This window comes from Ornithodoros turicata, unplaced genomic scaffold (genome assembly GCF_037126465.1).
Source record: "Ornithodoros turicata isolate Travis unplaced genomic scaffold, ASM3712646v1 Chromosome162, whole genome shotgun sequence".
In the NCBI taxonomy this organism is placed as follows: domain Eukaryota; kingdom Metazoa; phylum Arthropoda; class Arachnida; order Ixodida; family Argasidae; genus Ornithodoros; species Ornithodoros turicata.
The window spans coordinates 144,914-289,092 of NW_026999323.1; the positions used below are offsets into that span (position 1 = coordinate 144,914).

The 144,179-nt window shown below is 45.3% G+C and overlaps 4 protein-coding genes and 1 long non-coding RNA gene across 8 annotated transcripts in view; 1 reads left to right on the forward strand and 4 right to left on the reverse strand.

Moving 5' to 3' along the window:
• The window catches only part of LOC135372718 (zinc finger protein 239-like), a 2,023-nt gene extending 668 nt beyond the window's left edge, over positions 1 to 1,355 (forward strand). Inside the window, exons 2-3 of the mRNA XM_064606210.1 lie at positions 374 to 1,015; positions 1,221 to 1,355. Coding sequence (XP_064462280.1) covers positions 374 to 1,015; positions 1,221 to 1,355 — 777 coding nt within the window. The remainder of the gene's footprint in view (positions 1 to 373; positions 1,016 to 1,220) is intronic.
• Positions 1,356 to 4,543: 3,188 nt separating this feature from the next.
• On the reverse strand, positions 4,544 to 5,689 carry LOC135372721 (uncharacterized). The gene is made up of 3 exons (XR_010416085.1): positions 5,621 to 5,689; positions 4,822 to 4,869; positions 4,544 to 4,752 (listed from the first exon to the last, which is right to left on the reverse strand). It is a non-coding gene; the product is annotated as an uncharacterized LOC135372721 (long non-coding RNA).
• Positions 5,690 to 57,205: 51,516 nt separating this feature from the next.
• On the reverse strand, positions 57,206 to 68,181 carry LOC135372720 (uncharacterized). 2 transcript variants are annotated; one of them, XR_010416084.1, is made up of 3 exons: positions 67,282 to 68,181; positions 65,909 to 66,116; positions 57,206 to 61,957 (listed from the first exon to the last, which is right to left on the reverse strand). XR_010416084.1 is itself a non-coding variant. In XM_064606212.1 (2 exons), exon 2 carries the CDS (start codon positions 59,357 to 59,359, stop codon positions 58,061 to 58,063), a length of 1,299 nt encoding a protein of 432 aa, XP_064462282.1. In that variant the 5' UTR covers positions 59,360 to 61,957; positions 65,909 to 66,366; the 3' UTR covers positions 57,206 to 58,060. The 2 variants fall into 2 exon arrangements, 1 of the variants encoding a protein (XP_064462282.1); XM_064606212.1 differs by lacking the exon at positions 67,282 to 68,181 and having other exon boundaries at positions 65,909 to 66,366.
• Positions 68,182 to 71,084: 2,903 nt separating this feature from the next.
• On the reverse strand, positions 71,085 to 108,897 carry LOC135372724 (uncharacterized). Of its 3 annotated transcripts, none has more exons than XM_064606213.1 (10): positions 108,811 to 108,897; positions 99,494 to 99,566; positions 99,374 to 99,424; positions 97,980 to 98,033; positions 94,536 to 94,577; positions 93,137 to 93,175; positions 87,736 to 87,777; positions 86,335 to 86,373; positions 78,151 to 78,253; positions 71,085 to 71,143 (listed from the first exon to the last, which is right to left on the reverse strand). In XM_064606213.1, exons 2-9 carry the CDS (start codon positions 99,528 to 99,530, stop codon positions 78,168 to 78,170), a joined length of 390 nt encoding a protein of 129 aa, XP_064462283.1. In that variant the 5' UTR covers positions 99,531 to 99,566; positions 108,811 to 108,897; the 3' UTR covers positions 71,085 to 71,143; positions 78,151 to 78,167. The 3 variants fall into 3 exon arrangements, with proteins under 3 accessions (XP_064462283.1, XP_064462284.1, XP_064462285.1); XM_064606214.1 differs by having other exon boundaries at positions 78,147 to 78,253; XM_064606215.1 differs by lacking the exon at positions 97,980 to 98,033.
• A 12,086-nt stretch (positions 108,898 to 120,983) lies between these two features.
• On the reverse strand, positions 120,984 to 125,084 carry LOC135372719 (uncharacterized). Its single transcript, XM_064606211.1, has one exon. It carries the CDS (start codon positions 125,082 to 125,084, stop codon positions 120,984 to 120,986), a length of 4,101 nt encoding a protein of 1,366 aa, XP_064462281.1.
• Between the last annotated feature and the right edge of the window lie 19,095 nt (positions 125,085 to 144,179).

Here is a 144,179-nt window from a genome sequence, read left to right on the forward strand (position 1 = left end):
TCAAAAGACCCCTTTCTACTTACGCTAGGCTTCACCAAGTCCAGAAAGTGAATTAACGAATTGCTAGCACGTTTTTCGAAAAGATACTTATACACGAAAAGAAAGGAAACAGAAGGCCATGACTCTCCTGAATGGGGCTCAGGGCATGTGTTTGAAGGACCGGCACTTGACCTTTCAGCAAATAAGAGAGGGGGAGCCACTTTAACCTTGCAGCTGCAATCGCGCACAATGGAGATGATTTGCGGAGCCTGACGAGGACAGCGTGAAAAGGCACAGCGAAAGTGGTGCCATCTGTTTTTTTTTTTTTTAATTGTGAACTAGAGATGCGGTTGGACTGGTTCGCCCTCTGAATGTTCGATTTTTGAAATTTCAGGAGCAAGAGAAAGCTCCGGTACCCTCCATATTGAGGACAAGCCCAGAGGCACTCGTGATCAAGTGTTCTTCAGGTTGCACTTTCTCGAATGCGCGGTTCGAGGTCAGCAGAGCAACAGTTGAAGCTCGATTAAACAACACTGCAGTAGTCACTATGGAAGATCCACCCACGGAACGACCTCCAGAAAAGAGCAAGTCATGTGGACTTGCATGCACCTCCAAAGCCAGACTGCAACACCACATGTTTGCACACTGTCACAGTGAGTCTGAAAAGTGTCCTGCTACTCTTCCACCAAATATTCAGGTGGAAGAGGAGGGCTTTGGGTGCGACGTGTGTCACTCTGCATTTTCACAGTCTGTCAGTCACGCGAACCACGTTTCGAAGCGTACTGATGAGAAGACATATATGTGCGATCTCTGTCCTGCAGAGTTCATCCAGGGCACGCACCTGCAACGCCACAAGATGATGCACACTGGCGAGAATCCATGGAAGTGCGATCTCTATCCTGCAGAGTTCAACTGGAATGCGCATCTACGGCTTCACAAGCGGACACACAAGGAGGAGAAGCCATTCAAGTGTGATGTCTGCCTTGCAAAGTTCAGCCGAACAGTGACCTGCAGCGCTATAAGAGGACACACACCGGTGAGAAGCCATACAAGTGCCATTGTCTGACCTGCAAAGTTCAGCCGGAGCGGGCACCTATGGGACCACACGAGGACACACACTGGCGAGAAGCCATACAAGTGTAGTGTCTGCCCTGCGGAGTTTAGCCGGAGCGATTATCTACGGGATCGCAAGCGGACGCACACGGGCGAGAAGCCATACAAGTGCGATGTCTGTCCTCCAGAGCTCACACCTGCAGCGTCATAAAAAGACGCAGACGGGCGAGAAGCCATACAAGTGCAATGTCTGCCCTGCAAAGTTCAGCCGGAGCGGGCACCTACGAGACCACAAGCGGACACACATGGGGGAGCAGCCATAAAAGTGGGACCTCTGTCCCGCAGAATACAGCCACGGCGTGGGGCGAGAAGTCATACAGGAGCATTCTCTGTTTTGCAAACTCGAGGCACACCACGAACCTGCTGCTTTATAGGCGGACGTCCGTGGGCGTGAAGCCACAGAAATGCAACCTGTATCCTGCTGTGTTCAGCCACAGTACAAACACACACTATCCAGAGAACAAGCTGCCAGCAGAGCGTCAGCTTCTTCAGCGAGAGCGTGAACCTCAAGCTTGACAAGTAGCCATGAGGCACTGGGGGTAGAAACCATGCATTTATGCAAGAAAGCAGCCGTCCCAGTGTCAATTCTGTTGTCCTCTACCCGGACATCTGAACAAGTACATCCTAGTGCACAGAGGGGCAATCGTGTATGACACCAAATTTTATTTCTGTTCGATATTCTGAAACTCGCACACATGAACAGACTGAGTAAGTTTAAAAAAAAGTTGGATTGAAGCTGGATTGGGTAGTGATGCATGTCAGAAGTTGAACCCAAAGGAAACCCAGTGCCTGTGGAATGACATCTATGGAGCGATCACTGTGAGGCAGTTGTGTGTTGTATGAGAGATTAAATGTGATTGTGATGTTTGTTACATGAGACAGCGTTAGCTTTATTAATGAATAAATGTTCTCGTGACTGACGCTTCAGGTACAGTTGAGAAACGTTCATTACGGCAGTTACAACTAGTCCCGCCTTCCGAGGAGAAGGGGCTTTTTAAGAAAGGGCGCAATGATACAGCCGCCGATGGGGCTGTCCGACGTTCTATCATTACCAGTGGTGTCCCCAGTCTCGGGGGAACGCTTTTTTATGCGAGGTAGTGACTGGACACTACAACTACTCCTCTGCTACTTGACGTTATTGGATTATCCTCAGATCTGTGCAGTGATTGGCCTTGCGTGTGTCGCGTGGTGAAACTCTATCCGGAGTGTCCTCAATAATGAGTTCTCAGTTGTATAATTCGTATTTTCTAATATTTGCAGCTCAAAGTAATACATTTACTCGAAATAAATGTAAACCCGTTGAACTGTATTGCCTCTGTTAGGGATGCACTCGCAGATGACGACGCAGGAAGGAGTTGACAGTGTGTCGCAGGTAGTAGTCATCCATTTTGTCCAACGCCTTCGTCGAATAAGACTCGAAGGAGTCTGCAGTCAGGAGTACCACATGTCCTTGCTTATTATACTCCGCAGATAAGAGTGATTGAGATGAGGACTGTATGGGGATCACTCTGTGCCGAGATGAAATCACTGAGACTTCCTCTGCTCCAGCCGCGCACCATCGTTGCTTGCTAGCGCCGAGTGTCGTTGAAACACGTATGGTTCGTTACCGAAAATGGAAATTGATCCGAGGGACCAAATGCTTCTTTAGGATGTCGTTCATGTCATTGTCCTGGTGGACCTTTACTCCAGGACCCACGAGCTCTCCAGCACATCTGACGCTTCTATTCCATCATCGCCGATCAGGACTCGAGTTCCAGTTGAGTTTCAGGCGTCTACATCTCTTTAACGCTGGGGCAGTATCCATGGAGCCATGGGGGCAGGAGCGGCTCTTCCCTCCAGACGAGCGTCGCCGCCGTCTAGCGGTCGCTCCGTTCAAAATCGCCATTGCCTCCTGTCCACCACGTGACCCTCTCTAAAGTTTCAGTTTTGCGAGACTTTGTTTCTCGCGCTGCTCTCCGTGTGATTTCGCTTTTCGAAAGTCATTTATTGTGAAAATGTGAGCACCATCGTGGAAACGACGTATATGGTAACGTGTTTCTGTCCCGTCTGCGGCTCTCGCCGAACAGAAAGCAGCTCTGTCATGGGAACACGTTTTATTCGTAAGTACACGATCAGTTATTTTAGTCCCCTTGTGTGTGTTCGAGTCATGTTGAATCGGGACCTGGCACTGTGCCGCAGATTCATTTCATATTCTCTGTTGTTGCACAGCTTTGTGGCAAAAGTTTACGGAACACGGCGCCTGCCCATTTCTTCATAAGAGCGGCCCCATGTGAGCTATCACGAAGAGATCGAATAAGAAACGGGTGGCCTGCTATTCCTTCCTTCTCTCAGTATGTGTGCCTACTCCTGCTTGCTGCTAGGTTGTCGCTCCATTGGAGAAATGCTGCACACCGGTGTTGCGTATAAACTTTTGTCCCAAGCTGTAGGAATCTGATTAATGGTGTGCTGGGCTGTTAGTTACACGTGTGGTATTGGGTCAGTTCATGTAGAGCCTTTCAGAGCCTTTTGTGCATTTCAGACGTCGTGGAGATGGTCAGTTCACCTAGAATATGCACCCGTCTAGACTGACCAAGGGTAGGTTAGGAGAGGCTTCTATATTTTTCATGCGTTGTAGAGTGGGTCACTTCACGTGGGATATGCACCCGTTGAGACTGACCAAGTTTAGGCATGTACACCCTTTTACGTATTTCACACTCTGGGGCTGGGTCGGTTCATGTAGAACATGCACAAGTCGTGACTGACCAAGGTCAGGTAAGGACTGCCTTTTATGAATTTTCACACTTTGGGGAGTGGGTCAGTTCATGTATGGATATGAACACGTAGAGACTGACCAGGGTTAGGTCAGGAGGGCCTTTTATGTAGTTCACACTTTGGGGATTGGGTGAGTTCATGCAGAATATGCACCCGTTGAGACTGACCAATGTTAAGTGAGGTAGAGGCTCTCCTGAACTAACCTTTGTCAGCCTTCACGGGTGCATATTGTACATGAACCGGCCCACACCCCAACTTGTGAAATAGGCACTTTTTACATAACACTGTCAGTCTCGACGGGTGCGCCGCGTCGCTAAGTGAGAACTGGCCCTTACTACGCACACGATAATCGTTGTTCAGAATATGATACTGTCCTCTTTCCAGTAGATTTGTTCATTTTCGAGATTTGCGCGAGCTTTTCCGTGACAATCTCGATGTACACGTAAACTCCTAGAAAAAGGCTCCACTCTTCTGTGAACGTTCGGCAAAATGCGATGGCGATGGGATGGCGAGAGTGTTAACTGTTACGCACTAAATTAGGTTTTCAGACTGCATGTGTTGTTATCGCTGCACGGCGGGCAGTTCTGCAGGTGCACGGGATCCCATGTAAATGCAGTCGTACAGAAAATCGAATGAGAAATAAACGAACGCAATGTCTACTGCTTAGTACAATTTATTGCCCTCAAAAGTTCCCGCCACCCATGATCATGTTAGTAAAAGAGAAGACCAGGGTCTCTTATTTCATATACGTGCAATTGATCGTTTCGTTGTTAAGGGTTGCCGGTCAGCCATGTTTTCGTCCACCGAGAACGAAGCATTTCTTACACTCGCTAAACTTTGTGCAAGGGATGTTATGAGGGCATGTAATACCCTGAACACAAGTGCAGACACCGAAGTCATCGTCACGACCTGCAAAGGGAAACGTCCTCACAATGATGGATATAGAGTAACATCGCTAATAATTCCAAAGGGCCTTACGTTCAAGCTCGTGTCCTTCAGGTGCAGCTTCACTGGCGACAAATACACCTTAAAAAGAAAGGGAAATTTTGAGTTTCTCGCACTCTCAAGTTCCCCCAAACTTAAATCCCGCCAGGTGAGCTGTTGCGTCACGCGCTTTCGACAGCTTTTACGCGTCCTGAGCACCTGTTCACGTGACTACCTCATCTCTCTAAATGAGTTACCGAATAACGAGGAAAGCCTTCGTGTAGAAACTTTCTGCTGTCTCAGGGCGAAGGACATGTTGAAGGAAAAAGGAAAGGATAGGGGGTGTGTATATCGGCGTTTTTTAGTCTGTTCGCTATAAGCTCCAATCTAACTAAAGCTCAATTTTCCTGGAGCGATCCGTTAGGGGTAAAAGACGGGGACAAAAACCGTTGTTCGGAACCCGCCAATGTTTCCAACACCGTGTGTTATTTTCAGTAGTTTACCCAGAATTCCAAGCGTGGAGGGGGTGTTGGAAAAAAATGGGGGGTAACGTCATCATTATAGTACATTATCATAACATATCATCACTGACATGCATCTAAACCAGAAATCGTAAGGGCACCCCCTGTAGGGGATACACAGGTCAAAATGTTAGGGGGTGTCACAGAACATTTGGGGGGTGTTAGGGGGGTGTAGAGGGTCTCGATAAATTACTAGTTCTTGTACTATCGTAGAACATCTCTGGCTATAGTAGAATAATTGTCGGTTGGAAACTACCGCAGCTCTCGAAATGGAGCTTTTGGTTTGATCAAACTTTCACAACATCCCATATTAGATCCCATATTAGTATTACCAAAGAGGAGGACGAAGACAACAGCGAAACGTAGAGGCGTCATTGTGTCCACGAACAGATCGTTGAAACTTTCCTGGAGAAAGAGAATAAAGGAGCTTGTTTGTTTGAAGCACTCGGAAATAGTTTTGGTAGAAACCTCACTTCATCCGTGTGAAAGTGAAAAATGATGAAAGAAATGATGAACTCGTATGTGTTTGTCTTTCTATATATGTGTTTCAGCCTCAGAACACCAATTGTCTCGTGTGAAAAATGAGTTGTGAGTTTCGCATCTAAGGTAAGGGTTCTAAAACTTTGACTTCGACGTTAACGCTCAAAATACGCTTTTCGGCTGTTGTGCTTTTCTGATGATAAATCGGTACTATTACAGGAGTCTTTTTTCCAACGCCATCGTTTGTCAGAGTCACCTTTGAGTCGAGATATTTTGAGGGAGGAACTTATCATATCACAAAGATGGTATAGTTAGGAACTGCGCCAAAGAAGCTGTGGTTATGAAGTGATTAGATGTATTCAATTGCATTACACCACATAATAGTCAACGCAAAGCACTGCAAACAGAGAACCATGCTAGTCCAGTACAGGAAGTAATAAAGAGCGGTTATCTCTCAAAGAAGTGCTTACCTGTATAGAGAGGATATTTCAGATGTGTGTAGACTACAGAAACTGCCTGGCTTTTATAGGACACTCCATACAGGTGCACGTGATTCCTTTGTCCTTCATAAATCTCTATTTGTGAGCCCTTCCAGCAAGTTTTTAATGAGATTTCTGAAAAGTCTTCGACGAGAATTGACTTTCCAGTAAGTACCTTGTACATGGCATTTCCTTTGGAAGCACGCGTTCACACCCACATGTGCACGTGGAATATAAAAACTAAAACAAAATCCGACATCAATCATAAATAACATGACAAGGTTATGGCCATGAGCGACACAGGGATTCAGATTATACACAGCGTGGAAACTGTTGTGTGGTGCATAGATTAGCAGAATACGCAATTAACACGTACACGGGGATGTATTTATTAGAACAAAACAAAAAAAAAGGAAGGATGAAACACAGCCATGTGAACGCAGCATGTTACACTAGCCAGAAAAAAGACGCGTGTTGCTTACTACGTATTCCAATGTGAAAAAGTAGAAAGAAACAAGGATGGCAAAGTGTAAAAGTAAAATGATGGTGCATATTCTACAGGTACTGACTCACTCCCCAACGTGTGAAATACGTAAAAGGCTCTCCTGACCTAACCTCGTTCAGTCTCGACGGGAGCATATTCTGCAGGAGCTGGCCCCCTCTCCAACGTGTGAAATTGCAAAAGGCACTCCTGACCTAAGCTTGGTCAATTTCGACGGGTGCATATTCTACAGGAACTGACCCCCTCCCCAACGCGTGAAATATTTAAAAGGCTCTCCTGACTTAAGCTTGGTCAGTTTCGACGGGTGCATATTCTACAGGAACTGACCCGCGCCCCAACGCGTGAAATATTTAAAAGGCACTCCTGACCTAAGCTTGGTCAATTTCGACGGGTGCATATTCTACAGGAACTGACACCCTCCCCAACGCGTGAAATATTTAAAAGGCTTTCCTGACTTAAGCTTGGTCAGTTTCGACGGGTGCATATTCTACAGGAACTGACCCGCGCCCTAACGCGTGAAATATTTAAAAGGCACTCCTGACCTAAGCTTGGTCAATTTCGACGGGTGCATATTCTACAGGAACTGACATCCTCCCCAACGCGTGAAATATTTAAAAGGCTCTCCTGACTTAAGCTTGGACAGTTTCGACGGGTGCATATTCTACAGGAACTCACCCGCGCCCCAACGCGTGAAATATTTAAAAGGCTCTCTTGACCTAAGCTTGGTCAGTTTCGACGGGTGCGTATTCTACAGGAACTGACCCCCTCCCCAAGGCGTGAAATATTTATAAGGCTCTCCTGACCCAAGCTTGGTCAGTTTCGACGGGTGCATATTCTACAGGAACTGACCCGCGCCCCAACGCGTGAAATATTTAAAAGGCTCTCCTGACCTAATCTTGGTGAGTTTCGACGGGTGCATATTCTACAGGAACTGACCCCCTCCCCGACGCGTGAAATATTTAAAAGGGTCTCCTGACCTAAGCTTGGTCAGTTTCGGCGGGTGCATATTCTACAGGAACTGACTCCCTCCCCAACGTGTGAAATATTTAAAAGGCTCTCCTGACCTAAGCTTGGTCAGTTTCGACGGGTGCATATTCTACAGGAACTGACTCCCTCCCCAAGGCGTGAAATATTTAAAAGGCTCTCCTGGCCTATGTTTTGTCATTTTCGACGGGTGCATATTCTACAGGAACTGACCCGCGCCCCAACGTGTGAAATGCGTAAAACGATCTCGTGTCCTAACAGTGGTCATTCTCGACGGGTGCATATTCTACAGGAACTGACTCCCTCCCCAAGGCGTGAAATATTTAAAAGGCTCTCCTGGCCTAAGTTTTGTCATTTTCGACGGGTGCATATTCTACAGGAACTGACTCCCTCCCCAAGGCGTGAAATATTTAAAAGGCTCTCCTGGCCTAAGTTTTGTCATTTTCGACGGGTGCATATTCTACAGGAACTGACCCGCGCCCCAACGTGTGAAATGCGTAAAACGATCTCGTGTCCTAACAGTGGTCATTCTCGACGGGTGCATATTCTACAGGAACTGACTCCCTCCCCAAGGCGTGAAATATTTAAAAGGCTCTCCTGGCCTAAGTTTTGTCATTTTCGACGGGTGCATATTCTACACGAACTGACCCGCGCCCCAACGTGTGAAATGCGTAAAACGATCTCGTGTCCTAACAGTGGTCATTCTCGACGGGTGCATATTCTACAGGAACTGACTCCCTCCCCAAGGCGTGAAATATTTAAAAGGCTCTCCTGGCCTAAGTTTTGTCATTTTCGACGGGTGCATATTCTACAGGAACTGACCCGCGCCCCAACGTGTGAAATGCGTAAAACGATCTCGTGTCCTAACAGTGGTCATTCTCGACTGGTGCATATTCTACAGGAACTGACTCCCTCCCCAAGGCGTGAAATATTTAAAAGGCTCTCCTGGGCCTAAGTTTTGTCATTTTCGACGGGTGCATATTCTACACGAACTGACCCGCGCCCCAACGTGTGAAATGCGTAAAACGATATCGTGTCCTAACACGACGGGTGCATATTCTACAGGAACTGACTCCCTCCCCAAGGCGTGAAATATTTAAAAGGCTCTCCTGGCCTAAGTTTTGTCATTTTCGACGGGTGCATATTCTACAGGAACTGACCCGCGCCCCAACGTGTGAATGCGTAAAACGATCTCGTGTCCTAACAGTGGTCATTCTCGACTGGTGCATATTCTACAGGAACTGACTCCCTCCCCAAGGCGTGAAATATTTAAAAGGCTCTCCTGGGCCTAAGTTTTGTCATTTTCGACGGGTGCATATTCTACACGAACTGACCCGCGCCCCAACGTGTGGAATGCGTAAAACGATCTCGTGTCGTAACAGTGGTCATTCTCGACTGGTGCATATTCTACAGGAACTGACTCCCTCCCCAAGGCGTGAAATATTTAAAAGGCTCTCCTGGCCTAAGTTTTGTCATTTTCGACAGGTGCATATTCTACACGAACTGACCTGCGCCCCAACGTGTGAAATGCGTAAAACGATCTCGTGTCCTAACAGTGGTCATTCTCGACTGGTGCATATTCTACAGGAACTGACTCCCTCCCCAAGGCGTGAAATATTTAAAAGGCTCTCCTGGCCTAAGTTTTGTCATTTTCGACGGGTGCATATTCTACACGAACTGACCCGCGCCCCAACGTGTGAAATGCGTAAAACGATCTCGTGTCCTAACAGTGGTCATTCTCGACTGGTGCATATTCTACAGGAACTGACTCCCTCCCCAAGGCGTGAAATATTTAAAAGGCTCTCCTGGCCTAAGTTTTGTCATTTTCGACGGGTGCATATTCTACAGGAACTGACCCGCGCCCCAACGTGTGAAATGCGTAAAACGATCTCGTGTCCTAACAGTGGTCATTCTAGACTGGTGCATATTCTACAGGAACTGACTCCCTCCCCAAGGCGTGAAATATTTAAAAGGCTCTCCTGGCCTAAATTTTGTCATTTTCGACGGGTGCATATTCTACAGGAACTGACCCGCGCCCCAACGTGTGGAATGCATAAAACGATCTCGTGTCCTAACAGTGGTCATTCTCGACTGGCGCATATTCTACAGGAACTGACTCCCTCCCCAAGGCGTGAAATATTTAAAAGGCTCTCCTGGCCTAAGTTTTGTCATTTTCGACGGGTGCATATTCTACAGGAACTGACCCGCGCCCCAACGTGTGGAATGCGTAAAACGATCTCGTGTCCTAACAGTGGTCATTCTCGACTGGTGCATATTCTACAGGAACTGACTCCCTCCCCAAGGCGTGAAATATTTAAAAGGCTCTCCTGGCCTAAGTTTTGTCATTTTCGACGGGTGCATATTCTACAGGAACTGACCCGCGCCCCAACGTGTGGAATGCGTAAAACGATCTCGTGTCCTAACAGTGGTCATTCTCGACTGGTGCATATTCTACAGGAACTGACTCCCTCCCCAAGGCGTGAAATATTTAAAAGGCTCTCCTGGCCTAAGTTTTGTCATTTTCGACAGGTGCATATTCTACAGGAACTGACCCGCGCCCCAACGTGTGGAATGCGTAAAACGATCTCGTGTCCTAACAGTGGTCATTCTCGACTGGTGCATATTCTACAGGAACTGACTCCCTCCCCAAGGCGTGAAATATTTAAAAGGCTCTCCTGGCCTAAGTTTTGTCATTTTCGACGGGTGCATATTCTACAGGAACTGACCCGCGCCCCAACGTGTGAAATGCGTAAAACGATCTCGTGTCCTAACAGTGGTCATTCTCGACGGGTGCATATTCTACAGGAACTGACTCCCTCCCCAAGGCGTGAAATATTTAAAAGGCTCTCCTGGCCTAAGTTTTGTCATTTTCGACGGGTGCATATTCTACAGGAACTGACCCGCGCCCCAACGTGTGGAATGCATAAAACGATCTCGTGTCCTAACAGTGGTCATTCTCGACTGGTGCATATTCTACAGGAACTGACTCCCTCCCCAAGGCGTGAAATATTTAAAAGGCTCTCCTGGCCTAAGTTTTGTCATTTTCGACGGGTGCATATTCTACACCAACTGACCCGCGCCCCAACGTGTAGAATGCGTAAAACGATCTCGTGTCCTAACAGTGGTCATTCTCGACTGGTGCATATTCTACAGGAAATGACTCCCTCCCCAAGGCGTGAAATATTTAAAAGGCTCTCCTGGCCTAAGTTTTGTCATTTTCGACGGGTGCATATTCTACACGAACTGACCCGCGCCCCAACGTGTGAAATGCGTAAAACGATCTCGTGTCCTAACAGTAGTCATTCTCGACTGGTGCATATTCTACAGGAACTGACTCCCTCCCCAAGGCGTGAAATATTTAAAAGGCTCTCCTGACCTAAGTTTTGTCATTTTCGACGGGTGCATATTCTACAGGAACTGACCCGCGCCCCAACGTGTGAAATGCGTAAAACGATCTCGTGTCCTAACAGTGGTCATTCTCGACTGGTGCATATTCTACAGGAACTGACTCCCTCCCCAAGGCGTGAAATATTTAAAAGGCTCTCCTGGCCTAAGTTTTGTCATTTTCGACGGGTGCATATTCTACACGAACTGACCCGCGCCCCAACGTGTGAAATGCGTAAAACGATCTCGTGTCCTAACAGTGGTCATTCTCGACAGGTGCATATTCTACAGGAACTGACTCCCTCCCCAAGGCGTGAAATATTTAAAAGGCTCTCCTGGCCTAAGTTTTGTCATTTTCGACGGGTGCATATTCTACAGGAACTGACCCGCGCCCCAACGTGTGAAATGCGTAAAACGATCTCGTGTCCTAACAGTGGTCATTCTCGACGGGTGCATATTCTACAGGAACTGACTCCCTCCCCAAGGCGTGAAATATTTAAAAGGCTCTCCTGACCTAAGTTTTGTCATTTTCGACGGGTGCATATTCTACAGGAACTGACCCGCGCCCCAACGTGTGAAATGCGTAAAACGATCTCGTGTCCTAACAGTGGTCATTCTCGACTGGTGCATATTCTACAGGAACTGACTCCCTCCCCAAGGCGTGAAATATTTAAAAGGCTCTCCTGGCCTAAGTTTTGTCATTTTCGACGGGTGCATATTCTACACGAACTGACCCGCGCCCCAACGTGTGAAATGCGTAAAACGATCTCGTGTCCTAACAGTGGTCATTCTCGACTGGTGCATATTCTACAGGAACTGACTCCCTCCCCAAGGCGTGAAATATTTAAAAGGCTCTCCTGGCCTAAGTTTTGTCATTTTCGACGGGTGCATATTCTACACGAACTGACCCGCGCCCCAACGTGTGAAATGCGTAAAACGATCTCGTGTCCTAACAGTGGTCATTCTCGACTGGTGCATATTCTACAGGAACTCACTCCCTCCCCAAGGCGTGAAATATTTAAAAGGCTCTCCTGGCCTAAGTTTTGTCATTTTCGACGGGTGCATATTCTACACGAACTGACCCGCGCCCCAACGTGTGAAATGCGTAAAACGATCTCGTGTCCTAACAGTGGTCATTCTCGACTGGTGCATATTCTACAGGAACTGACTCCCTCCCCAAGGCGTGAAATATTTAAAAGGCTCTCCTGGCCTAAGTTTTGTCATTTTCGACGGGTGCATATTCTACAGGAACTGACCCGCGCCTCAACGTGTGAAATGCGTAAAATGATCTCGTGTCCTAACAGTGGTCATTCTCGACTGGTGCATATTCTACAGGAACTGACTCCCTCCCCAAGGCGTGAAATATTTAAAAGGCTCTCCTGGGCCTAAGTTTTGTCATTTTCGACGGGTGCATATTCTACACGAACTGACCCGCGCCCCAACGTGTGAAATGCGTAAAACGATCTCGTGTCCTAACACGACGGGTGCATATTCTACAGGAACTGACTCCCTCCCCAAGGCGTGAAATATTTAAAAGGCTCTCCTGGCCTAAGTTTTGTCATTTTCGACGGGTGCATATTCTACAGGAACTGACCCGCGCCCCAACGTGTGAAATGCGTAAAACGATCTCGTGTCCTAACAGTGGTCATTCTCGACTGGTGCATATTCTACAGGAACTGACTCCCTCCCCAAGGCGTGAAATATTTAAAAGGCTCTCCTGGCCTAAGTTTTGTCATTTTCGACGGGTGCATATTCTACAGGAACTGACCCGCGCCCCAACGTGTGAAATGCGTAAAACGATCTCGTGTCCTAACAGTGGTCATTCTCGACGGGTGCATATTCTACAGGAACTGACTCCCTCCCCAAGGCGTGAAATATTTAAAAGGCTCTCCTGACCTAAGTTTTGTCATTTTCGACGGGTGCATATTCTACAGGAACTGACCCGCGCCCCAACGTGTGAAATGCGTAAAACGATCTCGTGTCCTAACAGTGGTCATTCTCGACTGGTGCATATTCTACAGGAACTGACTCCCTCCCCAAGGCGTGAAATATTTAAAAGGCTCTCCTGGCCTAAGTTTTGTCATTTTCGACGGGTGCATATTCTACACGAACTGACCCGCGCCCCAACGTGTGAAATGCGTAAAACGATCTCGTGTCCTAACAGTGGTCATTCTCGACAGGTGCATATTCTACAGGAACTGACTCCCTCCCCAAGGCGTGAAATATTTAAAAGGCTCTCCTGGCCTAAGTTTTGTCATTTTCGACGGGTGCATATTCTACAGGAACTGACCCGCGCCCCAACGTGTGAAATGCGTAAAACGATCTCGTGTCCTAACAGTGGTCATTCTCGACGGGTGCATATTCTACAGGAACTGACTCCCTCCCCAAGGCGTGAAATATTTAAAAGGCTCTCCTGACCTAAGTTTTGTCATTTTCGACGGGTGCATATTCTACAGGAACTGACCCGCGCCCCAACGTGTGAAATGCGTAAAACGATCTCGTGTCCTAACAGTGGTCATTCTCGACTGGTGCATATTCTACAGGAACTGACTCCCTCCCCAAGGCGTGAAATATTTAAAAGGCTCTCCTGGCCTAAGTTTTGTCATTTTCGACGGGTGCATATTCTACACGAACTGACCCGCGCCCCAACGTGTGAAATGCGTAAAACGATCTCGTGTCCTAACAGTGGTCATTCTCGACTGGTGCATATTCTACAGGAACTGACTCCCTCCCCAAGGCGTGAAATATTTAAAAGGCTCTCCTGGCCTAAGTTTTGTCATTTTCGACGGGTGCATATTCTACACGAACTGACCCGCGCCCCAACGTGTGAAATGCGTAAAACGATCTCGTGTCCTAACAGTGGTCATTCTCGACTGGTGCATATTCTACAGGAACTCACTCCCTCCCCAAGGCGTGAAATATTTAAAAGGCTCTCCTGGCCTAAGTTTTGTCATTTTCGACGGGTGCATATTCTACACGAACTGACCCGCGCCCCAACGTGTGAAATGCGTAAAACGATCTCGTGTCCTAACAGTGGTCATTCTCGACTGGTGCATATTCTACAGGAACTGACTCCCTCCCCAAGGCGTGAAATATTTAAAAGGCTCTCCTGGCCTAAGTTTTGTCATTTTCGACGGGTGCATATTCTACAGGAACTGACCCGCGCCTCAACGTGTGAAATGCGTAAAATGATCTCGTGTCCTAACAGTGGTCATTCTCGACTGGTGCATATTCTACAGGAACTGACTCCCTCCCCAAGGCGTGAAATATTTAAAAGGCTCTCCTGGGCCTAAGTTTTGTCATTTTCGACGGGTGCATATTCTACACGAACTGACCCGCGCCCCAACGTGTGAAATGCGTAAAACGATCTCGTGTCCTAACACGACGGGTGCATATTCTACAGGAACTGACTCCCTCCCCAAGGCGTGAAATATTTAAAAGGCTCTCCTGGCCTAAGTTTTGTCATTTTCGACGGGTGCATATTCTACAGGAACTGACCCGCGCCCCAACGTGTGAAATGCGTAAAACGATCTCGTGTCCTAACAGTGGTCATTCTCGACTGGAGCATATTCTACAGGAACTGACTCCCTCCCCAAGGCGTGAAATATTTAAAAGGCTCTCCTGGCCTAAGTTTTGTCATTTTCGACGGGTGCATATTCTACAGGAACTGACCGGCGCCCCAACGTGTGGAATGCATAAAACGATCTCGTGTCCTAACAGTGGTCATTCTCGACTGGCGCATATTCTACAGGAACTGACTCCCTCCCCAAGGCGTGAAATATTTAAAAGGCTCTCCTGGCCTAAGTTTTGTCATTTTCGACGGGTGCATATTCTACAGGAACTGACCCGCGCCCCAACGTGTGGAATGCGTAAAACGATCTCGTGTCCTAACAGTGGTCATTCTCGACTGGTGCATATTCTACAGGAACTGACTCCCTCCCCAAGGCGTGAAATATTTAAAAGACTCTCCTGGCCTAAGTTTTGTCATTTTCGACGGGTGCATATTCTACACGAACTGACCCGCGCCCCAACGTGTGAAATGCGTAAAACGATCTCGTGTCCTAACAGTGGTCATTCTCGACTGGTGCATATTCTACAGGAACTGACTCCCTCCCCAAGGCGTGAAATATTTAAAAGGCTCTCCTGGCCTAAGTTTTGTCATTTTCGAAGGGTGCATATTCTACACGAACTGACCCGCGCTCCAACGTGTGAAATGCGTAAAACGATCTCGTGTCGTAACAGTGGTCATTCTCGACTGGTGCATATTCTACAGGAACTGACTCCCTCCCCAAGGCGTGAAATATTTAAAAGGCTCTCCTGGCCTAAGTTTTGTCATTTTCGACGGGTGTATATTCTACACGAACTGACCCGCGCCCCAACGTGTGAAATGCGTAAAACGATCTCGTGTCCTAACAGTGGTCATTCTCGACTGGTGCATATTCTACAGGAACTGACTCCCTCCCCAAGGCGTGAAATATTTAAAAGGCTCTCCTGGCCTAAGTTTTGTCATTTTCGACGGGTGCATATTCTACAGGAACTGACCGGCGCCCCAACGTGTGGAATGCATAAAACGATCTCGTGTCCTAACAGTGGTCATTCTCGACTGGCGCATATTCTACAGGAACTGACTCCCTCCCCAAGGCGTGAAATATTTAAAAGGCTCTCCTGGCCTAAGTTTTGTCATTTTCGACGGGTGCATATTCTACAGGAACTGACCCGCGCCCCAACGTGTGGAATGCGTAAAACGATCTCGTGTCCTAACAGTGGTCATTCTCGACTGGTGCATATTCTACAGGAACTGACTCCCTCCCCAAGGCGTGAAATATTTAAAAGGCTCTCCTGGCCTAAGTTTTGTCATTTTCGACGGGTGCATATTCTACAGGAACTGACCCGCGCCCCAACGTGTGAAATGCGTAAAACGATCTCGTGTCCTAACAGTGGTCATTCTCGACTGGTGCATATTCTACAGCAACTGACTCCCTCCCCAAGGCGTGAAATATTTAAAAGGCTCTCCTGGCCTAAGTTTTGTCATTTTCGACGGGTGCATATTCTACAGGAACTGACCCGCGCCCCAACGTGTGAAATGCGTAAAACGATCTCGTGTCCTAACAGTGGTCATTCTCGACGGGTGCATATTCTACAGGAACTGACTCCCTCCCCAAGGCGTGAAATATTTAAAAGGCTCTCCTGACCTAAGTTTTGTCATTTTCGACGGGTGCATATTCTACAGGAACTGACCCGCGCCCCAACGTGTGAAATGCGTAAAACGATCTCGTGTCCTAACAGTGGTCATTCTCGACTGGTGCATATTCTACAGGAACTGACTCCCTCCCCAAGGCGTGAAATATTTAAAAGGCTCTCCTGGCCTAAGTTTTGTCATTTTCGACGGGTGCATATTCTACAGGAACTGACCCGCGCCCCAACGTGTGAAATGCGTAAAACGATCTCGTGTCCTAACAGTGGTCATTCTCGACGGGTGCATATTCTACAGGAACTGACTCCCTCCCCAAGGCGTGAAATATTTAAAAGGCTCTCCTGACCTAAGTTTTGTCATTTTCGACGGGTGCATATTCTACAGGAACTGACCCGCGCCCCAACGTGTGAAATGCGTAAAACGATCTCGTGTCCTAACAGTGGTCATTCTCGACTGGTGCATATTCTACAGGAACTGACTCCCTCCCCAAGGCGTGAAATATTTAAAAGGCTCTCCTGGCCTAAGTTTTGTCATTTTCGACGGGTGCATATTCTACACGAACTGACCCGCGCCCCAACGTGTGAAATGCGTAAAACGATCTCGTGTCCTAACAGTGGTCATTCTCGACTGGTGCATATTCTACAGGAACTGACTCCCTCCCCAAGGCGTGAAATATTTAAAAGGCTCTCCTGGCCTAAGTTTTGTCATTTTCGACGGGTGCATATTCTACAGGAACTGACCCGCGCCCCAACGTGTGAAATGCGTAAAACGATCTCGTGTCCTAACAGTGGTCATTCTCGACGGGTGCATATTCTACAGGAACTGACTCCCTCCCCAAGGCGTGAAATATTTAAAAGGCTCTCCTGACCTAAGTTTTGTCATTTTCGACGGGTGCATATTCTACAGGAACTGACCCGCGCCCCAACGTGTGAAATGCGTAAAACGATCTCGTGTCCTAACAGTGGTCATTCTCGACTGGTGCATATTCTACAGGAACTGACTCCCTCCCCAAGGCGTGAAATATTTAAAAGGCTCTCCTGGCCTAAGTTTTGTCATTTTCGACGGGTGCATATTCTACACGAACTGACCCGCGCCCCAACGTGTGAAATGCGTAAAACGATCTCGTGTCCTAACAGTGGTCATTCTCGACTGGTGCATATTCTACAGGAACTGACTCCCTCCCCAAGGCGTGAAATATTTAAAAGGCTCTCCTGGCCTAAGTTTTGTCATTTTCGACGGGTGCATATTCTACACGAACTGACCCGCGCCCCAACGTGTGAAATGCGTAAAACGATCTCGTGTCCTAACAGTGGTCATTCTCGACTGGTGCATATTCTACAGGAACTCACTCCCTCCCCAAGGCGTGAAATATTTAAAAGGCTCTCCTGGCCTAAGTTTTGTCATTTTCGACGGGTGCATATTCTACACGAACTGACCCGCGCCCCAACGTGTGAAATGCGTAAAACGATCTCGTGTCCTAACAGTGGTCATTCTCGACTGGTGCATATTCTACAGGAACTGACTCCCTCCCCAAGGCGTGAAATATTTAAAAGGCTCTCCTGGCCTAAGTTTTGTCATTTTCGACGGGTGCATATTCTACACGAACTGACCCGCGCCCCAACGTGTGAAATGCGTAAAACGATCTCGTGTCCTAACAGTGGTCATTCTCGACTGGTGCATATTCTACAGGAACTGACTCCCTCCCCAAGGCGTGAAATATTTAAAAGGCTCTCCTGGCCTAAGTTTTGTCATTTTCGACGGGTGCATATTCTACAGGAACTGACCCGCGCCCCAACGTGTGAAATGCGTAAAATGATCTCGTGTCCTAACAGTGGTCATTCTCGACTGGTGCATATTCTACAGGAACTGACTCCCTCCCCAAGGCGTGAAATATTTAAAAGGCTCTCCTGGGCCTAAGTTTTGTCATTTTCGACGGGTGCATATTCTACACGAACTGACCCGCGCCCCAACGTGTGAAATGCGTAAAACGATCTCGTGTCCTAACACGACGGGTGCATATTCTACAGGAACTGACTCCCTCCCCAAGGCGTGAAATATTTAAAAGGCTCTCCTGGCCTAAGTTTTGTCATTTTCGACGGGTGCATATTCTACAGGAACTGACCCGCGCCCCAACGTGTGAAATGCGTAAAACGATCTCGTGTCCTAACAGTGGTCATTCTCGACTGGAGCATATTCTACAGGAACTGACTCCCTCCCCAAGGCGTGAAATATTTAAAAGGCTCTCCTGGCCTAAGTTTTGTCATTTTCGACGGGTGCATATTCTACAGGAACTGACCGGCGCCCCAACGTGTGGAATGCATAAAACGATCTCGTGTCCTAACAGTGGTCATTCTCGACTGGCGCATATTCTACAGGAACTGACTCCCTCCCCAAGGCGTGAAATATTTAAAAGGCTCTCCTGGCCTAAGTTTTGTCATTTTCGACGGGTGCATATTCTACAGGAACTGACCCGCGCCCCAACGTGTGGAATGCGTAAAACGATCTCGTGTCCTAACAGTGGTCATTCTCGACTGGTGCATATTCTACAGGAACTGACTCCCTCCCCAAGGCGTGAAATATTTAAAAGACTCTCCTGGCCTAAGTTTTGTCATTTTCGACGGGTGCATATTCTACACGAACTGACCCGCGCCCCAACGTGTGAAATGCGTAAAACGATCTCGTGTCCTAACAGTGGTCATTCTCGACTGGTGCATATTCTACAGGAACTGACTCCCTCCCCAAGGCGTGAAATATTTAAAAGGCTCTCCTGGCCTAAGTTTTGTCATTTTCGAAGGGTGCATATTCTACACGAACTGACCCGCGCTCCAACGTGTGAAATGCGTAAAACGATCTCGTGTCGTAACAGTGGTCATTCTCGACTGGTGCATATTCTACAGGAACTGACTCCCTCCCCAAGGCGTGAAATATTTAAAAGGCTCTCCTGGCCTAAGTTTTGTCATTTTCGACGGGTGTATATTCTACACGAACTGACCCGCGCCCCAACGTGTGAAATGCGTAAAACGATCTCGTGTCCTAACAGTGGTCATTCTCGACTGGTGCATATTCTACAGGAACTGACTCCCTCCCCAAGGCGTGAAATATTTAAAAGGCTCTCCTGGCCTAAGTTTTGTCATTTTCGACGGGTGCATATTCTACAGGAACTGACCGGCGCCCCAACGTGTGGAATGCATAAAACGATCTCGTGTCCTAACAGTGGTCATTCTCGACTGGCGCATATTCTACAGGAACTGACTCCCTCCCCAAGGCGTGAAATATTTAAAAGGCTCTCCTGGCCTAAGTTTTGTCATTTTCGACGGGTGCATATTCTACAGGAACTGACCCGCGCCCCAACGTGTGGAATGCGTAAAACGATCTCGTGTCCTAACAGTGGTCATTCTCGACTGGTGCATATTCTACAGGAACTGACTCCCTCCCCAAGGCGTGAAATATTTAAAAGGCTCTCCTGGCCTAAGTTTTGTCATTTTCGACGGGTGCATATTCTACAGGAACTGACCCGCGCCCCAACGTGTGGAATGCGTAAAACGATCTCGTGTCCTAACAGTGGTCATTCTCGACTGGTGCATATTCTACAGGAACTGACTCCCTCCCCAAGGCGTGAAATATTTAAAAGGCTCTCCTGGCCTAAGTTTTGTCATTTTCGACGGGTGCATATTCTACAGGAACTGACCCGCGCCCCAACGTGTGGAATGCGTAAAACGATCTCGTGTCCTAACAGTGGTCATTCTCGACTGGTGCATATTCTACAGGAACTGACTCCCTCCCCAAGGCGTGAAATATTTAAAAGGCTCTCCTGGCCTAAGTTTTGTCATTTTCGACGGGTGCATATTCTACACGAACTGACCCGCGCCCCAACGTGTGAAATGCGTAAAACGATCTCGTGTCCTAACAGTGGTCATTCTCGACTGGTGCATATTCTACAGGAACTGACTCCCTCCCCAAGGCGTGAAATATTTAAAAGGCTCCTGGCCTAAGTTTTGTCATTTTCGACGGGTGCATATTCTACAGGAACTGACCCGCGCCCCAACGTGTGAAATGCGTAAAACGATCTCGTGTCCTAACAGTGGTCATTCTCGACGGGTGCATATTCTACAGGAACTGACTCCCTCCCCAAGGCGTGAAATATTTAAAAGGCTCTCCTGGCCTAAGTTTTGTCATTTTCGACGGGTGCATATTCTACAGGAACTGACCCGCGCCCCAACGTGTGGAATGCATAAAACGATCTCGTGTCCTAACAGTGGTCATTCTCGACTGGTGCATATTCTACAGGAACTGACTCCCTCCCCAAGGCGTGAAATATTTAAAAGGCTCTCCTGGCCTAAGTTTTGTCATTTTCGACGGGTGCATATTCTACACGAACTGACCCGCGCCCCAACGTGTGAAATGCGTAAAACGATCTCGTGTCCTAACAGTGGTCATTCTCGACTGGTGCATATTCTACAGGAACTGACTCCCTCCCCAAGGCGTGAAATATTTAAAAGGCTCTCCTGGCCTAAGTTTTGTCATTTTCGACGGGTGCATATTCTACAGGAACTGACTCCCTCCCCAAGGCGTGAAATATTTAAAAGGCTCTCCTGGCCTAAGTTTTGTCATTTTCGACGGGTGCATATTCTACAGGAACTGACCCGCGCCCCAACGTGTGAAATGCGTAAAACGATCTCGTGTCCTAACAGTGGTCATTCTCGACGGGTGCATATTCTACAGGAACTGACTCCCTCCCCAAGGCGTGAAATATTTAAAAGGCTCTCCTGGCCTAAGTTTTGTCATTTTCGACGGGTGCATATTCTACAGGAACTGACCCGCGCCCCAACGTGTGGAATGCGTAAAACGATCTCGTGTCCTAACAGTGGTCATTCTCGACTGGTGCATATTCTACAGGAACTGACTCCCTCCCCAAGGCGTGAAATATTTAAAAGGCTCTCCTGGCCTAAGTTTTGTCATTTTCGACGGGTGCATATTCTACACGAACTGACCCGCGCCCCAACGTGTGAAATGCGTAAAACGATCTCGTGTCCTAACAGTGGTCATTCTCGACTGGTGCATATTCTACAGGAACTGACTCCCTCCCCAAGGCGTGAAATATTTAAAAGGCTCCTGGCCTAAGTTTTGTCATTTTCGACGGGTGCATATTCTACAGGAACTGACCCGCGCCCCAACGTGTGAAATGCGTAAAACGATCTCGTGTCCTAACAGTGGTCATTCTCGACGGGTGCATATTCTACAGGAACTGACTCCCTCCCCAAGGCGTGAAATATTTAAAAGGCTCTCCTGGCCTAAGTTTTGTCATTTTCGACGGGTGCATATTCTACAGGAACTGACCCGCGCCCCAACGTGTGGAATGCATAAAACGATCTCGTGTCCTAACAGTGGTCATTCTCGACTGGTGCATATTCTACAGGAACTGACTCCCTCCCCAAGGCGTGAAATATTTAAAAGGCTCTCCTGGCCTAAGTTTTGTCATTTTCGACGGGTGCATATTCTACACGAACTGACCCGCGCCCCAACGTGTGAAATGCGTAAAACGATCTCGTGTCCTAACAGTGGTCATTCTCGACTGGTGCATATTCTACAGGAACTGACTCCCTCCCCAAGGCGTGAAATATTTAAAAGGCTCTCCTGGCCTAAGTTTTGTCATTTTCGACGGGTGCATATTCTACAGGAACTGACTCCCTCCCCAAGGCGTGAAATATTTAAAAGGCTCTCCTGGCCTAAGTTTTGTCATTTTCGACGGGTGCATATTCTACAGGAACTGACCCGCGCCCCAACGTGTGAAATGCGTAAAACGATCTCGTGTCCTAACAGTGGTCATTCTCGACGGGTGCATATTCTACAGGAACTGACTCCCTCCCCAAGGCGTGAAATATTTAAAAGGCTCTCCTGGCCTAAGTTTTGTCATTTTCGACGGGTGCATATTCTACACCAACTGACCCGCGCCCCAACGTGTGAAATGCGTAAAACGATCTCGTGTCCTAACAGTGGTCATTCTCGACGGGTGCATATTCTACAGGAACTGACTCCCTCCCCAAGGCGTGAAATATTTAAAAGGCTCTCCTGGCCTAAGTTTTGTCATTTTCGGCGGGTGCATATTCTACAGGAACTGACCCGCGCCCCAACGTGTGAAATGCGTAAAACGATCTCGTGTCCCAACAGTGGTCATTCTCGACTGGTGCATATTCTACAGGAACTGACTCCCTCCCGAAGGCGTGAAATATTGAAAAGGCTCTCCTGGGCCTAAGTTTTGTCATTTTGGACGGGTGCATATTCTACACGAACTGACCCGCGCCCCAACGTGTGAAATGCGTAAAACGTTCTCGTGTCCTAACAGTGGTCATTCTCGACTGGTGCATATTCTACAGGAACTGACTCCCTCCCCAAGGCGTGAAATATTTAAAAGGCTCTCCTGGCCTAAGTTTTGTCATTTTCGACGGGTGCATATTCTACACGAACTGACCGGCGCCCCAACGTGTGAAATGCGTAAAACGATCTCGTGTCCTAACAGTGGTCATTCTCGACTGGTGCATATTCTACAGGAACTGACTCCCTCCCCAAGGCGTGAAATATTTAAAAGGCTCTCCTGGCCTAAGTTTTGTCATTTTCGGCGGGTGCATATTCTACAGGAACTGACCCGCGCCCCAACGTGTGAAATGCGTAAAACGATCTCGTGTCCCAACAGTGGTCATTCTCGACTGGTGCATATTCTACAGGAACTGACTCCCTCCCGAAGGCGTGAAATATTGAAAAGGCTCTCCTGGGCCTAAGTTTTGTCATTTTGGACGGGTGCATATTCTACACGAACTGACCCGCGCCCCAACGTGTGAAATGCGTAAAACGTTCTCGTGTCCTAACAGTGGTCATTCTCGACTGGTGCATATTCTACAGGAACTGACTCCCTCCCCAAGGCGTGAAATATTTAAAAGGCTCTCCTGGCCTAAGTTTTGTCATTTTCGACGGGTGCATATTCTACACGAACTGACCGGCGCCCCAACGTGTGAAATGCGTAAAACGATCTCGTGTCCTAACAGTGGTCATTCTCGACTGGTGCATATTCTACAGGAACTGACTCCCTCCCCAAGGCGTGAAATATTTAAAAGGCTCTCCTGGCCTAAGTTTTGTCATTTTCGACGGGTGCATATTCTACACGAACTGACCCGCGCCCCAACGTGTGAAATGCGTAAAACGATCTCGTGTCCTAACAGTGGTCATTCTCGACTGGAGCATATTCTACAGGAACTGACTCCCTCCCCAAGGCGTGAAATATTTAAAAGGCTCTCCTGGCCTAAGCTTTGTCATTTTCGACGGGTGCATATTCTACACGAACTGACCCGCGCCCCAACGTGTGAAATGCGTAAAACGATCTCGTGTCCTAACAGTGGTCATTCTCGACTGGTGCATATTCTACAGGAACTGACTCCCTCCCTAAGGCGTGAAATATTTAAAAGGCTCTCCTGGCCTAAGTTTTGTCATTTTCGACGGGTGCATATTCTACACGAACTGACCCGTGCCCCAACGTGTGAAATGCGTAAAACGATCTCGTGTCCTAACAGTGGTCATTCTCGACTGGTGCATATTCTACAGGAACTGACTCCCTCCCTAAGGCGTGAAATATTTAAAAGGCTCTCCTGGCCTAAGTTTTGTCATTTTCGACGGGTGCATATTCTACACGAACTGACCCGCGCCCCAACGTGTGAAATGCGTAAAACGATCTCGTGTCCTAACAGTGGTCATTCTCGACTGGTGCATATTCTACAGGAACTGACTCCCTCCCTAAGGCGTGAAATATTTAAAAGGCTCTCCTGGCCTAAGTTTTGTCATTTTCGACGGGTGCATATTCTACACGAACTGACCCGTGCCCCAACGTGTGAAATGCGTAAAACGATCTCGTGTCCTAACAGTGGTCATTCTCGACTGGAGCATATTCTACAGGAACTGACTCCCTCCCCAAGGCGTGAAATATTTAAAAGGCTCTCCTGGCCTAAGCTTTGTCATTTTCGACGGGTGCATATTCTACACGAACTGACCCGCGCCCCAACGTGTGAAATGCGTAAAACGATCTCGTGTCCTAACAGTGGTCATTCTCGACTGGTGCATATTCTACAGGAACTGACTCCCTCCCTAAGGCGTGAAATATTTAAAAGGCTCTCCTGGCCTAAGTTTTGTCATTTTCGACGGGTGCATATTCTACACGAACTGACCCGTGCCCCAACGTGTGAAATGCGTAAAACGATCTCGTGTCCTAACAGTGGTCATTCTCGACTGGTGCATATTCTACAGGAACTGACTCCCTCCCCAAGGCGTGAAATATTTAAAAGGCTCTCCTGGCCTAAGTTTTGTCATTTTCGACGGGTGCATATTCTACACGAACTGACCCGCGCCCCAACGTGTGAAATGCGTAAAACGATCTCTTGTCCTAACAGTGGTCATTCTCGACTGGAGCATATTCTACAGGAACTGACTCCCTCCCCAAGGCGTGAAATATTTAAAAGGCTCTCCTGGCCTAAGCTTTGTCATTTTCGACGGGTGCATATTCTACACGAACTGACCCGCGCCCCAACGTGTGAAATGCGTAAAACGATCTCGTGTCCTAACAATGGTCATTCTCGACTGGTGCATATTCTACAGGAACTGACTCCCTCCCTAAGGCGTGAAATATTTAAAAGGCTCTCCTGGCCTAAGTTTTGTCATTTTCGACGGGTGCATATTCTACACGAACTGACCCGTGCCCCAACGTGTGAAATGCGTAAAACGATCTCGTGTCCTAACAGTGGTCATTCTCGACTGGTGCATATTCTACAGGAACTGACTCCCTCCCCAAGGCGTGAAATATTTAAAAGGCTCTCCTGGCCTAAGTTTTGTCATTTTCGACGGGTGCATATTCTACACGAACTGACCCGCGCCCCAACGTGTGAAATGCGTAAAACGATCTCGTGCCCTAACAGTGGTCATTCTCGACTGGTGCATATTCTACACGAACTGACGCCCTCCCCAACGTGTGAAATATGCAAAATGCTCCGCTGACCTAACCTTAATCGATTTCGACGGGTGCATATTCTACATGAACTGACCCGCGCCCCACCGTGTGAAATGCGTAAAACGATCTCGTGTCCTAACAGTGGTCATTCTCAACTGGTGCATATTCTACATGAACTGACCCCGTCTCCAACGCGTGAAATATGCAAAAGGCTCTCTTGACCTAACCTTGGTCAGTTTCGACGGGTGGATATTCTACGGGAACTGACTCACTCCCCTACGTATGAAATACATAAAAGGCTTTGATTAACCTGTCCTAATGTTTTTTACTAGTGCCCAAGAATGTAATAAATAAAGTAGCTCCAAAAGAAAAAGGATGTAAAGCGGTGAGCTTTTGTCCGTGCTCTGGGAGAGACACCGCACGAGCGGCGCCATCCCTTGACAAAGTTGCTTGATTCAGCAGGGGAGCAGTGGAAGAGCAAGTCATGGTGAGGTCAAAATAGTCTTTCTTACGTCAAACCCGACATCGCGTTGTCCTCTCCTCTTGGATTATATGGTAACTCATAGCAGTGATGCTCTTACATTTGACCCAAATCTGCAAATCATAAATGCCCAATTTAATATTATCCCAGCATTTTATTACAAGTTGATATTAACCCTCGTTGCACCAGCAGGAAGACCGCCTATTTTTTGTCCCTACTTTCTTCTTTCTTGACACGTTCCTTCGCCTACTTTGGAATGCGCAGGAAAGTATAACAACAGGAAACGAGACACCGCAGTTATGAGGTTATGGCACTGTTATGCACAGCTTTCCTTCGTATCTTACACTTTGCCATCCTTTGTTCCTTTTTTTCTTTCTTCTCCGTATTCTTTTTTCGAATACATAGCAAGCAACACGCATCTTTTTCCCTGTCTGATGCAAATCGCGGTGTTTGATCGAAACACCTACGTGTTGATTGCATATTCCGCGAATGCATGCACCACAACAGTTTCCAGACTCCGCATAATCTAAATCCCCGTCTCGTTCGTGGTCATAACATCGTTATTTAAATAAGGTTTTATGTCGCGTTTTCTTTTTATATGCTATAAGCACATGTGGCTGCGAACACGTGTTTGCAGGGGAAATACGCATCTCGTGTGAGACGCTTTTCCGACCTCCAAAGAATTTGCGGAAACATCATCCCACATATCCTTGACACTCTAAATGACAGGAGTGGCGCTCCAGTCGCTCTCCTACCCCTACCGTGGACAGGGGCGGATCCAGGGGGGGCCCGGCCTCCCCCCCCCCGAGACATACCTCTACCCCCCATTCCGGCAGATTTTCCTGCCGCACGCTCCGTTTTCCCGCCAATCCCGCGTGCGCCTTTCGCCCCAAGATTGCGCGAAGGGCATGACATATACTCGCCCGCGAACACTTCATTGCCTAAAAAGGAGCGAAGACGCAGGTGGTGCGAGGAGGAATCACATTCGCCTCCTCTCAGCCGGACACTGCACAGTGGACAAAGACAGCGATTTCACGTTTGGGGGGGGGTCAGTGGCTGCCTGGAGTCTACAACCCTAAGGCGTCCTCACTCAGCTTCACAAAGAGACAGCTCGTTTCGAAAATGGTAGCACATATTTTTCTGCTGTTTAGACATACGTATAGAGGAAGACAAATAGATACTGGTGTAGGATTACCGGGCGTTATGAACAGGGTTGGTCGAAAAATAAAGTTCTGGTGTGAAATGAAAGCGCAGCAGCTCGCCGTCTTACATGGCGCCCCCCGAGGATCTTCCCTGGATCCGCCCCTGACCGTGGGACTGCTACGACACACGGCCGCTCCCGCGTAGCCACAACTGATAGCAACTGCTAATAAGACGCATCGAAGAGTTAGCCGTGTTTTCCGGAATGGAAAACGAAAAACGGAATCGTAAGCTTGAGACAAACTACTGCCGGTGGTATGCAGACGGCGGTGTTTTGGTTATACTCCAGAACTAGCTTGTTCCTAATATGCGAAGGCCTGGAAACCTCTTGATGAATATGACTGTCGTTTACGATTTTATATCCTGGAATTGCATTACGTTGCAATTACATTGCATTACTTTGTAATATCCGAGCGTTATTATTGCAGTGGACAAATATCGGCATCCATTCCAATAAAATAAGATAAAATGCAAAAACTATTACCAGGTATACTTTTCGTTTTGTTGTATTTTCTTTGCACTTTTCAGGTTTTTATACCAAAAGCCGACGGTACAGAGGCTTGTCGTTGCCTTGGCGAATTGTCGTTTTGTGACAGTAAGATCCCGACAACGTCGACGAAAAGACAGATACACGCAGGCTCAGCACGACTTTTTCCGTCTGTTTTCGTCGTCCCTACACTCTAAAAAAAAGGTAGAATTTCCTACCCAAAGTTGCAGCAGGACGGTACTTCTACCATTTTGCGCCAATCTACACAGTTGGGTATAAGCGGCGACTTCCCTTTCCCCTTCTCCTCTCTCTCACGTTTGCTCTAAGAACTGCAGTTATACCCAAAAGGTAAAACTGGTTGGAGTAGAAATGGGGTTGCAGTACAGCTCTTCCGAAATGGGTTGAAAATCTTACATTTTTTTCTTAGAGTGTAGTCTCTAACTTCTTTTTATTAGCAATGCTTTCGTTGATTTTTCGTGGTCGTGATTGTGTACATGTCCACAGCCGCAGGTTTCGTCCATTAAAAAAAAAACACAACTTATGGACGTCTTTTTGAACGAGGCGGACATACGACAGCTGATTCTAAAACTAAATAGTCAAGAATTTCGGGCACGCTGCACAGCTGTGAGAATGCTACTGCGTGCCCAGTGCTACCAAGTACTGCGTGCCCAATGACTGTTTGTTGTGTGTCCATTGTAGGGTCGTTTACGTGGGGAAGCAGACGTCTCACTAACGAGCAACTACAGTCGTGCCTCGTTAATATGGACACTTTCGTCCCCACCAAAATCATCCATAAAGTGAATCGTCCATATTATCGAATACCGAGGAAATAACAAAAAATAGTGCTTTATTTAAAAAAAACGCATCCAGAATTAGTGCCTGCTTGCAGATATACTTGGTTGCACATCGATTTAAGAGCGGCAAAATGTCGGCAACATGTAGACGATGCAGCTCAACACCATTGTCGTCAAAGAATTGAAGACCCGTTTGTAGTCCCAATTGAGCCATAACAGATGTGGCCGCAGACTTGGCGTTGCTAAAGTCGTCGACACCCAGAGCCTGACAACTGCACCGCATCTGTTCTCACAAGCTGCTGAGAGCGACTGCACTACTAAAAGCACAACTCCTTGCACGAGGGTCAATCACCCGTGGACGTCATGTCGGAACAGTCATGCCGTCATATGACATTTTCCGGGCCATTCGTGTCCACAAATAACCGCCTTTGCTCTTATAGTTCTCATGGACAGCTGTGAAAGAGATGGCATAACTCCCTTTGTACAACGAAACGTTCTACTTTCGACAGCTCTCCCGTAGAATGATGAGACGTTTGCCCTCCATATCGATACCGTACATAATAACGAGACAAAAATACGTGGACTACATATGGTTTCTACCTTGCTGGAACCATTCATTGTCCGAAAAGCGAGTTTACATATAAACGAGACCCAATTGCATTGGGAAAAGTTTGATCTTCACAAAAGTCGTCCATAATTCGAGTTGTCCATATTAACCAACCACGATTGTATTCGGGTGCTGGGTCATAAAACAGTTTGCCATTTATTTTAGATGTCCCGTTATTACTGTTCACTCATCTCAACAAGAAAATATGCCAAACCACTGACCCATTTTCAGTTATGAGGGCAAACGCTTCGATAAATCCCTATTCAATTCTACACATGCGCCCTGCGAATTAATTTTCGCCGTGTTTGTGTTAAGCCAGATTTTTCGCATAGTTAAATTTGTACTTTGGCAACTCAGTGCACCGGAGGAGCCACTAAATATTCCAGCGAACAGCTTGCGCCACACGAGCAACAGGTACGTTATTATTCACTTCATTCCCCGCGTTCATTTTCCCTTTAACACCACGTAGCTGCTGTAAACATCCTGCTGCATATCGTACACGTGCTTCAGCAACTTTCTGGGAAATAATTTGTCAATCCTTTCGACTTCGTCGTAACCGTACAACAGACGACACGTGGCAACGGCACACCAACTGGGCCACTGCTTAATGAGTGTCGTCTGCGAGGAAGCGGCTGTGTTTTCAAAATGTCAGCGCTGACACACAAGCTTTGTAACGCCACCTGGTCTAGCGCAACAGGCCTTAGCACGTGTGTGCTGGGGTCCTCTCTGAAGCTTAAATACCGGGAAATGAATGCCACGTACGCGGTGCTTTCTGGCAAAGGCAATTCTCGTCGATGATTTTTCACAAATCTCATTTAAAGCTTCCCGAAGGCTTCAGGAACAGGATTTTACGAAGGACAAAAGAAGCACGTGCGCTTGCATGGAGTGTCCTATAAAAGCCAGGACAGATCCTTACAAACGATCCTTACAAACAACTTAAATGTTTTTTTCTTCTCTACTACAAAGTTACTTTCCGACCTTTCCTATAACTTGGTCTTCGTAGATATTATCCAACCGACACTTCCCAGTTGGCACCTGTCCACCATGAACTGCACTCTTAAAAATGAACTTCACCGCATAGCACGCTCCTAGCCAACAATAAACTCGAATGATATCGCTACGTGCCCTGATTTGTTCAAAACGGTAGGCGTACGCCTTTTTTGTGACTCTTATGCTGTTCATAATTGTCACAAAAATGACGTACGCCTCCCGTTTTCAGCAAATCAGGACAGATAACGATATCATTCGAGATGATGGTTGGCTAGGAGCGTGCTATGCGGTGAAGTTCATTTCTAAGAGTGTGGAACCAGGTAGTGCCCAGTGGCCACCAGCCCAGCTTAAACCCAAGTTCTTCAAGTTTACTTTCCTGTTGCCACCAGTTTGGTACCAGTTGGTTCAATGCAGTTGATCATCAGTTGGTGCAGACTAAGATGCAATTTGAGGTGTACCATAATGGGACGTAAAACATCCTGCAGCCACAGTGTCCCACAACGGGAGATAAGTCCTGTCCTCGGTACGCATTGAGACGCTGCTAAAGTCAATAAATAAGCTACGCTTTAGTGTATCGACACTGAGTTCCAAGAGGGAGCGTGCGCCATCTTGTTTCCGCGCCATGCTACCCACGCGCACTGCATACTTTTGCGCCCGATGCCATCAATCGTGCGCGGGTGACATGTTCCTTTCGTTTGCAAGGAGCAGTTAAGCTCACCTTGATATCCTCGGGACGCTCTGGTTCACAAATCACAATACATGGATTATCGCGCAACAATCATACACGCTTCTCTATCCCACAGGGAGCATTATGTTAGCCGTCTTTGTTCCTCAACTGGGGATGGTACCGGTGCGGTGGGAAAACAAGATGGCGCTCCTGCTCTCCCTTGAAGACATCAGTGTCGATACTCTGAAGCGAAGCTTATTTAGCGACTCTAGAAGCTCCCACACTCTTAAAAATGAACTTCACCGCATAGCACGCTCCTAGCCAACCATTATCTCGAATGATATCGTTATCTGCCTTGATTTGTTGAAAACGGGGGGCGTACGCCATTTCTGTGACACTTATGCTGTTCATAATTGTCACAGAAAAGGCGTACCCCCACTGTTTTCAACAAATCAGGGCAGATAACGATATCATTCGATATAATGGTTGGCTAGGAGCGTGCTATGCGGTGAAGTTCATTTTTAAGAGTGCACCATATCTGGGAAGCGTGACGTAATTGCACGCCCACATCCCCCCCCCCGGTGTTTTTAATCTCGCCCGTCACAGGTACTCCCGATCGCTCCCAGGTGCACTGGGGTCACGTGGTCTTTAGGGCGGGACAAGCGCCCGTAGTATAGCCACCTATCGGCACGACCCTGCACTCTTAAAAATGAACTTCACCGCATAGCACTCTCCTAGCCAATCATCATCGTGAGTGACAGCGTTCTCTTCCCTGATTTTTTTTTAAAACGGGAGGCGTACGGCTTTTTATGACACTTATGCAGAAATGTTAATTGTCGCAAAAAGGCGTACGCCTCGCGTTTTCCACAAATCAAGAGTGACAGAGGTATCACTCTGTGCAATGGTTGGCCTTCAGCGTGCTATGTGGTGAAGTTTATTTTTAAGAGTGTGTTGCAGCCGCCCTTCAGCACGCCGTTCGTTCTAGCTCACAATACCAGCTGACTGTACCCATTGAATGTTAAAGTGTGACTGCCAGATGTTGACTCTTTCGAACAGCGTGTATCCTCTGCGGGAAGTTATTAGAGGTAACCACGTAGTGAGCAGGGCGTTCCACCTGCGTCACGTGCAGTGCTGCACTGTTAAAACAGAACTTCACCGCATAGCACGCTCCTAGGTCAACCAGCATTCTGAACGATATCATTATGTGCATTGACTTGTTCAAAACAGGCAGGAGGCGCCTATCTGGGACAGATTATCTTGTCCCAGATAGGCGCCTCCCCCATGTTTTGAACAAATCAGGACACAGAATGATATCATTCGGAATGATGGTTGGCTTGGAGCGTGCTATGCGGTGAAGTTCTGTTTTTACGGTGTGCTTGGTACAAGAAGCAATACGGGCTCGTCCTATTTTTCGGCATTTTCGGCCAATATACCGCCAATGCTCAGCCAATATGGGCCAAATATTTTTTGCTGCCAGGGTTAGAAGTAGAAATAAACGCCTCAGCGAAGAAACCTTTTTCCAAAAGTGTATTACCTCTGCGTTCCTGGAATAACGTATTGCTATTTAAATAATAATAATAATTGTGTCCCCTCGAAAGAAGACAGAAACTAGTTCTGAGTTGTTCGGCATCCTTATAATTTCCTGGTAACAACATGCATCTTCATCTTTCTAATACACATTGCAGCTGACACGGTGAAGAGCATCACGCAACCATGAAGATCCTTCTCCTGTTGCTCCTTGTTGTTGCATGTGAGTGTCCATGGCAACGTGTCTTAAACATATAGAAAGCATAGATTGTTGTTGCTTTAATAATGCCTATTTTGCAGTGTCTGTAGCGGATGCCAGATACGACGGGTTGAACGACCATACAGGAGCTAATCCGGGTAACTTCATTGTACTCTCACAGAACGCATCCATCCTGGATGAGTAAAACTGATATGCTATAGACAACTTTTAATGAATATACCCCGGTGGTTGGTCAGAGGATTTCATTCCGGAACATCGTCCAGTTGTCTCCGGCCTTACAGCTGAGAGTTACCATCATCACCAGTCAATATCACAGTTTGTGAATTGTTTTCTTTGGCCAATTACCAGGAGGTAATCTCTTAAATGAAAAAATGAATGAAATCTAAAGAAGAAAATAAAGGAAACATCGCCTGAGCCTGACAACTGCACCGCAATCTGTTCTCACAAGCTGCTGAGAGCGACTGCACTACTAAAAGCACAACTCCTTGCACGAGGGTCAATCACCCGTGGACGTCATGTCGGAACAGTCATGCCGTCATATGACATTTTCCGGGCCATTCGTGTCCACAAATAATCGCCTTTGCTCTTATAGTTCTCATGGACAGCTGTGAAAGAGATGGCATAACTCCCTTTGTACAACGAAACGTTCTACTTTCGACAGCTCTCCCGTAGAATGATGAGACCTTTGCCCTCCATATCGATACCGTACATAATAACGAGACAAAAATACGTGGACTACATATGGTTTCTACCTTGCTGGAACCATTCATTGTCCGAAAAGCGAGTTTACATATAAACGAGACCCAATTGCATTGGAAAAGTTTGATCCTCACAAAAGTCGTCCATAATTCGAGTTGTCCATATTAACCAACCACGATTGTATTCGGGTGCTGGGTCATAAAACAGTTTGCCATTTATTTTAGATGTCCCGTTATTACTGTTCACTTATCTCAACAAGAAAGGCTATATGCCAAACCACTGACCGATTTTCAGTTATGAGGGCCAACGCTTCGATAAATCCCTATTCAATTCTACACATGCGCCCTGCGAATTAATTTTCGCCGTGTTTGTGTTAAGCCAGATTTTTCGCATAATTAAATTTGTACTTTGGCAACCCAGTGCACCGGAGGAGTCACTAAATATTCCAGCGAACAGCTTCATTCGCGACACACGAGCAACAGGTACGTTATTATTCACTTCATTCCCCGCGTTCATTTTCCCCTTAACACAACGTAGCTGCTGTAAACATCCTGCTGCGTATCGTACACGTGCTTCAGCAACTTTCTGGGAAATAATAGAGAGTTTTAGGAAACCGTTGATAACGTGGCTTGCGTCGAACCGTACGAACCAGAACCAATCAGTGGATAAGATCCTGAGTCATACACAACTGTGATTGGCTCCGATAGGCACAATAACCTTACCAACGGTGTGCTAAAACTGCCTAATTTGTCAATCCTTTCGACTTCGTCGTAACCGTGCAACAGACGACACGTGGCAACGGCACACCAACTGGGCCACTGCTTAATGAGTGTCGTCTGCTAGGAAGCGGCTGCGTTTTCAAAATGTCGGCGCTCACACACAAGCTTTGTAACGCCACCTGGTCTAGCGCAACAGGCCTTAGCACGTGTGTGCTGGGGTCCTCTCTGGAGCTTAAATACCGGGAAATGAATGCCACGTACGCGGTGCTTTCTGGCAAAGGCAATCCTCGTCGATGATTTTTCAGAAATCTCATTTAAAACTTCCCGAAGGCTTCGGGAACAGGATTTTACGAAGGAAAAAAGAAGCACGTGCGCTTGCATGGAGTGTCCTATAAAAGCCAGGACAGATCCTTACAAACGATCCTTACAAACAACTGAAATGTTTTTCTTTTCTACTATAAAGTTACTTTCCGACCTTTCCTATAACTTGGTCTTCGTAGATATTATCCAACCGACACTTCCCAGTTGGCACCTGTCCACCATGAACTGGAACCAGGTAGTGCCCAGTGGCCACCAGCCAAGCTTAAACCCAAGTTCTTCAAGTTTACTTTCCTGTTGCCACCAGTTTGGTACCAGTTGGTTCAATGCAGTTGATCATCAGTTGGTGCAGACTGAGATGTAATTTGAGGTGTACCATAATGGGACGTAAAACATCCTGCAGCTACAGTGTCCCACAACGGGAGATAAGTCCTGTCCTCGGTACGCATTGAGACGCTGCTAGAGTCAATAAATAAGCTACGCTTTAGTGTATCGACACTGAGTTCCAAGAGGGAGCGTGCGCCATCTTGTTTCGGCGCCATGCTACCCACGCGCACTGCATACTTTTGCGCCCGATGCCATCTATCGTGCGCGGGTGACATGTTCCTTTCGTTTGCAAGGAGCAGTTAAGCTGACCTTGATATCCTCGGGACGCTCTGGTTCACAAATCACAATACATGGATTATCGCGCAACAATCATACACGCTTCTCTATCCCACAGGGAGCATTATGTTAGCCGTCTTTGTTCCTCAACTGGGGATGGTACCGGTGCGGTGGGAAAACAAGATGGCGCTCCTGCTCTCCCTTGGAGACATCAGTGTCGATACTCTGAAGCGAAGCTTATTTAGCGACTCTAGAAGCTCCCACCATATCTGGGAAGCGTGACGTAATTGCACGCCCACATCCCCCCCCCCCCCCTGGTGTTTTTAATCTCACCCGTCACAGGTACTCCCGATCGCTCCCAGGTGCACACGGGGTCACGTGGTCTTTAGGGCGGGACAAGCGCCCGTGGTATAGCCACCTATCGGCACGACCCTGCACTCTTAAAAATGAACTTCACCGCATAGCACTCTTCTAGCCAACCATCATCGTGAGTGACAGCGTTCTCTGCCCTGATTTTTTTTAAAACGGGAGGCGTACGCCTTTTTATGACACTTATGCAGAAATGTTAATTGTCACAAAAAGGCGTACGCCTCGCGTTTTCCACAAATCAAGAGTGACAGAGGTATCACTCTGTGCAATGGTTGGCCTTCAGCGTGCTATGTGGTGAAGTTTATTTTTAAGAGTGTGTTGCAGCCGCCCTTCAGCACGCCGTTCGTTCTAGCTCACAATACCAGCTGACTGTACCCATTGAATGTTAAAGTGTGACTGCCAGATGTTGACTCTTTCGAACAGCGTGTATCCTCTGCGGGAAGTTATTAGAGGTAACCACGTAGTGAGCAGGGCGTTCCACCTGCGTCACGTGCAGTGCTGCACTGTTAAAACAGAACTTCACCGCATAGCACGCTCCTAGGTCAACCAGCATTCTGAACGATATCATTATGTGCATTGACTTGTTCAAAACAGGCAGGAGGCGCCTATCTGGGACAGATTATCTTGTCCCAGATAGGCGCCTCCCCCATGTTTTGAACAAATCAGGACACAGAATGATATCATTCGGAATGATGGTTGGCTTGGAGCGTGCTATGCGGTGAAGTTCTGTTTTTACGGTGTGCTTGGTACAAGAAGCAATACGGGCTCGTCCTATTTTTCGGCATTTTCGGCCAATATACCGCCAATGCTCAGCCAATATGGGCCAAATATTTTTTGCTGCCAGGGTTAGAAGTAGAAATAAACGCCTCAGCGAAGAAACCTTTTTCCAAAAGTGTATTACCTCTGCGTTCCTGGAATAACGTATTGCTATTTAAATAATAATAATAATTGTGTCCCCTCGAAAGAAGACAGAAACTAGTTCTGAGTTGTTCGGCATCCTTATAATTTCCTGGTAACAACATGCATCTTCATCTTTCTAATACACATTGCAGCTGACACGGTGAAGAGCATCACGCAACCATGAAGATCCTTCTCCTGTTGCTCCTTGTTGTTGCATGTGAGTGTCCATGGCAACGTGTCTTAAACATATAGAAAGCATAGATTGTTGTTGCTTTAATAATGCCTATTTTGCAGTGTCTGTAGCGGATGCCAGATACGACGGGTTGAACGACCATACAGGAGCTAATCCGGGTAACTTCATTGTACTCTCACAGAACGCATCCATCCTGGATGAGTAAAACTGATATGCTATAGACAACTTTTAATGAATATACCCCGGTGGTTGGTCAGAGGATTTCATTCCGGAACATCGTCCAGTTGTCTCCGGCCTTACAGCTGAGAGTTACCATCATCACCAGTCAATATCACAGTTTGTGAATTGTTTTCTTTGGCCAATTACCAGGAGGTAATCTCTTAAATGAAAAAATGAATGAAATCTAAAGAAGAAAATAAAGGAAACATCGCCTGAGCCTGACAACTGCACCGCAATCTGTTCTCACAAGCTGCTGAGAGCGACTGCACTACTAAAAGCACAACTCCTTGCACGAGGGTCAATCACCCGTGGACGTCATGTCGGAACAGTCATGCCGTCATATGACATTTTCCGGGCCATTCGTGTCCACAAATAATCGCCTTTGCTCTTATAGTTCTCATGGACAGCTGTGAAAGAGATGGCATAACTCCCTTTGTACAACGAAACGTTCTACTTTCGACAGCTCTCCCGTAGAATGATGAGACCTTTGCCCTCCATATCGATACCGTACATAATAACGAGACAAAAATACGTGGACTACATATGGTTTCTACCTTGCTGGAACCATTCATTGTCCGAAAAGCGAGTTTACATATAAACGAGACCCAATTGCATTGGAAAAGTTTGATCCTCACAAAAGTCGTCCATAATTCGAGTTGTCCATATTAACCAACCACGATTGTATTCGGGTGCTGGGTCATAAAACAGTTTGCCATTTATTTTAGATGTCCCGTTATTACTGTTCACTTATCTCAACAAGAAAGGCTATATGCCAAACCACTGACCGATTTTCAGTTATGAGGGCCAACGCTTCGATAAATCCCTATTCAATTCTACACATGCGCCCTGCGAATTAATTTTCGCCGTGTTTGTGTTAAGCCAGATTTTTCGCATAATTAAATTTGTACTTTGGCAACCCAGTGCACCGGAGGAGTCACTAAATATTCCAGCGAACAGCTTCATTCGCGACACACGAGCAACAGGTACGTTATTATTCACTTCATTCCCCGCGTTCATTTTCCCCTTAACACAACGTAGCTGCTGTAAACATCCTGCTGCGTATCGTACACGTGCTTCAGCAACTTTCTGGGAAATAATAGAGAGTTTTAGGAAACCGTTGATAACGTGGCTTGCGTCGAACCGTACGAACCAGAACCAATCAGTGGATAAGATCCTGAGTCATACACAACTGTGATTGGCTCCGATAGGCACAATAACCTTACCAACGGTGTGCTAAAACTGCCTAATTTGTCAATCCTTTCGACTTCGTCGTAACCGTGCAACAGACGACACGTGGCAACGGCACACCAACTGGGCCACTGCTTAATGAGTGTCGTCTGCTAGGAAGCGGCTGCGTTTTCAAAATGTCGGCGCTCACACACAAGCTTTGTAACGCCACCTGGTCTAGCGCAACAGGCCTTAGCACGTGTGTGCTGGGGTCCTCTCTGGAGCTTAAATACCGGGAAATGAATGCCACGTACGCGGTGCTTTCTGGCAAAGGCAATCCTCGTCGATGATTTTTCAGAAATCTCATTTAAAACTTCCCGAAGGCTTCGGGAACAGGATTTTACGAAGGACAAAAGAAACACGTGCGCTTGGAGTGTCCTATAAAAGCCAGGACAGATCCTTACAAACAACTGGAATGTTTTCTTTTGTACTATAAAGTTACTTTCCGACCTTTCCTATAACTTGGTCTTCGTAGATATTATCCAACCGACACTTCGCCATAGCCACCTATCGGCACGACCCTGCACTCTTAAAAATGAACTTCACCACATAGCACTCTCCTAGCCAACCATCATCGTGAGTGACAGCCAGACTTGTGCGTAACGCATTACTAGTAATTGCGTTACTTGTAATCAGTTACTTTTTTGAGTAATTTTTTGAGTAATCAATTACGTTTTGGAGCACCGTGTTTTGGAGTAATCGATTACTCAGTAATTGATTACTTTTCCGGCAGAGACTAACTTATTTTTCAGATGTTCTGCCCCAAGTCAAGCCCCTCGTGCCGTCAGCCTTTGTTGGATCGTTCTACTATAACAAGTACAGGTCATTGTACTAACGTTCTGAAATTTCAGGGTCTCTCTCCCTAATCTTTTCCTACACCAGTATGGTGGTACCTGAAGGTTTAGAGGTTTAGTGAGTCATGGGGAGGTTCCAGGCAATGTTCTTCCACACATTGGCGATAAATACAGTAGTTCTTTCTTTTTTTTCTTCTCTTTTTTTTTTCTGGGGCACACAGAGACAGGTATAATTTGTGTGAATGCTGGGTAACGACCGGAGTAACGCGTTACTTTTTTACTCGTTACTCAATTACGTTTGGAGTCGAGTAATTGGTAACGGTAATCAATTACTTTTTGCGTAGAAGTAACGGTAACGGTACTCAATTACTTTTTTCGAGTAACGGGCACAAGTCTGGTGACAGCGTTCTCTCCCCTGATTTTTTTTTTAAACGGGAGGCGTACGCCTTTTTATGACACTTATGCACAAATGTTAATTGCCACAAAAAGGCGTACGTCTCGCGTTTTCCACAAATCAAGAGTGGCATAGGTATCACTCTGTGCAATGGTTGGCCTTCAGCGTGCAATGTGGTGAAGTTTATTCTTAAGAGTGTGTTGCAACCGCCCTTCAGCACGCCGTGAAAAAACGGCCCCGGGGGTGTAGGACGCCGTGGGGTGTAGGAAAAAACGGTCCCGGAAAAAATGGTCCCGGAAAAAACGGTCCCGGAAGAAAGGGTCCCGGAAAGAAGGGTCCCACTGGTAAAACGAGGAAGAAAAGGTCCCGCAGGCATGGAATGGTTTTGCCATCGCTTGTGCACAAAAGCACATCTTTGGTGTGACAGATGATGCTCCTCAGACAGAGATAGTTATTATGTTTTGTGAATACGGTGTTTTATTTGCTCTTTTTTTTTTCTTGATTTGAATTGAATTCTTGAATGAATGATAGTTGTAGGACCTGACTACCCCGCTTGACTAAAATTCCTACCCCAAAGTCGGCAATAACTCTATCGGTAGCTGGCTTCGGGTAGTAGCTTCGGTTGGCGCTTACACTTGACGTCATTCTCTTTTCCGGCTTTGACCGGAGTTCTTAGACCTCGGTCAGTGAACTTTTTGTCTGTATAAACTACTCTAGCCTAACCATGGTACTGGTGAAAAGCTTTCTGTCCTTCGGTTAGCGGTTACACTTGACGTTATTCTCTTTTCCGGCTTTGGGCGGAGTTCTTTTTGTCTGTGTAATCTACTCTATCCTAGGCGTGGCCAGAAGGAGGCCTCGAATAAAAGTATGCGGGTTATACCAGTGGAGTGGGGGGGGGGGGGGTATATGTTTACTGAAAAAAAAATACTAATAATGATAACTACAAGGAAAGGTCAGCCAGGTGCGAAGCCGGTATACAATAAAAAACTTGTTTCAGCACTAGTTCATAGACTGTTCATGCACGGTATGCACGAATGTACTAAGAGTATTCAGAAGAATGCGCGGGAGAAAGAAAATAACGGCTGGGTCCGGTACCATTTTTTCCTGTCTTACTATAGCAGTGTGACATGTAATTGCCCGCTGTTTTTGTTCTTGAATAAATCCAAGCGTATACTTGTGCACTAATGCCATCTGTCCCGCACCGATCGAGTTACTGCCAACTTTGGGGTAGGGCATTTTAATCAAGCGGGGTAGTCATATGCTACTACTGCGAAATTCACTACGCAATTTATAATTTGTAATGTATTTAATGTCTAAATAAAGCACTTATCTATCTAAAAATTCAAAGCAAAAAAAGAAAGAGGAAAATAAAACACCGTGTTCACAAAATATAATACATATATCACTGCCACACCAAAGATGTGTGTTTAAGCAGTGGCAAAGCTATATCGCCTGCCTGCGGGACCATTTTTTCCGCCTTGTGCCAGCGGGACCCTTCTTTCCGGGACCATTTTTTCCGGGACCGTTTTTTCCGGATACCGCACGCCGTTCATTCTAGCTCACAATACCAGCTGACTGTACCCATTGAATGTTAAAGTGTGACTGCCAGATGTTGACTCTTTCGAACAGCGTGTATCCTCTGCGGGAAGTTATTAGAGGTAACCACGTAGTGAGCAGGGCGTTCCACCTGCGTCACGTGCAGTGCTGCACTGTTAAAACAGAACCTCACCGCATAGCACGCTCCTAGCCAACCAGCATTCCGAACGATATCATTATGTGCATTGACTTGTTCAAAACAGGCAGGAGGCGCCTATCTGGGACAGATTATCTTGTCCCAGATAGGCGCCTCCCCCATGTTTTGAACAAATCAGGACACAGAATGATATCATTCGGAATGCTGGTTGGCTAGGAGCGTGCTATGCGGTGAAGTTCTGTTTTAACGGTGTGCTTGGTACAAGAACCAATACGGGCTCGTCCTATTTTTCGGCATTTTCGGCCAATATACCGCCAATGCTCAGCCAATATGGGCCAAATATTTTTTGCTGCCAGGGCAGTGACATCCAAGAGGGATGTTAGGAGAAGAAATAAACGCCTCAGCGAAGAAACCTTCTTCCAAAAGTGTATTACCTCTGCGTTCCTGGAATAACGTATTGCTATTTAAATAATAATAATAATTGTGTCCCCTCGAAAGAAGACAGAAACTAGTTCTGAGTTGCTCGGCATCCTCATGATCCTGGTAACAACATGCATCTTCATCTTTCTAATACCCATTGCAGTTGACACGGTGAAGAGCATCACGCAACCATGAAGATCCTTCTCCTGTTGCTCCTCGTTGTTGCATGTGAGTGTCCATGGCAACGTGTCTTAAACATATAGAAAGCATAGATTGTTGTTGCTTTAATAATGCCTATTTTGCAGTGGCTGTAGCGGACGCCAGATACGAAGGGTTGAACGACCATACAGGAGCTAATCCGGGTAACACAATTGTACTCTCACAGAACGCATCCATCCTGGATGAGCAATACTGATATGCTATAGACAACTTTTAATGAATATACCCCGGTGGTTGGTCAGAGGATTTCATTCCGGAACATCGTCCAGTTGTCTCCGGCCTTACAGCTGAGAGTTATCATCATCACCAGTCAATATCACAGTTTGTGAATTGTTTTCTTTGGCCAATTACCAGGAGGTAATCTCTTAAAGAAAAATGAATGAAATCTAAAGAATAAAATAAAGGAAACATCGCCTGAGCCTGACAACTGCACTGCATCTGTTCTCACAAGCTGCTGAGAGCGACAGCACTACTAAAAGCACAACTCCTTGCACGAGGGTCAATCACCCGTGGACGTCATGTCGGAACAGTCATGCCGTCATATGACATTTTCCGGGCCATAGTTCTCATGGACAGCTGTGAAAGAGATGGCATAACTCCCTTTGTACAACGAAACGTTCTACTTTCGACAGCTCTCCCGTAGAATGATGAGACGTTTGCCCTCCATATCGATACCGTACATAATAACGAGACAAAAATACGTGGACTACATATGGTTTCTACCTTGCTGGAACCATTCATTGTCCGAAAAGCGAGTTTACATATAAACGAGACCCAAATGCATTGGAAAAGTTTGATCCTCACAAATGTCGTCCATAATTCGAGTTGTCCATATTAACCAACCACGATTGTATTCGGGTGCTCGGTCATAAAACAGTTTGCCATTTATTTTAGATGTCCCGTTATTACTGTTCACTTATCTCAACAAGAAAGGCTATATGCCAAACCACTGACCGATTTTCAGTTATGAGGGCAAACGCTTCGATAAATCCCTATTCAATTCTATATTTGCGCCCCGCGAATTAATTTTCGCCGTGTTTGTGTTAAGCCAGATTTTTCGCATAATTAAATTTGTACTTTGGCAACACAGTGCACCGGAGGAGCCACTAAATATTCCAGAGAACAGCTTCATTCGCGACACACGAGCAACAGGTACGTTATTATTCACTTCATTCCCCGCGTTCATTTTCCCTGTCACACCACGTAGCTGCTGTAAACATCCTGCTGCATATCGTACACGTGCTTCAGCAACTTTCTGGGAAATAATTTGTCAATCCTTTCGACTTCGTCGTAACCGTACAACAGACGACACGTGGCAACGGCACACCAACTGGGCCATTGCTTAATGAGTGTCGTCTGCTAGGAAGCGGCTGTGTTTTCAAAATGTCAGCGCTGACACACAAGCTTTGTAGCGCCACCTGGTCTAGCGCAACAGGCCTTCACACGTGTGTGCTGGGGTCCTCTCTGGAGCTTAAATACCGGGAAATGAATGCCACGTACGCGGTGCTTTCTGGCAAAGGCAATTCTCGTCGGTGATTTTTCAGAAATCTCATTTAAAACTCCCCGAAGGCTTCAGGAACAGGGTTTTACGAAGGACAAAAGAAGCACGTGCGCTTGCATGGAATGTCCTATAAAAGCCAGGACAGTTCCTATAATCAACACATCCGAAATATCCTCCCTACAGGTAAGCACTTCTTTGAGAGATAACCGCTCTTTATACTTGCTATACTGGACTAGTATGGTATTCTGTTAGCAGAGCTGTTCTATGCTTTGGCTATCATGTGCCATAATGAACCTGAATACGTCTAATCACTTCATAACAACTTCTCCCGGCACGGCTCTATCTACGACGTTTGTGAGATAAGGCTTGTGTCTGTAGAAAAGTCCCTCCTTGGTAATATTTTGACTCCAAGATGATTTTGGAAAACGAGGGCTTGGGATAAAAGATATAGACTTTTCGAGACATCCATACACAAAAGCACAAACAAAGCACAAAAGCACAACAGCTCCATAGACAAAAGCACAACAGCTCAAGAGCATATTTTCGATGTCGTCGCACACGTCAAAGTTTTAGAGCCCTAACCCTAGATGCAAAACGCGCAACTCAATTTTAAGTGTCGTGCAAACCAGGCGCGGATCTAGGGCGGGGGGGGGGGTCCGGACCCCCCCCACAATTCCACACTTGAACATAGGGTTCAATGGGCCAATCCCAGCATGCACCTGGCACTTGTCCATAGCGGACCCCCCCCCCCCCCCCCCCCTCGGAACAATCCTAGATCCGCCCCTGGTGCAAAGTACACATCTGGTATCTGAGGAAATGTGGTTTTTACCGAGACAATTTCTGAAGACTTCTGACAAACAAGCTCTTGTTTTCTCTTCCCCAGGAAAGTTTCAACGATCTCTCCGTGGACACAATGACGCTTCTACGTTTCGCTGTTGTCTTCGTCCTCCTCTATGGTAACACTAATAGAATCTAATATGGGATGTTGTGAGCGTTTGATCAACCCAAAAGTTACACTTCGAAGGTCGTGGTCATTTCCAACCGACATTTCTTCTACAAACCCATAGAAGATGTCCTACGCCTAGTAGAAGGACAGACAGTGTTCGAAACATCGGCGGCTTCCTAACTTCGACCTTTGTCTCCACCTTTTAGCCTCAGCGGTGCTTCAGGATAATTCAGCTTTATTTAGGTGGACAATAATGGTGGACAGACTGAAAAAAGCCGTTATACACACTCCCTAACTTTTCCTTTCCTGTTTCTTTTTCTTTCTTTTCTTTTTTTCATTGAATATATCCCCCGCCGTAAGACAGCAGAAAGTTTTCTTCACGAAGGCTTTCCTTGTCATTCGGTAGCACGTTTAGAAACATGAGATTGTCACGTAAACAGGTGTTCAGGGCACGTAACAAGCTGTCGAAACTCTAGCGCGTGGCGCAACAGCTCACCTGGTGGGCTCGAAGTTGCAGGGAACTTGAGAGTGTGAGAAACTCAATATTTACATTTCTTTTTAAGGTGCATTTGTCGTGAGTGGAGTTGCACCCGAAAAGCACGAGCTTGAACGTAAGAACTTTTGGAATTATTAGCGATGTTGCCGTAGACAATGATTGTACCGTAGCCATCATTGTGACGACTCTTTCGTGTCCCTTTGCAGGTCGTGTAATTGGACTCTGCTATTGTATTGAGGGTACTGTGTGCCCTCAATTCTGGTGCAGCACGGAAAGCCAGTGCAAGAAATGTGCATGATGAAATGATTAAATTGCACGTATTAAGTAACGGACACTGGTATTCTCTTTTCCGAACATTATCATAGGTGGCGGGAACTTTTAAACGGTACTAAGCAGCAGACATTGCGTACTTTTATTTATCTAGCGATTTTCTCTTTTTGGGCTTAACGCTTTATAAGCTTCTGGCGGCCCCATCGTCATCGACGCTCCTGGTTGCGCCTCACCCAGCGCGCGTAATAAACATCCTTGTCGTTCCTCTCGACCATGAAGGTGAAGCTGATTTTGTCCTTCTTGAGGAATTTAGCTCTCATCATATTGCTTGGGATTGTCGCACTTACCCACGTGGCTCTCAATTGTTCTTCTGGTTCGCCGATAACTTTCTCATTTTGGCGAATACCGGGCAGCCTACGTTTTTTCGTCGTTCCCAACGCTCTGCCATTGATCTTTCCCTGTATGCCGGTCGTTGTCTCATTTCATCGTGGCAGCTTCATAATGGTTATGGCAGTGGTCATGTGCCCATTCTTCTTTCGTTTGATTCTGACTTATTCTCAGCTGTGCCAGCTGTGCGCCGTGTCACGCTTGGCAAGTTGTCGTCTCAACTAGACTTTCTCCGAGGTCGCATCCCGCCTGCTGTGGATTTTGTTGCTTCCGGTTTGCACTTTCTGTCTGCTGTTGCTGATTCAGTCCCATCATCCTCTTTTTCGGTCCTAAAACGCACCACTTGTGCCTTCCCCCTCTGGTGGAATGAAGACTGCGCTCGCGCTCTTCGCTTGCGGAAAGCAGCGTTGAAGAAACTCCGCCACAACTGCTGCCCGCAAAACTGGCTCCGGTATGCAGGCGGCTCAACGTTTCCTTCAAACGCACTGTCGCTTCAGCAAAATCCGCCCGTGACTCATCTGTGCATACTCGCGTCTCTCACTCCAAGCGGCATGCGTCTCTCTATCGACTTCAGAATCTTTCTGACCCCTCAAACATCTGTCATCTGCTGAATCAATGTGTGCCCTTGACCTATAGCTTCGATTCATGAACGCGCTCTTGTTCTCTCCCCTTCACACGTGGCACCTTTGTTCCTGTGTCCTTTGATGACTTCCCAAGCAGCACAATGTACTGAAAGTCGAGTGCAATAGGGGTGGACGGTATGTGTCTTATCAATGTTACATAGGCGCCGACTGCGGGGGAACATGCGGAACATGAACTAGGGGGGGGGGCGCCGCCTCCCCCGGGAACAGAGCCATTTGCCCGGGAAGTCCCGCTAAGAGACTGACACCAACCTTTGGGGCTCGGCGCGCCCGGGTCAAAAGGGCGAACAGGCACCAACCCCAAAAATGCATCTTGCAATTTGTAAAATATGTATCCGCCCACCATACTCATGATCACAGTAGAAGGTGAGGCGAAGAAACACAGAGGGTGACACAACACATAGCCTGAATTTCGCCCAAAGCAATCAGTCGAAACGAATCAGTGAAACGAATCAGTCGAAAAGGTACCAGCAGCTGCCAGTGAGGTGTAATGGTAGGATCTTCGGAACGCATATCCGTTGGGAGCGGGTTCAACTCCCGCTGCTCCATTTCATTGACCATATTCATTATATTGCGCGCATTTCGTGTCAAACACCGAGGATTCAATGCATTTTGTTCATTTTGCACTCAGTTTTCAAAGGCGTAATGCCTTCAGTTGTGCACATGTTCACTGTTTACGTTCTCTCTGTTTTTTGTTTTTGTTTTTTTCTGTTCTTCTTTTCTCTTAATTCTATATGAGTTCTGCATACACTATAGGATCCCGCCAGAGTGTGTGATTCTTCAGCTTTAGTTTTGTGTTCTTCATTTTTCTTTTCCTTCTTTTTGTTTTCTTTGCTTTCTTCTTTTCTTTGCCTTTTTTGTCTTCCCCCTTTCACTTTTTTTTAATAACAAGCCGACATCCATCTGGCTTATTTTCCTTTCTTTTTTTCTTAATAAACATATCCCCCCCCCCCGCCAGAGTACTTACTTCGCGGTGCGCCCTTGCCCCCCCCCCCCCCCCCCCCCGGGACAATGAAAACTCTCCGCCTCTGCAATGTTATTTAGTTTCACAAGTCTGTTCAAGGCCTCCCACCTACCCGTCCACCCTTATTGCACTCGAGTTTCAGTACATTGTGCTGCTTGGGTTCGATTCGCACAATCGTGCTCTTCGCCCTTCTGCACCAAGTCCTGATGAAATCAGAGCTCGGCTACTGAAGTCGCTATGGCCTTCCCACTCATTTCTTTTGATTCGTCTCGCTAATGTCTCTGTCCGTGACTGCTGGATTCCTGATGCCTGAAAACTTTCGAAGATTGTCTTCATAAGTAAGAACTCCCACAGAGATTCTTCCATTGATAGCCTCCGTCCCATTGCCCTTACTTCTCTCTTTGGTAAACTGGTAGAACGCGCTATTTTTCCCGCATTTCTCGATTCGTAGTGGAAAACGATATTCTGTCCCCAGTACAAATTGGCTTCAGACAGTTTCTTCATGTGGATGGATCAAATTATTTTTGACGCCCTCCTTTGCAAGGCAAAAATGCAATTTATTTATTTATTTATTTACCCTCAGTGCTATAAGGCAATACAGAGGGGAGTAGGTGAACAATGTGTAAAAAGATGTTAATACACGCAGCATACAAAATATTTTCAAATTAGGTCCTCATACAAATAGGTCTGGCATACTTTTCCCTCTGGGTCTTCCATCTGTATAAACTCTACTGTTCATTAAGCATTGTAAAGTTTAAATAAATTCAATTCAATTCAATTCAACATGAACAAAGCTGTATAGATACGTACGTACGTACACAGGTATATAATATATACGTATATAGATATATAAAATTGAGGAAAGGACTGACAGTAGAAATGTACAACATCTAAAATGAAAAATTGGCTATACAGCGAAATAATCGCAGAGACACTTCTCAAATTGTGCGAGGTCAGTAATGGAGGTGATGGTACCGGGAAGGCAGTTCCACTCCAATGATGTGCGGGGAAGAAATGAATCGTGAAATGATTGGCGTTGAGCATGAGGGAATGCCGACTTTCTTTGGGTGATCGGTACGAGCTGAGATGTATGAAGGCTGTTGGAATAACGACTCTCTGAGGTGAATATTATGATAATAAATCTTGTGAAACAAACAGAGACGATCTATTTTTCGTCGAGTGCAAAGTAGAGAGAGATTGAGGCTATGTTTCATAGTAGTGACACTGGCGGTGCGATTGTAGTTACCAAATGGGAATCGAGCTGCCATGTTTTGTACTGTTTCTATTGAGTTTGAAATGGTGGTGTGATAAGGGTGCATCTTCCAACCTAGGAAGGACTAATGATTTATACAAAGTCACCTTAACGTTAATTGAAGCGGATGAAAAATTTCGGCGAGTGTAACCTAGAGCTCGAGAAGCTTTGCTAGTGATATATTCAACATGAGGGCGCCACGAAAGGTTTGATGAAATGAAAAGGAAAGGTATTTGTAAACTGATACTGAGTTCATGTGGAATTAATGGAATAAGTCGCCTGCACTTTAACAGAGAGAGAAATTATCGTTAATTTACATTTTGATAAGTTAAGTTGCATGTGCCAAGTTTGACACCACCAAGAAAGCTTCCAGGACAGAACCTTGGGGAACCCCAGAAAGGACAGGCGTTAGACTGGACTCGTTATCGTTTACGGAGACAAACTGCGTGAGCGATTAGTTAAGAAGGAGTGTATTCAAGCTAGAATTTTATCGTCGATGCCAAGATTGCGCAACTTATGAAGCAAAAGGGAGTGTGATACCTTATCGAATGCCCTCAAGAAGTCAAGAAATATGCATTCTGTGCGGAATCCATGATCTAGTGCAACATGAAGGTCATGAACAAATGAGACTAGTTGCGTTTCACAAGAAAAATACTTTTTTTTTCTAAAACCGTGTTGATGTGGAGAGAAGGAGTGGAATTCAATGTGTTCGACAAGGTGAGTAGATAATGTGCTCTAGTATTTTACATGGAGTGCTTGTAGTAGTCTAGAAATGTAGTGTATCTAGCAGTGCTTATCTAGCAAAACAATTGCTAGATACGCTAGCTAGCGTATTTAGCATCAACAAACAAGACCGCCCCCGTCCCCGCCCCATCCCGCTCTTGCGAATGTTAATTAGGGCTAAACCACGTGAGCGCCAGCCCACAGATACCGACCTCACTGTATCATCTGAGGAATTAACCACGTGGGCACCAGCCCACTTTCACGACTCCCTCTGGTAAGCCATCCCTGCAACATGCCTTTCTTAATATTATAATTAGGTGCACGCCCTACTGTGTTGGAGTAAACCACGTCAGAGTGATACCGACCTCACTGTGTCATCTGAGGAATTAACCACGTGGGCACCAGCCCCCATATCGTAAGCCAGCCTCCAGCAAGTCCCTCGCACGCGCAACACGCGCTTCTTATTATAATTAGGTTGCATGCACACCTACTATGTAAATAACTAAGACTGGGCACGCGCCTCAGTCTTATAAAAACGGTGCATGCAAACGGAGATTAGTCAGAACAATAAAAAATGGCAGACCAGTTCTACATCAATTTACTCTCAAACGCTTCCACCGATGTATTTCCTAATAACACGATGAGTAAGTTCAGAGTTAAACTTGCTCATCCCGTGCACTTAGATGGGAAGTGGGAAGTTGCCCTGACAGAGGTGAATGTCCCGTTTGCAATTAAGAACGTCACGGACACTGTTAACGCTATATCTGAAACTAGTCTCTTTGCTCCTACACTCACAACAGAGCAAATTAAGTTTCGCGCAGGAGAAAACATTATCTTACCAATTCGACAATTCCTAACGAAACATTTAAAAAGCCAAGCAAGGATTCTACGTGTCACTGGACATTATGAGCTACAACTGCCACTCAATACCGGACTTGAGTTGAGCCTAGCTCTCTCTGCCAAGCTTGGTTTTCCTGAAAAGATTATTGGATGTTCGGAAGTGGATGAAGGTCAAGCAGTAAAAGTATTGAAGTATCAAGAGGATACAGAAGAAAAAATTACTTTAATCATGTACCGCTCACGTACAACAAAATATGAAATTCCAGAAGGGTATTACGAGTCGGGAAAGGACCTAGTTGATGCAATAAATCATGCATACCGAACAAAGCTAGGGCTACCAGAAAGTGCACGTGTTTTGTTTTATAATCCATACAATGGAGCTTGTCAGCTGGAAGGTCGTAGCGAGGGTTATGTCACATTTCATCCATATTTGGCTCTGATGCTTGGATTCGGAAAAAGGACAACCTTCTCAAGTTTTGCTGTAGCCCAGCGGGATGTCTGTCTTTTTCCAGCACAAAATTATATCTTTATTTACAGTGACATCATCGAGAATGAAGCTGTCGGTGATATCACGGCACCTCTTCTCCGTTTACTCCCTTTCAGAGTGCAGAGTTGGAATGAAGTCATTTCATATTCTTTCACTAATCTTTACTATAAATATGTGATAGCAAAAGAACTGACCACCATTCAAATCAAACTGGCAAACGAGATAGGTGATTTCATTCCATTCATTGCCGGCTCAGGACGTGTTGGAGTGACACTGCATTTTCGAAAATGTATATAACACAGGCACCCTGTTGCATAGCACATTATGGTATGGGCAAACGTGATCAACCACTGCCACATTATTCTGCTCCTCTTTATCAAGTCGGATCTGGTTATTTCTCTGATTTAGTGCAGCAGTTTATACCTATACTAACGAAGAAGGTAGCTCCCTACGTGAGTCGAAAGCTCCTCGACACTGGACGACACATAGCAGAAGAAGTTAAGCAGGGATCAACCTTTAGAGAAGCTCTAAGGAAAGGAGTTGGTCGTACAATCCATTCAACACGTGACGAGTTGCTTCAGAGGCTCAGAGGAAAAGGAAGGAAAAGAAAACAATCTGTCAACAATAAAAGCAAACGTAAGAAGGTGGGTCGGTCAGTAAAATCCCTGAAGAAGCGAAGAAAGGTCGATTTTTTTACTACAGAAAATGTCTAGCATCGCAATAGTACATAAGAATTCCTGCCTCTGCACCACTAACCAATTGGAACTGTTTTCTCTTCCTCCAACAAACTTTTCCTTGGAGAAGTCAGAATATGTGGAGTTTTTTCCAGTTTCTGCCCCTACAGCAAGTGGTGTAATCGAATATAATGTTCCAGGTCTCGGAGGTGGATTCTTTGACTTGCAGTCTAGTTTTCTACACATTCAATGCAAAATTGTACGGAAAAATGGAGATACAGCATCAAGTACAGTTGGCAGTACAGTGACACCAGATAGTGTGATATCTGTGCAAGCATTTGCATCCTCGCTCTTTCATCATGTCCACGTCTACCTTAATTCGACACTGGTTTCTAACTTCGAAAATTATGCATATCGTTCATACTTGGACATAATAACAAATGCTAATAATGTTACTCAAACTCACACCCTCTCTGCAATGCTCTACGAACCAGATCCAGTGGGAGAATCTGAAAATTTTGCCGCTCCTGTTGAGGCAAAAGGAATTTTTGCACGCTACAAACGGACCAAAGGTTCGACACTCTGCGATCTTTATTCCCCTATCTTCAGTGATATATGTCAACAGGAAAAGTTTCTTCTCAATGGAGTCGACATAAGAGTTGTCCTTCGTCAGAACACCGATGATTTTCGACTTCTTGCACCTGCCAGCGAGACTGAAAAACACACTATAGAGTTTTCACGAATTGTGTTGTACCTGCGACGTGTGCAGGTTTCTCCAAGTGTACTCGTCGGCATCGAACGAAGACTTCAGACAACTCCAGCATCATACCTCCTTCGAGGATTAGAGATTAAGTACAGGACAATTGCTCCAAATCAATCTCAAGGGATTTTCGATTACCTTTACAGTGAACGAGTTCCCTCAAAGCTGACAGTATTGATGGTTAGAAGTGAAGCCTACCAGGGTAACAGACAAAGGAATCCATTTAAACTTGAAAATTTCAAGCTTAAGAGAGCTGTGCTTGATGTTGGTGGACAACAGTACACAGATGACTTTGACTTTCAACGATCGATCTACTCTAAAGGATATATGAATTTGCTTCACAAGCTGAAGCGGAAAGACATACCTCTAGCTCCGGCTGCATATGAGAAAGAAACGTTTATGCTCTACTACCATCTCACTCCAGATGTGGAAGTGCAGTCGCTGAGTCCAGTGGTACAAGCCAATGTTCGTCTCACCCTAACATTTGGTGGAAATCTTACAGAGGCTGTTACAGTTCTCTTTGTTTCAGAAACACCTCGTGTGCTAGAAATCAACAAAGACAGACGAGTCAAATTCGTATAGAAAAAAAATGGAGGAATGGGAATTTTATGCAGACATGCTTGACATCACTGCACAAGGCCACTGTTTCGTGGAACATTTGCATGCAATGAAATTGCAAGTCAAAAAGCTGAACCAGGGCTGTATGTTGTAAACACAGCTCCTAGATCCTCTCCTGGAGAACACTGGACCTTATGTTACATCTCTAAGAACAACAGCATTTCTTATTTCGACAGCTACGGCATACGACCAGTTTGCAAAGAAATCTACCAGTTTATTCACCCAACATCTTCCTTTCACTACAATGCAAAACGACTTCAGGGATATGGATCTGCTACATTTCATTTCATTTCATTTCATTTTATTACCTTAAGGACCCTTTACACAAGGGTGTTACATAAGGGGGGAACAAGAGGAACACATCAAAGTATTTACACAGTTTATAATTGTATTCTAAAGAAACATTTCTTCGCAGACACGTTGAAAACTGCTAAGGTCCGGCAGTGCGACGACATCAGCTGGCAACCTGTTCCATTCACTGATACCCAGCTGAAGTGTGGAGTGCTTATGCGCGTCCGTGCAGCTCAAATTTAATTCTAACCTATAGGAATGCTCAACACGACGCGAGAAAAAACTGGCGCGAGTAATATATGGAGAATCAGAATGATACAATTTATGTAGGAGAACAAGCCTAGCTATTTTACGCCTTGCTGCCAATAATGGGATTTTATAGTACTTTTTGGTCTCTGTCATACTTATTGTACGATCGTGTATATTAAAAATAAACCTTATAGCATTATTTTGAACATGTTCTAACTTATCACATAAATATCTCTGATAAGGACTCCACACAACAGCAGCGTAATCTAGTTTGGATCGTACCAAAGTATTATATGCTAAGAGCTTCACATTTGAAGGGGCCTGGTGCAATGTACGTTTTAGAAATCCCAATGTACTTGATGCTTTGAGACACACCTGTTCAACGTGGTATTTCCACGACAAATCGTCGGATATGAATATTCCCAAATACTTATATTGTTTAACTTTTTCTAACGTAGTTCCCAGAAATATGTAATCAATGTTTGTGCTCATTTTTGCTCTCGATATTGACATCACTTTTGTTTTTGTTACATTTACGTCCATTAACCATACATTGCACCATGCTTCCAGGGCATCAACATCTGACTGAAATCTTATACAGTCTTCGTAACAATTTATGCCCTGGTACAAAACCAAATCATCAGCATATAGCCGAACGATGCACTTCAAACTTTGCGGTAAATCATTAATATAAATTAAAAATAAAAGAGGGCCGAGGACAGAACCCTGCGGAACCCCTGAGAGAACATGTGATATATCTGATACCGATGTACCGCATTTTACACACTGCGTCCTGGATGTAAAAAAATTAGATGTCCATGCGATGACAGAGGGATGAAGTCCAACGGAATGCAGTTTGCTAATTAACCGCAGGTGAGGAACTCGGTCGAATGCGTTTTTAAAATCGACATAGATCACGTCTACCTGTAGACCACCGTTTGTCATTTCGAAAAGATCTGTGACCAACCCGAAGAGCTGTGTTTCACACGAAAAATTTCTTCTAAAACCATGTTGATTTGGGAATAAGACCCCGTGGTCGTCTAGGTGATCCATAATATAAGCATACAGGATATGCTCCAAAATTTTACTACACACGCATGTTAAAGATATCGGTCTGTAGTGACTGACCTCTACAGGTTTTGGTCGTTTGGGAATTGGTGCTATTATTCCGTGCTTCCAGTCGGTAAGCCTGCGCAAACAAGACTCTGCTGGAAAATTAATGCTAAGATTTTACCGGATACTGCTTTTGTCATTTTCAATAACTTTGTTGTAATTCCGTCACAGCCAGGAGATAAGAGATTGGTAAATTGTCAATAATTTTGATCACACCCTCAGGAGAAATAGAAGGCAGTTCGGCTTGGGTAGCGTGTGCGTGAGGTTGTATATCTGAAAAAAACGTGGTTTCTTTCGTAAACACTGAAGAAAAAAAGCAGTTTAATTCCTTTGCGCATGCCGAGTCAGACAGAGTAGACCCTTCTTTTTGTATATTACAAAATGTACTGCCTCCAACTTTAGACTTTACAACAGACCAAAATTTTTTTGTGTTACTACTCAAAAGTGAGGCAGCTCCTGAGAATAAAATCTCTTTTTACTTTGCGTAACGGCTACTTTATACTCTCTTGCTGCCCTGTGGTATTTAGCCCAATTATATGAAGTCGTGAGTAGTTGAGCTTTACGATACATTCTCTTTTTCTTATTAGCCAGCCGTTTTAAATGTACAGAGTACCAAGGCGCCCTAGAACTGGATCGCAACCTCAACCTAGGAATGCTAATGCGAGCGTTTTCAACGAGAGCAATTTTAAAGGACTGCCAGTTTTCATCCACCGATCGCATGGGCCAACACGAAGAAAGCGTACTAAAATAATTCTCCATGGCAGAGTTTAATTCAGTCACGTTTGCCCTTCTATAGTCATATATATATTTCACTACCTCATACTTTCTTTCTGGATTAAATGTCATTGTAACACAAATGGCTCTGTGATCACTAACTTCTTCCAGGTAATCAATATTCACTACATCATCAGGGCGGGTCGTAAAAAACAGGTCAAGGACAGCATCTCCCTGAGTTGGACAGACCAATTTTTGAACAATATTAAATTCATTACACACAGTCAAAAAACTTAAACACTCAGACCTATTTGTACATGAAGGGTATATTGAAGGTACTGACCAATCAATATCAGGTAAATTAAAATCACCTGCAAGTATAATATCTGATCCAGGAAACCGTAACAAAACTTCTTCTAAACAATTATGTAACTTATCACAAAAGTCAGACCTTGCACTTGGTGGCCGGTAACAAGCTCCTACAATAATCTTTTGAACATGACGAATATTCAAAACCGCAAACACTATTTCTAAGTCGGTTAGAACATGAACAAAACCCGACACGATATTTTTACGGATACCTAAAAGCACACCGCCCCCACGTTTGCCACAACGATCTTTCCGATAAATAACATAATTCTTATTTAATAACAACTGGTTATCATTAATTTCATTTGTGAGCCATGTCTCCGTGCCAAATATAATGTCAGTTTTACACATATCGGTCAAATTTTCCACAATGTCCTGAACAGACAATAAACTTCTGAAGTTCAACACAAGACTTGACAGGGATGTGTCCAGTAACTGTCAATCCCTGTCTGACCTTACAAGGTTTACAGAAGGCAAAGGCAAGGAACTTGAGGAACTGACATTTATAGACGTAGCAGATACTACATCACTATTCACAGGACGAGCAGACGTTTGGCTTAGTAGAACTACTTTGTTTTGCTTTTCATCGTACACATACATATCATTTTCAATTATCAGCTTGTCATAGGAAAAACGAACTTTCTTGTTTTCTTCACGATACGGTCTGGCGTAATCCCTAAGAATCTTACGACAGTTTCTTATCCGTAAGGAAAAATCCTCCTCAATCCATACTTTCGGTTGTGTGAGATTTTTTAATTTAGGAGCACTCTTAAGCACACTTTCCTTTTGTTTATAATTAGAGAACTTCACTATGATAGGACGAAACTGACCTTCTCTTGCCTTACGTCCTACTCTATGTACACGCTCAACATCACCAAGAGACGTACCCAAGTGTTCCCTGACAAAATCACTCAGGATTTTCTCAGTGTCCAACCAACGCTCACCATCAACCTCAGGGATACCCTTAAATACTAGGTTATTACGTCTCATACGATTTTCCAGATCATCTATATGAGCAGCACAATTTTGCAGGTCACTCTGTATTTGTGGCAATACTAACTCCATTGAATGAACGTCGTTTTTCAGCCCCATAATGTCATTTTGCATAGAACTTATACTCTCTAAACAGGACTCTACTTTTCCAACACGTTCTGTCAGCTCGGAAACACCTTTAGCTATGTCACGCAGTTTGACAGAATTTTCCCGCTGATGCTTCAACACCGTAGTGCTTAATGAATCAATAGCATCTTGCAATTTATCAAAACGATCAGCGTCAGTCGGGCCAGGGTTTAGTTCTACATCCCCGGCAAGGAGTAGCAGCCTCAAACACAGTAACATAACATAGCTTCTTTTTTTTTCTAGCATAGAGCGAAGGATTATCAAGGTACACAATGAACTCTGCCCGAGGAACCCGGAGTACAGCATATGACTAAACAACAGCCAGGTAATCGTAAGTACTGATTTGAACATAGATGCATTGCGAGACCGTCGGTTCAACATACACACAGCTGGGAGTGGAGTAGGCAAGAAAGGCAACCAGCGAACAGTACATAAAGGAAAACCTTGACTAACCTGCGAAAGGACAACAGTATGAGTAGCCATGCCGTGAGATGTTCCTACTCCAACTCCCAGCGGTACGTTCACAAGTCCTGGCTTAAATACTGTCTGGAAGCCATGTGACAAATTACGTAGCGGGCACTTCCCGATTGCTTCAGCCATCGTATCTGTCGCATCTGTTGAAGCTGGGATTATCAATTCCTCGTTATCACGAAGAGCACAATAGTTCCATGACACCCTTGAAGAATGCGCTGACGGCGGTCCACGTACCAGACAGGTGGAAACAAGAAAAAGAATCTGTGAAAGGACAACAGTATGAGTAGCCATGCCGTGAGATGTTCCTACTCCAACTCCCAGCGGTACGTTCACAAGTCCTGGCTTAAATACTGTCTGGGAGCCATGTGACAAATTACGTAGCGGGCACTTCCCGATTGCTTCAGCCATCGTATCTGTCGCATCTGTTGAAGCTGGGATTATCAATTCCTCGTTATCACGAAGAGCACAATAGTTCCATGACACCCTTGAAGAATGCGCTGACGGCGGTCCACGTACCAGACAGGTGGAAACAAGAAAAAGAATCTGCGAAAGGACAACAGTATGAGTAGCCATGCCGTGAGATGTTCCTACTCCAACTCCCAGCGGTACGTTCACAAGTCCTGGCTTAAATACTGTCTGGAAGCCATGTGACAAATTACGTAGCGGGCACTTCCCGATTGCTTCAGCCATCGTATCTGTCGCATCTGTTGAAGCTGGGATTATCAATTCCTCGTTATCACGAAGAGCACAATAGTTCCATGACACCCTTGAAGAATGCGCTGACGGCGGTCCACGTACCAGACAGGTGGAAACAAGAAAAAGAATCTGCGAAAGGACAACAGTATGAGTAGCCATGCCGTGAGATGTTCCTACTCCTACTCCAACATGTGGACTGTACTGCTTGTATGTAGGTAGTCTTCTAGCCTGTGGTTTCTCTCTTCAAGAGTGCACTCAGAAGTTTTCACCAACCAACTTCAGACACAATGACAGATTGATAGAAACACTTGTTCGAGAAAATTTCCCAAGAAAAACAGAGGATATGTCATGCTGTAGTGTACTATGAGCATTCAATAAAATTTCAGTTTGCCTGAAAAGAGCTTTATTTGTCAACTTAATTTGCACACTATATAATGAATCATTGGTAATAAAAAAAAATCTCATCTGAGATAGGCTATTTACAAACAGTGACTTGCAAACAAAGACATTGTTGATGATTACATACATGCTATTAGAAACTGATTATTTCATACACATACAGTCAAACTCCTTTATAGCGAACACCTTTTTAACGATAATACCACTACAGCAAATTTTTTTGCGGTCCTGCTGGAGCCCTATAGGTCCAATAATGGACATCCTTTTTAACGAAAATACCTTTACTGCGAATTTTTTTTGCTGTCCCCTGAGTTTCGTTGTAAAGAAGTTTGACTGTATAATCAAAAATTTTCTGACACGGATCATTTACAAACAGTGACTCTCATCTGAGACAGGCTATTTGCAAACACTGACTTGCAAACAAAGACATTGTTATAGATTACATACATGCTATTAGAAACTGGTTATCACATACTCTTATAATCAAATTCTTAGAAAACAGGTTATTTCATGCACATATAATCAAATTCGTCTGAGACGGTCCATTTACAAACAGTGACTTGCAGACAAAGTCAGTTGTTATTTCTATCGCAAATGCATGCAGCAATATGGGAAAGCAAACTGTCTCTTTCACTCACATCAAGAGCTACACATTACTTCAGGAAGACATGAAATTCATCAGACCAGGTCTCAGCTTAGTCATCACTCGTGGCTAACAAATATCCTCTAGCTCCTAACTCACAGTTGTAAGTAATCCCACACTGACAACCATAGATGTGGAATAATGCAATAGCTTTAGTTCATGGTTCTAACATGACATTGTTCTAATATATGACAAACCATAGCTATATGGATGTAACATCTTTATTACAATTTTTTTCTGTGGGACCAGGAATAGAAGGGCAACATCTGTTGCGGGGTGATAACAGATGAGTTCCCTCCTACTCCCGTATGCCAACTCTGTAATGAAACCTCGTGACGGTGCACACCCCAACACCATCGCTTCATTAGAGAGACCAATCCGTACACATTAAAAAAATTCAACCATAGCCAAAAGGTAGCGTGTCAATTCCATCAACACAAATGAAGCGTTTCGTATCCAGTGGATTGAGGGCTATTTTTGTCACTGACACACTTTTGTTGACATTGTCCTTGTGCACAATGAGGTTCTGTTTAACTTTATGCATTGTGCCCTGCTCAAGAGCATTCGTGTACATAGAGAAGTGGAGTTTTTGTGCTTCACATTGTTTAACACCCTTAGCGCGATTGTACTCCTTTTTGCTGCACAGATCGAGGGCGTACAGCTTTCGCTTCAGACAACAGAAGCCAAGAATGTGATCACGAGGAAGCTCATTTTTAAGCTTTCCTAGTACCATCCCGTTTTTTGTCGAATAGAGTGGGTGATCAGGGTCATATCCAGAGTTGTCTAGATGCTCGTCAGCTAGTTCGTGGAGTACTTTATCGTCACTCAGCATCACAATGTAAGAATCAGTGTCCATGTATAGCACTCGTGTATCAGGGGCTACACGGAGAAGATGGTTATGATAAAAATCAAACATCTTCAGCTTAGACAATTCCAATATTGTGAAGCCCAGGTACAGCGGTTGCTTCATGCGAAGAACAGACTGACTAAATTGGAACAAGATGACGTGAGAGCTCAGAGGGCGGAACTGTTTCAAGTTTGGTTTACGTAGAAGCTTCAACACTTGCTCATCTGTTACTGTGAGGCGACAATTTACGAATTTCCTGACTTGCATACATGTCCTGCCATATACACTATTAATCATTAGCTTTGATTGCTGTTTCTCAAATGCGTTTGTAGCTCGCTTCCGAAGTTCGTGATTGAAGTCGACATAGGATCGCAGAAAGGGCTTTTGATTGAACTTGAGAACACTGTGAACTTTAGTGAGACGCAACCCCAATTGCAGATACAGTTGCAAATTGCGATAGTGGAGAAAGTACCTCTCTTTATCAAATAATGTTAGCAACAGTTTTGCTTCGGTAGCTTTCTGTGGAAGATTGAACTTCTTCATGAGCGCCTTCTGATAGTCTGACAATAGCTCATAACGAACGGACATTTTTTCAGGGGCAACGGGAAGATCTCTGTGGCGTTCATGAGTTGCTCGGTCATACACTAGGTCTACCTCAAGAAAGTAACCCACAGGGGTATCATCTCGCATCTGAGCTATATCCAAGTGAACAATTTCCTCCTCAGTGAGCCACTCAAATCCTCCGTAAGGCAATGGTTCTCTCATGACTGCTCCATACAGGCCATTTACATCAATGTAGTTAATTTTTTTTTTTTTTTTCGGGATCAAACTGTTCTGTTCCTGGCACATTCGCAGTTGCTTTTCTCAGGGGGCACTGTGTGACACCTCCTCGTAAGCCATTCTCGATGAGCAGGTACACGTTGGGGTCGTTAATTAGTTCTAGTTCTACCTGACTCATTTTTAGTGCACAAGACATGCTTAATCCTGGAAGGGATACAAAATGAAACGGTTCAATCTTGTGCACATCGAGTGTCCACTTTCGAAAGTTCTGAAACACATCTGCTAAAAGCAGTGTGTCTGTCAGAAGGTATAAGTCCGAATACTCTCCAAGACTCTTGAGCCGAAATTTTTCATACACATTCTGCGCGTGTTTGTAGTCTTGTTCACTTACTTTGGTTCCATTCAAAATGTTAAAGAACTTATCTCGAGGTGGTAGCGAAGGCTCATCATAGGCTTCAAAACTGGTGACAAAGTTATAACAGAAGACCCCCTTACGAACAACCAGCTGAAAGTGTTCCTCATTTGGAAAAAACTGGCGAAGGCATTGAAAGTTGGATTCACCTTTATCACATAGATTTTTCACCAGTGTTTCAAGGCTTGCGTTCAGAAAACTCAAACTGTCCAAGAATCGATAAGAGCCGATGTCAATTGCTTTAAATTTTTGACAGCTGGTGGCAATCACGTTGTTGTCTGACTTCTTAAGCAGATGTAAATGAGACAGGAGAAAACTCATGTCATAGTTAGCATTATGTGCAATGATTGGAATCTTGGGTGGCACTCTCAGTTTCAGGTTACACGTCTGACATAGTGTTTGTCGAAATTCTCCGCTTACATGGTCATGGTCTCGAACTTTTTGTCTTTTAGCAAAGGATTCTTTGCACATATTACAATGAGTGGCTGCTGTATGTTGACGCTCATTCTCTTCGGTCATTTCTAGAGGTGCAAAAGCATGTATCCATCCTAAAATTTCGTCATGCAATTTCCGCAGCAGCTCCATAAATACTGTGACACAATTAGGACCACGGAAAAGATGCTTTTGCAACACGTGTGAGTCGGATGCACGTATAACCAAAAGGCAAAATGAGGAAGGACAGTGATCTTCATACACGTTTGTTTCCTCCAAACAAGGTGACAAAACACTTTCAAAATCATATACACAGTAGAAAGGGACTTCCGACATGAGATGTTCCCCGGCAAATGCTACCGTCTCTCCCTTCTTAGGGTAAATTGTCTTAGCAACCTTCTGATGCAAACACATCTTTAAATGATCACTGAGGATTCTGTCTGATGAGAAGCCCATCATACACCTCTTGCAATGAAACCGTCCGCTAGGTTGAAATAATCCATTAAAATTTGTGATAAGCAGAAAATGAGAGTCGATTAGCAACAGATCCACATGTTTCTCACGCTCGTCATCGACAACCTTGATGGGGTACAGAGATTTGTCTTCCCTTTCGTAGGCGTACACATTGATACTGATACCATTATTTTTTTCGAATGCTTCAACCTCTTTTGGGAAAGCTACCGGGAATATTTTCGGAAAAACATACTCAGAAATATATGGTCTGTATGAAGATGCCCTACGCCTGCGATAACCAGTAGCAGGATGCAGTGCAGCTATTACAGAGAAGGCAAAACACATGTTCTGCTCATCTTCATGCAAACCAAAGTCTACACACAACAGAGAACGAAACTTATGCTTCAATTCTTGCGGTAACTCAAACTGGGCACATCCAATCAGTTGAGGCATCAAACGTCCAATGTTCATGATACAGGCATGAATGCGAAAGAGAAAAAAACCTGAACCTTCTACTTCGAGGTTTTCCAAATTTTGTGCTATTTCAGCAGTCACTTGAGTGATAGAAGGTTCTACATCTGCCTCTGACCATACTGTCACTACTTTGGAAGGCACGAAACTAATTTCGAGCTGTAACTCATCGTCTGGCGTGTGACGACCAAGTTCCACTTTAAGCAATACAAAATAGCGCAGTGGGAAACCAAAGTGTCGTAAGACATCAGCAATGTACTGTCTGTACTCGTGAAAAAAGGTTGTAACATCATGTCCGCTAAAGTCCCTGTCATGTAAATGTAGTTCGAACCGATTAGTATAGTTTCGCAGTGTGCACAAAGTCTCACAAAAAGGAATGCAGGGGGCTTGAAGATTGTGAACATTTGCCAAGTGAATCTGAAGACCTAATGCTGTTGCATAATACTGCCGTTCGTGCTGGGAGCATAAGTGGCACGTCACCATATCTCATCACTTTCTCTTCGAATTGGTGATGATAATATCTGGCGAAATGACTTTTTTACCATCTTTGGTAAACCGTTCTTTCTTCTCCATTTTGAGATTTGGAAGCAGTCGCATTTCCTCTAGCTCTTCCTCCGACAATTTTTTGAAGCGTCCAGGTAGATACACTTTCACTGGCTTGTCGTTTTCTATGCGGAGCTCCACGTATACTGCCTCGCCATACATAGTGTCAATTTTCTGAATGTCCAGCACTTCGAACTTTTCGTTTTTGGGTATGTTGCTCATTTTCTGAATTTCACCGTCACCACATTTTTTCAGTTTATCCAACTTTTCCATGACGGATGACATAGCTTACTTGTGTTATGGAGACTTGCTGTTATGATGACAATTTGCTTTCTCCTCTTGCTGTATAGAATGAACTGAAAGAGAAGAATCGAGTTGCAAACTCTTACATCTTCCACAGGAATATGTAACGCACCTCCTCAGTCTGACGTTCTGAATGAAGAACCACTCTCTATGTCCGCTCTTATATAGCGATTGCATGCAGCTCTCTAACATGTGTGCACAGCCTTAAACGTCTATATCCTTGCAACGTTATACGTGAAGACATGTTTCAGCGTGTCCTATCTAACTTCATTGGTCTGGTAACTAACATAACTGCGTGCACAACCTTGAATGTCTACAACCTTGAACGTGTGTACTTCGACTTTGGGCAATCTTAGAGCACAAACTTGTCTTTGCTTTTTGTTGTAACCTTCCATTATAGAATGCTCCTGGTCTGATAACTAACATGGCTGTGCGCAACCTTGAATGTCTACAACCTTGAATGTCTGTATTTCAGTTTAGCCAATCTGAGAGTGATGTACAGGCTCGTCTTTGCTGTAACCTTCCTTTATGCAATGTTGTGATTTCATAACATGCTTCATTTGTTTGCAAAAGATGGCTGAGGTTGGACCTTATAGGTTTACCACTCCGGTCTCAATGACCATATCAGGTCAAAGCCAGAGTGGAAAGACGACACTTGTTACACGTCTAATTAAACATAGAGCTGCTGTCTTCGACAAACCATTTCCGTAATTTCACGCGTATAAGCCGCACCGCAGATAAGCCGCAGGACGCGTTTTTAGGAACGGTTTGAAAATTTTCTGGCAGATAAGCCGCACTCGCAGATAAGCCGCGGGCAATACGAGACGACTGATTTAAATCACGAAGGAGACCATAGAGAAGGCCATAAACCCTGTGGTCCATAGTGTACAACAAAGGAGGTCATCTCTAGAGTTCTACCAAGATCGGATTGTGCCCTTGTTGGGCGTTTTTTATGGATTGATGGGTCAGTGGTCTTCCAGAAAACGTGAATCACTCTCACCACTTTCGTTAAAGCTGCTTGGGGGAATGCACCAGGAAGATTAATCTACTCGAATGTGGACCCGTCCCTGTTACGCACTGTTCGTGCATCGGCAGGGCAGTGCTGTTCCAGAGACACTGTAGGCCCGGCCCTTTCGTTAAAACTGGCGTATGGGAAAAATGTCAGGAAAAAATAGTCATCAGATAAGCCGCACCGGTGGATAAGCCGCAGAGCACCCGTGAGAAAAAAAATCGCGCATAAGCCGCGGCTAATACACGTGAAATTACGGTACTTGTACAAACAACCAATCTTCGATAATTTTCCAGAGGTAACCTTCAGTCAGGATATTCCTACTAATCTTGATACTGTAAGAAATTCTTTAATTATATTTGATGATTGCTTAGCCGACAAACAAAGGCTCAAAGAAATCTGCAATTTTTATGTAGCTGGCTGTCACCACCTCAACTGTTCAGCTATTTTCATAACACAATATTTATTTATTAATGATCCTCTGTATAGATGCATTCAGTTTAACAGCAGTGCCTTAATTTTATGCCGTTCCGCCCGCACTGCGGACCAAATGCAAATACTTTCACAACAACTGTTTGGTCGAAAGAAAAGTGAACTACTGCCAAGTATATATAAAGATGCTTGCAAGAAACCATATTCATACCTTGTAATTGACCTATCCCAAAACTGTTCAGACCAATTTAGGGTGTGGACTAATATATTTCCAGACGACCAGCGACAAATAGTATATAAAACATGAAACGTGTCAAGAAGAATATTCATTTTCTTCAGTTACTTGCTGATGCAAAGTTGCCGGAGCAACGTTATTTTCTCCTGGAACATGCTACGAGAGAGCAACTAACTGCTATTCGAGAGATTTGTATGAATCTTTGTAAAGGAAACATTAAGGTAGCTCCAAGAGTGAGAAATCAGTTGCAACCTTATGCAACACCTATCCGCTTTTTGGCAAAACGAGACACTACAGGAGTGAAGAAAGTTCGAAAGGTATTGCAACAATCTGGTGGTTTTCTACAGTTCCTTTTGCCACCTTTGCTGGGTCTCCTCTCGACTTTAGGTGGAAGGGCGATAGCAAAAGCAATCGGAGTGTAGTCGATGCAGAAATACGAGCTTGTGCCTTACCGGGAAACTCCCATCCCACAGATATTGAAGAAAGATGAACCAGACGATATCAAAGCAAAAGAGATAGTCCAATATCTTCACTCCTTGCTACATCCCACTGTGAGTGAGAGCACACCTACACTGGGTTCAACAACAGCGAGAGAAGAGGAAACACAGACCGAGGAAAAAAGTAATACTGTCGTTGATTTCATGAGCAGTGGCTATAAAATCAGATCACAAAACCTATTACGTCTTCTAGAACCAACGATCTCATGGGATAGGAAAACATTTCAGATAATTGTTGACGGTGAGCGACTAGACAATATTAATATAATTGACCTCGTATACTATCTCGTGACGAAAGCAAGAAATGTTCAAAGACCACCCTATTTTGATCGGATTTTGCCGCTATTGGTCAAGCTAAACTTACCAGCACTTATTGTGCACCCATCTCGTCTTCAAAAACATACAGCAGAGAAAACTCTGGCCACTCCTTCACCTCATTCCGTAAGTGAAGCTTCCACACCTCGACGTGCGTCACCACCGCTCACACGAGCCGCGAAGCGCGCACGACAGCTCACATGGACACCGTACTGAACTCCGAGGAGAGAGGCTACTTCGAAGAAGAAAAAATACTGTCACACTTCCCTCCAAGACATCATAAAAAGGTATTAGCTATGCTTCAGCTGATGACAACGGTTCTGGCTTATGACGAGTACGGAAGAGTTATCTGTCACGGAAAGGTGGTGCCACACTCATCTATTGTTGAGCTTTTGAAGTATGAACTTCACAACAGGCAACCTCCCTGGATGAGAGGAGGCGTTTCAGCTACAATCGACGCTTATCTATCACTCGATGCTCTTAGAGTTTGCAGTAGGAAGAAGTACTAATGGCAGCCTACTATGACCCGCAACATGTCGGAAGCTTTGGTGGAGTGCAGAGACTTGCTCAAGTCATTGGCGAAAAGAAGGGCAAAGTCACTAAATTTCTGGAGACAAGTGATGTGTACAGTTTGCATAAGGAATACAAGCGACCCACGAAGTTTCGAAAAACCATTGCACTTGGACTTCATGAACTATTCCAGGCTGACCTAAAGGATTTGCAAAGTCTAAAGAACCAGAACGATGGTTTTCGCTATTTGCTCTTTTGTATAGATGCTTTCTCTCGGCTTCTTGCCATTGTACCTATTCGTAATAAACGATCTCCCGAGGTTATTCGAGCTTTTAAACTTGCCTTTAAAAGAATTGGGACACCCAAGCTTTTGCACACAGATCATGGAACAGAATTTACAAACAAGGCGGTACAACAGTTTCTGAAAGCAAGGGGGATCCGGCTCATCCATACAAATTCACCTATGAAGGCCTCAATCTGTGAGCGATCTCAGCGAACAATTGTGACCACACTGTACCGTATCTTCACATTCCAGGGTCACAAGCGATATGTGAACATTTTACCTCAAGTAGTGAACGCTTACAACAATCGCGTACACAGATCACTTTCTGCCAGACCAGTGGACGTAAAGAAAGAAAACGAGCACATTTTCCGAGAGAGACTGTACCCCAGCCCGGTTGGACCACCAAAAAAGCCGCGCTACAGTGTTGGAGACGTAGTGAGAATTGCAAAATACAGACATCAGCTAATAAAACGTTATTTAGGGTCATTTACGTCAGAACTCTTCGTGGTGAGAGCGATCAAGTTAGGGTATCCTAACACGTACCTATTACGTGATCTTAAAAATGAAGACATCATTGGTGGGTTTTATGAGAGTGAAATTGTACGAGTGAGAGAGGTTCCAAAAGTAGAGAAGATCATAAAACGACGAGTTAGAAATGGGAAGCTTCAGTACTTGGTTCAGTTCACTGGCAGTCTGGACAAGAAGTGGATCGCAGAAAATTACCTTGGTTTGTAATGACCAGTCAAGACAAGTCAGCCGCCGATGACACAACATGGCCTGAGGTTGATCCTCGGCTTGATGGCGCATGGTCGTCATCATCAGACGCAGATGAAGAGCAGCCTGTGCTAGGTAGAGATGTGTGTGGCAGATGGAGAAGAGGTTACACACACGAATTTCGGATGCAGCCTGTGTGTTGTCTCAAACACGTCTCCTACAAGGAGATATTGGAATGTGGGTTAACACAAGTAGGCAAAACTTCGCTCGTGGAAGCTTTTAAAATTGTGACGGATATGGTGTTGTTTCAAGCGCTGCCAGATCAACCTCCTGACAGGGTTACTTGGAAAACTGCAAAAACAATGTATGCCAGAGTTCACACCGCCTGTACGTTTGCCTCGGAATCACCTTTCGCATTACTTGCTGAATGGTCACATCACGTGGATGAAATTTTGACATATGCTGACGAGGTTGACGCTATGCATCATGCTGCCGAGAGTCTATGTTTCATGGAACAAGCCGAGTCTGAAGGTTGGCACTACTTAACAGGCTACATCAGCAAGCTAACACTTGACCTCTTCAAACATCGACTGGTGCACAATGGAGCATAAAAAAATAATCACCGCTCGTGTATCAGGGAAATAAAAATGTACATTTGTACTAAGCCCTCTCATTTCATTGTGAGTGAACAGACAAGGATAGATGTTTGTGTGTTCTCTTCTCCGTTGTGTGGCACACGTTTTTGCTTGTTGTGGTGATCAACGAGCTAACGAAGCTTCCATCCTCTTCCCTTCAGCTTCATCAGGGCAATTGCAGCAAAGAAGCTGAACTGGAAAAATATGTTTATGTACATTCGTGCCCTTCTGACTTGCTTGTGGTACGCATTTGGAGTGAAAACGGTAAACCGAAGCGTTCTGGTGTTACCCTAACACGAAATGAAACATGCCAGCTGCAAAAATGCTTAGAGACAGCCAATCTTACAAGGACCTATTACGATAACGAATGCTCAGATGTATGCTGTTTGTGCTTAGAACGTGAGTTAAAACTTCGCCGCTGCCCAGGCAACATTTACTCTCTTGGCAGAACAATTGGTCGACATCACTCTTGCTATGGAATCTCACTATCTAAAAGGGCTGTGATCTCACTGTCCTTGTATCTAAATAAAAAAAATGTAACTGTTTGCAAACGTTTTCACTTCCTGTGATGGACTAGGAAAGCATTCCTTAAATCACAAAGACCTGCATGTCGCCACTGAAAGCGGGAGGCATGAAACCTTGTCGTTCCTCATATTTGCATTCCCATAAATGACTTGCATGCTCATAGAAAAGCATTATATATATATATATGTATTGCAAAAGAGGAGGGCAAATCCATGTACTTACCACAGTCTGTCTTTCCAGTCAAACACTCTCACGGAGAAAAAAATCTTCATCTGGAATCCCGACTGGATTAACTTGAAAAAAAAAGTTTTCCACCTCTTCTCCATTGTATAGCACACATTTTTGCCTTGTTGTCAAGGAAGATCTCAAACTCCTCCCTTCAACCTCCTCGGAGTAGTTACAGCAAAAGAAGGAAGATGAACTGGAAAATATGTTTTATGTCAAACCAAAATCAAACGATTAAAAAAAAAACACCGTTTCGCTAAGTTTAAATGCAAAGAAACATGCAGTAGCAAGACTGAACATTTCCTAAAGTAGGCTTTCCCCCAATGCACGTAGGAGTTGGGTGAAGACTAGCTACATCTCACAAATGAAGGTAGACACATTCCTTTCTTTCTGACCTGTTTGCCATTGACATTTAGGTGAAGTGTTCTGTTGTTACCCGAACATGAAATGAAAGAGAGAAGCTAAAAAATGCTTAGAAGAAGTCGATCTTACAAGCCCAAAATGTGAGATGGCCCTTCAACCTCGTCGGAGTAGTTACAACAAAGACGATGAACTGGAAAATATGTTTTATGAAGAACCAAAGTCAAACAATTAAAAAAAAACATCGTTCCGCTGAATTGAAATGCAAAGAAACAAGCAATCCAGCAAGACTGAGCATTTCCTAACGTTGACTTCCCGCAACGCACGTAGAAGTTAGGTGAAGCCGACTTGTAAATTAGCAATGTCCTCCAAAACATACAACGCAATGCAATGTCCTAAATAAAAAAATAATGTTGTACTGTTTGCAATCGTTTATTTTTCATTTCATCTACTGCGACGATCTAAGAAGGTGCACTTTAAAATCACAAAGATTTGCATGTCGGCAGTGGGAAGGAATGAACCTCTTTTCTTTTTTTCTTTCACGTACTGCATTCCATAAATGGCTGTGACCTTGCACGCTCACAGGGGAAGAACTTATAACAAGAGAAAAGAAAAAAGCATGTACTCACCTTAGTCTGCTTTTCCAGTCAAACACCCGCACGGAAAAACCTGAGCTGGAATGTGAAGTGAATCCACCTGAAAACAATCAAGTGGCATTCACTTGGCATTCCAGCTCAGTCCGGAAAGCGTTGCGGACGAACCGTCTTATATAGAAGTTGCTTCGTTTGCCTATGAGACTGCAGCGTCGACCGTCTCGCCCCAAAGACGTGATGAGGAAAGTGATATTATCGTTTATCCTTGAGAGGTAATTACGGCTTTACTCGGGCTGGCTCGCTCTGTTCAGAAATCAAAGCAGTCAGCATGGAGGTAGCTGTCATTAGTATACTGCGTCTTTTATTCTTCTTCTTTTCCTGCGGCGCAACATGTATCGCATAGTAATTATTTTTCCTGTCTTCGAGTTGCAAAGGCGACACCGGCTAGAGTAAAAAGGTACGACCTTTATCCAACGAGTTGTCTGATATGCAAATGCTTGCTATTGCAATAACATCGTGTATCTTCGAGCGTTTATTCGACTTGCTCGCGTGCTCATGCAAATCAGCAGAAGAGATATCACAGTCTGAGTGGAAACAGCGTGACCTTCAGCCATCCCGTCGTCTAATATGCAAAGCGTCGCAAACACAACAACATCTTAATGGAATACGGAAAAAGTGATCTTATCATTTCTCGAGAGTTAATCCGTGTCGTACACAAAACCGGATTAATGGGGAGAGGTTGCCTGGTCGACTGCAAGTCCAAGCGTGTTTAATGAAATCTCTACAATGAATATCATGATGTTCCCCCATGATGCGTCGGATGTCGAATTTCGAAGCGGTAAGCCTTTTGTCGGTTACACGCCCTTAGCACCCTGTCCATAATCACTTCTCAATACTAGCTATGCCATATCCTTGCAATTCGCAACGATGTTGTGGCGGCGGCCGGTGCATTTTTTTTCTTTTTTTCGATCGGTTGTCGAAGATCAGAGCTGTAGGCCTTTTTTTTTTTCGGTTACGCTCTTAGCGCTCTGAAGTTTAAGTATATACTGTCTCTTCGCACTTCGGAAGGAGTCGATTGGCTCATCAACCATTTCCATTAGGCAGACGATAGCGAGGTGTCCTACTTGTCGACTTTAAAACGTAATAAGAAAAAAAAATATTTGAACAATGTTGTGCCATGTATGAATCGAGCTATCGTTTTATCCTTGCAGGGATCCAATAAACAAAATACAGAAGCCGACACTGAAGATTTTTGTTTAAGTTTAATTTGTACAAGCTTTCGCGTGGAGGTCCACGCTTCCTTTGTATTTTGTTTATGAGATCTACAGGACTTGACTCCCCTCTTCGTATACGCTTTTGCAGGATCGAGTAAGAATTGTGCAACTATCCATAAAAAATTAATCTTTGTAATCTTATTATTATTTCTTTTTTTACTAAGATCCTTAGATGAATGAACGGTTATGGCACATTTCTGATTTCATAACTAAGCTAATTATTCATTGTTAACGTAGTTTGTTTAAAACAAGAGGTATATCATTCTGATGGAACTACACAATTAAGATGACATTCAGTGAGTGCATCCTACAGGCAAGCAAAGGGGTTGGTGCCCCCACGTGGTCAGCCACAACTGGTCAGGTTTAAAATCTGCGAGAGGGTGGAGGTAAACTTATTAAGAAGGGTATAACGACAGCTTCGTGGGCTGGTTCAACCTTCGTGAGATGATGGGGTGCTGCTGTAGTGGGACTGGGGGGTAGTTCAGTCATAATTAAAATACGATCTTGCAACTGTGCTTTTTATGTAGTTCCTTCTAATCTAGAGTAGGCATGCAACCTAATTATAATAAGAAGCGCGTGTTGCGCGTGCGAGGGACTTGCTGGAGGCTGGCTTACGATATGGGGGCTGGTGCCCACGTGGTTAATTCCTCAGATGACACAGTGAGGTCGGTATCACTCTGACGTGGTTTACTCCAACACAGTAGGGCGTGCACCTAATTATAATATTAAGAAAGGCATGTTGCAGGGATGGCTTACCAGATGGAGTCGTGAAAGTGGGCTGGTGCACACGTGGTTAATTCCTCAGATGATACAGTGAGGTCGGTATGTGTGGGCTGGCGCTCACGTGGTTTAGCCCTAATTAACATTCGCAAGAGCGGGATGGGGCGGGGACGGGGGCGGTCTTGTTTGTTGATGCTAAATACGCTAGCTAGCGTATCTAGCAATTGTTTTGCTAGATAGGCACTGCTAGATACACTAGCTTTTCTGACTACTACAAGTGTGTAATTTCTCCCATATTTCAAAATGCCTAAGACCTGTTTTTATGATATCCTCGTATGACTCATAGTGACGTATGCAAAACCTGTCCATCTATTCGATGATGTTTCCGTTGTAGAGCAACGGTTTGTTCTGTGTTCCAGTGTGCTTCAACACCTAATAAAAGGTATGCCTCTACTCATTTCATTGGTTCAAATGTTGTGCCCTTACTGATTCTCTGGTGGCGCTTCCTGAATCGTTCAAATTGAGGATTACCTCCGTGTGCTGTGTGTCACATAACACTTAGGAATTGAATTAAAAATTGTGTTCCTGCCCGTTTCGTGCTTTTAAGATCCCCCAATCTTGATGGATTGAGAATTATGTAAGCTGATTTACGAAAAATATGACTCGTTTTTGTGCAAGAAAGATGCTTGTGCTTTCAATGATTCTGCGCACGAGTCCACTCGTAACCTGCCGGTATAAGTACGTTACCCCTGCCTTGACAGGATCGGGGAACAATATGGTGAGTTCGCTCGATAAGTGGGTGCTCCCATGACCTGGAGCACATGAAGAGCAGGAAAACACACACATACACAAATTCGAGCTTCATATTTTCAGCTTTATTGCGAGAGTCTTTTCTTTCACCTCGTCACGTGCCTGTAAGAGAGAGAGTAAAGCCTTTAGTTTGCTGCAGAGTTTGAGGTAACTCGTTACTGTAACTAAGTTTTTTTTTTGGTAACTTGTAACTTAACTCGGTACTTTTGCGACGTGGTAACTTTAAGAGAAATTCGTTTCTTTGTCGACTAACTTTGCCAAAGTAACTTAAGTTCCAAGTTACCTTTAATTCGCTTTTCACTCACGTCCACATATTTTCTTGCTTTCTCTCCGATTCCTTCACGACATTTTTTTTTTGTGCCATAAAACGTGGTATTCAATCAGTGACAGTATTTTATTCAGAAAGTAAAGAAACCGCTACCACTGAAATGAAGCTGAACCATTATGCGCCCACAACGTCATCATGACGTTGGTGGACGCACTGAAACCGAAACAAATCGCAAGGAGGGGGCTGGGTTCCACGAACGGGCACTTGTTCGCTGCCTCCCATGGAAAGAAAAGTAGGACCGAAGGTCGCGTCCCTTTCAGAGAGACCATTCGTAACCCCCTCAAGACATTTGGCTTTCGGGCGCGATCTTGTTGGCATCTACGTACCTTCGAGCGTAGTTCGACTCTAGCAAATTGGTGGCGCTGTCGAACACTATGACGTCATTTGTTTACAGACAGGGAGAGGGGTATTATTGGACATAAACCAAAAACGATCTAAGCGTGTTTCACTCTTCCGCAGGCAACTCAAGTTCTAATTCAACTGCTCACGCGCGCTGCACCTGCGTAATGCTATTTTGTGTAGGAAGAAAGTTGGAAGTAACTTTTTCTTTCTTTAAGTAACTCAGTAACTGCGAGTTATATTTCGGGCTTTAGAACTTCGTTCCTAACTTAATTACGTTTCTCACACGGTAGCTTAACTCGTAAAGAGTTCTTTTTGACGGGTAACTTCCCAGTCTATGGTTTGCTGCAACCTAAAAAATGCTCTTCCCACTCCATCCTTTTTTTTTTTTTCACTTTGCAGTAAAAGTCTAAAATATACAATGTGCCCTCTTATGTGATACCCCTGTCGATAAGATAGCTCGCTTATCGTTCCAAATGTGTACCCGAGGCTGTTAAAATGCACGAGCCCAATCCAATCCAATTAAAGGAGCGTGAAAGTGATGTCCAATATGGCGAAAACCCGCTCTCATCTTGTAAAGCAGTATATGAAAAACATTTCCGAAGAATACTTCTGCCCAAAACTTTTTAAGTGAGGCGCAATTTCATTTACAAAATCGCTGCCGCAGTTAGAGCTTCGAGTGTCCGAACAGCAGACCACACCCTCTCTTGTCTGACGTCGGTGAGAGAGGGTCTTCTCATTCGTTGTTAGAAAAAAAAAACGTCTGCAGGTTTGAAAAATCAGCATGGCGAGCTCTTCCTCGTTGACTGCTATTCAATATATGATCTTTTCTAGGAAAACAAATCATATGCAGCCTGTCAAAATAGCAGTGATGGCCAGTAGTTAACTAGATGTAGTTAACAACAACAACAACATAGATGAATGGATGATGATGATGATGTGGGGTGTTTTTCTGCATTGAGGGCAGGACCCTACCCCATTCCAAAAAGGTTCACATGAAAGGATGACGAGGGAAGGAAATCCCTACAGTTCGTGAAGGAGGCCGGTGACCCTCAGAAATGAAAGAAGAGCGCCAAGTGCACGGCACTGGTGTCCAGGGTTACTCCATGGGCCGAGAACTTTGAGGATGTTGAATGGCCTCTGATCCAGCATTTCAAGTTGAGATTTAAAGGCCCGTCGCTCGCGTACTTACTGGCTGCAGTCTTCGAGTGTGTGTCGAATTGTTGCCGGGAAACCACAAGTTGTACACAGCGCCGTGGTGCTGTGGCCCAGCCTATACCGGAGTGCAGGGGTGAATGCGACGCTAAGTCGTAAACGACGCACTAGGGACGTAAAGAGGCGAGGGAAACCGCCTGGCATTTCAAATGAAAGCGTTGGGTCAACAGCATACAGAAGCGACCACCGGGTGATGTCATGACACCATTCCTGATGGGCCCAGGGCGACGTCAACGCGGACAAGAGGGAGCGCATATCTCCATTCGAAAGTATGATGGAGACTGCTGAGCGGCGATGGTGAGGCGTAGATGTAGTTAAACTACTAGTTAAACTACCTGATTGTAGTTAAAAAGTAGTTATCAACTACCTGCAGAAATGCAGTGTGCAACTACTAGTTAAACTACTATTTTAAGTAGTTAACTACAGTAGTTAGGTTACTGAAGGCGCCAACTACTTCCGATTTTGCCGCAAGCTTTACGGCACGATTGTGCTTCCGACCTTTACCTTGAGCTGCTTGTTTGACGAGAACGGAGCTGCAGAGCAATTGTTCCCTGCATGTATACTACATCTTCACTTTTAATGCTTGTCTAGTGAAGCCTCATTTGCTGCGAAATAATTCTGCAACTTAGTTTATCGCGTAGACACAGAAAGAATCCCGCCGCAAGCTTTATATATGACGATCGTAGCAATGGCTTGAGCATAAGTTTATCACTGCTTGTGATTCATATATAGGTGTCTGAGAACACTACAAGGGATTGGTGTTGATGGACAACGTTAAGTATAGTTATAGATGTAGTTAAACTACATTGCAGTAGTTAAAGAAGTACTTTCTAACTACTCCCCCAAAAAGTAGTTAAACTACTACTTAAACTACTCAGTGGCAAAGTAATTAGTAGTTATAGTTAAACTACTGTAGAGGTAGTTAGTGGTCATCACTGCAAAATAGTGGCCTAATCTTCGTTGCTTGAATGCAACCGTTCCTTCCTTCTGCCGAAGAGCTCAGGGATGGGCAGTAATACTCATATTTTGTATTATAATACTAATACATAATACTCCCTAGAAATCAGTATTATAATACATATATAAATACATTTCAGAAATGAGTATTATAATACATAATACTAATACTTCTCTGTATTACACGAGTAATACTTGTAATACAGGGTTCGCCAAGATAAACTTCGGGGCTTGTAAAGAAGATAAAACAAATAAGAACAGCGTCGGGAAGCTAAAGTAGATGTTAGAGGACGTATTATGCCCCAAAATTTTATGTCGATACTGCCATTTGGTCCGTTTCTCTGCGGATAAATCGTGAAAATTAGAAAACCGCCGCTGCCTAATCGGCTATATACCTATGTTTATGCTCCTTTGCGTCAGATGGCGAAACGGTTGAACGCGGCGTTGCAGACGACATCGAAACAAAGTGAAAAAGTGGAACTGAATGCAGAGTCGTAGTCTGCAACGCCGCGTTCGACCCTTTCGCCATCTGACGGAGAGAAGCTTAAACACAGGTATAGCCGTTTAGGCAGCGGCGGTTTTTTAATTCTCACGATTTATCCGCAGAGAAACAGACTGAGCGGCATTATCGACATAAAATTTTGGGGCATAATACGTCCTCTAACATCTACTTTAGCTTTCCGACACTGTTCTTATTTGTTTTATCTTCGTTACAAACCCCGAAGTTTATCTTGGCGAACCCTGTACATTGATACTTAACTTGGGGAGAAAGGAACAGAAGAATTACTTAGATATATGCCCATTACTTATCGAGACAATCATTCTCCAATAACGTCGTATTCACTCTTACATTCTTGCACGTGGCTTGATCTTTCCGAATACGATCAGACAGCGCTGATCAATTCGATCGTAGTGAACAACTTGCTCTCACTGTGGTAGAGCCCTGATTTAATCCGCTCTGTACTATAAAATGTGGGCCATTCAAAAACCTGTGACTACCCGTAGTGCAACCACGTACAGGGGTGACTGTCTGCACTGGATGCACTCTTTCATAAGACAAAGGGCTTGCACTGGTGTGACTTATCCTTACGGATGCTCAACTGGAAGGAATGTCAGGAAACCTCTAGTAATCTCTGGCGCCAATGTCACTCGCTTTTGGATAATTTGGGGCAGGGGAACACTGTAATGGGAGCCTTGTTCGTGTTCAGATGTTTGTGGGACACGAAAAATTACTGGTAACGGTGCTCCAGTGACACTTTGCACGTCGAACTTACGACCTCTGGGTAAGTATTACGCCTTCAAAAGTTTTATAACACATGAAATACCTCGTTTTGTGTATTATAATACAGATACAAATACATTTCAAAAACGAGTATTATAATACATAATACAAATACTCAAAAGTATTACAGTAATAGTATTATAATACGAAGTATTACTGTTACTGCCCATCCCAGGAACAGCTCACTAGTGACACAGTTCGGGGTTGTATGAATGTGAACGGCAAAGCGAGAACTGAACGCCACGCTGCCGATGCCGACAGGAAAATATGTCGAACGAAAGGGGCTAGTGTACTGTCCAGCACACTTTTTTTTTTTCGGTGGGGAACGAGCTATCCCTTTAACCCGCTCGGCCGAGACGCTGGTAGCACAAATTTGGGCTAGTTTGCTAACCGACAACGTGAACGACTAGCGAAGACAGCATCGTATTCGTTCGTCCTTCATTGAAAAGGCTTCTAATTCCTGCCTTCCCCCGGTATCTCGTATTCTCTCTGTTATGGCGGACTTTGCAGCTAGATGTCGATAGTCTCCGTCATGAAGACCGGCCCATATATGCGTACTGACTAGCCCTCCTGTTGTGTCTTGTTTCGTAGCAGTGATTTCCCCAGAAATTCACTGCTGGGGGGGAGGGGGGGCGAGCTTTCAAGGGGCAGGGGTAGCTTGGTGAAGGTTCCGCTTACGGAATTTTTCTTAGACACGGAAAGAATCGTGGTACATTGGTGACATATCTGCACAGCTTTCCCGTTTTATTTTTACATGTTATTACGTTAGAACACAGTACATTAGAATGGAGATTCATTATAACGGCATTTCAACATTACGATGCATAGTCACACGTGCGACAAAGAAAAAAGGACTACCACCTTATCTCACGAATCTCAGTGAACACCTAGCAACCAACAGTGAAAACCTTATAGGAAAAAAGCAGAATACCCTGCTCGATTGAGTTGGGCACAAATGGTTCTTGATTATCCACATTGAGTTTGCGTATCCGCACACATTGCATATATGCGCGCAATATATGCATTGAACAGTCACTTTCAAATGATTTTGGACAAATGCGTGGTACGACCATCTGCATGACTGTGGTGCTACAGCCCAAGTTTGGCAGTACAGGATGTAACTCGCTGTGCTGGAGACACTATCAGAACGTGTTGGTGGCTGAGCTGGGTGGGGTCACCTGAAAAATTTCTGGGGGTTGCAAAAATGCAGGGAGGGAGGGTGTAGGGAAATCCTGGTTTCGCGGTGCTAACGCGTAAGTGAGGAAAAGTACCAGCTGTACACTTCAAGACAAAAAGGCTACCCATCTCGGTAGAACTGCACTGCAACCACATTTCTACTCAAACCAATTTTACCTTTTGGGTATAGCTGCAGAGTAGAAACAAACTACTATACAGTAGTAACTGTCATTCTACCAGCTTGGGTAGAAAATTCTACCTGTCTTCTTAGGAGTGTAGTATTCCTAATGGTATGGAGACACTTGTGGTCGTTAACCTCGTTCTGAGGAATACTATGTGAGGAGTACACGTAAAGAGGAAAATGTTTCAATATGGGGGCTTGAATGGCCCAACCCAGTGTTCCAACTGCCAGCGTTTCGGGCATCTCTCGCGCAACTGTCGTTGGCCCACACAGTGCTCGGGACCGTACTCTATGAAGGAGTGCACTTCGCGGCGGCAACCAAGATGCTCCAACTTTGGAGGTCCGCATGCGGCTTCCCGCTCTCTGTGTCCGCGCAAGCGGTCGGCGATACAGCGGTCTCCCCCCACCCCACCCCACCTCCATATCGGATTCAGCGAGATCCAAAGCGCCCAAGAGTACCCACGAGAGAGACAACGGTTATAGCCTGGATGCCCCCTGGCGTCTTCGCCTCCCTTGCGCCAGACCTATGGATGTTGTCAATAGAGGTGTGCGCTGACGCAATTTTGTCGGCGGCGGCGTATCTACTATTTACTATATTGCGGCGGCGCCACGCCGACCTGCTTCTATCGGCGTGACCCTTCTCCGCCCCCGTCCCGCTTCTGCAAGTGTTATGTAAAAGTGCGGGGTGAACACGATGCCGGCGTTTTATAGTCTTTCAAGCATTAGGTTTCGACGCTTTTAGGGACAAATTATTCGTAGCATGCTCTGAATAGACGACTGTAGGAAAAAGCAAAGTTATATTTCGGATTTAGCCAATACAAAGAACGTGAACGGGCTCTTGTATGGGCTCTTGCCACGGCCAGCTATTGCAGTATCGGAGGCGGCGCCGCGACGACCCCTCTGCATCGGCGGCGGCGGCGTGGCTTATGCACTCGGCGGCGGCGCGGCGGCGCACACCTCTAGTAGTCAAGAGGGCGCTGCGGTTCCACAAATTGGTGCACATACAAGCACACCGTTCCCCTCCGCGCCTGAGGCGACAAGTGAGCCGATGGTGCCCCGGCAGCTGTGCTGGTCCCCATAATTCTAGCTATCCTCAAGGCCATTTTAGCGGCGCACCCGGACGCCGCTGGACTCCAGGATGTCCAGGTATTACTCGTTTCTGAAAAAGTTTTCTGACCGCGGGTCGTGGACCATACGTATATAGGCGGGCTACTGTCCACCAGCCGAATGCCCCCCGCTGCCCCTTTTTCCTTTTCTCTTTCTGTTTCTTTTTCTTTTTTTGCAAGGAATAGCAAGTCGGCTTCAGCCTGGCGACGGAACCTGAACTGCTGGATTGGATGCCATTCATCATCCGCAAAGTTGTCGGCCCATGGTGTAACCCCGCTCATCACTGCCCTGCACTTCGCCCTCTTGTCTTTCCTTTCTGAGGGCCTCCTTCAAGAACTGTAGGGATTTGTTTTGTTTTCCTTCCCACTTCATCTCTTCATGTGAACCTTTTTGGAAAGGGGTAGGGTCATGCACACAACGCAGGGAAACATCCCATATCATCAGCATCATCCATTCATTCATTCATTTAGATTGTTGTTGTTACATGGGGGGAGGGGGAGACAAAAAGTAGCAAACACACCTACCGTTGTAGACTCTTCTGCTAACACGGTATTATGACATCTAGATAAAAACACAGGCCATTTCCAATTGGAATCTTCTGTGGCGGGTCGAAGATGCCTCGTTTGGCTGTAATCAGACATGCACAAGATACTCAAAAATGTATTTAGATCAGATAATAAATACTGACGTTAGAATGTAATTAAGACAGAGTATAAATACATAAAAATTAAAGTAATTAAGATAGAGTAGGAAATACTCCAAAAGTATTTCAAATACAATGAATATAGCATTTATCCTTGAACGCAAAAAGTCACCGGTCACTGGTCATGTGGCCGCTATGTGACATGAATCGCCTAAACCTCGCTGTGTGATAGGAGTGTGCCACCAGGCCGGTATTATACCGTCACGGCCGGTTATTTGCTCGCTCTGCCGGTTCCCTGTAGGAAGGTGATACCGGCAGCCTCCTGCCGGTATCTGTGGCTCGAGACCTTTCACAGGGGATTTTGCGGGGCTTTCTCTTCAACATTCCGCTACAGCTTGAATAAATCACACACCCAACTCCGCAGTCACCAGTACTTTTCTTAGTTATTCATTATTATTATTATTATCATTGTTATTCATTGAGTCTTGTGTTCGGAGGGGACGAGATCAGTGGCTGTGCGAAGCTGTTGGTGGTTGTGTCGAGCCAGCTAGAACTTAGGCCGTACACGACCATCATGAGATATCCGCCTGCAAAGAAGGGTTTGTCTGTGGCAGTCCAATTCGGTTGCTCCAGTACGATCCAGTGTAGCGTTCGTGCTTGTTTAGAGCAATTTCTAGCATTAATCATACAGCCAGACGCAGGAACATATGTTTCCTCATATTATCTTGAGCTCTCTCTCTTTCTCTCTCTCTCTCTCTGCGTGTATACCCTTCACCCGCTTCCTTTTCCCAGTAGCCTTTCCTCCTTTCCATCTACTCCACCTCCTCTCCTTCAGCCGGTATTTTTCACTAGGAAAGGTGGCAACCCTAGATAGGAGCCATCTAAAAACGAGTCCCAAAAGATGCCAAACAGATACCACATAACTCCACTAAGTATATGTGACCCAGAAAAAAGCAAATTTCTAGCAGGCCCCTGCTCGGCAAGGTCAGAATTCGGCGAAAAGGTTAGCTGAAAAGGTTAGCCAGGCTCTAGGACTCGAACCCACATCTTCTGGATTACCGGTCCAGGGCTCTACCAATTGAGCTAAGCTACCACACCTGCCCAGCGACTTCCAAGGGTGCGTCATCTGAAGGGACAAACCAGCCACTCTCTCTCACTCATCCTCATGAGAGAGAGGGGCTGGCGAGCTCAAAAAGAAAGGGGAGGGCATTAGTCGTACACAGGCGTTCCTGGTGGCCATAAACCAATGTACTCGCTGCGCGTCCAGGGCGAGAGGACGCCGTGATTACTCTAATGGACCGAGACACCTTCCGGAACACCAAAACAATAGTTTCGGACAACGGACCGCCATTCAGGAGTCGTCGGTTACGCAGTTGGGCCCAGCAACGAGGAATACGACTCCAACCGACAACACCATACCACCCAACTGCAGATGGCCTCGCCGAAAGAGTAATTAGAGTCATAAAACAGTACATCTCGATGTACACCCAATTCAGAGGAGGCTAGAAGTGAGCACTAGATGCGGCGGTACGGCACCATAACAGATCGCCCGTCACTGCTCTCGGATGCAGTCCACACTTTGCAGCATTTAACACACCGGCGCTGTTCCCTGCTGATGAACGCTTGCACGTAACCAATCACGTCACACAGGCGATTGACAAGTACCGCTCCAGAATGAAGAGGAACTTTGACAGGCGCAAGAGCCGAAAGATTACTGAAATTAGAGTTGGTGGCGCGATACTGGTGCGACGGGGTGTCCCGGGAAGCAAGACCAGTTTCAGTGGGCCATATGAAGTCCAAAAGGCAGTACACCAAAGGGGTCTACTGAAGGCTATCGGTTATAAAGGTGCGCGGTGGGGAGACGAGATGGCCACCATAGGAAAAAACGTCTTGCCGTACCATCCACGGAGGGATGGTGTGGGAGCATGTAACGTAGGAATAGACGAGGACGAGGAAAAGCACGGGACATTAGGAAAACAATAAAGTTAGGCTTAGTGTCCGGACCAGGAGGTCGGTTTCGGAGACTGGAACGCTACGTAGCTTTTATAATTAAAAACTCAATTAACTATTTTTAGGTAATTAGTGATTTGACAGTTGAGCAACATATGGCCAAGAACGTCCGCCGACCCAGAGATGACAGATGTGAAAACAGCACGTCTAGAGCCCTTATAGTTTTTTTATGACAAATCTGTATCGCCTAAAAAAAGACACCCTGCAAATGAGTGCCCATGCCATTGCTTAACAGAGTAGTGTCAGGGACGACGCTGTCGTCTGCTTTGTAGTCACTCTAAGAGTCGTCACTGTAGTCGTCACTGTAGTCGCTCTAAGAGTTCGCGCTCCCAATCTTGTCTTCTTCTTATTTCTCATATCATTATTCATGTGTCGTTCGTACAGCTTACTTGCTTCATTAGAGAGTTTTAGTACATCGTACGTAAAGGCGGTAGCGTACGTAACAGATGCCCTTGGTGGTTCCTCGCACTGCGCGAATGTCTCTCGCTATTTGGGATGCGCAGAACCATCTATGCTATCCCTTACTTGCGCAAACAGGATAGCAAACGACGCACTAAAACTCTGTAGTGTTTCATTGGGAATGGCGATCGATGCCTGGGGGAGTTTCTTCAGCTTTTAAGCACGGACAGTTTTCGCGGGTTTGTTACAGTTTCTTATTCCATGTTCTCAACTTTAAATGTTGTATAATTCAACTTTTTTAATGACTGTTATAAGTAGAGGGTGAGTGCGGGTAAGCAAACTTGGACCCGCACTGTACCATCGCGTGTGTGACCCGCACGCGCAAGAATTTAATCCGGGTGACTCGCACCCGCAGTTCTGTCTGTATATCCGCATACCCGCATTCGGCCCCACAGGGGGAAATGTTCCTCTTCCAGTTTACCGCTGTTTCTATTTTAAAACGAAGGAAATTCTGAGTGTTGGCTACGTGTGTCGGACGGCTTCAATCATATGCCAATAAAACTGCAATCCAACAGAGAGCCATACATGTCTGCATTAGTAACCGAACTCACCCGCCAGCACTTGCCTGCTGTTGTCTGGCACATGGATTTATACGGCCAACGATATGGCGCACTGCTGAGCTCGCGTGCGACACAGAGGGATTACTTAGTTGGCGATGGAGTGCATTGCGGGTACACCCGCATTTTACCCACTACCCGCAGCTATCGCGAATTCCTCCTATCCGCAAATCGTGACGATGTGCGGGTAACTGCGGGTACCCGCAGGTATGCCTGCACCCGCGCTCAGCTCTAGTTATAATGTGCCCCAGTCGCTCGTGGACAACGGCTTAGGTAATACACAATATCCTGCTAACCTTTCCCTTACCTTCTCTTTTTTCTTACTTTGCATTAAACATATTCCCTCCCCCCCCCCTGCTCGCAAGGGCGGAAAACACTGCAGACACAATGGGGCAAATGAAAAAAAAAAAGGACAAAGACAAGCAGAAAACGAAAAATTCTAAGTATTGCACAATTTGAAGGTACCAAATGTGGGAACGTAATTCGCATTTTTCGCGGTTAATTCGAGAACAGAATAAGTGAATTCTATTGCAATACGTACAATAGTCAGGAGATGCTTCCCGTGCCTTGAACTTTGAATTTTGTGCATGGAATATAGTCATCAGTTTGTATTGCACTTTGTGTTGGGAAGAGTATATACTACTCACGGCCACTCAAAAAATAATCTAAAGAACTAAGTTACAGCTAGGCTTCCGGTATCTTCGGATTAAGAGAAAAAAAAGAGGGAAAAAAAGAAAAAACGTACTCCTCCCTTGAGCGTCCAGGAGAGGTTACTCTACCCCACGACAAAGGATATCTTGACCCTCTGCAGCAGCCTATGTTATATTTCCTTTTGTCCAAGGTATGCCGGTATAACTCATAGATCACTCTATTCCACATGACGACATCTCGGCCCTTTTTTTAGTTTTTTTAGGGATATCCAGCGGTGTTTCTTCTGTTTTTCTGCGAATCGCGGTTCGTGTCCTCCTCAAACTGTACAGGGGAAATGAGGGCATGTAGATCGTCTTATTAGCGGGACAGCTGTTTTTTGCAACGCAGGAAGATAGTGCGCGAGCAAAAGTTGCATCGAGGAAATTTCGATTTCAAGATGTTCACGTCACCAGACGTTCGCACGAGTAATACTGTTCCGCAAGGTGGTTGCATGACAGCACGAAGTACATGCTCCGTGCATGCTCCGTTTCTGGAGTTCTTATTCCGTGCATGACAGTAAGGGCTTCTGTAAGATAGCTTCTGATGCTTTTCGCGAGTATATGTTTTCACAGCAGTAGCTTTTTCTTCAAATTTCATATATCTAACCAGGTGGTGCTACGAACGCATGTTACAATAGTGGTTAACGAAGGATAAACAATGAAAAAACTCTGAATCTCGTAAAGTCCCCAACCCTGTCACAAGCGCAGGCGGCGTCAGTGAATGTTCTGAAGGTCGAGTGCAATAGGGGTGGACGGGAAGGCCTTGAAAAGACTGGTGAAACTAAAGAACGTTGATAATGAGAGAACTGGATGTTTTGGGGCTGAAACAACGTAGAAAGTACAAATACATACAAAGCCTCAAATTGCCTAAGAAAGTAACGATGAAAGATGAAAGTCACTGAAAAGGTGGCCAGCTGCAAGACTGGAATCCACATCAGTGTTAGCTTAGCTCAGTCGGTAGAGCTTGGACCCCGGTAATCCAGAAGATGTGGGTTCCAGTCCTATAGCTGGCTAACCTTTTTCAGTGACTGTCATATCTTTCAACGGTGAGAAGACACATACCGTCCACACCTATTGCACTCGACTTTCAGTGCATTTTGGTGCTTGGAATACCGCATGCGTTCGTAAACCCCTTGCTATAACGAACCCGAAGCGACGAAGCACGTCCATCTTATTATTGGGCAAGGGAAAGGTGTCTTCCGCAAGTGGATCAACCACTCTCCATGATAGTATTGTTTTCCTATCTTTGACTATAGGGGAGACCTGTTCTCGTCAATGGTAGTCGCCCAGATTGCATACACCCCATCCTCAACTTCACCCTCAAGGTGGAGCGTCACGCTCCGTCCACGTTGCTAGAGGAGCTTCCAAGAAAGCTCCTGTGTTCACGATGCGTCTTGCACTGCCACTGCTCACTAATGGCGGAAAAGTGTTAACATAAAGGTAGCCAAAGTTATGCTGTGGTTACTTTGTGCTGATTACATTATTCATTTCGAGTTTTTTTTTTTCTTATGTCCTAAATTACCAAAAGGTACTCTTCGCGTTTTGCAAACATTGAAAGTTCTGCAATATTTCCCTGGCTGAATTTGGGCTGTAGTATCTGATTGGCTAACGGACATAGTTTGTCGGTATGACCAATAGGTATACACGAAAACGATTCCGTTTCCTTCAAGAGAGTTCATGAACATGGGGAACGTCATTTTAATGTCTGCTGTCCTGGAGGAGATCTCATTCGTACAACATATTGTATGTCGTGACAACTCAAAGAGGAAAAGACGTATCTTAGACTCGAAGAAAAGGCATCGTCCCTTGATCCAGATTTATTTCGTCGTCTCTTCATCCAGATTATCATTTACCATCGTCATCCTCATCTTCATGCACATAGAGACCACTATCGTGAGACCGACTTCCATGGAGGAAGGAAAGAGAGGAGGAGTCCTATTGCTCTGAGAAGTGAAGCCGAGATTGGGGACAGTGACATCACCGCTCGTTTTCCGCTTTCGATTACACACATCTCTATGAGAGACCTCAACGCATAGTTTTGGAATACTTGGAAAGGTGCGGTCTAGCGCGTCAAAGTGCCCCCCAAAGTGTCGTATGCAAAGCGACCCTATTCAGGTAACGTGACCCCCTCGTGCCCCCAAAGAAGCTACTGCTCATGTCCCATCCTCACCTCACTTGCCCCACAATTCGCTTTTCTGAAGAAGAGCATTTTCTTATTCTTTCCTCCATGGCAACTTCAGTCAGCGAACACAGCACCACCACCGCTTAGTCAACGCCACACAGCTGCATGTAACCTAAGACCCTTCGTTGTGTGTTCTCAACATGAGTGTAACGAGCACGCACCACCCTTCTTTCAATGTCCTAGGTTTTTAATCTAAAGGTCGAAGGATCTCTTCTCAGATCCATCATCACAGACACAGAGGCCGTGCCGGACACGATGACGGTGTGCTGACCCTTGTGGTTACCCCGCATATCAGCGTTCGCTACGGACACTAATCTGATGTGGTGACACGAATGTGATAATCGTCTTTATAGCAGGAGACACATTCGGTGTTGATGCGTTGAGCGTTTTAGTGGATCTTAATCTAACGCATTGCGTGGGCTGTGACAAGATGAGTACAACGTCCGACGCAGCAAAGATGTGATTGGTGTAAGCGAAGGGTGGAGTCAACAGACTGAGGTACTTGCATTAAAAGTTGTCCAGCATATTACTATTATTCAACAACAATCGATGCGTTTTGGGAGAGTAAAATGACGTTCTTACCGGGATTCTACGGGCGCAACGAAAAGGAACGCCTAGTCCAAGGTGATCAATTACGCACGATGTAAATATACGAGACGTGAGTAGGAACAACATGGTCTAGTACATGCATAGGACAGTCTCGATCCACATCGAGAAAACGCGAGACGGTGCGGTATGACTGTTTTCCATTATTTTAAATAGATAAGTCTGCTGGATAACTTCTTATGGAGCAATCTGTGCTGACTGACTACCCTCTTATGTTGTAAATCTAAAACCACTTGGATATTTCATCGATGATGATGATTATTATTATTATTATTATTATTATTACAGGGTGTATACCAAACTGCAGCCTTCAAATTCCATGACTTTTCCAGGTTTTCCCTGACTATTTCAAGCAAATTCCCTGAGAAAAACAAAAGGAAACTTGGTGTGCCTGCTCCTACGTTTTGATACAGATCCATCACAAAAACAGACCATTTATTGAGGCTTTCCTGCCTTTCTGCCTCAGAGCTTGTCGTGCTGGCGAAAAGCTAGTCGGGATAACGTTGCTGCAGGCATTGCCGCTCAACCACCGGCATCATCCCGGCACTAATCCGCTGTTTTCCCTGACTTGAGCTTCTTTTTAGCCAAATTCCCTGACAATCCCCTGACTTTGCCAGTAACATCAAAATTCCCTGACAATTGGTGGTAGACACCCTGTATTACCCAATGAGTGTCCTAGACCCTATAAAGGTGGAGTCAGCCGACTGATGTTGTTTCATTAAAAGCTGTCCAGCATATTAGTAGTATTCATCGACGATGGATGTGTAAAATGATGTTCTTAGCGGGATCAGCACTTCTACGAGCCCTCGCAGGCGCGTAATAAGCTGCTGCCACTGCAACAGAATTATTACAGCATCGTAAACTTTTGGAAATGTTTCGGAAACGTTGACATGGATACTACGCGTGATGTAAATACACTGGACGTGAGTAGAACAACATGGTCTAGTACAGCCTAGGACAGTCTCGATCCACATCGAGAAAACGCGAGGCGGTGTGGTATGACTGTTTTCCTTTTTTTTTTTAATACGTATAAGTCTGCTGGATAACTTCTTATGGAACAATCTGTGCTGACTGACTTATGTTGTAGATCTAAAACCACCTGGATATTTAATCGATTATTATTATTATTACCCAATGAGGGTCGTAGATGAAAGATGAAAGTCACTGAAAAGGTTAGCCAGCTGCAGGAATCGAACCCACATCTTCTGGATTGCCGGTCCAGGGCTCTACCAATTGAGCTAAGCTAACACGCTTTCTCAGCGGCTTCCAATGGTGCGTCATCTGAAGGGAGAAACGAGCCACTCTCTCTCACTCATCCTCCTTTCACTCTTACATTTTTGCTCACTCATACACACGTTAATACGACGGGATCGACGCAGGCGGAATTGTTGAACATGAAAGAACTGATGTTCTGAGATCTGATGAACTGAGAACATCAGTTCTTTCATGAGGGTCATAGAACCTAGAAAGGTGGAGCCAGTCGGTTGATGTTCTTTCACTAAAACCTATCCAGCATATTACTAATATTCATCGACGATGGATGTGTAAAATGATCTTCTTACCGGGATCAGCACTTCTACGTTTAAGAAATTCTTCCAGCACTGCAACAGAATTATTACTGCATCGTAAACATTTGGACATGTTTCGGAAACGCTGACATGGATACTAAGCGCGATGTAAATGCACGGGACTTGAGTACACTCTTAAAAATGAACTTCACCACGTAGCACGCTCCTAGCCAACCATCATCCCGAATGACAACGTTCTCGCCCCTGATTTGTTGAAAACGGGAGGCGGAGCCTATTCTGTGCCGTGCATAATAGGTACAAAATAGGCTCCGCCTCCCGTTTTCAACAAATCAGGGGCGAGAGCGTTGTCATTCGTGATGATGGTTGGCTAGGAGCGTGCTGTGTGGTGAAGTTCATTTTTATTAGTGTAGGAACAGAATGTCTCTCGCTATTCTGGGCATGCGCAGAACCATCTATGCTATCCCTTACTTGCGCAAACAGGATAGCACACGACGTACTAAAACTCTGTATTGTTTCATTGGGAATGGCGATCGATGCCTGGAGGAGTCTCTTCAGCTTTCAAGCACAGACAGTTTTCGCGGGTTTGTTACAGTTTCTTATTCCATGTTCTCAACTTTAAATGTTGTATAATTCAACTTTTTTAATGACTGTTATAAGTGGAGGGTGAGTGCGGGTAAGCAAACTTGGATCCGCACTGTACCATCGCGTGTGTGACCCGCTCCCGCACGCGCAAGAATTTAATCCGGGTGACTCGCACCCGCAGTTCTGTCTGTATGTCCGCATACCCGCATTCGGCCCCACAGGGGGAAATGTTCCTCTTCCAGTTTACCGCTGTTTCTATTTTAAAACGAAGGAAATTCTGAGTGTTGGCTACGTGTGTCGGACGGCTTCAATCATATGCCAATGAAACTGCAATCCAACAGAGAGCCATATATGTCTGCATTAGTAACCGAACTCACCCGCCAGCACTTGCCTGCTGTTGTCTGGCACATGGATTTATACGGCCAACGATATGGCGCACTGCTGAGCTCGCGTGCGACAGAGAGGGATTACTCAGTTGGCGATGGAGTGCATTGCGGGTACACCCGCATTTTGCCCACTACCCGCAGCTATCGCGAATTCCTATCCGCAAATCGTGACGATGTGCGGGTAACTGCGGGTACCCGCAGGTATGCCTGCACCCGCGCTCAGCTCTAGTCATAATGTGCCCCAGTCGCTCGTGGACAACGGCTTAGGTAATACACAATACCCTGCTCGCAAGGGCGGAAAACAGTGCAGACACAATGGGGCAAATGAAAAAAAAAAAAAAAGACAAGAAGAAAACGAAAAATTCTAAGTATTGCACAATTGGAGGGCACCAAATGTGGGAACGAAATTTGCATTTTTCGCGGTTAATTCGAGAACAGAATAAGTGAATTCTATTGCAATACTTACAATAGCCAGGAGATGCTTCACGTGCCTTGAACTTTGAATTCTCTGCATGGAATATAGTCATCAGTATATATTGGACTTTGTGTTGGGAAGAGTATATACTACTCACGGCCACTCAAAACATAATCTGAAGAACTAAGTTACAGCTAAGGCTTCCGGGATCTTCAGATTGAGAAAAAAAAGAGGGAAAAAAAGAAAAAACGTACTCCTCTCTTTAGCGTCCAGCAGAGGTCAGCAAGAAAAGTCATATCCTGAGGTCTCGTTAATCGCCTTTATGGCGGCGAGTGCGTTACTCTCCCCCACGACAAACGATATCTTGACCCTTCGCAGCAGCCTACGTTATATTTATTTTTCTCCAAGGTATGCCGGTATAACTCATAGATCACTGTATTCCACATGACGACATCTCGGACCTTTTTCTTTGGGGATATCCTGCGGTTTTTCTTCCTGTTTTTCTGCGTATCGCTGTTCGCGTCCTCCTCAAACTGTACAGGGAAACCAGGGCATGTAGATCGTCTTATTAGAGGGACAGCTGTTTTTGCAACGCAGGAAGATAGTGCGCGAGCAAAAGTTGCGTCGCAAATACATCGAGGAAATTTCGATTTCAAGATGTTCACGTCACCAGACGTTCGCACGAGTAATACAGATGTCTGTTCCGCAAGGTGTGTTGCTGAGAGCACGGAGTACATGCTCCGTACATGCTCCGTGCTCCGGAGTTCTTACTCCGTGCATGACAGTAAGGGCTTCTGTAAGACAGCTTCTGATGCATTTCGCGAGTATGCGTTTTCCCAGCAGTAGCTTTTTCTTCAAATTTCTTATGTCTAACGAGGCGAATCTCGTCTCTGAATCTCGTAAAGTCCCCAACCCTGTTACAAGCGCAGGCGTCGTCGGTGAATGTCCTGAAGGTCGAGTGCAATAGGGGAGGACGGGAAGGTACAGACTGGTGAAACTAAAGAAGGTTCATAATAAGAGAACTGAATGTTCTTGGGCTGAAACAACGTAGAAAGTACAAATACATACAAAGCCTCAAATTGCCTAAGAAATTAACGATGAAAGATGAAAGTCACTGAAAAGGCTAAACAGCTGCAAGACTGGAACCCACATCACTGTTCGCTTAGCTCAATCGGTAGAGCTTGAACCGCGGTAATCCAGAAGATGTGAGTTCGAGCCCTATAGCTGGCTAACCTTTTCAGTGACTTTCATCTTAGAGCGTTGAGAAGACACATACCATCCACACCTATTACACTTGACTTTCAGTGCATTGTGCTGCTTGGAATACCGCATTCGTTCGTAAACCCCTTGCTATAACGAACCCGAAGCGACTAAGCACGTCCATCTTATTATTGGGCAAGGGAAAGGTGTCTTCCGCAAGCGGACCAACCATTCTCCATGATAGTATTGTTTTCCTATCTTTGACTACACTGTTAAAACAGAACTTTACCGCATAGCACGCTCCTAGCCAACCATCACACCGAATGATATCATTCTGTGTCATGATTTGTTCAAAACAGGGGGAGGCGCCTATCTGGGACAAGATAATCTGCCCCAGATAGGCGCTTCCTCCCATTTTCGACAAATCAATGCACAGAATGATATCATTCGGAATGACGGATGGCTATGAGCGTGCTGATGCGGTGAAGCTCTGCTTTACCAGTGTAGGGTTATCGCGTCTGATTCAAAGAGAGAGGTGGGCGTACGCCTTTTTGTGGCAATTTGGATACATGAAAGTTGTCACAAAAAGGCGTACGACTACCTCTCTCTTCAAATCAGAAGCGATAACCCTATCATCCGTGGCAATGGTTGACGCACAGCTTGCTATGCGGTGAAGTTCTTTTTTTAGAGTGTGTTAAAAGCGCAGGCGGCGGCGTTCGCAAACACTCGTTCGTTTATATTGGATTCTCTTTTGGTTTCTTATTGGTTTCCCTTGCTAGGTTGTAACGAACCCGAAGCGACGAAGCACATCCATCTTATTATTGGGCAAGGGAAAGGTGTCTTCCGCAAGCGGACCAACCACTCTCCATGATAGTATTGTTTTCCTATCTTTGACTACACTCTTAAAAATGAACTTCACCGCATAGCACGTTCTTAGCCAACCGTCATCTCGAATGATATCGTTATCTGCCCTGATTTGTTGAAAACGGGAGGCGTACGCCTTTTTTGTGACACTTATGCTGTTCATAATTGTCACAGAAAAGGCGTACGCCTCCCGTTTTCAACAAATCAGGGCAGATAACGATATCATTTGAGATTATGGTTGGCTAGGAGCGTGCTGTGCAGTGAAGTTCATTTTTAAGAGTGTAGAGGAGACCTGTTCTCGTCAAAGGTAGTCGCCCAGATTGCATACACCCCATCCTCAACGTCACCCTCAAGGTGGAGCGTCACGCTCCGTCCACGTTGCTAGAGGGGCTTCCAAGCAAGCTCCTGTGTTCACGATGCGTCTTGCACTGCCACTGCTCACTAATGGCGGAAAAGTGTTATCATAAAGGTAGCCAAGTTATGCTGTGGTTACTTTGTGCTGATTACATTATTCATTTCGAGTTTTTTTTTTTTTTCTTATGTCCTAAATTACCAAAAGGTACTCTTCGTGTTTTGCAAACATTGCAAGTTCTGCAATATTTACCTGGCTGAATTTGGGCTGTAGTATCTGATTGGCTAACGGACATAGTTTGTCGTATGACCAATAGGTATACACGAAAACGATTCCGTTTCCTTCAAGAGTGTTCAGGAACATGGGGAACGTCATTTTGACATCTGCTGTCCTGAAGCAAGTCTCATTCGTACAACATATTGGATGTCGTGACAACTCAAAGAGGAAGAGACGTATCTTAGACTCGAAGAAAAGGCATCGTCCCTTGATCCAGATTTATTTCGTCGTCTCTTCATCCAGATTATCATTTACCATCGTCATCCTCATCTTCATGCACATAGAGACACTGACCACTATCGTGAGACCGACTTCCATGGAGGAAGGAAAGAGAGGAGGAGTCCTATTGCTCTGAGAAGTGAAGCCGAGATTGGGGACAGTGACATCACCGCTCGTTTTCCGCTTTCGATTACACACATCTCTATGAGAGACCCCAACGCATAGTTTCGGAATACTTGGAAAGGTGCGGTCTAGCGCGTCAAAGTGCCCCCCAAAGTGTCGTATGCAAAGCGACCCTATTCAGGTAACGTGACCCCCTCGTGCCCCCAAAGAAGCTACTGCTCATGTCCCATCCTCACCTCACTTGCCCCACAATTCTCTTTTCTGAAGAAGAGCATTTTCTTATTCTTTCCTCCATGGCAACTTCAGTCAGCGAACACAGCACCACCACCGCTTAGTCAACGCCACACAGCTGCATGTAACCTAAGACCCTTCGTTGTGTGTTCTCAACATGAGTGTAACGAGCACGCACCACCCTTCTTTCAATGTCCTAGGTTTTTAATCTAAAGGTCGAAGGATCTCTTCTCAGATCCATCATCACAGACACAGAGGCCGTGCCGGACACGATGACGGTGTGCTGACCCTTGTGGTTACCCCGCATATCAGCGTTCGCTACGGACACTAATCTGATGTGGTGACACGAATGTGATAATCGTCTTTATAGCAGGAGACACATTCGGTGTTGATGCGTTGAGCGTTTTAGTGGATCTTAATCTAACGCATTGCGTGGGCTGTGACAAGATGAGTACAACGTCCGACGCAGCAAAGATGTGATTGGTGTAAGCGAAGGGTGGAGTCAACAGACTGAGGTACTTGCATTAAAAGTTGTCCAGCATATTACTATTATTCAACAACAATCGATGCGTTTTGGGAGAGTAAAATGACGTTCTTACCGGGATTCTACGGGCGCAACGAAAAGGAACGCCTAGTCCAAGGTGATCAATTACCCACGATGTAAATATACGAGACGTGAGTAGGAACAACATGGTCTAGTACATCATAGGACAGTCTCGATCCACATCGAGAAAACGCGAGACGGTGCGGTATGACTGTTTTCCATTATTTTAAATAGATAAGTCTGCTGGATAACTTCTTATGGAGCAATCTGTGCTGACTGACTACCCTCTTATGTTGTAAATCTAAAACCACTTGGATATTTCATCGATGATGATGATGTTGATGATTATTATTATTATTATTATTACAGGGTGTATACCAAACTGCAGCCTTCAAATTCCATGACTTTTCCAGGTTTTCCCTGACTATTTCAAGCAAATTCCCTGAGAAAAACAAAAGGAAACTTGGTGTGCCTGCTCCTACGTTTTGATACAGATCCATCACAAAAACAGACCATTTATTGAGGCTTTCCTGCCTTTCTGCCTCAGAGCTTGTCGTGCTGGCGAAAAGCTAGTCGGGATAACGTTGCTGCGGCATTGCCGCTCAACCACCGGCATCATCCCGGCACTAATCCGCTGTTTTCCCTGACTTGAGCTTCTTTTTAGCCAAATTCACTGACAATCCCCTGACTTTGTCAGTAACATCAAAATTCCCTGACAATTTGTGGTAGACACCCTGTATTACCCAATGAGTGTCCTAGACCCTATAAAGGTGGAGTCAGCCGACTGATGTTGTTTCATTAAAAGCTGTCCAGCATATTAGTAGTATTCATCGACGATGGATGTGTAAAATGATGTTCTTAGCGGGATCAGCACTTCTACGAGCCCTCGCAGGCACGTAATAAGCTGCTGCCACTGCAACAGAATTATTACAGCATCGTAAACTTTTGGAAATGTTTCGGAAACGTTGACATGGATACTAAGCGCGATGTAAATACACGGGGCATGGGTAAGAACAACATGGTCTAGTACAGCCTAGGACAGTCTCGATCCACATCGAGAAAACGCGAGGCGGTGTGGTATGACTGTTTTCCTTTTTTTTTTTAATACGTATAAGTCTGCTGGATAACTTCTTATGGAACAATCTGTGCTGACTGACTTATGTTGTAGATCTAAAACCACCTGGATATTTAATCGATTATTATTATTATTACCCAATGAGGGTCGTAGATGAAAGATGAAAGTCACTGAAAAGGTTAGCCAGCTGCAGGAATCCAACCCACATCTTCTGGATTGCCGGTCCAGGGCTCTACCAATTGAGCTAAGCTAACACGCTTTCTCAGCGGCTTCCAATGGTGCGGCATCTGAAGGGAGAAGCGAGCCACACTCTCTCACTCATCCTCCTTTCACTCTTACATTTTTGCTCACTCATACACACGTTAATACGACGGGATCGACGCAGGCGGAATTGTTGAACATGAAAGAACTGATGTTCTGAGAACTGATGAACTGAGAACATCAGTTCTTTCATGAGGGTCATAGAACCTAGAAAGGTGGAGCCAGTCGGTTGATGTTCTTTCACTAAAACCTATCCAGCATATTACTAATATTCATCGACGATGGATGTGTAAAGTGATCTTCTTACCGGGATCAGCACTTCTACGTTTAAGAAATTCTTCCAGCACTGCAACAGAATTATTACAGCGTCGTAAACATTTGGACATGTTTCGGAAACGCTGACATGGATACTAAGCGCGATGTAAATGCACGGGACTTGAGTACACTCTTAAAAATGAACTTCACCACGTAGCACGCTCCTAGCCAACCATCATCCCGAATGACAACGTTCTCGCCCCTGATTTGTTGAAAACGGGAGGCGGAGCCTATTCTGTGCCGTGCATAATAGGTACAAAATAGGCTCCGCCTCCCGTTTTCAACAAATCAGGGGCGAGAGCGTTGTCATTCGTGATGATGGTTGGCTAGGAGCGTGCTGTGTGGTGAAGTTCATTTTTATTAGTGTAGGAACAGAATGTCTCTCGCTATTCTGGGCATGCGCAGAACCATCTATGCTATCCCTTACTTGCGCAAACAGGATAGCACACGACGTACTAAAACTCTGTATTGTTTCATTGGGAATGGCGATCGATGCCTGAAGGAGTCTCTTCAGCTTTCAAGCACGGACAGTTTTCGCGGGTTTGTTACAGTTTCTTATTCCATGTTCTCAACTTTAAATGTTGTATAATTCAACTTTTTTAATGACTGTTATAAGTGGAGGGTGAGTGCGGGTAAGCAAACTTGGATCCGCACTGTACCATCGCGTGTGTGACCCGCTCCCGCACGCGCAAGTATTTAATCCGGGTGACTCGCACCCGCAGTTCTGTCTGTATGTCCGCATACCCGCATTCGGCCCCACAGGGGGAAATGTTCCTCTTCCAGTTTACCGCTGTTTCTATTTTAAAACGAAGGAAATTCTGAGTGTTGGCTACGTGTGTCGGACGGCTTCAATCATATGCCAATGAAACTGCAATCCAACAGAGAGCCATATATGTCTGCATTAGTAACCGAACTCACCCGCCAGCACTTGCCTGCTGTTGTCTGGCACATGGATTTGTACGGCCAACGATATGGCGCACTCCTGAGCTCGCGTGCGACAGAGAGGGATTACTTAGTTGGCGATGGAGTGCATTGCGGGTACACCCGCATTTTGCCCACTACCCGCAGCTATCGCGAATTCCTATCCGCAAATCGTGACGATGTGCGGGTAACTGCGGGTACCCGCAGGTATGCCTGCACCCGCGCTCAGCTCTAGTCATAATGTGCCCCAGTCGCTCGTGGACAACGGCTTAGGTAATACACAATACCCTGCTCGCAAGGGCGGAAAACAGTGCAGACACAATGGGGCAAATGAAAAAAAAAAAAAGACAAGAAGAAAACGAAAAATTCTAAGTATTGCACAATTGGAGGGCACCAAATGTGGGAACGAAATTTGCATTTTTCGCGGTTAATTCGAGAACAGAATAAGTGAATTCTATTGCAATACTTACAATAGCCGGGAGATGCTTCACGTGCCTTGAACTTTGAATTCTCTGCATGGAATATAGTCATCAGTATATATTGGACTTTGTGTTGGGAAGAGTATATACTACTCACGGCCACTCAAAACATAATCTGAAGAACTAAGTTACAGCTAAGGCTTCCGGGATCTTCAGATTGAGAAAAAAAAGAGGGAAAAAAAGAAAAAACGTACTCCTCTCTTTAGCGTCCAGCAGAGGTCAGCAAGAAAAGTCATATCCTGAGGTCTCGTTAATCGCCTTTATGGCGGCGAGTGCGTTACTCTCCCCCACGACAAACGATATCTTGACCCTTCGCAGCAGCCTACGTTATATTTATTTTTCTCCAAGGTATGCCGGTATAACTCATAGATCACTGTATTCCACATGACGACATCTCGGACCTTTTTCTTTGGGGATATCCTGCGGTTTTTCTTCCTGTTTTTCTGCGTATCGCTGTTCGCGTCCTCCTCAAACTGTACAGGGAAACCAGGGCATGTAGATCGTCTTATTAGAGGGACAGCTGTTTTTGCAACGCAGGAAGATAGTGCGCGAGCAAAAGTTGCGTCGCAAATACATCGAGGAAATTTCGATTTCAAGATGTTCACGTCACCAGACGTTCGCACGAGTAATACAGATGTCTGTTCCGCAAGGTGTGTTGCCTGAGAGCACGGAGTACATGCTCCGTACATGCTCCGTGCTCCGGAGTTCTTACTCCGTGCATGACAGTAAGGGCTTCTGTAAGACAGCTTCTGATGCATTTCGCGAGTATGCGTTTTCCCAGCAGTAGCTTTTTCTTCAAATTTCTTATGTCTAACGAGGCGAATCTCGTCTCTGAATCTCGTAAAGTCCCCAACCCTGTTACAAGCGCTGGCGTCGTCGGTGAATGTCCTGAAGGTCGAGTGCAATAGGGGAGGACGGGAAGGTACAGACTGGTGAAACTAAAGAAGGTTCATAATAAGAGAACTGAATGTTCTTGGGCTGAAACAACGTAGAAAGTACAAATACATACAAAGCCTCAAATTGCCTAAGAAATTAACGATGAAAGATGAAAGTCACTGAAAAGGTGGCCAGCTGCAAGACTGGAATCCACATCAGTGTTAGCTTAGCTCAATCGGTAGAGCTTGAACCGCGGTAATCCAGAAGATGTGAGTTCGAGCCCTATAGCTGGCTAACCTTTTCAGTGACTTTCATCTTAGAGCGTTGAGACGACACATACCGTCCACACCTATTACACTCGACTTTCAGTGCATTGTGCTGCTTGGAATACCGCATTCGTTCATAAACCCCTTGCTATAACGAACCCGAAGCGACGAAGCACGTCCATCTTATTATTGGGCAAGGGAAAGGTGTCTTCCGCAAGCGGACCAACCACTCTCCATGATAGTATTGTTTTCCTATCTTTGACTACACTGCAAAAAACAGAACTTCACCAAATAACACGCTCCTAGCCAACCATTACACCGAATGAAATCATTCTGTGTCATGATTTGTTCAAAACAGGGGGAGGCGCCTATCTGGGACAAGATAATCTGCCGCAGATAGGCGCCTCCTCCCATTTTCGACAAATCAATGCACAGAGTGATATCATTCGGAATGATGGATGGCTAGGAGAGTGCTGATGCGGTGAAGCTCTGCTTTAACAGTGTAGGGTTATCGCGTCTGATTCAAAGAGAGAGGTGGGCGTACGCCTTTTTGTGGCAATTTGGATACATGAAAGTTGTCACAAAAAGGCGTACGACTACCTCTCTCTTCAAATCAGAAGCGATAACCCTATCATCCGTGGCAATGGTTGACGCACAGCGTGCTATGCGGTGAAGTTCTGTTTTCAGAGTGCGTTTTCCTTCAAGAGAGTTCATGAACATGGGGAACGTCATTTTAATGTCTGCTGTAATGGAGGAAGTCTCATTCGTCCAACATATTCTACGTCGTGACAACTCAAAGAGGAAAAGACGTATCTTAGACTCGAAGAAGAGGCATCGTCTCTTGATCTAGATTTATTTTATCGTCTCTTCATCCAGATCATCATTTACCATTGCCATCCTCATCTTCATGCACATAGAGACACTGACCACTAACGTGAGACCGACTTCCATGGAGGAAGAAAAGAGAGGAGGAGTCCTATTGCTCTGAGAAGTGAAGCCGAGATTGGGGGCCACTCCAGTGACATCACCGCTCGTTTTTCGCTTTCGATTACACACATCTCTACGGGAGACCTCAACGCATAGTTTCGGAATACTTGGAGAGGTGCGGTCTAGCGCGTCAAAGTGCCCCCCAAAGTGTCGTGTGCAAAGCGACCCTATTGGGCTATTCAGGTAACGTGACCCCCGCGTGCCTCCAAAGAAGCTACAGCTCATGTCCCATCCTCACGTCACTTCTCTTTTCTGAAGAAGAGCACGCCTCCTTGTCGTCTTTCCTCCACGCCAACTTCTGTCAGCGAACACAGCACAACCACCGCTTAGTCAACGCCACATACCTGCATGTAACCTAAGACCTAAGACTCGTTGTGTGTTCTCAACATGAGTGTAACGAGCACGTACCACCCTTCTTTCGATGTCCTAGGTTTTTAATCTAAAGGTCGAAGGATCTCTTCTCAGATTCATCATCACAGACATAGAGGGCGTGCCGGCAGCCGGACATGATGACGGTGTGCTGACCCTCGTGGTTACCCAGCATATCAGCGTTCGCTACGAACACTAATCTGATGTGACACGAATGTGATAATCGTCTTTATAGCAGGAGACACATGTCTGTGCTGATGCGTTGAACGTTTTAGTGGATCTTAATCTATCGCATTGCGTGGGCTATGACAAGATGAGTACAACGTCAGATGCGGCAAAGATGTGATTGGTGTAAGCGAAGGGTGGAGTCAACAGACTGAGGTACTTGCATTAAAAGTTGTCCAGCATATTACTATTATTCAACAACAATCGAAACGTTTTGGGAGAACGTTCTCGCCCCTGATTTGTTGAAAACGGGAGGAGGAGCCTATTTTGTGCTCATTATGCACGGCACAAAATAGGCTTTTCCTCCCGTTTTCAACAAATCTAGGGCGAGAACGTTGTCATTCGGGATGATGGTTGGCTAAGAGCGTGCTATGTGGTGAAGTTCATTTTTAAGAGTGTAGTACATCTTATAGGACAGTCTCGATCCACATCGAGAAAACACGAGACGGTGTGGTATGACTGTTTCCCTTTGTTTTTTAAATAGATAAGTCTGCTGGATAACTTCTTATGGAACAATCTGTGCTGACTGACTACCCTCTTATGTTGTAGGTCTAAAACCACTTGGATATTTCATCGATTATTATTATTGTTACCCAATGGGGGTCCTAAACCCTATAAAGGTGGACTCAGTCGATTGATGTTCTTTCATTATAAGCTATCCAACATATTACTAATATTCATCGACGATAGATGCGTAAAATGATATCCTTACCGGGATCAGCACTTCTACGAGCCCGCAGAGGTTCGTAATAATAAGCTGCTGCCTCTGCAACAGAATTATTACAGCATCGTAAACATTTGGACATGTTTCGGAAACGTTGACATGGTTACTACGCTCGATGTAAATACACGGGACGTGAGCAGGAACAACATGGTCTAGTAGTGCCTAGGACAGTCTCGATCCACATCGAGAAAACGCGAGACGGTGCAGTATGACTGTTTTCTTTTTTTTTTTAAATAGATATAAGTCTGCTGTATATCTTCTTATGGAACAATCTGTGCTGACTGATTACCCTCTTATGTTGTAGGTCTAAAACCACTTGGATATTTCATCGATTATTATTATTGTTACCCAATGAGGGTCCTAAACCCTATAAAGGTGGACTCAGTCGATTGATGTTCTTTCATTATAATCTATCCATCATATTTCTAATATTCATCGACGATGGGTGTGTAAAATGATATTCTTAACGGGACCAGCACTTCTACGAGCCAACCCAGGCACGTAATAAGCTGCTGCCTCAGCAACAGAATTATCACAGCATCGTAAACATTTGGACATCTTAACGTTGACATGGTTACTACGCTCGATGTAAATGCACGGGACGTGAGTACACTGTTAAGAATGAACTTCACCACGTAACACGCTCCTAGCCAACCATCATCCCGAATGACAACGTTCTCGCCCCTGATTTGTTGAAAACGGGAGGCGGAGCCTATTCTGTGCCGTGCATAATGACACAAAATAGGCTCCTCCTCCCGTTTTCAACAAATCAGGGGTGAGAACGTTGTCATTCGGGATGATGGTTGGCTAGGAGTGTGCCATATGGTGAAGTTCATTTTTATGAGGGTAGGAACAACATGGTCTAGTACAGCCTACGCTCTTAGAAATGAACTTCACCGCACAGCACGCTCCTAGCAAACCATAATCGCGAATGATACCGTTACCTGCTCGGATTTGTTGAAAACGGGAGAAGTACGACCCCTGTTTTCAACGAAGGTAACGATATCATTCGAGATTATGGTTTGCTAGGAGCGTGCTAATGCGGTGAAGTTTATTTTTAAAAGTGTAGGACAGTCTCAATTCACATCGAGAAAACGCGAGACGGTGCAGTATAACCGTCTCTCTTTTTAAAAAAAAAGATAAGTCTGCTGGATATCTTCTTATGGAACAATCTGTGCTGACTGACTACCCTCTTATGTTGTAGATCTAAAACCACTTGGATATTTCATGGATTATTATTATTATTATTATTATTATTATTATCCAATCAGGGTCCTAAACCCTATAAAGGTGGAGTCAGCCGACTAATGATCTTTCATTAAAAGCTATCCAGCATATTACTAGTATTCATCGATGAAGAATGTGTAAAATGATATTCTTACCGGGATCAGCACTTCTACGTCCCCTCCCAGGCCAGGCATCAGCTGCTGCCACTGCAATAGAATTATTACAGCATCGTAAACATTTGGAAATGTTTCGGTAACGTTGACATGGATACTCACATCCAATGACGACGAGTAACAGGAGAAGGACCTTCATGATTGGTTGATGCTCTTCACTGTATCAGCGACAGCGCTGTATTGGAAAGATGGACATGCTATATATTACCAGAATTTTAGAACACGCATGGCCAGTGGGAAGTAGGTTGTTCACCCACCTTTCTGTCTTGTTACGACAAGACACAATTACAACTACGTACCGGGTGTCCCACCGAAATCCCCCGGCTGGATAATTCGTGAACAGGTGCATGGCGCCATCGAAGAAATTTCTTTTTAGTAGAGATCCTTGGGACATCGGCCATGAACTGAGTAGTGTGCGGCTCATTTGCAGACACTCACTAATTAAATAAACATGCTAACTTTTAGCTTTTACTTCGTACGCTTACGGAACCTCTGTTTTACGCATCGGGACCTTCAGCGAAAAATATTCCAAGAAAAAAAAAAGCATCGACACTTAGTGATTTTTCCGAGTAATTAATTGGTTTCGGTTTACATATTTCTTGCGCGGAGCAGTGCACCAATGCGCTCTTTGGATCAGCTATCCGGCTGTCAATTTCGTGTTCATCCGCCTCGTTCACGCACGGGGGCGAAGGAAGATTAGAAACAGCCACAAGAGACGCTTTTGTATTCGTTCTCAAAGCGACTGATAAACAGCGTTGGCGGTTCTATCCTTCCGCAGGCGAGATAGCGTGCTCTTATCATGGATGATGATGAATGCGCCACGAGCGCTGTGAATGTGGAGTAGTGGGGTACACTCTTAAAAATTAGCTACACCACATAGCAGGCTCCTAGCCAACCATCATCCCGAATGACAACGGTCTGTCCCTTGATGTGAGGAAAATGGGAGGCGTACGCTTTTTTTTTCTTTTTTTGTAAACATAAGCGTAAAAAGGCTCCTCCTCCCGTTTTCAACAAATCGAGCGAGAACGTTGTCATTCGGGATGATGGTTAAGGAGCACGCAATGTGGTGTAGCTAATTTTTAAGCGTGTACCCCACTACTCCACATTCACAGCGCTCGTGGCGCATTCATCATCATCCATGATAAGAGCACGCTATCTCGCCTACGGAACGACAGAACCGCCAGCGCTGTTTATCAGTTGCTTTGAGAACGAATACCAAAGCGTCTCTTGCGGCTGTTCCTATATAATCTTTCGTCGCCCCCCTGGGTGAACCAGGCGAATGAACACGAAATTGACAGCCGGATAGCTGATCCAAAGAGCGCATTGGCGCACTGCTCCGCGCAAGAAATATGTGAACCGAAACCAATTAATTACTCGGAAAAATCACTAAGTGTCGACGCCTTTTTTTTTCTTGGAATATTTTTCGCTGAAGGTCCCGATGCGTAAAACAGAGGTTCCGTAAGCGTGCGAAGTAAGAGTTAAAAGTTAGCATGTTTATTTAATTAGTGAGTGTATGCAAATGAGCCGCACACTACTCAGTTCATGGCCGATGTCCCAAAGATCTCTACCAAACAGAAATTTCTTCGATGGCGCCACCTGTTCACGAATTATCCAGCCGGGGGATTTCGGTGGGACAACAAGACGTGATTTCAGCAACACTGAGAGAACATGCTTTTTTTTTTAGGTTTCTTCGCTGACTTAGGGAGCAAATGGTAGAGAGAAGTTTCAGATGTCTCAGAACCTTCTCCTTTATTCTATTCTACCTACTCCTCTTCTTTCTCGTCTCTCCCGGGTGGCTACATGGGCGGGGGGTCACGGGTTCATCCCTCCTGGGATGGTATCTAAACACATTGGCAATAGTGGCAAGTCTAAACTGTCCGTTGGTGTGTGTGTACCCAATCGTTTTAAGTATGCCCTGCTTATGGGCTGTCTGGACAACAGGAACAGGACCATGTAAGACTGATTGTGGTCCGGGAAGTCCAGTGTGCACAAACACAAGGTCACCTATTTGAATGTCAGGGCACTGGCACTGTGGCGACGGTCGAAGTAGTACTTCATCCGTCTCCTGTATTTCGCTTCTTGCACGGATGTGTTCCTTGCTTCTTTCAACTGAAGTGCGTCAGCTATTCCGAGCTCCTTGTCAGCCTCCAAAGGTATTCATTTATTTATTTATACTTGTAACGCCTGGATCAGTTCTAAAGACTAGGTCAGTATAGAAAAACGTATTGTAATAAAATTGTGAACTTGTGTGGAATGAAACTTGGGTTATTCGTAGACTGCAACAAGCAAAAAGGAAACGTCAGCTGAGGGAAGCTTTAGTCATTTTTTAGTCGTCAGGGTATTGCGTCAGTGAGGCGCCCTTGAAGCTGCCCTTGGTTTCTTCGTCACTTGCCCTTTCTCCCACGGTCTGTACTCGCATAACAATTTATGTGGTCTTTTGAGAAAGAGCCATTTGATGACTTGAGCCGCTTCGTGTTTGTCTTTTGTCCCTCCATGTAAACCCAAGCTCAGGTCCATTAAATCTGAAAATTCCTCTAGGGCCCCGAAACAACCCAGCATCCCAGCGTTTTGCCATTAGAGCTCTACTACGATTCCTGACGGACACGGACTGGGTTTCTCTTGTTTGACTGCTACTCTTTCACTATAGCACCACCAGCAACCCTCATGTGTTTCAGCAGCCACCACCCCTCCAAATGAATGGGCAAGTCCTCATAACTGTGTCATAAACTGCAGACAGCTAGGGAAGTACCCGGCTTCGAACCCCGGCTGTGCTGCCCGGGGTTTTCCTCAGACTCCTTCAGACATCTTAGAAGTCGGCCCAGGACGTTGTCCACCTCTGTGACAACGGCGACCCCTTTCTCCCCCTCCTCATAGCTGCGACCAACCTCGATCTTGGCGTATTTTGGCCAAACATATCTCCCGAAATCTCAACATCATCTTAAGTCCCTTTCGTCTACCAGCCTGCCTCTATCTATGCCGTTTTATCAGTCGCACTTTGAAGATTGTCAGAAATATGCGTATTGCTTATGACCTTCAGGAGGAGGAGGAGGAGGAGGAGTGTCGTTGGGAGGAACCCGAGAGGTCTGCCTGCCTGATTAGGCGGCATGTTTCTCGGGAAGGGAAAGGTGGTGGAGAGGAAAGGGTGAAGTGGAAGACCGAGCGGAATCCGGGAGGATAGCTGCGTCCATGGGCCGACTTCAGGGGAACTGTGCCGGCATACGCCTATTACACATCTGAGGGAAACCCAGGAAAAACCCCAGACGGCACAGCCGGCCCGCGGATTCGAACCGCGGACCTCCCAGTCTCCAACCGCACGCGTTACCGCTGCGCCATAGAAGCTGGTTATGACCTTCACATCCGTCACATGTGAGAAGCGTCGTTGGTTTACGAATGTTCGATGCCCGACGACTCCGTACCACGCCCGACTAATTTCTAGGTTTCCGGCCCCGACCAACCTGTAGCCTACCCAGTCCGACCCAGTGAAGCGGACTGTAAAAGTTGACCGTGGCTCGCAAAAGTGGGGTTACACAGGTTCGAGCTGAATCTATAGGCCCGGCGATGTGCATGCCCGGCCCGCAAAGAGAAAGCGGGCCGGACGAAAGCCCGTGCAGTGCTCGAGGGCTTAGACCAAGCTCTTTTGTGCCACTCGTTGCAGCTTGACCAATCATCGCGAGGCAAACTGCCACGTTCATAAGTTCCTTCGGATACGGACCCTCTCACGTTCTCCGAGGGTGCTGCTTTTAACTTTATCCACTCCATCCATGTCCAAAAGTCCCGTTGAACATGGCTTGTAACTAGCAAATGAGCTGGTAAGTCGCCACTGACCCGCACAACCAGGCATGCACAATGCTTTGTGGGAGCTCTTCATTTTTCTTCTGCGCCATACTTAACAAATTACCGCCACTGAGCGCCGTAACTTATACACTGCGAGCAAAATAGGAACATGCTTCACCGCAGAGGCCGCGCTTCACTATCAGACACGAACCATACGCGGAGATTTGCCTAAAAAACTCACCTGTCTCAGCAGGCCCAGTAAACGCTCTTGACACAGTTCAATATTGCGGCTAATTCTGTCCACTGCTTTTGCCTGTCTAATAATGTGTAGGACGGCAACAATAAATTGCGGTGGTCGATCATGAACTGCAGATTGATTTCATATTGGTTGTTCATGCGTTTGGCGAAAAGCCGCATTATGCTTAATGAGCGGAAGTCATCCCTATATCATCGTCATCATCATATCTCTCTCTCTCTCTCTGGCGTAAAGCGCGACACTTTTGCTCCATGGTTAACGCTCTAACTTACAGTAACGAGGTAACTCGTTACTGTAACTAAGTTCCTTTTTTTTGGTAACTTGTAACTACTAACTCGGTACTTTTGCGCCGTGGTAACTTTCAGAGGAACTCGTTCCTTTTTCAGGTAACTTTGTCAAAGTAACTTGAGTTAAGTTCCAAGTTACTTTTAACTCGCTTTTCACTCACGTCCACATATTTTCTTGCTGTCTCTCCGGTTCCCTCATGGCATTTTTTGCCATAAAACGTGGTATTGAATCAATCAATGACAGTATTTTGTTCAGGAAGTAAGAACCGCTGCCATTGAAATGAAGCTGAACCATTGTGCGCCCAAAGGGAGTAAGAGTTAGGAGTAAGGTTCGGAGTAATATGCAAAGCGTTCGAATAGACCTCTACCAGACACACTGAAACCGAAACAAATCGGAAGAAGAGGGCTGGTTTCCACGAACGGGCACTTGTTCGCTGCCTCCCATTGAAAGAAAAGCAGGACCGAGGGTCGCGTCTCTTTAAGGGACCATATCGTAATCCCCTCAAGACCGTGGCTTTCGGGCGCGACCTTGTTTACCTCTAGCGTCGAGCGTAGTTCAATTCTACCAAATTTGTGGCGCTGGCGAACACTATGATGTTATTTGTTTACAAACAGGGAGGCCTATTGTTGGACATAAACAAAAATGATCTAAGTGTGTTGCACTCCTCCGCAGGCAACCCAATGTCTAACACAAATGCTCACGCGCGCTGCACCTGCGTAATGTTATTTTGTGTCCGAAGTAACTCGGAAGTAACTCGTTCTTTTTGTTAAGTGACTCAGTAATTAGGAGTTACATTTCAGGCCGAGGAACTTCGTTATTAACTTAGTTACATTTTGTACACGGTAACTTAATTTGTAACGAGTTCTTTTTGACGGGTAACTTCTCAATCTATGCTAATTTGTCGTTTCCTTTTGATACCATCGGCTTTCCACGTCATTCTCCTCCTGCTGCGTACTTGGCTGAGAGCGCGGCGTCTCGTTTCCGGACGTCTCAACTCTGCATCCAAGTCAAACAACAGCCAACCATCCGAAACGCGCCATCGCAAGGGAAAAAAATAAAATAAACTTCAGTTGTCGCGCATGCCACGCGAATGTACGAGGGGTGTTCAACTCGAACCAGGACTTTCTGTCTCTTGAGTGTTGAAATGGCTCGCGCTACTTCTTTTCCGTCATTTTCACACGCGACAGGCCTCCGCGTTCACCAAGTGGTGCTCCAAAGTTTTTGCAAAACAGAAGACACGTGCTGGACAAGATGGCCGACAACGAGGTGAGCGCGCACATCGAACAGCGAATTGTCACGAAGTTTCTCGTGAATGAAGGCGTAAAGTCATCTGAAATTCACAGAAGACTTCAGGCTCAGTATAGCCACGATACACTTAGCCACAGTAAAGCGTTTGAGTGGTGCAAACGGTTCCGAGACGGCCGTACATCGGTGCAGGACGATCCCGGCCGGGGCGGCTCAGAGCCAAGTGTCAGAGTTCCTGAGAACATCCAACTTGTGGAGCGCCCGATCCTCAAGTACCGACGAATAACATGTCGCGAACTGGCACGAAAGACGGACCTTTCTGTGGGAACGTTGAACACTATCAGTCATGAACACCTCCAGTTTCGGAACCCGGGGCCTCATCACTAAAGGAGTCCTCCTCCTACAGGACAATGCACGCCCGCATACCGCGCATCTCACGACAGGCACCTTACAGGAACTTGGCTGGAAGTTGCCGCCATATCCCCCTTACAGTCCAGACCTCGCCCCCGGCCATTTCCACCTCTTCGGTCCACTGAAGGCGTTCCTTGGGGGCCGCCACTTCAGCTGCGACGACGAGATCAAGAATACGGTCCGATCATCGTTGCTACGCGCCAGTAAGGATTTCCACGCTGCTGGCATCCAAGCCCTCGTGAAACGCTGGGACAAGTGCATTAGTGCAGCTCAGGGTGTCGGAGCGAACCGCAAACCGGAACCGAAAACCGAAAAAAACCGCTATTTTGGTGCGAACCGGAACGGAATCGAAACCGTATACGTTTTTTTCGCTCAATAATATATTTAATCGAAAAACATATTTAACGGTTTTCGGTCCAAGAAAAAACTTCGCCGGTTTGGACTACGGATAGGCGAATGAAACAGACGTCGTGTGCTCTGAAGTTTTGTCATGGATACTATACGAGGGTTACGGTTGCGGTGGAATGTATGTCGGTATACTATGACCCTTAGGCTCCCTTTGTAATGGTTTATCGTTCGCGCACGCACACAGACTTAGAGGTACATGTGACTCTCTAGCAATGTGCCGTAGTGTTCGTTTTAATTTGATCACCGCAAACTCTCCTCAACTAAACAGCGACCCAAGGGGGCTGCATAACGTCTTCTTTATCGGTATCCTTATGGGCAACGCGTCACTTGTTGGAGAGCAGCTAAGTTGAATACATTTACGTATATGCGAGGGCAAGCCTGTGTGAAGTGGCAACTCTTTTGTGGACAGGACACGAAGAAAATAAAACGGAGCCGTCGAGCGCGTTTGTGAGTGAAGGTGTTCCTCGATTTGCGTCCTACTCGTGCTGTGGTGCTTGCTGGCTAGACAGTAGCAACAGACATTCGGATGGGACGCGATCGCTCCAATCCAGCAAGAAAGTACTTTACGTATGACATCACGACAAACAAGTCCGTTTGTAGCATGTGCTTCAAGAAAGGAGAAAGTCCATTTGAACAGACAGTAACCTACAGGAACCAGGAGCTACCAATTTCACAGCTGTCTATTAATATTAAATACCATGTATGCGGAATAAACGGGTTTACATTTGGTAACATTGATTTTTTTAGGGCATGAATATTCCCAGGAGAAGCGGAACCGGTTAAAAACCCGTATGAACCGTTATTTTTTTGCTCCAGAGCAGAACCGGTACCGGATCGTTTATGATGTAACCGGAACGAAAACCGGAACGAAAAACGTTTCGGTTCGACACCCTGGTGCAGCTGGAGATTACGTTGAAAAATAAAATTAATTTCTCGCCTCTAAGTTCATTTTACTTTTGCGAAAAATGAAAAGTCCCGGTTTGACTTGGACGCCCCTCGTATGTCACGGGAACGTATCTCAATTATGGCACCCTAAAAGGATTTGCAGGCGGAAGGTGGATGACTGCCGTGTTGTGCTGCCTTCAAACGCACGTATGGGAAGTAGGGCGGGCAGTGCCCAACACTTAATAATATAATGTTACACTCTTAAAAATGAACTTCACCGCATAGCACGCTCCTAGCCAACAATGATCCCGAGTGACATCGTTCACTGTCCTGATTTGTTAAAAACGGGAGGCGTACGCCTTTTTGTGACAATTATGCAGAAATGTTAATTATCACAAAAAGGCGTACGCCCCGCGCCTTCCACAAATCAAGAATCATAGAGGTATCACTCTCTGCAATGGTTGGCCTTCGGCGTGCTATGTGGTGAAGTTCATTTTTAAGAGTGTAATATGAGCAGCATACAAAATATTTCCGAGTCCACAAGAACAAATTGTACGGATACGTGGAGAAAGAAATGAAACATTTCGGTTGATTAGATGAACAATGGGATCACAAGTGTACAACGTGGAGCTTGAAAAATAACTACGGCAGCTGAACGGTCGCATAAACATTTTTTAAACTGCCTGGCGTCGTTAATGGTATCAGGAAGGCGGTTCCACCCCAGCGACATACAGGGTGTACCAGTTAAATCCCCGGGTTCAATAATTCGCGAACGGGTGCACCAATCGAAGAACTTTCTTTTCTACAAGTATCTGTCCGATACCGCCTACAGGCTGCTCACCGTGTAAGTGAGTGAGAGGCACTCATTATTTAAATAAAAATTCAAATGAGCTTCTTCAAAAACATAACTTCTAAAGCAGGGCGTCATCGGCATTAAAATGGGTACTACCCCTTCTGGAACCTTCAGTGGACACCTTTGAGAGAAAAATCTGCCAGCGAAGCGGGTCATTTGTTGCTTTTATTAATTGGTTTCGGTTTCGATATTTTTGTCGCGGCTGGTCGCGGTGAAGAGCAAAAGGACGCTCTTCCACTCTCATGTCCACCAATGAAACGTGTGTTCTTGAGCTTACTTCGCAATGGGGAGTGCTTTACGTGAGTACGTTCCAGTACCTTTGAGATATTCGCTTCTTCGAAGCAATCGATGGCTTCAGCGCGAAGACCCATCAAAACACGATCATACACTATATCTATTAAATCAACTTTTTATCAACACCACAAGGCATTCTATTGAGAACAAAAATAAAATTGCTCCACGTTACTTATAAAATTACCTGACTCGAAAACACTTCCGGGCAATGAATTCCAATCTTCTATCGTTCGAGGAAAGAAACTATATTTAAATGCATTAGTTCTTGCAAAAATTGGTGCTAGCATTTGTTCCCGCTGACTGTGTCGTGTTCTTCTCAACAACGTAGGTTTCAGAGAATTTGGTAAATTTAATGCGACATTTCCCATCAGACCCTTACGAAGAAATAATATCAGACTAATTTTTCGGCGCAGTTCAAGTGTCTGAATGTTGTTTACCTGCATCAGCTTACTAGGTGAGTCAGTTCTTCTGTATTTCCCAAAAATGAATCTTATGGCTCTTCTCTGTACCCTCTCCAGTAGTGTAATATCCTTTTTTTGATACGGGTCCCAAACTACTGCGGCATATTCAAGTTTTGATCTAACAAATGTGTGATATGCGAGTAGCTTTGTTTGTGCCGGTGTATATTTAAGTTTCCTTTGTATAAATCCTAATTTCTTCAGGGCTAATGCACAGATGTCAGAAATGTGATCAGACCATGTTAGTCTACTATTGATTGTCACCCTTAATTATTTATACTTCTTCGCTTTACGTCAAACCCCAGAGCGCGTTATCCTATCCAGCGATACATGATAACCCATTGGAGTTATGCTCCTACATTTGACCCATATCTGCAAGGCATTACGCACAATTTAAAATTATCCCCGCATTTTCTTAGAAGCTGAACGAAATTACTCCCAGTTGCACCAGCAGGGAGAGCGCTAATTTTTTAGATAGCCACGTCCATAGCCAAATCGATAGCCAACTAACACTGGACATGTAGACAAGGAGCAGAATGGGACTTACTACTTGCAGAAGACAGCACAAGTTTCGCAGACGACCGTTGTTTCTGTTAGGGCAGGCTGTCGTTTATAAACCCCCGATACATCCTGGAGGAAGTTTGCGCACGCTGAGCTGATTGGTTAGAGGAGGCCAACTCCTACCATATTCGTACTGATACGCTTGTGAACACTAAGCCGGTTTATGTAACATCAACCGAAGCCTCGGTTGGATGGATATACCAAATAAAATGTGGACATCAGCTTCAGAATGCCACACCTAATGCGTTTTATTGGCTAATGGTACACATTTTTCAGAACTCGCGTATAGAACACAGACCGTTATCTCCGGTATACCAAATATACTCCAAGTCGTAGATCATTTTAGAAAACACATTCCTGTACTTTCCCGCTCATGTTGCTGAACACTCTAAACACAGAACTTGACCGCATAGCACGCTCTGCGCCAACCTTTGCCACGAATGATAGGGTTTTCGCTTATGATTCGAGGAGAGAGGGAAGCGTACGCCTTTTTGTGTCAATTATCGTGTTTTTCAAATTGCCACAAAAAGGCGTACGCCCCCTTCTCTCTCTTCGAATCAAAAGCGACAAACCCTCGTGGCAGGTATTCGAGCTGTGCGTGCTATGCGGTGATGTTCAGTTTTCAGAGTGAAGACTCTGAAGATCGATGCTCGGTCATGAGCCAGAAAAATACTTCGGAGGGGTTCTGTGGGGACTTTTTGTGGGGGGAGGATTTCCCCTCGGTTACCCCCTCCCAAAAGTATACAAAATGTACCATTTCTGGGGGAGGGGGGACACCCATGGACAAGGAAGTTGCCACCGGTCACTCGCCCATGCGCCAGCGCTGTTACAATAACACTGTGCTTTCTATATTTTACGACTATCGTTTTCTAGAATTTGGGTAGTCGCTGCTGTGTTTCGCAGAGGGAAGGAATTGAGAAAAGAAAAGTATCCAGGCGCAAAGAGAATTGACCACTTTTGTGACAGAAAACCCTGCGAAAAAAAAAAAGAGGTCTTGTCTACTGTCTATACAATTTCTATAGAAGGTGCCGATAAAACGTGTATAGAGATCCTAACTGCTCGCTAAAGAATTTTGAATTGACATTCTATACAGAATTGGCCGGCCACATCCTATAGAAAGTCTATTCAACCAGTAAACAGACATTCTACACAAAATGTGCAGATTTACTTTAGACGGTGTATATGTGCTTGACAGTAAGGGTGTGTTCAAAGTAGCAAAAAAATACCTGAGAATCAGTTCTCGCCCGATGGAATATCCGCCAGAGCCAATGAACTACAGGTTTTCAGTTGAAACCAGCAGTCTTCCTCCTACCATTTCTTCTTTTAACCTCTGCCACCACACATTTCATTTTCTCATGCAGCGTTTCTTTTTGTTGGTTTCCTGGACTCCCAGTAAAGGAAAATACGCTTTAAAAGGCAAATGGGCCATTCCACGCTAAGTGATCCAGAGGTGCCGCTCGAACCCCCCTAAAATTTTATGTGAATTTTTTGGTGGTTCCTTATGACTCCGAAAGCAACAGAACATTGGTCTTTTCTAACGAAATTGAAATTTATAGGGTGCAAAGCCCCTCAAAGATGCAGTGCTTGGCGAAAACCTATGTCGTTCTAAGCAAGCATTACGACCCAGGTAAGGCACGAACCATGTTAAAAAGCGTCTTATTTGATAGGGGAGCGTTCATTTTAACGTGTGAACCAATTTTCACCGCCGCACTCGACGGGCTCGACGCCTGCGGCGTGCACGAAATTTGCAGAGTTTGTGCAAGATTACCAATTTTTTTTTTAAAGTAACGTTCTGGAATTTCTTCTTCAAACTTTTTTGTCATATAGCCCCGGTATTGTACTTTCAACACACAAAAAAAATTCAACCCCGCCGGTGCAATGTAAGCCGCATTAAAAAATCGGGAAGTTGTAAAAATTCGACAAAATGCACATTTTTTACCGAAAAATTCCGTGTGAGGAGGTCCGGATAGAGGCGTGAAGAAAGTGTCTTTCGATGCACCGTCTTCCGAGCAAGATGTAGCAAAAAAAATCTCAGAGGTACTTTTTGTTAAACTGAAATAATATTTTTTAATTCAAGGTGACTTGGGAAACGTGTATGCGCACACTCTTAAAAATGAACTTCACCGCATAGCACGCTCCTAGCCAACCATCATCTCGACTGATACCGTTATCTGCTCTGATTTGTTGAAAACGGGAGGCGTACGCCTTTTCTGTGACACTGATGCTGTTCATAATTGTCACAGAAAAGGCGTACGCCTCCCGTTTTCAACAAATCAGGGCAAATAACGATATCATTCGAGATGATGGTTGGCTAGGAGCGTGCTATGCGGTGAAGTTCATTTTTAAGAGTGTGGGTGATACCACTTTTGATATCGGATACGCTATTTCCGGGCATTTCTGTTGTGTACAAAGCTATGATACTGGGTTATTCAGGTCAAGTATAACGTTTCTTTGATAGTCATCTTTCATACGGGCTCTTTCAGAGAAACTTGGGCGAGCGCACGAATACAGGCACACTTATACTGCTTCCCGTGTGAGGTCTAGTGTGTGAGCCTGACCTTAAAAATGAATTCAGGGAGATCTGGAATTGTTCGCCTTGTTCCTCGGAGCTTGATCACCGCCATGAAACAACTGTAACAAGGGTTACAGTTAGCTTTGTGTTCGTTTTTTTTTCTTTTTTTTTTGTGAGTTGAACTGCTAATGTCAAGATATAAGCCAAGGAACAAGTCGAAAAGTCCCAGATCTCCCTGAAGGCATTTTTATGGTCATGCTTATACACTAAAGTGTCTTCACATGGCGAGCAGTATAAATGTGCATGACCTCGTACGCTCACCCACGTTTCTCTGAAATAACCATCCCTCGTATGAAAGAAACGTTAGACCTGACCTGAATAACGCAATGCATGTATCATAGCTTTGCACACAACAGAAATGTTCCGAAGTAGCTTATCCGGTATCAAAAATGATAGCACTGGTGACTGGCATTTTTTTTTTTTTTTTCTTATAGGTACATCTCAACTGTTGGCGCACAAAGCGAAAAGATCGTGGATTGGATTGGATTCGAAAAGATCCTAAGTTTTATATGATGATGTTGGGGCAGCATTTTCCCGAAAGAAGTTGTCGGAGGGTCTTCGCGATATTTCTCCGGAACAAGAAGGGGGGGGGGGGGAGGACAACAAGGAAAAAAGAGAAGAAAACTGCGAAAGGCCGAAAATACAGAAGAAAGTATTTTGAAGACAGTGTAGAGGAGGTGGTGTTTCTCTACACGCGTCCTGACTGGCGAAGACGGAATGTCCCAGCGTGCGGATGATCGTGGCCTCACACAAGGACGGTGCCGGTAGAACTGTTGTGCCAGCGCCGTAGGGCGTGGCAGCAGAGGCACGTCGTCATCGTCGTCACCGGACCGCCACAACAGAATGATTCCAGTAAGATACTAAATACCCATAAAAGTACATAAAATACGGTACCTCAAAATACAACACTTCTACAAGTCTGCTTGAGTCCGACCAATCGAAATAATCGGGATTATAAAAAATGCGAGGACTCATATATTTAGTGGCTATATACTTGTTGCGTATTCTCAAAGACCCGTTAAAAGTAACGACACTATTCTTTCTCACCTCAGAACATTGTCCGATGTTCCGAAATTAAAATCTAATGTCGAGGGAAGTGGACGTCGATAAACTGTTCCAACAGAGAATGATCTTCTGTTCAAAATATACTGAGGTACTTTCTTCAACATTATCTTACCGTTTCGTTGGATTTTCTACGCTTAGAATCTCGTCGTTGGTTGTTGATGCATTTTAGTTCTAATTTCTAATCCACTGCCCCGCCGTCTGCAGGACATAAAGGTAACGAGGTTATTTCTCAAGAAGGCTGCGCGTTCGCCTCAACACAAGGCTCAGAATGCATGGTTAACTCGTGTCAATGATTTCTTCATTAATAATAACGCGTAAATATTGTTACTTTCTCTCGAACGCATTCAATTGAAGTATTTCGATCACGTTTAGCGATCCTTCATTACATTTATTTTCGATTGAAGATTTGTTCGCTTTATGAGCATGTAGTGCAACGCGCGGACTAGGCAAACGCATCCGGGAAGTCCTCGCCAACGGTGAATGTTATTGAAAGATTAACGACATCGATTTCCTTTCGAAGGGCTTCGGAAACAATTTGTGCCGCTGCATCTGTTTCCTACGAGACTTATTATTAGAGCCCTGATTCCTAGGCAAATGCCTTTGTGGTTCTAATAGTGCCTTCTCAATACTGGAGCACCAATTGGGTGCTGGGGAACCTGCTATATCGTTTTCATATAGTGGCTTTAAATGCCGGCATTAGTGCCTATTTTCGCGTATGTATGAGCAGAATAAGAGTAACAGATGTGGCATACGCAGCTTCCGTGTGTTCGTACTTATCAAGCACAATCTTCGCAGAAACTCAGCAGAAACAGCACAAAAGTGGAGAGCCCGATTCATATTCGGTAATTACAACCGCACGGCCAGTGTCACCGCTATATGAGTAGAGCCCGGATTACTGGGCAAATGCCCATTGTTTTCGTATGGTTCTAATTAGACTTCCGATTAAACATCGAAAAATACCTATAGCGTCAGTGGCGTTACACCGACGTGCAGGAGAAATTGACGTCGGTCGGCTCGCACGTCATTTTCAAGCCATATCGATGACACTTCAAAGAAGCGCGTATCTCAAATGTATACTGGAACCTAAGCTGGGAACTGCACTGTGAGAGAAAAAAGGTATACATATACTAGATACAGTGTGTAAATTGAAGTTGAGAATACTATAGAGAGGGGAAGAAGAGGAAAATCGCATTAATTAAGAAGAGGAGCGTCGAAGACAGAGGACACGGCACAACTGCTGCTAGCAGCACGCCGGAGCTGCATTTTATGCTGCTGGGCATGATGCATGCTGGGGCAGCGTTTCCCGAAGAAGTTGTCCGAGAGTCTTGGCGAGTTTCTCAGCAAAAAGGGGAGGGAACAACAAGGAAGAAAGAAAACTGCGAAAGGCAGCGTGAACCTGGCAGCACTGCGAAGACAATTGACAAAGTAATTTAAGTAGAGAGCCGAAAATACAGAAGGAAGTATTTTGAAGACAAAATGCTTCTAGTAAGATAACTAAATACCGATAAAAGTACATAAAATACGGTACCTCAAAATACAACACTTCTACAAGTCTGCTTGAGTCCGACCAATCGAAATAATCGCGGGTTATAAAAAATGCGAGGACTCATGCATTTAGTGGCTATATACTTGTTGCGTATTCTCCTGTTAAAAGTGTTAAAAGTACCTGTTAAAAGTAACGACACTATCCTTTCTCACCTCAGAACATTGTCCGATGTTCCGAAAATAAAATCTAATGTCGAGGGAAGTGGACGCCGATAGTCTGTTCCAACAGAGAATGATCTTCTGTTCAAAATATACTGAGGGCCGGTTTCACGTCAGTTCAGGCAGGGAGGTCCCATCGACCCCTTGGATTTTCATTATTTTTTATAATTAGAAGCTCATCGTACATGATGACCAATAGCGGTAAAATGAATAATTTATACGAAATATTTCTCACGCAAAAAAATCCAGAAAATCCGGCCTTGAATTCGAGTGTTTCAGTTTTGCAGTGTTTGCACGCGTATATTTCCCGAGTCTTAAAAGATACTGCAGTCAAGCCAATCCAGCCAGCAGTCCGAGCGCAAATTTTGGCGCGCAGGAGCAACGCTCTGTGATATAAAAAATGGCGAACATGCTCTCTCGTGCGGTTTTGTTCCAACTTGGACGCGTGATTTCTCTGACTGTAGATGTTTCTCACTACCCTATTTGATATCACTTCACTCAGCTTTTAATGCTCTTTCATCTGGTATATATATCGTGCGTGTACCCCATACAGGTATCTGCTGACACAGGCAAATGTCAAGGTATATTTCGAAAAAACAAGGATTTTGAGCGTCCGTTTCTCGAAAAAGCCCATTTCTATTTCTTTTATATTTTGCCAGGACATGGCCCGATATTAGACCTTCCATCTTACGTTAAAAAATTCTGCTTCAAAAGGCGTACACTGGCGATTAGCACGTTAAAACGCCGCCCTAGTCTGCGTGCGTATTTGTCGGAGCCTGGCTGCCTGTACCGCGGGATGGCGGGCCTCGTGTCGATGCTCCCTTTGTTTGAGCAAGGTCGTGTGGCCTTAGCCTTACCTGAGCTATTCGTAGGCAAACTTTTGACGTCCTGCTGAAGAAATAATTCACTTCTGGGAGTTAGCGATTCCCAATAAAGCATCATAATGAAATCCTACGTTGCCGTAAAGCCGTATTTCAAAGGCTAGGTCAAACTTAATGGTCAGCGAAGGTAAAACCTCTACTCTTGCAAGCTGCGTACACGGTGATACCAATACTGCACAAATAAATATCGAGTTAGGAATTGCTTTTTTCCAGGGTTCCCGCAAGTTCCTGCGAAGCTTGGTTTACTTCATTTTACGATATTTTTAAGTTATGCAAAGGGCTTTTAGCACGAAATGCGTGTGTGTGCTGAACTTGCAGCAGTACATTCCTTCTCAGAGCTAGGAAAGTGGGTGGGTTCTCGCATTTGTCAGAGTTACATTAGATACATTCAGAGCAGAGCCATACGGGATACGCACCTAATGCACTTCTATTTCGCTCAAAACTGGACAGTATAGCCATACCTAGCGAAATACAAGCGTGCCACTGTGGAAAACAGATTTCCATATTCACATGTGTGGTAACAGCTGGCACGGAAACACACAGTTTTGGTGTCGTGAGCGAAGACTTCTGTCACGATTCAGCACAGTCACTGTTAGCTTCCATAGCTATTGAAGAATGTCTTGACGAGAATGTTCCTCTTCCAGCTAATGATTTACGTGTCAGATGGAGCGGCGAGCCATTTTAAAAATCGGCATGGCTGTTAGAGCTCTGCAAATCTACTTTTGTGAGCGAGACATGGCTGTTCAGGAACAGGCCACGACGAAAGTGCGTGTGAGAGGATCGGTGTGACAGCAATCAAGCACCATGTCATGACACCTAACTTGCGTTCAATCGAGAGTGACGTCATCTTAGAGTCACAAGATGCGATAACGTGCTTGCCAAAACACCTAACGCGCGTCCATTTACTCCACATGTACGGCCTGAGGACGTGGCTTCTTTTACAATGTGGCATACAGGGTTCGCATGCGTGGCAAAGCAAGACACCGGAAAGTCTAGGCCGAGAAACATTTATAGCTAGTACTGTGAACAGTGAGCGCAGAAGAGTGACATTTTCATAGAAAATTAGTGAAATCATTTGTCGCTGTCATTGCAAAATACTGCTTTTTCGCAGTCTCGTAAATATATCGACATAAACTACCACTTTTGATTACACAAAGTTGTCCCCTTCTTGTACGACATCGACAGGAGGCCCGCCATCCCACGGTACCGGCAGCCGAGCTCCGACAAATACGCACGCAGACTAGGGCCGCGTTTTAATGGTCTAATCGCCAGTGTATGTCTTTTGAAGCAGGATGTTTTTACGTAAAATGAAAGGTCTAACATCGGGCCATGTCCTGGCAAAATATAAATGAAATAAAAAGGGGCCTTTTCGAGAAACGGATGGTCAAAACCCTTGTTTTTTCGAAATATACCTTAACATTTGGCTGTTTCAGCAGGTACCTGTAGGGGGTATACGCACGATATATATACCAGATGAAAGAGCATTAAAAGCTGAGTGAAATGATGCCAAATAGAGTAATGAGGAATATCTACAGTCAGAGAAATCACGCGTCGAAATTGAAACAAAGCCGCACGAGAGAGCATGTTCGCCATTTTTTATATTATAGAGTGTTGCTCCTGCGCGCCAAAATTTGCGCTTGGACTGCTGGCCTGTAGGCATACTAAAGCATTAAAAAGATTCACTGCAGTATCTCTTAAAACTTCTGAGATATACGCGTGCGAACAGGGCAAAACTGAAACACTCGAATTCAGGGCCGGATTTTCTGGATTTTTTTTGCGCGAAAACTATTTCGTAGAAATTATTCATTTTACCGCTGTTGGTCATCATGTACGATGAGCTTCTAAATATAAAAAAAATAATGAAAATCCAAGAGGTCGATGGGACCTCCCTGCCTGAACTGACGTGAAACCGGCCTCAGGTACTTTCTTCAACGTTCTCTTACTTACATTCAACATTCACTCAACATTTTCTTACATTCTCGTTGGATTTTCTACGCTTAGAATCTCGTCGATGGTTGTTGATGCATTTTATTTCTATAATTTCTAATCCACTGCCCCGCCGTTTGCAGGACATAAAGGTAACGAGGTTATTTCTCAAGAAGGCTGCGTGCTTGCCTCAACACAAGGTTCAGAATGCATGGTTAACTCGTCTCAATAAGAAACACTCCTGTCAATGATTTCTTCATTAATAATAACGCGTAAATATTGTTACTTTCTCTCGAACGCATTCGATTGAAGTATTTGGATCACGCTTAGCGATCCTTCATTGCATTTCTGTTCGGTAAAAGATTTGTTCGCTTTATGAGCATGTAGTACGATCCGTAGACTAAGCAAATCGCAACCGGGAAGTCCTCGCCCACACGGTGAATGTTATTGAAATATGAACGACATCGATTTCCTTTCGAAGCGTTTCGGAAACAATTTGTACAGAGTCTCGTTTGCATCCGCTTCCTACATATCTCCTCATCATTACTGTAGAAGGTCACGTATTGGAAGGACATCCTGTGGTAGATCTGAATGAGAAGCAGTTTGCTTTTAAAGGAAACAGATTGTACACTCCCACTACCGCTGTTCAGATAATTGGCGCAAAAGGGTGCAATGACTGCCACGTGTGCTGTATAGAGAGAACCCTCCGGCTTTGCTGTCTTATTCAAAATTATCCCCACGTTCAATATTGTCGTTATAATAAACTTTGCTGCGTTTACAGCCCAATCTTATAGAAGGCCACAAAACCCGTCCTGTATAAAAATGTAGGCGGCAAGCCACTTGAGCAGCGGGAGCGTCGTTGCTAGGAAACAAGTATCTCGCACCGTAACGTAGGAAACATTCATCCTCTACGATGCTTGATTTCAGCCACAGAAAAGCTGCATCAGAATTGCAAGTGTATATGACCATGCTTGAACGTATCTTGAGTTCGTACTTGAAACATAATATTTTAAATACTTTTCCCGACATTTTAGTATCTACTCCATACTTTTTGCGACAAGTATTTCTGAGGCATTTAACGTACTTTCTTCGGTACTCAGAATACTTTCCTCGCTCATCGTATGCAGTATCCCGCAGTGTTTTCAGTTCCACCATAGCAATAAATACGGGCAACCGGACGTTGCATATATTTTTTGTATTATTATTATTAGTATTGTTGTAGTAGTGTATATATATTTGTAGTATTAGATTAGAAGCTTAGGAGGGCGGTTGACCACGAGAATGAAATAAGCAGGAAAAATCAGAAGACGACAAAGAGCTTACAGGAAAACACAAAGGGGAGTTTATTAACACATATAGGGATAGGGGTCCACGTTTCGGCAGTCAGCGCTGCCTTCGACGGGACTGGCAAAGTCCCGTCCCTATCCCTATATGTGCTAATGTAAGTAAGTAAGCTCTTTGTCGTCTTCTGATTTTTCCTGCTTATTTGTAGTATTATATATATTGTATAAGTATTTTCACGTAATCGGTTCCAACAAATGTCAGGGCATGTTCTCATACTGATAATCCCAACCAATGACACGTGCGTCGAAATCTACTCATCCGACTGCTCCCTCTTTCAGGATAAACGGTACTTCGGTTAACGATATTTCTGGAAAGGATGTTCCTGAGAAACGATGTATACACTATTTACACAGAGAGAAGAAAAGAAACGGGCAGGAACGCTTTATTACAATTAACACAAACGAGACCTTCCTGCAGAGCCCGTACCGTTCGTCAGGTCAAAGAGTAGCCATACAACTGGACGTATACGTATACAGGTAGAGAGGAAGGGAAAGATGGAAATATCTAAGGGAAATAGAAGAACAAAACACAAACGAAGACGCTGTTCTAGCTAGCCGAGGAGGCTGAAAATATAATAAGTAAAGGGAGGAATCAGATCAGCAACTACAACACATGTGTCACAGACCTACATAGGACAGGGGAAAATTTACAGCGCAGACAGCCGAAAAACGCAAGGCGATCCTCCAGATCCTCCCTCTCCAGGCAGCACAATGCACTGAAAGTCGAGTGCAGTGGGGGTGGACGGTATGTGTCTTCTCGTCACGGGTCTGTTCAAGACCTTCCACCTACCTGTCCACACCCATTGCACTCGACATTCAGTACCTACATTGTGCTGCCTGGGTCCAGGGTTTCGGGGAAGGCACAAGGTCGCTCTGCGGTCTCCGGCCGGCAGCGCTGTCGGACCCCCCTCCTTCAACAGGTTACATCCCATTTCGCCTATTCCCATTTTGCCTAACCCGGATTATCGGATTAAAGAGGCGGGAGGGGTAACAGCCGTTAGGCGAAATGGGACTGCCGTGCAATCTCATTAGGCAAAACCGGACTGTCGGCAAGTGGGCTTTACTTACACGCTCCGACCCGATGATGACGTGTGCAAGAAATGAATGTGCTCGTCGGACAACTACCTTACGTCGTCCGAAACAAAGACCCCTTACATTTGCAAATATAAGGTGTAAATATAATGTACAAATACAACAAAAACATTTTACAAACATTTTACATAGTGACTCGTGATGGACAGCATGACGAATGAAACAAGGCTTCGAGCCATGTTCAGTGTCACCTGAGCGATGCTAAATATGGAAACTGGTGTCACTATAGTCGTGTTTAATTTAACTCTTTTTTTTCTTTCGTGTTAGCGCCGCGAAGCTATGAGCGACGGCGAGGTGGCTATGAGCGAGATGTGGCTATGTGGAGATGAGAGGTGGCTATGAGCGAGATGTGGCTATGTGGAGATGAGAGGTGGCTATGAGCGAGATGTGGCTATGTGGAGATGAGAGGTGACTATGAGCGACGTACAGATGAGAACAGATGGAGAGAGGACAGCAGGAAGGAGTGGGGGGATAGGGGGTTAATATGCGTCTTGGGCAGACTTCAGGGGGAACTGTGCCGGTATTCGTCCCGAAAGTATTCGGAAAACCCAGGGAAAACCTCAGACAGCACAACCGGTGGCAGGATTCGAACCCACCGCCTCCCAGCTAGCACGACACCACCGAGCGAGACGCCTTAACCTACGTTCAACCTAACTACCGTATTTTCCGGTGTATAACGCGCGCGTTTTTCGGTAAAAAGGTGCTCTGAAGAGGGCCTGCCCATTATCTAACGGTGGGAGTTATACACGGAAATATTTCCGACAGGAATTCCTTTTCTGGTCACTGTCGTACAAATTCTAGTCTCCTCCAGGGTGTGCTGTGAATTTCTCCCAAATCACTTAGGGTCAGTTGAAAAAGCCGGCGTAGGGCGTTGGAATTAATAAAAAGTTGTGATGCTACTTAAGAATGTCATTGAGCAGTCAATAATTCAGAATGGCGAACGGGACATGATGTCGTACCTCGATGCCGTGGGACATCTAATGCATATTGAGTAGAGCTGCAAATTTGGAAGAATTTTGAAGCGCAGAAAACAAAGCTGCCCTTTTAATTAAAAAAAATGTAAATAAAAACTATGTTTTCACTCTTGCACAGTCTATATTTGTGAACCAACAGATGAGGGAAGAAACCCTAGTGTAATATGAATTATAAATACAGACCTCATGCTTCAGTGAAACCAACAAGGTTGCATGTAAAGTTATATGAAGATCCGAAATTGACTTTTGGCAGAGGACCGCCTTCTTTCTTACGTAACACGGATTAGTAGGCGAAGTGGGACTGTCTGCAGCATACATTAGGCCAAATGGGACCCCCTGCAGTTCGAGGTCAGTGAATCTGCTAAGGGATGGCGAGATAATCCGCTAAGAAGCATTAGGCAAAATGGGAATAGGCGAAATGGGAAGACACGCTTCAACATCCCCTGTAGAGGAAGAGCCAGACGATCGGAGCCAGAGCAAAACGTTTACTGAACAAAAGCCAAAAGAATAATAGTGCACGCCCTCTTAGCTCGGGGATTAGCACGAGCCCAGCTGTTAATCCACCTCTTCCTTAACACTCCCCCGCCCGATGCGTCTCAAATCTAGACCTCAAGAGGATGAAGTAGCTGAATTGGTCTTCTGATGAAGGAACCAGTGACTGTCTTGAGCGTGCACGATCGTACAAGTCCATCACGTCCAGTATGAAGCTCCTGCACCCTTGCTAGCTTCCAAAACATCCTTGGCTGCCGCTGATCCGCCAGTAGTACGAGTTGATGCGGTTGAACGCTGTTGGAGGTTGCATGTCGACTCAGGTTTGCAGATCTAAGCTGTAGCAAGTAGTCCTTGTTCCACTGCCTCCAGTATGCAGTGAGGAGCCTTTCCTTTACTTGCAGCACCTCTAACGGTTCGGCGTCTACGCACGCTGCCTGACGTCTCTTAATTGGCGGCAACGCCGTGAGTCGCTTCCCCAATATCAGATGCGACGGAGACAAAGCTTGGGTGTCGCCAGGATCTTCTGACATTTGTGTCAATGGCCGTGAGTTGACGATCGCTTCGACTTCTGTTAACACGGTCAGCAACTGTTGAAAGTCTAGCTGACTCCGACCTAGTGTTCTTCTGAGAGCATCTTTAACTGAGCGTACCATACGCTCCCAGAAGCCTCCCCACCAGGCGGCACGTTCGGCAATAAACTCCCATGTTATTCGTGCTTGTGTGGCATACTCACGTACCGCTTGGAACTGATTCGCCAGCAAGGCAGGAATCTCTCGAGCGGCTTTCTTAAAGGTTAAGAAGTTATCTGAATAGACCTTCCTTGGCAAACCTCGGCGTGCTACAAAGCGTCTGACGGCCATAAGGAAGGTCCCGAAGGATTGGTCGGAGACGAGCTCAAGATGAATTGCCCTGGTGACTGTGCAAGTAAAAAGAGCCACGTACGCTTTCCGTTGCCCTTCGGCCGTTCTGTAATAAAGTGGCCCCGCAAAATCTACGCCAACGACTTCAAACGCAAGTTGCTGAGTGACCCTATCGGCAGGTAAGGGTGCCTCCTGCTCTGTGCAGGGGCGTGTCTTCAGTCGTCGACAAAAAAGACATTGATAAAGAGCATACTTCACTGACTGACGACCTTTGATTACCCAGAATTCTTCTCTTAACTGGTGCAGAGTTTCCTGTACACCGGCGTGGGACATCCTTAAGTGCTCTCTGAGTATGATAAGCAACGTGAACCAAGCCTCTGACGCTGGCGGCAACAGTATGGGATGCTTGGCTGCTTGTGACTGCTGAGAGCACTGCAGACGACCCTCTAGTCGCAGTAGTCCATCGTTATCCTGGTAATGGCGGAAGTTCTCGAGATGAGAGGACCTTTCTGTAAGTAGCTTTGTCTGAGTAGCCTTGATCCAGTACAGCTCTGATGACGCCATTTCTTCAGTAGAGAGAGGACCTGTTTTCTTGACGTTTGACCGCTTCGAGTTGTGTACGTAGCGCAGTATCCATGCGGTGACTCTAAGAAGTCGATTGGCACTACTGAAACGTTCGGGTGAAAGTAAATGTGTCGTGCAGCTGACCAATGCCACCTGAGCGTCCAAGCATTCCTCGTCTCCTTCAGTATGATCTGGAAATGCTGTGTGCGGCCATAAATCTGGCTGACTCAGCCATCGTGGGCCTTTCCACCAAACTTCACAGTCACGCAGCTCATGCCCCTTAATCCCTCTCGTGAGAAAGTCTGCCGGATTCTCTTCACCAGGACAATGACGCCATCTTTCAGGAGAAGTCAGCTCATGTATCTGGCGCACCCGGTTTGCCACGTAGGTCTTCCATCTGGATGCCGATCCCTTGATCCAATGCAAGGTGATTAAGGAATCTGTCCAACATACATAATCGAACTCTGTCTGCAAAGCAGTGGATACAAAGCGATATAATCTGGCAGCAAGAAGAGCTGCTGTGAGTTCAAGCCTCGGAAGTGTCTGGCGCTTGAGAGGTGAGACTCTGCTTTTGCTAAGTAGAAATGCCATGCCGCGAGAACCGTCGTCGGACAAATGCTCGAGGTAGACTACCGCACCATATGCCCTTGGGCTGGCGTCTGCGAAAATATGCAACTTGCGCAGCCTGTCGACGAATGAGTTGCTCGCTATCTCCCTAGGAACAGATATGTGCTGCAGTTCCGCGACTCCTTTGCACCACTCTCTCCACTCTGCATCGATGTCTGAAGGTAACTGATCATTCCATTGCAATCCTGCCTCCCAAATCTTCTGGAGCATGATCTTGCCCGAAATAGTGAAGGGTCCTAACAGGCCAAATGGGTCGTAAATCCTGGAAATGGTCTGCAGTACATGTCTCTTGACACTCTCCTTTTCCGTCATGGAGTCCAGGACAGACGCAACTGAACATCGTAACTGATCATGTTGAAGATCCCATATGACCCCCAAAACCTTCTTAGTCTGATTCTGTGTAGTCTCCGTTGTAGAGTTCCCCTTTTTAAACATCTCTCGTAGAAGTGCCTCGTCGTTAGTGACCCACTTCTTTATCTTCATGCCGGCCGCTTCGAATATGCTCAGAGTTTCCTCATGAAGTGTCCTGGCATTTCCTGAGGTGCTGACACTGACCACTAAATCGTCCACGTAAAAGGATTGCTCCAAGAGCGTAGCAGTCTGCAAGTAATCCTTCTCTACTTGCTGTAAATGATGCTGAATGGTCGCGGACAGCAGGAACGGACTAGATCGTGCTCCGAATGGCACTTGTGTCATGCGCCATGTCTCAATAGACGGTAGAGGCTGTCCTGCGATCGGCGTCGAAGTGTACCATAAGAAGCGCAGAGCGTCTGTATCCTGTTTGTGAAGTGCAATCTGCAAGAAAGCTTTCTCGATGTCTGCCACCATGCCTATGCGATGCATTCGAAACCTTAAGAGCAGAGAAAGGATGTCAGAGTTCAAGTTTGGACCGGCGTGCAGAACTTGGTTCAGGGATAGAAAACCCGGAGCACTCGATGAGGCGTCGAATACAATTCTAACCTTCGTAGTCTCCCTCTCGCGTCTGATAACTGCATGATGTGGCATGTAATATTCCGGGGCAGCAACAGGTGTTGGTGATGCTGCATCAATACGCTCGGCATGACCGTTAATGAGATACTGTCGTATCACCTGATCGTATTCGTTCATGACATCTTGATCTCTCAAAAGAGTACGGGTGGCGCTGCGTAAACGCTGCTCCGCTACAGCTTTGTTGTTTCCCAGTCGTGAGACGAGGTCTTCATTCCACGGCAGGCGCACTGTATAACGACCATCTTCAAATCTGGTTGTGTCCTGAAACCTCTGGAAAACTTCATGCTTCTTGCCCTCCGACTCTTCACTGTCAACAATACCAAGGTGCTCTAACTCCCAGAAAGACTGCAGCGCATTGGAGACCTCGTCGTGGTTAACGCTGGACACTTGCACATGTAGAGCGTTAGACTCGTAACCTGATTGCTTTCCCGTAGGGCCTTGTAGAGTCCATCCGAAAATGGTTTCCATACCGATGAGATTGTCACGAACTCGTACTTGTCTCCCTGCTACAACGGACCCATAGAAATCTGCTCCTACAAGTATCAGTATTTCAGGTGACGCGTCAGCGAACGTAGCTTCATCTGCTAAAGACATTCCCTCGGACTTCAGCTGAGCAAGAGATTTCCGGTCAATATTAGGAAGATTGCCGATGCAGATTTCTGGTATCTCAAGAGCTTCAATGCAAACTTCCTCGGAAGTATACTGCGACCGAAGCCTGACTTTCACTCTACGATGCAACGATTCGGTTCCGGCCTTGCCTACCGTATTGATGACCAAATGCTCTTTCCCAACAGTCGGTAATTGCAACTTCTTGGACAGTGCTCGCTTAACGAAACTTCCCCCATCTATGAGGATACGGACGCACTTCTCCTTTCCTCCGGCCGCGCAAACGACTACTTGCGCAGTCTGCAGCAGGACTATGTCCTGTCGCAAACCTGTACGTTGCCACGTGCCACTTGCGAGTACCGTCCCTCCATACCTTGGTACTGTACTCTTCTGCTTGCACAGCACAGTTAAGTGTCGTCCATTACATTTTCTGCATTTGAGGCTACGAAATGATCGGCAGACCTTTGCTGTATGATACTGTTTGCCGCATCGGAAGCATCTGTGGCTGCTACGAAGCCTTTCTTCCAACTCTGCCACATTTGCTTGTAAGTTGCAATTCAGCATCTCGTGATCATTCCCGCAAATCGCGTCTTTGTTAAGGAAGCTGTTGTGCACACATTGCCCGCGTCTTTTTTTCTCTCTTTCTCTCTAATATAACATGCTGTGTTTCATCCTTCTCTTCTTTTTCTTCTTGTAATAAATATATCCCCCCCCCCGTACGTGTTAATTGCGTATTCTGCGAATCCATCCAGCACGCAACGGTTTCTACGCTCTGTATAATCTGAATCCCTGTCTCGTTCATGTCCGTAACTTTGTCATTTGAATTACGGTAGGTGTCGAATTCTGCTTTAGTTTTTATATTTCGCGTGCACATGTGGTTGTGAACGCGTGGTTGTCAAGGAAATAACGCAGCTCTCGTGAAGGACGCTCTCGGCCAGCAACTAGTTTGTGGAAATATAATCTCTCGCAGCCTTGACACTCTAAATGAGAGAACTGATGTTCTGTGGCTGGAATCGTACACTCTAAATGACAGTGAAAGCTACTGTCGCATTCGCACCATCTGTTGTCAGCGGTTACACAGTTGCTACAACGAACACGTACTGAAGGTCTGTTCCGGGAAATGAATGCCACGTACAACCCACGTAACACATGCGCTAGTATAGTCTAAAAATGGGCTAACTGGAGACTTTAGGGATACGGATAAATTTAGACGTATATAGAAGCTGTCCATAACGTTATACTGTTATTTAGACGTCTAAGAAGGGGTGGTCTACCAGACATGGCAGAGATGTTTCGCAGTAAACGTCTACCGTTAGACGTCTAAAAGCATGTCACATGTTGACCACATTTAGACTTGCATGACCAATTAATGCAAAGGGAGCTATAACACAGCGTTGCCTCTGTGCTCTGCGAAAAATTGTCGAAGTATTTTGTTTTTGCAGCTGACATGATACAGCGACTACTGACCGTGTGCATTTTGCAACCGTGAGGTTCAACGTGATTAAATCCAATTTTTATTTGCACTGACCCCATGAACAACCTAGTCGGAACAAATTTAAAGATCGTTACAAGCACGCAAAAGAAAGTACGACTGCGCAAGAGTGCTACAATGCGAGGAAAATATAAGTGCGAAGAAGCCCTCATTCGGCCCTCGGTGCGCCAGTTTGGAAACGGCGCCAGCTGAGGGCGTCGCAAGCGGTGCACTGACCGGTGCGCAACGGATCAAATACGTAAAAGGCTCCCCTAACAAAACCTTGGTCAGTCTCGACGCGTGCATATTCTACATAAACTGATACGCTCCCCAACATGTGAAATACATAACAGGCTCTCCTGACCTCACCTTGGTCAATCCCGAGGGTGCATATTCTACATGAACTGACCGATCCGCAACGCATCAGATACGTAAAAGGCTCCCCTAACAAAACCTTGGTCAGTCTCGACGCGTGCATATTCTACATAAACTGATACGCTCCCCAACATGTGAAATACATAACAGGCTCTCCTGACCTCACCTTGGTCAATCCCGAGGGTGCATATTCTACATGAACTGACCGGTCCGCAACGCATCAGATACGTAAAAGGCTCCCCTAACAAAACCTTGGTCAGTCTCGACGCGTGCATATTCTACATAAACTGATACGCTCCCCAACATGTGAAATACATAACAGGCTCTCCTGACCTCACCTTGGTCAATCCCGAGGGTGCATATTCTACATGAACTGACCGGTCCGCAACGCATCAGATACGTAAAAGGCTCCCCTAACAAAACCTTGGTCAGTCTCGACGCGTGCATATTCTACATAAACTGATACGCTCCCCAACATGTGAAATACATAACAGGCTCTCCTGACCTCACCTTGGTAAATCCCGAGGGTGCATATTCTACATGAACTGACCGGTCCGCAACGCATCAGATACGTAAAAGGCTCCCCTAACAAAACCTTGGTCAGTCTCGACGCGTGCATATTCTACATAAACTGATACGCTCCCCAACATGTGAAATACATAACAGGCTCTCCTGACCTCACCTTGGTCAATCCCGAGGGTGCATATTCTACATGAACTGACCGGTCCGCAACGCATCAGATACGTAAAAGGCTCCCCTAACAAAACCTTGGTCAGTCTCGACGCGTGCATATTCTACATAAACTGATACGCTCCCCAACATGTGAAATACATAACAGGCTCTCCTGACCTCACCTTGGTCAATCCCGAGGGTGCATATTCTACATGAACTGACCGGTCCGCAACGCATCAGATACGTAAAAGGCTCCCCTAACAAAACCTTGGTCAGTCTCGACGCGTGCATATTCTACATAAACTGATACGCTCCCCAACATGTGAAATACATAACAGGCTCTCCTGACCTCACCTTGGTCAATCCCGAGGGTGCATATTCTACATGAACTGACCGGTCCGCAACGCATCAGATACGTAAAAGGCTCCCCTAACAAAACCTTGGTCAGTCTCGACGCGTGCATATTCTACATAAACTGATACGCTCCCCAACATGTGAAATACATAACAGGCTCTCCTGACCTCACCTTGGTCAATCCCGAGGGTGCATATTCTACATGAACTGACCGGTCCGCAACGCATCAGATACGTAAAAGGCTCCCCTAACAAAACCTTGGTCAGTCTCGACGCGTGCATATTCTACATAAACTGATACGCTCCCCAACATGTGAAATACATAACAGGCTCTCCTGACCTCACCTTGGACAATCCCGAGGGTGCATATTCTACATGAACTGACCGGTCCGCAACGCATCAGATACGTAAAAGGCTCCCCTAACAAAACCTTGGTCAGTCTCGACGCGTGCATATTCTACATAAACTGATACGCTCCCCAACATGTGAAATACATAACAGGTTCTCCTGACCTCACCTTGGTCAATCCCGAGGGTGCATATTCTACATGAACTGAGCGGTGCGCAACGCATCAAATACGTAAAAGACTCCCCTAACATAACCTTGGTCAGTCTCGACGCGTGCATATTCTACATAAACTGATACGCTCCCCAACATGTGAAATACATAACAGGCTCTCCTGACCTCACCTTGGACAATCCCGAGGGTGCATATTCTACATGAACTGACCGGTCCGCAACGCATCAGATACGTAAAAGGCTCCCCTAACAAAACCTTGGTCAGTCTCGACGCGTGCATATTCTACATAAACTGATACGCTCCCCAACATGTGAAATACATAACAGGTTCTCCTGACCTCACCTTGGTCAATGCCGAGGGTGCATATTCTACATGAACTGACCGGTGCGCAACGCATCAAATACGTAAAAGACTCCCCTAACATAACCTTGGTCAGTCTCGACGGGTGGATATTCTACATAAACTGATACACTTCCCAACGTATGAAATACATAACGGGCTCTCCTTACTTAACCTTGGTCAATCCTGAGGGTGCATATTCTACATGAACTGACCGGTCCGCAACGCATCAGATACGTAAAAGGCTCCCCTAACAAAACCTTGGTCAGTCTCGACGCGTGCATATTCTACATAAACTGATACGCTCCCGAACATGTGAAATACATAACAGGCTCTCCTGACCTCACCTTGGTCAATCCCGAGGGTGCATATTCTACATGAACTGACCGGTCCGCAACGCATCAGATACGTAAAAGGCTCCCCTAACAAAACCTTGGTCAGTCTCGACGCGTGCATATTCTACATAAACTGATACGCTCCCCAACATGTGAAATACATAACAGGCTCTCCTGACCTCACCTTGGACAATCCCGAGGGTGCATATTCTACATGAACTGACCGGTCCGCAACGCATCAGATACGTAAAAGGCTCCCCTAACAAAACCTTGGTCAGTCTCGACGCGTGCATATTCTACATAAACTGATACGCTCCCCAACATGTGAAATACATAACAGGTTCTCCTGACCTCACCTTGGTCAATCCCGAGGGTGCATATTCTACATGAACTGAGCGGTGCGCAACGCATCAAATACGTAAAAGACTCCCCTAACATAACCTTGGTCAGTCTCGACGGGTGGATATTCTACATAAACTGATACACTTCCCAACGTATGAAATACATAACGGGCTCTCCTTACTTAACCTTGGTCAATCCTGAGGGTGCATATTCTACATGAACTGACCGGTCCGCAACGCATCAGATACGTAAAAGGCTCCCCTAACAAAACCTTGGTCAGTCTCGACGCGTGCATATTCTACATAAACTGATACGCTCCCCAACATGTGAAATACATAACAGGCTCTCCTGACCTCACCTTGGTCAATCCTGAGGGAGCATATTCTACATGAACTGACCGGTGCGCAACGCATCAAATACGTAAAAGACTCCCCTAACATAACCTTGGTCAGTCTCGACGGGTGGATATTCTACATAAACTGATACACTTCCCAACGTATGAAATACATAACGGGCTCTCCTTACTTAACCTTGGTCAATCCTGAGGGTGCATATTCTACATGAACTCACCGGTGCGCAACGCATCCAATACGTAAAAGACTCCCCTAACATAACCTTGGTCAGTCTCGACGGGTGGATATTCTACATAAACTGATACACTTCCCAACGTATGAAATACATAACGGGCTCTCTTTACTTAACCTTGGTCAATCCTGAGGGTGCATATTCTACATGAACTGACCGGTGCGCAACGCATCAAATACGTAAAAGACTCCCCTAACATAACCTTGGTCAGTCTCGACGGGTGGATATTCTACATAAACTGATACACTTCCCAACGTATGAAATACATAACGGGCTCTCCTTACTTAACCTTGGTCAATCCTGAGGGTGCATATTCTACATGAACTCACCGGTGCGCAACGCATCCAATACGTAAAAGACTCCCCTAACATAACCTTGGTCAGTCTCGACGGGTGGATATTCTACATAAACTGATACACTTCCCAACGTATGAAATACATAACGGGCTCTCTTTACTTAACCTTGGTCAATCCTGAGGGTGCATATTCTACATGAACTGACCGGTGCGCAACGCATCAAATACGTAAAAGACTCCCCTAACAAAACCTTGGTCAGTCTCGACGCGTGCATATTCTACATAAACTGATACGCTCCCCAACATGTGAAATACATAACAGGCTCTCCTGACCTCACCTTGGTCAATCCTGAGGGAGCATATTCTACATGAACTGACCGGTGCGCAACGCATCAAATACGTAAAAGACTCCCCTAACATAACCTTGGTCAGTCTCGACGGGTGGATATTCTACATAAACTGATACACTTCCCAACGTATGAAATACATAACGGGCTCTCCTTACTTAACCTTGGTCAATCCTGAGGGTGCATATTCTACATGAACTCACCGGTGCGCAACGCATCCAATACGTAAAAGACTCCCCTAACATAACCTTGGTCAGTCTCGACGGGTGGATATTCTACATAAACTGATACACTTCCCAACGTATGAAATACATAACGGGCTCTCTTTACTTAACCTTGGTCAATCCTGAGGGTGCATATTCTACATGAACTGACCGGTGCGCAACGCATCAAATACGTAAAAGACTCCCCTAACATAACCTTGGTCAGTCTCGACGGGTGGATATTCTACATAAACTGATACACTTCCCAACGTATGAAATACATAACGGGCTCTCCTTACTTAACCTTGGTCAATCCTGAGGGTGCATATTGTACATGAACTGACCGGTCCGCAACGCACCAGATACGTAAAAGGCTCCCCTAACAAAACCTTGGTCAGTCCCGACGCGTGCATATTCTACATAAACTGATACGCTCCCCAACATGTGAAATACATAACAGGCTCTCCTGACCTCACCTTGGTCAATCCTGAGGGAGCATATTCTACATGAACTGACCGGTGCGCAACGCATCAAATACGTAAAAGACTCCCCTAACATAACCTTGGTCAGTCTCGACGGGTGGATATTCTACATAAACTGATACACTTCCCAACGTATGAAATACATAACGGGCTCTCCTTACTTAACCTTGGTCAATCCTGAGGGTGCATATTCTACATGAACTGACCGGTGCGCAACGCATCAAATACGTAAAAGACTCCCCTAACATAACCTTGGTCAGTCTCGACGGGTGGATATTCTACATAAACTGATACACTTCCCAACGTATGAAATACATAACGGGCTCTCCTTACTTAACCTTGGTCAATCCTGAGGGTGCATATTCTACATGAACTCACCGGTGCGCAACGCATCCAATACGTAAAAGACTCCCCTAACATAACCTTGGTCAGTCTCGACGGGTGGATATTCTACATAAACTGATACACTTCCCAACGTATGAAATACATAACGGGCTCTCTTTACTTAACCTTGGTCAATCCTGAGGGTGCATATTCTACATGAACTGACCGGTGCGCAACGCATCAAATACGTAAAAGACTCCCTAACATAACCTTGGTCAGTCTCGACGGGTGGATATTCTACATAAACTGATACACTTCCCAACGTATGAAATACATAACGGGCTCTCCTTACTTAACCTTGGTCAATCCTGAGGGTGCATATTGTACATGAACTGACCGGTCCGCAACGCACCAGATACGTAAAAGGCTCCCCTAACAAAACCTTGGTCAGTCCGACGCGTGCATATTCTACATAAACTGATACGCTCCCCAACATGTGAAATACATAACAGGCTCTCCTTACTTAACCTTGGTCAATCCTGAGGGTGCATATTCTACATGAACTGACCGGTGCGCAACGCATCAGATACATAAAAGACTCCCCTAACGTAACCTTGGTCAGTCTCTACGGGTGGATATTCTACATAAACTGATACACTTCCCAACGTATGAAATACATAACGGGCTCTCTTTACTTAACCTTGGTCAATCCTGAGGGTGCATATTCTACATGAACTGACCGGTGCGCAACGCATCAAATACGTAAAAGACTCCCCTAACATAACCTTGGTCAGTCTCTACGGGTGGATATTCTACATAAACTGATACACTTCCCAACGTATGAAATACATAACGGGCTCTCCTTACTTAACCTTGGTCAATCCTGAGGGTGCATATTCTACATGAACTGACCGGTGCGCAACGCATCAAATACGTAAAAGACTCCCCTAACATAACCTTGGTCAGTCTCGACGGGTGGATATTCTACATAAACTGATACACTTCCCAACGTATGAAATACATAACGGGCTCTCTTACTTAACCTTGGTCAATCCTGAGGGTGCATATTCTACATGAACTGACCGGTGCGCAACGCATCAAATACGTAAAAGACTCCCCTAACATAACCTTGGTCAGTCTCGACGGGTGGATATTCTACATAAACTGATACACTTCCCAACGTATGAAATACATAACGGGCTCTCTTTACTTAACCTTGGTCAATCCTGAGGGTGCATATTGTACATGAACTGACCGGTCCGCAACGCACCAGATACGTAAAAGGCTCCCCTAACAAAACCTTGGTCAGTCCCGACGCGTGCATATTCTACATAAACTGATACGCTCCCCAACATGTGAAATACATAACAGGCTCTCCTTACTTAACCTTGGTCAATCCTGAGGGTGCATATTCTACATGAACTGACCGGTGCGCAACGCATCAGATACATAAAAGACTCCCCTAACATAACCTTGGTCAGTCTCTACGGGTGGATATTCTGCATAAACTGATACACTTCCCAACGTATGAAATACATAACGGGCTCTCTTTACTTAACCTTGGTCAATCCTGAGGGTGCATATTCTACATGAACTGACCGGTGCGCAACGCATCAAATACGTAAAAGACTCCCCTAACATAACCTTGGTCAGTCTCTACGGGTGGATATTCTGCATAAACTGATACACTTCCCAACGTATGAAATACATAACGGGCTCTCCTTACTTAACCTTGGTCAATCCTGAGGGGTGCATATTCTACATGAACTGACCGGTGCGCAACGCATCAAATACGTAAAAGACTGCCTAACATAACCTTGGTCAGTCTCGACGGGTGGATATTCTACATAAACTGATACACTTCCCAACGTATGAAATACATAACGGGCTCTCCTTACTTAACCTTGGTCAATCCTGAGGGTGCATATTCTACATGAACTGACCGGTGCGCAACGCATCAAATACGTAAAAGACTCCCCTAACATAACCTTGGTCAGTCTCGACGGGTGGATATTCTACATAAACTTATACACTTCCCAACGTATGAAATACATAACGGGCTCTCCTTACTTAACCTTGGTCAATCCTGAGGGTGCATATTCTACATGAACTGACCGGTGCGCAACGCATCAAATACGTAAAAGACTCCCCTAACATAACCTTGGTCAGTCTCGACGGGTGGATATTCTACATAAACTGATACACTTCCCAACGTATGAAATACATAACGGGCTCTCCTTACTTAACCTTGGTCAATCCTGAGGGTGCATATTCTACATGAACTGACCGGTCCGCAACGCATCAGATACGTAAAAGGCTCCCCTAACAAAACCTTGGTCAGTCTCGACGCGTGCATATTCTACATAAACTGATACGCTCCCAACATGTGAAATACATAACACGCTCTCCTGACCTCACCTTGGTCAATCCCGAGGGTGCATATTCTACATGAACTGACCGGTCCGCAACGCATCAGATACGTAAAAGGCTCCCCTAACAAAACCTTGGTCAGTCTCGACGCGTGCATATTCTACATAAACTGATACGCTCCCCAACATGTGAAATACATAACAGGCTCTCCTGACCTCACCTTGGTCAATCCTGAGGGAGCATATTCTACATGAACTGACCGGTGCGCAACGCATCCAATACGTAAAAGACTGCCTAACATAACCTTGGTCAGTCTCGACGGGTGGATATTCTACATAAACTGATACACTTCCCAACGTATGAAATACATAACGGGCTCTCCTTACTTAACCTTGGTCAATCCTGAGGGTGCATATTCTACATGAACTGACCGGTGCGCAACGCATCAAATACGTAAAAGACTCCCCTAACATAACCTTGGTCAGTCTCGACGGGTGGATATTCTACATAAACTGATACACTTCCCAACGTATGAAATACATAACGGGCTCTCTTTACTTAACCTTGGTCAATCCTGAGGGTGCATATTCTACATGAACTGACCGGTGCGCAACGCATCAAATACGTAAAAGACTCCCCTAACATAACCTTGGTCAGTCTCGACGGGTGGATATTCTACATAAACTGATACACTTCCCAACGTATGAAATACATAACGGGCTCTCCTTACTTAACCTTGGTCAATCCTGAGGGTGCATATTCTACATGAACTGACCGGTCCGCAACGCACCAGATACGTAAAAGGCTCCCCTAACAAAACCTTGGTCAGTCTCGACGCGTGCATATTCTACATAAACTGATACGCTCCCCAACATGTGAAATACATAACAGGCTCTCCTTACTTAACCTTGGTCAATCCTGAGGGTGCATATTCTACATGAACTGACCGGTGCGCAACGCATCAGATACATAAAAGACTCCCCTAACATAACCTTGGTAAGTCTCTACGGGTGGATATTCTACATAAACTGATACACTTCCCAACGTATGAAATACATAACGGGCTCTCTTTACTTAACCTTGGTCAATCCTGAGGGTGCATATTCTACATGAACTGACCGGTGCGCAACGCATCAAATACGTAAAAGACTCCCCTAACATAACCTTGGTCAGTCTCGACGGGTGGATATTCTACATAAGCTGATACACTTCCCAACGTATGAAATACATAACGGGCTCTCCTTACTTAACCTTGGTCAATCCTGAGGGTGCATATTCTACATGAACTGACCGGTGCGCAACGCATCAAATACGTAAAAGACTCCCCTAACATAACCTTGGTCAGTCTCGACGGGTGGATATTCTACATAAACTGATACACTTCCCAACGTATGAAATACATAACGGGCTCTCCTTACTTAACCTTGGTCAATCCTGAGGGTGCATATTCTACATGAACTGACCGGTGCGCAACGCATCAAATACGTAAAAGACTCCCCTAACATAACCTTGGTCAGTCTCGACGGGTGGATATTCTACATAAAATGATACACTTCCCAACGTATGAAATACATAACGGGCTCTCCTTACTTAACCTTGGTCAATCCTGAGGGTGCATATTCTACATGAACTGACCGGTGCGCAACGCATCAAATACGTAAAAGACTCCCCTAACATAACCTTGGTCAGTCTCTACGGGTGGATATTCTACATAAACTGATACACTTCCCAACGTATGAAATACATAACGGGCTCTCCTTACTTAACCTTGTTCAATCCTGAGGGTGCATATTCTACATGAACTGACCGGAGCGCAACGCATCAAATACGTAAAGACTCCCCTAACATAACCTTGGTCAGTCTCTACGGGTGGATATTCTACAGAAACTGATACACTTCCCAACGTATGAAATACATAACGGGCTCTCCTTACTTAACCTTGGTCAATCCTGAGGGTGCATATTCTACATGAACTGACCGGTGCGCAACGCATCAAATACGTAAAAGACTCCCCTAACATAACCTTGGTCAGTCTCGACGGGTGGATATCCTACATAAACTGATACACTTCCCAACGTATGAAATACATAACGGGCTCTCCTTACTTAACCTTGGTCAATCCTGAGGGTGCATATTCTACATGAACTGACCGGTGCGCAACGCATCAAATACGTAAAAGACTCCCCTAACATAACCTTGGTCAGTCTCGACGGGTGGATATTCTACATAAACTGATACACTTCCCAACGTATGAAATACATAACGGGCTCTCTTTACTTAACCTTGGTCAATCCTGAGGGTGCATATTCTACATGAACTGACCGGTGCGCAACGCATCAAATACGTAAAAGACTCCCCTAACATAACCTTGGTCAGTCTCGACGGGTGGATATTCTACATAAACTGATACACTTCCCAACGTATGAAATACATAACGGGCTCTCTTTACTTAACCTTGGTCAATCCTGAGGGTGCATATTCTACATGAACTGACCGGTCCGCAACGCACCAGATACGTAAAGGCTCCCCTAACAAAACCTTGGTCAGTCCCGACGCGTGCATATTCTACATAAACTGATACGCTCCCCAACATGTGAAATACATAACAGGCTCTCCTTACTTAACCTTGGTCAATCCTGAGGGTGCATATTCTACATGAACTGACCGGTGCGCAACGCATCAGATACATAAAAGACTCCCCTAACATAACCTTGGTCAGTCTCTACGGGTGGATATTCTGCATAAACTGATACACTTCCCAACGTATGAAATACATAACGGGCTCTCCTTACTTAACCTTGGTCAATCCTGAGGGTGCATATTCTACATGAACTGACCGGTGCGCAACGCATCAAATACGTAAAAGACTGCCTAACATAACCTTGGTCAGTCTCGACGGGTGGATATTCTACATAAACTGATACACTTCCCAACGTATGAAATACATAACGGGCTCTCCTTACTTAACCTTGGTCAATCCTGAGGGTGCATATTCTACATGAACTGACCGGTGCGCAACGCATCAAATACGTAAAAGACTCCCTAACATAACCTTGGTCAGTCTCGACGGGTGGATATTCTACATAAACTGATACACTTCCCAACGTATGAAATACATAACGGGCTCTCCTTACTAAACCTTGGTCAATCCTGAGGGTGCATATTCTACATGAACTGACCGGTGCGCAACGCATCAAATACGTAAAAGACTCCCCTAACATAACCTTGGTCAGTCTCGACGGGTGGATATTCTACATAAACTGATACACTTCCCAACGTATGAAATACATAACGGGCTCTCTTTACTTAACCTTGGTCAATCCTGAGGGTGCATATTCTACATGAACTGACCGGTCCGCAACGCACCAGATACCTAAAAGGCTCCCCTAACAAAACCTTGGTCAGTCCCGACGCGTGCATATTCTACATAAACTGATACGCTCCCCAACATGTGAAATACATAACAGGCTCTCCTTACTTAACCTTGGTCAATCCTGAGGGTGCATATTCTACATGAACTGACCGGTGCGCAACGCATCAGATACATAAAAGACTCCCCTAACATAACCTTGGTCAGTCTCTACGGGTGGATATTCTGCATAAACTGATACACTTCCCAACGTATGAAATACATAACGGGCTCTCTTTACTTAACCTTGGTCAATCCTGAGGGTGCATATTCTACATGAACTGACCGGTGCGCAACGCATCAAATACGTAAAAGACTCCCCTAACATAACCTTGGTCAGTCTCTACGGGTGGATATTCTGCATAAACTGATACACTTCCCAACGTATGAAATACATAACGGGCTCTCCTTACTTAACCTTGGTCAATCCTGAGGGTGCATATTCTACATGAACTGACCGGTGCGCAACGCATCAAATACGTAAAAGACTGCCTAACATAACCTTGGTCAGTCTCGACGGGTGGATATTCTACATAAACTGATACACTTCCCAACGTATGAAATACATAACGGGCTCTCCTTACTTAACCTTGGTCAATCCTGAGGGTGCATATTCTACATGAACTGACCGGTGCGCAACGCATCAAATACGTAAAAGACTCCCCTAACATAACCTTGGTCAGTCTCGACGGGTGGATATTCTACATAAACTGATACACTTCCCAACGTATGAAATACATAACGGGCTCTCCTTACTTAACCTTGGTCAATCCTGAGGGTGCATATTCTACATGAACTGACCGGTGCGCAACGCATCAAATACGTAAAAGACTCCCCTAACAGAACCTTGGTCAGTCTCGACGGGTGGATATTCTACATAAACTGATACACTTCCCAACGTATGAAATACATAACGGGCTCTCCTTACTTAACCTTGGTCAATCCTGAGGGTGCATATTCTACATGAACTGACCGGTCCGCAACGCATCAGATACGTAAAAGGCTCCCCTAACAAAACCTTGGTCAGTCTCGACGCGTGCATATTCTACATAAACTGATACGCTCCCCAACATGTGAAATACATAACACGCTCTCCTGACCTCACCTTGGTCAATCCCGAGGGTGCATATTCTACATGAACTGACCGGTCCGCAACGCATCAGATACGTAAAAGGCTCCCCTAACAAAACCTTGGTCAGTCTCGACGCGTGCATATTCTACATAAACTGATACGCTCCCCAACATGTGAAATACATAACAGGCTCTCCTGACCTCACCTTGGTCAATCCTGAGGGAGCATATTCTACATGAACTGACCGGTGCGCAACGCATCCAATACGTAAAAGACTGCCTAACATAACCTTGGTCAGTCTCGACGGGTGGATATTCTACATAAACTGATACACTTCCCAACGTATGAAATACATAACGGGCTCTCCTTACTTAACCTTGGTCAATCCTGAGGGTGCATATTCTACATGAACTGACCGGTGCGCAACGCATCAAATACGTAAAAGACTCCCCTAACATAACCTTGGTCAGTCTCGACGGGTGGATATTCTACATAAACTGATACACTTCCCAACGTATGAAATACATAACGGGCTCTCTTTACTTAACCTTGGTCAATCCTGAGGGTGCATATTCTACATGAACTGACCGGTGCGCAACGCATCAAATACGTAAAAGACTCCCCTAACATAACCTTGGTCAGTCTCGACGGGTGGATATTCTACATAAACTGATACACTTCCCAACGTATGAAATACATAACGGGCTCTCCTTACTTAACCTTGGTCAATCCTGAGGGTGCATATTCTACATGAACTGACCGGTCCGCAACGCACCAGATACGTAAAAGGCTCCCCTAACAAACCTTGGTCAGTCTCGACGCGTGCATATTCTACATAAACTGATACGCTCCCCAACATGTGAAATACATAACAGGCTCTCCTTACTTAACCTTGGTCAATCCTGAGGGTGCATATTCTACATGAACTGACCGGTGCGCAACGCATCAGATACATAAAAGACTCCCCTAACATAACCTTGGTAAGTCTCTACGGGTGGATATTCTACATAAACTGATACACTTCCCAACGTATGAAATACATAACGGGCTCTCTTTACTTAACCTTGGTCAATCCTGAGGGTGCATATTCTACATGAACTGACCGGTGCGCAACGCATCAAATACGTAAAAGACTCCCCTAACATAACCTTGGTCAGTCTCGACGGGTGGATATTCTACATAAGCTGATACACTTCCCAACGTATGAAATACATAACGGGCTCTCCTTACTTAACCTTGGTCAATCCTGAGGGTGCATATTCTACATGAACTGACCGGTGCGCAACGCATCAAATACGTAAAAGACTCCCCTAACATAACCTTGGTCAGTCTCGACGGGTGGATATTCTACATAAACTGATACACTTCCCAACGTATGAAATACATAACGGGCTCTCCTTACTTAACCTTGGTCAATCCTGAGGGTGCATATTCTACATGAACTGACCGGTGCGCAACGCATCAAATACGTAAAAGACTCCCCTAACATAACCTTGGTCAGTCTCGACGGGTGGATATTCTACATAAATGATACACTTCCCAACGTATGAAATACATAACGGGCTCTCCTTACTTAACCTTGGTCAATCCTGAGGGTGCATATTCTACATGAACTGACCGGTGCGCAACGCATCAAATACGTAAAAGACTCCCCTAACATAACCTTGGTCAGTCTCTACGGGTGGATATTCTACATAAACTGATACACTTCCCAACGTATGAAATACATAACGGGCTCTCCTTACTTAACCTTGGTCAATCCTGAGGGTGCATATTCTACATGAACTGACCGGTGCGCAACGCATCAAATACGTAAAAGACTCCCCTAACATAACCTTGGTCAGTCTCTACGGGTGGATATTCTACATAAACTGATACACTTCCCAACGTATGAAATACATAACGGGCTCTCCTTACTTAAGCTTGGTCAATCCTGAGGGTGCATGTTCTACATGAACTGAGCGGTGCGCAACGCATCAAATACGTAAAAGACTCCCCTAACATAACCTTGGTCAGTCTCGACGGGTGGATATTCTACATAAACTGATACACTTCCCAACGTATGAAATACATAACGGGCTCTCCTTACTTAACCTTGTTCAATCCTGAGGGTGCATATTCTACATGAACTGACCGGAGCGCAACGCATCAAATACGTAAAAGACTCCCCTAACATAACCTTGGTCAGTCTCTACGGGTGGATATTCTACAGAAACTGATACACTTCCCAACGTATGAAATACATAACGGGCTCTCCTTACTTAACCTTGGTCAATCCTGAGGGTGCATATTCTACATGAACTGACCGGTGCGCAACGCATCAAATACGTAAAAGACTCCCCTAACATAACCTTGGTCAGTCTCGACGGGTGGATATCCTACATAAACTGATACACTTCCCAACGTATGAAATACATAACGGGCTCTCCTTACTTAACCTTGGTCAATCCTGAGGGTGCATATTCTACATGAACTGACCGGTGCGCAACGCATCAAATACGTAAAAGACTCCCCTAACATAACCTTGGTCAGTCTCGACGGGTGGATATTCTACATAAACTGATACACTTCCCAACGTATGAAATACATAACGGGCTCTCTTTACTTAACCTTGGTCAATCCTGAGGGTGCATATTCTACATGAACTGACCGGATCGCAACGCATCAAATACGTAAAAGACTCCCCTAACATAACCTTGGTCAGTCTCGACGGGTGGATATTCTACATAAACTGATACACTTCCCAACGTATGAAATACATAACGGGCTCTCTTTACTTAACCTTGGTCAATCCTGAGGGTGCATATTCTACATGAACTGACCGGTGCGCAACGCATCAAATACGTAAAAGACTCCCCTAACATAACCTTGGTCAGTCTCGACGGGTGGATATTCTACATAAACTGATACACTTCCCAACGTATGAAATACATAACGGGCTCTCCTTACTTAACCTTGGTCAATCCTGAGGGTGCATATTCTACATGAACTGACCGGTCCGCAACGCACCAGATACGTAAAAGGCTCCCCTAACAAAACCTTGGTCAGTCTCGACGCGTGCATATTCTACATAACCTGATACACTTCCCAACGTATGAAATACATAACGGGCTCTCCTTACTTAACCTTGGTCAATCCTGAGGGTGCATATTCTACATGAACTGACCGGTGCGCGACGCATCAGATACATAAAAGACTCCCCTAACATAACCTTGGTCAATCTCTACGGGTGGATATTCTACATAAACTGATACACTTCCCAACGTATGAAATACATAACGGGCTCTCTTTACTTAACCTTGGTCAATCCTGAGGGTGCATATTCTACATGAACTGACCGCTGCGCAACGCATCAAATACGTAAAAGACTCCCCTAACATAACCTTGGTCAGTCTCTACGGGTGGATATTCTACATAAACTGATACACTTCCCAACGTATGAAATACATAACAGGCTCTCCTTACTTAACCTTGGTCAATCCAGAGGGTGCATATTCTACATGAACTGACAGGTCCGCAACGCATCAGATACATAAAAGGCTCCCTAACAAAACCTTGGTCAGTCTCGACGCGTGCATATTCTACATAAACTGATACGATCCCCAACATGTGAAATACATAACGGGCTCTCCTTACTTAACCTTGGTCAATCCTGAGGGTGCATATTCTACGTGAACTGACCGGTGCGCAACGCATCAAATACGTAAAAAGACTCCCCTAACATAACCTTGGTCAGTCTCGACGGGTGGATATTCTACATAAACTGATACACTTCCCAACGTATGAAATACATAACGGGCTCTCTTTACTTAACCTTGGTCAATCCTGAGGGTGCATATTCTACATGAACTGACCGGTGCGCAACGCATCAAATACGTAAAAGACTCCCCTAACATAACCTTGGTCAGTCTCGACGGGTGGATATTCTACATAAACTGATACACTTCCCAACGTATGAAATACATAACGGGCTCTCCTTACTTAACCTTGGTCAATCCTGAGGGTGCATATTCTACATGAACTGACCGGTGCGCAACGCATCAAATACGTAAAAGACTCCCCTAACATAACCTTGGTCAGTCTCGACGGGTGGATATTCTACATAAACTGATACACTTCCCAACGTATGAAATACATAACGGGCTCTCCTTACTTACCCTTGGTCAATCCTGAGGGTGTATATTCTACATGAACTGACCGGTGCGGAACGCATCAAATACGTAAAAGACTCCCCTAACATAACCTTGGTCAGTCTCGACGGGTGGATATTCTACATAAACTGATACACTTCCCAACGTATGAAATACATAACGGGCTCTCTTTACTTAACCTTGGTCAATCCTGAGGGTGCATATTCTACATGAACTGACCGGTGCGGAACGCATCAAATACGTTAAAAGACTCCCCTAACATAGCCTTGGTCAGTCTCGACGGGTGGATATTCTACATAAACTGATACACTTCCCAACGTATGAAATACATAACGGGCTCTCTTTACTTAACCTTGGTCAATCCTGAGGGTGCATATTCTACATGAACTGACCGGTGCGGAACGCATCAAATACGTAAAAGACTCCCCTAACATAACCTTGGTCAGTCTCGACGGGTGGATATTCTACATAAACTGATACACTTCCCAACGTATGAAATACATAACGGGCTCTCTTTACTTAACCTTGGTCAATCCTGAGGGTGCATATTCTACATGAACTGACCGGTGCGGAACGCATCAAATACGTAAAAGACTCCCCTAACATAACCTTGGTCAGTCTCGACGGGTGGATATTCTACATAAACTGATACACTTCCCAACGTATGAAATACATAACGGGCTCTCTTTACTTAACCTTGGTCAATCCTGAGGGTGCATATTCTACATGAACTGACCGGTGCGGAACGCATCAAATACGTAAAAGACTCCCCTAACATAACCTTGGTCAGTCTCGACGGGTGGATATTCTACATAAACTGATACACTTCCCAACGTATGAAATACATAACGGGCTCTCTTTACTTAACCTTGGTCAATCCTGAGGGTGCATATTCTACATGAACTGACCGGTGCGGAACGCATCAAATACGTAAAAGACTCCCCTAACATAACCTTGGTCAGTCTCGACGGGTGGATATTCTACATAAACTGATACACTTCCCAACGTATGAAATACATAACGGGCTCTCTTTACTTAACCTTGGTCAATCCTGAGGGTGCATATTCTACATGAACTGACCGGTGCGGAACGCATCAAATACGTAAAAGACTCCCCTAACATAACCTTGGTCAGTCTCGACGGGTGGATATTCTACATAAACTGATACACTTCCCAACGTATGAAATACATAACGGGCTCTCTTTACTTAACCTTGGTCAATCCTGAGGGTGCATATTCTACATGAACTGACCGGTGCGGAACGCATCAAATACGTAAAAGACTCCCCTAACATAACCTTGGTCAGTCTCGACGGGTGGATATTCTACATAAACTGATACACTTCCCAACGTATGAAATACATAACGGGCTCTCTTTACTTAACCTTGGTCAATCCTGAGGGTGCATATTCTACATGAACTGACCGGTGCGGAACGCATCAAATACGTAAAAGACTCCCCTAACATAACCTTGGTCAGTCTCGACGGGTGGATATTCTACATAAACTGATACACTTCCCAACGTATGAAATACATAACGGGCTCTCTTTACTTAACCTTGGTCAATCCTGAGGGTGCATATTCTACATGAACTGACCGGTGCGGAACGCATCAAATACGTAAAAGACTCCCCTAACATAACCTTGGTCAGTCTCGACGGGTGGATATTCTACATAAACTGATACACTTCCCAACGTATGAAATACATAACGGGCTCTCTTTACTTAACCTTGGTCAATCCTGAGGGTGCATATTCTACATGAACTGACCGGTGCGGAACGCATCAAATACGTAAAAGACTCCCCTAACATAACCTTGGTCAGTCTCGACGGGTGGATATTCTACATAAACTGATACACTTCCCAACGTATGAAATACATAACGGGCTCTCTTTACTTAACCTTGGTCAATCCTGAGGGTGCATATTCTACATGAACTGACCGGTGCGGAACGCATCAAATACGTAAAAGACTCCCCTAACATAACCTTGGTCAGTCTCGACGGGTGGATATTCTA

Bases quoted from the DNA above. Each gene is read 5' to 3' on its own strand.
- LOC135372724 (XM_064606213.1), bottom strand. From the start codon at position 99,530: ATGAAGGTCCTTCTCCTGTTACTCGTCGTCATTGGAT. The intron at 94,578-97,979 runs GTAAGGATATCA...TATTCCATGCAG, and splicing joins TCGTAGAAGTGCTGATCCCG to AGAATTCAAAGTTCAAGGCA. The intron at 86,374-87,735 runs GTAAGTATTGCA...ATTCTGTTGCAG, and splicing joins TGAAGCATCTCCTGGCTATT to TGCTGGAAGAATTTCTTAAA.
- LOC135372720 (XM_064606212.1), bottom strand. From the start codon at position 59,359: ATGTGCCAGGAACAGAACAGTTTGATCCCGAAAAAAAAAAAAAAAATT.
- LOC135372719 (XM_064606211.1), bottom strand. From the start codon at position 125,084: ATGCTGAATTGCAACTTACAAGCAAATGTGGCAGAGTTGGAAGAAAGG.